At 34.5% G+C, this 144,179-nt stretch overlaps 5 protein-coding genes across 6 annotated transcripts in view; 3 read left to right on the top strand and 2 right to left on the bottom strand.

Moving 5' to 3' along the window:
* Positions 1-42,697: 42,697 nt before the first annotated feature.
* On the top strand, positions 42,698-67,117 carry LOC134839972 (uncharacterized). Its single transcript, XM_063855601.1, has 6 exons — positions 42,698-42,910; positions 43,584-43,844; positions 43,974-44,156; positions 65,900-65,997; positions 66,415-66,544; positions 66,863-67,117. Exons 1-6 carry the CDS (start codon positions 42,698-42,700, stop codon positions 67,115-67,117), a joined length of 1,140 nt encoding a protein of 379 aa, XP_063711671.1.
* LOC134840416 (uncharacterized) lies at positions 66,313-75,781 on the top strand. The gene is made up of 6 exons (XM_063856197.1): positions 66,313-66,544; positions 66,863-67,099; positions 67,422-67,730; positions 71,985-72,052; positions 72,140-72,310; positions 75,122-75,781. The coding sequence occupies exons 3-6, from the start codon at positions 67,602-67,604 to the stop codon at positions 75,477-75,479; spliced, it is 726 nt and encodes a 241-aa protein (XP_063712267.1). The 5' UTR covers positions 66,313-66,544; positions 66,863-67,099; positions 67,422-67,601; the 3' UTR covers positions 75,480-75,781.
* Positions 75,782-86,510: 10,729 nt separating this feature from the next.
* LOC134840517 (uncharacterized) lies at positions 86,511-97,228 on the top strand. Of its 2 annotated transcripts, XM_063856369.1 has the most exons (9): positions 86,511-89,754; positions 89,940-90,079; positions 90,534-90,661; positions 91,631-91,787; positions 92,321-92,436; positions 93,046-93,140; positions 93,789-93,897; positions 94,325-94,348; positions 96,436-97,228. In XM_063856369.1, exons 1-9 carry the CDS (start codon positions 86,678-86,680, stop codon positions 96,496-96,498), a joined length of 3,909 nt encoding a protein of 1,302 aa, XP_063712439.1. In that variant the 5' UTR covers positions 86,511-86,677; the 3' UTR covers positions 96,499-97,228. The 2 variants fall into 2 exon arrangements, with proteins under 2 accessions (XP_063712439.1, XP_063712440.1); XM_063856370.1 differs by lacking the exon at positions 94,325-94,348.
* Positions 97,229-99,907: 2,679 nt separating this feature from the next.
* LOC134840516 (uncharacterized) lies at positions 99,908-103,328 on the bottom strand. The gene is made up of 2 exons (XM_063856368.1): positions 101,501-103,328; positions 99,908-100,340 (listed from the first exon to the last, which is right to left on the bottom strand). Exons 1-2 carry the CDS (start codon positions 103,067-103,069, stop codon positions 100,023-100,025), a joined length of 1,887 nt encoding a protein of 628 aa, XP_063712438.1. The 5' UTR covers positions 103,070-103,328; the 3' UTR covers positions 99,908-100,022.
* Positions 103,329-129,421: 26,093 nt separating this feature from the next.
* Positions 129,422-144,179, bottom strand: part of LOC134840515 (uncharacterized) — a gene marked incomplete in the record, with an annotated part of 56,074 nt that continues 41,316 nt past the window's right edge. Inside the window, 11 exon segments of the mRNA XM_063856367.1 lie at positions 129,422-130,411; positions 133,357-133,737; positions 134,914-135,183; positions 135,261-135,340; positions 136,899-137,396; positions 137,670-137,906; positions 138,258-138,387; positions 138,722-138,819; positions 140,694-140,879; positions 141,134-141,373; positions 141,522-141,648. Of these exon segments, the coding sequence (XP_063712437.1) occupies positions 129,586-130,411; positions 133,357-133,737; positions 134,914-135,183; positions 135,261-135,340; positions 136,899-137,396; positions 137,670-137,906; positions 138,258-138,387; positions 138,722-138,819; positions 140,694-140,879; positions 141,134-141,373; positions 141,522-141,648 (3,073 nt within the window).

Raw genomic sequence — 144,179 nt, 5'->3', positions numbered from 1 at the left:
AGAAAAAGTTACAATGAACAACTTTGAAGAGGAACGGTTGCTCTGACAATAAAACGAGAAACGCTAGAATCCACTAGCAAATGGGGGGAAAAGCTGGACACTTTATAAATCCAAACTCAAGGGGAAAAATTCGGTCAAACGAAGACACAGAAAGGACTAGAAAATGACCAGCGAAAAAGTCAAAGCATGCTTTGAAAAAATTTGCTAGGGCAACGAATTTTCCGTCAATTGCAAAGCATTTTAATGAAGTTGTGGTTGTAGTTCGCTGTAGTCTGTGTCATAAGAGACCGTAGCATTGCATCGTTCCTGAAGACAGCCCTCGTTTTTATGGAAAAATTTAACAGTTTGAAGCTACTACTACTTGAAATTGAAAATTTTGATGTACATTATAATTTTATTGTCGTGCATTTAGAGGATTTTAAAAGTTTTCTATGAAAACGTATGTTTTTGAAAATCATTAAGATTTTATATTTCCGTTTATGTTGGAAAAGTTTTTGAGTTTGTAAATGAAACTAAACGAAAAACTAACAGAAGGAGAAAATCTACTCCTTACTTCATCTTTTTTTGTTTTAACTTACCACGAGATTTTTTTTTTTAATTTTCAACAAATTCTTTATAATTTTCTAGTTGATATTTCAATAGGTTTGTTAATTAGACTTTTTAAGCTAAAAAATTTTAAAAAAACAGCACAATTTAGCTTTTAAAATATTCTCTTTCCAGGAAATTTTCTTGAAGAATCTTATGAACGCAGCAATATTTATGCAAAATTACCATAGTATTTATCGATTGTTTATTGACTTTCGTGGTATGCAGTTGCTGCAATTATACAAATGCAAAAGCACATGCGTGCTAATTTAGTTTTATTTTTCAGTTTTTTTTTTTGAAAAAAAATATGAAACGATCTAGCTTGTTGTGAAGCATTATTTTTTGTAAATATTCCGATATTTGTGATAAAAACAACCGTGAAACAGTCCAGCCTGCAGTGATAAATCCATCACTCTGATGCAAACTGAACTTCATTATAATGTATCCGCCTAGCTGGAGCGAAACTGACTCAAAACTGTGAAGAGGTCGCACCGTGCATATGTTGTGATGAAACATTAGTTTTTAGCTTTCATTTCCATAACTTCTCATTTTCCCCCCATAATTACACATTGAAGGGAACCAGCTTGAAGTTACATCGAACGTCGCCGAATGAGCGTGTTCACAAAAGAAAGTCAAAAACTCAAACAATCAACATAAGGTCGTTTTAAGGGATTCGATACAATAAGAAACACCAAACAATTTTTAAAAAGCCTTGCCTATATCTAAAACTCCTTCGAGAAAAGCATATGGGTTTTCCTAATAATCAAAAGAGAAAAGTTTCTATGACAATGAGAATTTGAGCATTCTAAAATGTTTCCTTTTTTATTAAAAACCAAGATTTACTGCAAATTGACAATTTTCGATTAAACGGTTAAGTTTGACTCACTCCACAGAGACCGCATGCAGTTTTTACGTCCACTAAAAACCATTAACTATTTTACAGGCTATTTTCCATTAACTACTTTTACTGGTTAACCATTAACTACTTTTCTCATTAAAATAAAAAATTTTCACTTTTGAGTATTAGGAAAGTCCATATGCTTTTCTCGAAAGAATCGTGGACATAAGCAAAGCTTTTTAAAATTTTCTGATTTTTTCGTTTACTATCGAATCCTTTAACATGACCTTAACCCTCTTAATCCAGGTCATGTTAAGAGATTCAATAGTACAAGAAACAATCAGAAAAATTAAAAAAGCGTTGCCTATGTCCAAGACTCTTTCGAGACAAGCATATGGACTTTCCTAGTAATTTGAGTTTTTGATAATGTTTTCTATACTTATAAACTAAGAGTTATTGAAAATGACCTCTTTCTATGAAACAGTTGAGTTTGAAATATTCCACAGAGATCGCATGCAGTGTTTACGTCTACTAAGAATTATTAATTAATCTACTAGCTAAAAACTAAATACATCAGGATCGTTTCAAATTGCCAAGATGTTACGATGAACGTCGCTTAGTTTTGAAAAGCAAAGCGAACATTTTTAGCTTAAGATATTTTAATGTTATATGGGGTGCACTTCGATTTCTTTCTTTGCTGCAAAATAAATGTTCAAGGTTCGGTTGTTTTCACGTTTTTTGAAATTTTTTGTTTTTGTAAAATCAAATGATGGAAATTATATGAATAAAGTTTTGGTCAGCCCACCACCCGCATCGAGTTTCAAGCCTAATAATCGATTATATCATGAATTTAGTATTAATCTTGCTAAAATTGGGATAAAAATAGTTTTAATCATTTAGTAATCTATTATAATCTTTTTAAACTCAAATTATAATCAATTATAATACTTTTTTATCGTTTATATTGATTATTGATCCATCGATACAATTGTAATCGATTGTAATCGATCATTTTTATCGCAGTTTCTAATTCATATGTTGCGCCTAAGTTTTACTTAGTGACTCACAAAGATCCAGTAGAATCAATTATAATCAGTTATAAATCCTGTTGTTTGCCCATTTTGTCTCCGACCTTGCATCCGATTTGCTTATTTTATGAGACAAATAAGTTTTTCGAGTAAATCATGAAACTAAACCAAAGAATCTTTCAACTAATACGAAGGGATCTCTAGCAAGCTTTTGTTTTGTGGTAAAACTTTGTGTTCAGATGAACCAAACTGTGACAAGACATCTCGCTCTTAGAGATTTTGTTATTGAGAGAAAAATATTAACCCATGGGATTTAATTAAATTGTCTGTTTGGCGTTACAAAATTCTTACAAAATAATAGATTATAATAGATTATAATTTGTTTAAAAGAGTTTCTTGGTATAAACTGTAATCAATTATAATCGATTATAATAGATTATAATCTCTTGGAAAAAATCACAATTGTAATCGATTATAAATCCTTCAAACACCCAATTTTGGTAATTATAATCAATTATAATCGTCAAAAAATCATCACCTATTAACCCTTTATAATTGATTGCGTATGCCTAAAATTCGATGTGGGATGTCTCAATATTTTCTAAGCAACATGCTTGCAAACTGAAATTTTTCAAAGAAACTTGGGCATAAAGAAACAGATAAAATTTTGGAAAAAATTTGAAATTCATTGTTATAAAATTGTCCACTTCTTTTTCTTTTGTTTCACTGAAATGTTAGATTTCCTGGTAATCACTTTAATGCCAAAAACTCGCCAATGATTTTAATTTTATGTCATTTGGACCTTCTGGCAGGAGAACAGCTCCTTACTCCCGCATGTAACTCCGCAAAATACACAACAAAGTTCCTAGAAATGTAATTCTGCGTTTATTTATATCTGCTGCAGTTGCACTACCATTTATTCCAAACTCAAGCAACTATTTTGCTATATATATCAACGTCTGAGTGTCACGCGGTTTACATGTACATGTGTACCAATTTGACGGAAAATAATATCATCCATGAATAGAAATTCAAGTTTTTTATTCGCCTTTTCAATAGATTGGAAAAAGGCATAAGTATAGCTTTGCAAACCTTCAAAAACTATTCAACCTTGAGTCCGTGATTATTTGATATGCTTGCTTAAATGGTATTTAGTTAAGAGTCTGGATCGTATCTGTTCAAACAACAATTTCGTAAGCATCTAGTTGGTTTTCTTTGTCTAGTCTATCTTTCTACGCTCTTTATCATTATCTGATTTATCTGCACGACCGTTTGTTGCAAAAGAAACTCTATCTAGCATATTCGTTGTCTTAATTCTGGCGTCGTATAATGAATAAATAACTTGTTTTTACTGCATATCAGACAATCTAATCAGTTAAAAACTGCTTACTTTTTTATGATAATCCCGTCTGAGAGACACTTTTTTGTTCAAAGCATAATCAATAAAAAGCACAGGTGCGAAATCAATAAAAGCCCGAAAAGGGTCTAGCTCCTTATTATTTAGTTGTCGAATTGAGCGCACGAGTCAGATGTAATTTTTGCAGTCATTCGTGTAACTTATGTCCAATTATCCGAATTTGGCCAATCAAGGTTGATCATAATTTTTGCACGATAAATATTCTCAGTTTTAATGGATATGATATCAAAATTGTGCTAACCATAAACGTTCATCAAAATCGTGTTATAAAAAGCACCACCCAATATTGGCTATTGAATCCAAAACATTTCAACTTTCCTCCCCGAACAAACAAATCAAGTGTCGATAAAATCTGCTCGACTCAGTTAGTCCGCTCGACTCCTGCTAAATATCACATGTTACGCAGTTATGTTCTCGTGGCTGCACGCATTAGTTGGACGAGCGGGAAAAAATTCATCGGCGACGATAGATTCGAACTCGGAAAGCGAGGAACCCTGGTGGGATGACGTCACACAGGTGTTGTTATTCAGTTATCAATTTTGTACTATCATTAAAATGAGAAGAAAACGCACATAATGTGGTTTCTGCGAGTAGAAGCGGAGTTATCAGTAAGGCCTTAACAGTCCTGTCAAAAATGAATTATAATCTTAATAATTTTTGTGTCAATATAAACAAAAGCCATTATAACCAATCATAATTTATTATAATGGTTTTTTGCGAGAGTTTATTCCTGCAATTAACATTTGTTCTTATTTCCTGTTTAGTGCAATTGCTACGTATTACGTTTTATAAACTTATCTTTTTTGTCTCTATTTTTCCAATTCATTGAAGTTCAACATTTCAATTTACTGTTTGTTTTTGCATGAACGGGGGGTGTAGGGTTTGAACGGTGGCAGGGGGAATAAATTAAGGGAAGAATTGGGGAGGGAGATTGAATGGTTGTTAAATCAAATCAAGTTAAATCATCTCCCCATTTTTAATTCCCTCATTTTACTCCCCAAGCTTAACCCCCTCCTCAGTTTACCATTCCACCCAGTAGACCCCCTCTCCCTCTCAGTTTCACTACAACCGCCATTCGCCCCCTCCAATAGCTAAACAGGGGGGGGGGGGGAGAGATTTATTTAATGGTAGAATTTGGGGTTCTACTATAGGAGGAGGGCGAATGGCGGTTGTAGTGAAACTGAGAGAGAGAGGGGGTATACTGGGTGAAAGGATAAACTGAGGAGCAGGGGGGGGGGGGGGGGGGGGGGGTAAAACTGGGGAGGGGGTTAAGCTTGGGGAGTAAAATGAGGGAATTAAAAATGGGGAGATGATTTAACTTGATTTGATTTAACAACCATTCAATCTCCCTCCCCAATTCTTCCCTTAATTTATTCCCCCTGCCACCGTTCATGCAAAAACAAACAGTAAATTGAAATGTTGAACTTCAATGAATTGGAAAAATAGAGACAAAAAAGATAAATTTATAAATCGTAATACGTAGCAATTGCAATAAACAGGAAATAAGAACAAATGTTAATTGCAGGAATAAACTCTCGCAAAAAACCATTATAATGGATTGTGATCGGTTATAATGGCTTTTGTTTATTTTGACACAAAAATTATTAAGATTATAATTCATTTTTACAGGATTATATACGATTATAATGGATTATTTCGACATAAAAAATATTAGGATCATAATGAATTTTAAATGGATCATAATCGATTTCGGCTCTTTTTCCTTCCCCCCCCCCACCTGCAAATTTTTACATGTAAATTTGTTGACCACATTGTCGGATTTTCATGAAAATTTACATACAGACTAATAAGGCCACGACAAACAAATTTGATCTTCATACTCAACCTCGTAAAACCACTCGTTACACTAAAAAATTGAAGCTCGTGTGAGGTGGGGGGGGGGGGGAAGGAAAAAGAGCCTCGATTTCTTGTTGTAAATAGGGCTGCTCAGTTTAGATAGACCTGGAGTCTAGATCAAGCTCGTTTTTACACTCTTTGTTGATTTAGACCCACACTATTACATCCACTCAGATATAATCATCTGATTACATCACCATTACATCAACTGATTTACATCCACTCAGATGACGACAGATTTCATAAAAAAATTTGTTTTAATATTTGGCCACCTTAAAATTCAAACTGTTGATGTTTTAATGATTATGTTACATGGTTTTGTTTAAAAAAAGCCTTACAGTAACGTCTAAAATCGTCTTTTGTGCACGTTATTCAGATCATTGGCAGAATTTGTTGTTATAAAGAGTCGCCTACCATAGTGGTAAGGTGTTCACTTAGAAATCATCAGATCGTGTAATCGATCCCCTGCCATGGCAATGATAGTGGGCGAGGACGAGCTCTCACTAGACTTCTAGCTTCAGGATTACCACAGCTTGACCAATTTCGGCTGCAAAAGACGCGTTTTTTCAGCGCGCGCTCCCCCCTCAAAATTAGTATAGGTTGGCGCCACAGGCGCCCTTAAAACATTTTAGGGTCCTTCAGCAAATATGGATATCTCAAAATAGTAAAAAGGGGGACCCTCTGGGTCGGTAGGGGGTCGAATCCCTGAGGAGGGGGCGTCCGCCTCCCCCCCCCTAAATCCGCTACTGATCGATTATATTTTCAAAAATAATTGATTATAATGACAATATAATCGATTCCGTGGTCGGGTCTGAATTTTACATCTTTAAAGGATTATAATGAATAATTTTTGTCTCGGGAACCCATTTAAATCAATTAGAGAATCCTTGGGCGCTCGGTGAGGCAAGCAGTCGCGCCGAAGTTGCGTGCGACTTGTTTCTCCGAGAGTTTCCAGCTATATGGAAAATCCTTTTAGATCAACACGGTCCTTGTGGACGACAAATGTGATCACAAGTCGAGCCAAAGTGACCACTCAGATGACGACTATTCTGATCTTCCGGATTTAGTTGACATTGTAGACTTAAATGAACCTCGAACCGAAAATGCCGAAGAAGTTTCAGGCTTCCATCTCTCAGACGAAGAAGGTGATCTACCCCCTCTAGTTGACTGCACAACAGGCGACAGCGACATAGAGGAAAAATTACCAGAAATAATTGATCTAACTTCACAACACCTGAAAAAGTCAAGTCCTGATGGTAAGTCGTAACCACAAATAGTTCAAAAAACTGTGTAGCTAAAGCTGGACCGGTACCTGATCGCTGAAATCAAATTAAATCAAAGACTAAAGGGGGGAAATTAATCAGGATCCAATTTTATTAAATTTCGATTACTTGTAAAACAACAGTCGATAATTGCAAGGGAAATCATCTATGTAAGTACAACAAGACTGCTCGTATCAGGGCGAAGCCCTGAATGTTCCGACTGCCTTTAAGGTTTATGGAGCAGAAATATCATAAAGAACATAAAAAAATTAAATTAATTAAAATTAAACGAACATTTTTTTCTAAAAATTGAATTTTCTTTCTATGAAAATCATCCCCCCACACGCCATATAAAGTACAAAACAATAGATTTTGCTCCTTGTAACAAATCAGTTATGGCAAATAAGCTTTCAACCAATTTGGAGCGATTTCTAAGATATTAAATCTCCGCTTACGCGTTAAAAGCGCAAATTATATCGCGCGTTAATTGTCCCTAAATGGCCAAACTGGCAATCTTTAAAAGCCTCATAACATTACGGAAATTGATCACAGGTGAAATATCTTTTCAAATTTAAGCTCAGGACAACAGTACCTTTTGAATGATATTTAAAAAACTCGTCTAAAATGGCTAGTTAAAAAGTCGAAATTTGTCTGAAGAAAAAAAAACCCACCCCGAGCACAAATATTCTGTCACTTTCGTATCGAAAGTCGGAACAATAAGCAACTTTTTGAATTGATACATTAAATGATAGTAAACAGTGCGGTTAAGCAAAAATTTGAAAAAATACATTGACCGGTTACAGTAATCCCTGGCTGAGGTGCTCGGCTCATGATTGGACGAAACGGTTGAACAGAGTCCAATTTTTGTTGCAAGTTAATACGGTCGAACAAAGACTATAATAGAACAAAGTCGAAGCCATTTTGCCTTTAATCAGTCGGTCGAAACAGCCAATTTGGGTCGAGTCGGTCAAAATATAGCCATTTTTAGTCGAGCCGATGGAAGCAGAGCCATTTTTCGTCTAGTTGGTCTAAATATAAATCGAACACCTCAACCCGAGCAATACGAATCTACAGTTTGTGGCATTTTCTATTACATTTTGCTGCTGCCCAGGCTGAGGTTTTTGACACGTTACTTGACAGGAACGGTCAAACGATGTCCGAGATTCGTCGTAAATTAGGACGGTTTGATTAATTCCAAGTAAAAACGAAAAACTTCCGATAAAGTCGAACAAAGTCAAACAGTGTCCGGTATATTCCAACAAAGTCGAGCAAAGTCGAACAATGTCCGGTAAAGTCGAGCAAAATTGAAAACGGACACCGCTCGACTCAAAAAGCTGAAATCGGACATCGTTCGGCTGAAAAATTCGAAAGCGGACATCGTGTGACCGTATCGGTCGAATCATGAGTCGAGCACCTCAGCGCGTGTGGTAGGGTTAAAATAGCATTCTGTCGAAAACGCTTCCGTGTTTAGCAAAAAATTGCTACTTATTTGAAATTGAAGATTTATCTCAACTTCAGTTCCAAAGTGGTCTGGACCAAAGGCTAGAAACAGTAGAGTGACTTGGCGTATGGTTCGAGTCACACACGTGCCCCTGTCTTAACATACTAAAAAGGCTTGTCATCCTATTTGAACGTTTCCAACCGTTTTTGATTCTACTTCGGTTGAGCCTTGATCAATGCTGCCAGTCAAAAAGAGCATTTTGTCTAAAGGATAATCATTCTTTGCTATGGCTAGCTTGCGCCAGCTTATCACAGAAGTTTGTACCGAAAAAAATATGCTTATGAATAGCAGATTTTGTTTTGCTTGTGTGAATGAGAAGTGAGTGTTTGTAACGAATATGAGTGTTGTTCGACAATTTTTTTATTTTGAAAATAGACGACATTTTTAAATTGCATGTCAACGACAGTATTTCTTAGTTTTGACTGAAATACTGCTACAAGAACATCTGTGAACAATCGAGCATCTCTACGGTTTCAACAACCTTCAAAAAATGTATGAAGGCTCCAAATTTTAAAACATGTGGTATAATTTCCCATACGAAGTCTTAATTGATAAAATTTTTGATACAAGCTAGCGCCCGGTTTTTTTTTCTCGATGCTGAAAACTAGCCCATGAAGGCTCCAAATTTTAAAACATGTGGTATAATTTCCCATACGAAGTCTTAATTGATAAAATTTTTGATACAAGCTAGCGCCCGGTTTTTTTTTCTCGATGCTGAAAACTAACTCTCGATGCCAAAAGTTTTCAATTTTTTGTGTTCGGATTAATAGTTCATGACATTGGGACATAGACAACAGGTAGTGGGCTAGTTTGTGACTGCGTTCATGAAGAATTGGACTCGTTGATTATTAAAGTTTGTTAAAAATGTTTTTAAAAATGGTTAAAAAAATAGCTAAAACGTCCTCAGGTTTTGCAAAACTTTGCTTCGAACTGAAATCAACCGTATTTTAAGTGGTCTGGTAGTAAAACTTCAGGCAAATTGAGTTATGAATTTTTTCAACCTCAGATTTCATTACCAAACGCAAAGCAACAGATCAAATATTTATAGGGATGTATAAGGAGGTCTTTACAAGACCCGTTCTATGAGCTTAAGACTCTACTATTGCTTAGCCAACCTCAGTACTATGAAAAACCGCAAAAAACGTAACTGTTTATTGCCAAAAAACCAAAGAGCCATAAAAACTGATTAAAGGCGGGGCTTACTCCGTCTTGTAATTGGTTGTCGTAATAATGCTGATCTAAATAATCAATAGTGAAGTTTTCATTTTCAAGTTTTGTTTTGAATTGTATTGGTATCTGTGATAATAAATTATTCAAATAAGCATGGAAGAAAAATTTCACAAAAAAGATTACTAATTTATTTAAGAAAGGAAGAAAACTCGAAATTGAGCTTGATTGGTTTCAAGAAATGATCCTAGAAAACACAGAAAGCCAGAATCGCGTTACTTAAAAAAAACGTATTTTGCAAAATGCCACAGCTTCATAGAGGAAGCAAAAGAGATAAATCAGAAACTGATTGTGATTACTGTTGCCGGTAAAACAAATCCTAAAAAATTAATACCTTCACATGATATGTGGCCTCATTAGTTGACTCAGACCAACGATAAGGTTTTGCAGGAAGCTACATCTCATAAAGCAAGCGTCGATGTCGCGATCGAGAAGGACGCGGTAGATAACGCCTCTAGAACTTCACTTCAGTCCAAAAACACTGAGAAACCCCAGTCACAAGATTCACAGAGCCTATCTAGTTTGTCAAAGCGGAGCACTCGACGCCAAGTGCCAGTGACTTTGATTTTATTTCATTCAGAACATTTTTTTTAAAAGGCTTTTTATCTTCGATCTAAACATGCACTTTTTGGCATTCTAGTCGGGTTTTGTTTAAGCAATTAGTTTGCCATAGACTGTACTAGACAAAGTTAAGCAAATTGGACAAACATAATACTTTTTGATTTCAGAAGTTTTGTTTCCATTTTGATGAAATTAAGAAGTATCTATGCTTTGGGTGAATTCTTTTTATTCATCCCGAAACATAATTAAAAATTTAGAGAGGGAATCGAACCCGTAATCTACGTGTATCCAACCTGGCCTATTACGCACTATCTTCTTTGCTCTTTGACATCTAGAGTGTACTGATCGTTTAATCAGTTAACGACTTAAAGTATGATGGTGAAAAACTTTCTCTCGCTTACTAAAGTATTTAGAAGTGAAAGCATGCAAGCTAATATACATCAAACGATTCAATTTTTATCACTCCAAAGTTGTGGAGACCAATGAAAGGGTTGTTTGAACATTCAAGGGTATGACACTTAAATAAGTTTTTTGTTTTTATCCATTATCACACACACTTCTTTAAAACATTTTTGATCAGATTGAGTTGCTTTTGGCTGAAAAAATAACGTATAGTCAGAACAATGATAAAAGATAATTTTTCCGACAAGTAGTTTGCTTCATTTTTAAAATTTTGTTATGCAAGTGAAAACGTTTGGTATAAATCAATTCTCAGGATTTGTTTGTTGATTTTGTTCTTTCTATCTGAACATCTATCTTATTCTATCATCTGACAGATCATCCGTCTTTTTCATTGCAGAGTTACCATATGGCCATTTTGCATGATGTAATAAGTTTTCTAATTTTTTTTTCAGTCTTCTCTTTGTTTTCTTTTTTCGTTGCTGATTTTGTTTATAGAACAGGAATTTGAATTTTCAACATTCATTTTTGCTTTGAAATTTTATTCGAGTTTTTTATGTAAATCATTGTTCCGAGCACTGAAACTAGGGAGGAACTTTGTTTTCGAGTATGTTTAAGTATTTTTCTGCTTCCGCCTTTTTGTTTTTCATGCAAAATCACGCAAAATAGTTAGCGATTGCGTTTTTTGAAAACAACATAAAAATTCCAAGAAAGTGAAAAACAACTTACAAAAGTGTTTTGATTTTTGGTTTTTCAATAATTTTCAATCAGTTTTTTTTTCCAAAAAGGTGGTCAAATATGCTTTTTGTACTCTTTGTATCAAGTGCATTATTTTCTAGGCTTTGTTTCAGATCCACTCATAGGCTTTGTTTCAGATCCGCCAATTTTTTTTGGTCGGAACTTTCTGCGCTACTTTCACAGCAACCGCCTAACATTGTTGCTATTTCTTGATGTTGTATGTTTGTTGTACACAATTTGACATAAGTATTCGACAAGAATAAGGCAACTTCTCGCTTGATGGGTTTGTTAATTGATATGGGCTATATGCATTTAATGCTTGGGTGCAGCGGCTTAGTTTACAGGAAGCAATTCAAGAAGGTAAAGAAAAGTTGGTTATGATAATCGTCATTTTTTGAGTCAAATACTCCATTTAGCATGTCAGTTGCCTAAAGTAACAAAAGCAATTGATATCAGAAATGAGTGCTTTTTTGAAAATTTTGATGCGGTTTTTGCAAAGCCCTCAATGTTCCGCCGTCTGTTTTATAATTTCTACGAATTGATTTGTAATTTCAAAGAAAATGATTGTAATTTCAAAGAAAATGAAATTTAACCAGCAAAAAAACAGCGTCATAGATGTTGATAATAGTAATGTAATTTCTAGCACTGTTAGACTGCCTCAAATCAATTTGAAGCAACTTCCTAGCCGGATTATTTTGCCATTACCGCGTTATAGAATTGAATATGTTGCGCATTGAATATATTGTCTCAAGTTGCCTGTTGTCAAACCCCATAATTTCAATGAAAAAATGCAGATGAAATAGAATTTTTATATTGAGCGCAACACATCAATACTTTCCAGATGATTTAAAAATGGCTAGTTAAAAAGGGTCTAGAACAACAAGCCGACGGGACTTCAAGCCGAAGGGACTTCAAGCCGAAATTAAAACTTTACAAGCACCCCAAAACGCTATTTTATCATCTGCAAAATGTTGCTTTTCTAAAAATTTGGCAAGTTTAGTCAGTAGTAAGCGTTATTCATGACAATGCACCACTTGTGATTCGCATCCGTTAATAACATCAGCCGGTTTTTGAAATGCATACATTATAAACATGAAAAATGCCTTCTACCATGTTTTACTTTTCAACTTTCCGGAACATCATTTGGAGGCTTAAATTATATGCAAACGCCAATAACTAGTGAAGAAAGGTAATGAAATTCAGAAATTCTTCAAAAAAATTTTCAAATTGTTCATATTTCACGACTTTATAAGGAATTATTCGGCTTGAAGTCCCTAATTTTACAATTCGGCTTGAAGTCCCGTCGGCTTGATGTCCGGCCCCCAGTTAAAAAGTCAGGCATTTGATTCCAAACAGGGGAATAATCATACTGAGTATAATTATCGGCACCGCAGAAAACTTAGCTTCTTTTTTTTTAACAAAAAATGTGAATTGATTGTCAGTGATTGAAATTTATTTTTTCATAAGCAAAAACAAAAAGTTTATTTGATTTTTTTACTGCTACTTAAAAAGTCAGACAATTGATTCCAAACAGGGGAATAATCATACGGAGTATAATTACCGACACCGCAGAAAACTTCGCTTCTTTTTTTTAAACAAAAAACGTGAATTGATTGTCAGTGATTGCAATTTATTTTTTCATTAGCAAAAACAAAAAGTTAATTTGATTTTTTTACAATGTCCTCACGATTGATGTCTGGATGAGAAAAAAGTTAGCAGGTTTTTTTGTTTTTAATTTGTTCCAAGGACTAAATTTTTGCCCGCATTGTTTTTCAGTCTCCGCAATCAGTTTCCTTTTAATTCAGCCATTTTTTAAATCATAAACATAAGTTGGCCCGTGTGAACAATCACCCCCTTATTATATCATGGGAATAATCTCCCCCTTTGAAGTTAAACGAACAATCTCCCTCCTAAATTGATAATGGGGGGGGGGAGATTTCTCACTCCGTCCCATAAGTTAAACACCATGATCATGGCCCTAAATGCTTTTACGAAAAGGTAAAATAAAAAACGAAATCGGAAACTTTTACAAAAAGGTAAAATAATTTTTTTTTACCTTTTATATAAAGGTAAAATAAATGTATTTACTTCAATTGTTTTTGAACAATGCAGTAACATATTTGCAATTAAAACCTGAAACCTGTCAGAAAAAAATGAAAACTTGTAAGGGACACGTTTTAGGACTCTCCTATTCGTTACCTGGAACTGCAGCTGAACAGAAGGCTGGAGTGAAGAAACCAGCAATGATGGACATACGGTTCCTGCAGTGCATGCCCCTTTTCTACGCCACATCTTTCATGTGTGGAGCTCTGGTGCCTAAAAATGTCGATGTCCTGTACTACGTTGAAAACTGGATTATGCTTTCTACGCATGGACGCCAAATTATTGATTGGTTAGTTCACTATGACGCCAAAACATGCATTTTGTAACTTGTGAACGGATTCCGCAAGAGGCCAAAATCAGATTTGTCGCCGAATCCGCACCATTGTTACTTTTCTCTGATCTTCCTTGCTGTTTTGGATTCCACAAACAAATAGTTGAAACACTGTACCGCTCAAAATCGCACCAAAAACAGGCGAATTTGCGGAATCCGCAACAGTATTTGGGGTTTCCCTAAAAGTTGCTTGAGATCTGTTATTTCAATCCACTCAAAATAGTGAAATCCTTGCTTTCAAATTCTGCATCTCTTTTATGAATTTAGCCATAGCTCTTAGTTGTTCACGCAAGAACTGATTCAGTTCAGTATAACAAACAAAAATAGGATCCACTTAAATTTGTGGAATCCACTTGCATTTGCGGGATCGGCTTTCATTTGGCGGAACCCGCTTACAGTTGCGTAATCCAAAACAATTAGCTCTATTTGCTTTTTGCAGAAGTCGCGACAAAAAAACTGTGCAAACAAAATTTGCATTACAGCTATGTTTGTTATAAGGGCCAAGATTCAAAACCTATGAAAAAAAATCCGCTCAAATCATAGAAAAAACCAATCAAAACTCCCAAATCTTTAGTGGTTTTTAACAGTTAAACCCAATTTGACGTAAATGGTGAAAAGCTCTACAAAAATTTGAACTTCATATCTTAGATAAAAGTGAATTAATACTTATTGAAATGTTACAAAGTGAAATTATCTTTCAGTTTTGTAGGGTTGATGAAAGAACTGTCCAGGTTGATGAAAAACAATATTGAAAACACAAGATTCATTTTACCAAAAAAAAACTTTTAAATTTTGCTCCAAAAATCTTTACTCGTAACAACTTTTAGAAACTAAAGAACCAAATAGCTGGCCATATTTAACTATGAAGTGGGTGGTGCCATAAAAACTTGCGCATCAAAAGACAAAATTGTAACAAAAGACAACTCGTAACAAAATACATTTTGTAACAATACACAACTCGCAACGATAGACAACTCGCAAGAGAAAATTCATTACAGTGGACATACCCCGCATTCAAGTTTAGTCGTAAGTAATTGATTATAACAGTTACTTTGTTAATTTTTTGACAATTATAATTGATTAGGTGTTTAAGGATTATTATTGATATTTGTTCAAATCAAAAACTCTGTAAATCAATTATAAACGGTTAAATCAATCATAATCTTTTGTTTAACAAATTTTGACACATCAAAACATAATTAATCATATTCTTTGTGTTATTATTTTTCTATTAATTACAAAAACTTATAACATTTAAACCTTTTTAAAATAAATCAACGTCTACAAAAAGCATAAAATGTATGCAATTCAGATGCAAGGTCGTTGACAAAATGGGCAAACAAAAGAGATAACAATTGATTAAAATCAATAGTAATAGATTTTTTGTGTAAAACAAATGATGTGAAACTGTGATGAAAGTAATCAATTATAACCATTTATAGTTGTACGAAAACTACATTGATTATTTATCGATTAAAATCGAGTGAAATCTAAAATAATTGCTTACAATTTGTTTTCAATTTTGTAAGATTGGTACTAAAATCATAATATAATTGACTATCAACTCTTGAAACTGGATGCGGGATCTCACAACAAAAGACTCCTCGCGACAAAACAAAAGATACTTCATGAGAAGACACCTTGCGACCAAGTAACAAAAAAACCCGTAATCAAAGACAACTCGTTCCAAAATAAATAAAACCGGCTAAGTTTAACAAATACATAAAAACGCGGTATTGTATTAGCGACAATTTTTCCCAATCCACTCCGCTGCATTCAATTTTGGTGCTTGATGCTAGTTTTTATATTTTCTGTAATTTGTAAATTGTAATTTAAAAGGTAATTTCGATTATTTCCTTGTTTTTGCGAGATGTCACTTTCTTTAAGAATTGCGAGTTGTCTGTTATTGCGAGCTGTCGTGTGAGAAGTTAGTATTTCAATGAACGGGTTGAAAGTGCTGTTTAGCATCGATAAAACAGAATGATTAATTCAAGTACAAACACACATATGTTCTAAAGTTTTTGTTGGCACTCTAATTTGCGCAGATGATGATTGGTTGCATATATAAAAATCAATCAAATCTATTTTATTAGTTCAAAGTATTTAGCCGAACAGAAAATTTCAAATCCAACATAAACTGTTATAAGAAATTAATTCAACTATTTTTGTTAGTGTTGTCGATGTGGACTCATTCAGGCTGTTCTTGGTGACCCATTCAATAACAGTTGAACAGCTCAGAAAAGTCCCAGACAGTGTAAGTCAGTTTGATTTATTTCAGTTTGCAGTACGAAGCAACGTTGCTATCCTGACCGATAGGAAAAAAGTTTTTCAAACTTCAAAATCGCCAAAATATAAAAAAAGGATTTGTTATTAATCAGAATGTGGAAGAAAGTGTTATTGATCATGATTTGTCATGATTGTGATGGTTTTTGTTCACAATTTTTCAAAACATTTTTCTAACAAAATATATTTTACCATCAAATTTTCATGCCCTATTATGAATTATTTTGCCTGTGATTGTTTTCTGAAAGGTTATGTGAATTGAAGTTTGCCAATTTGGTTATTTGAGTTTAACTAATACTGATTTAGTCACTTCTTGTTAGTTTCCACTTTTCTTTTAACGACCAATTGCGGCGAACTAATTGGGCTCAGAATTGTTTATTTAAGTTGTACGAGCATGCCGTAAGATGTACCAGCAGATGCCAAAAAGTTCATTTTTCTCTTTTCTATTAACTAGGGAACAATTTTTGGTTCGATATTTTTTTTATACTTTAACCAAAAAAAATTCTCAGATATCAGTCAGATGTTAACCTACTTCTGTCAACCCTAACTCTATTATCCCTGAATTTCTAAACATTAAGATGACCTTGGTTTGGACAAACGACAACAAAGTTTGAAATGTTAGTATCTTCCGAAACTTTTAAATTTCATTTAAGAATAATTGACTGGTTTTATTTTGCGTATAAAAAGTGACCCAAATTCCTGACTTATTTAGTTCCATTTTATTTTAGTGAAAAACAAAGAAATTGAAAAAACCAAACGAAAGCATGAAAGACCAATCTACGATTTAAAAAATATATATCAAAAACAATTGTTTCTTCCACTCCTAATAAGACAATGTTCTTCCATAATCTCGTGAACACAAATTGAAGAAATATATATTCAAAGTAGACTTAATTTTTGACTGCCAAAACTGGAGTCATATTGAAAAAACTCAAAGATAATAGCCACAAAATCAGTCAAACCCGAATTTAAAAGAGCAGTGTTTTTGGTGTTTTTGCAACATCAAAACTTGGTTTTTTGAGGGTCCTAAAAATTTATGAAGTTATTGACTCTGTGGATCTAGAAACATTTGCTGTATTTTGCTGTATACTTAACATCTAACTGAACTGCAAGAGCAAGCAAATTCCACCGATTTTTTGTGGTTTTTCCAAGTTTCCTAAACGATTGACCAATTAAGTATTTTGTATTTCATGGCCTTTCACAGCACAATTAGCTTGACATACACTCTCGTGCTATATAAAGAAAAACTTGCTTTTTTTTCGTCCGATACGTTTTTTGTTGAAGATAATGAAGATAGTTTTGAAGATTTGGGCAGTCTTTGATATTGGTGAGACCAATTTTACTGAGAGAGTAGTAGAGTTCAAATCGAATGTTTAATCTACGTGTTTCTAAGCGGAGGTGCAGCACACTATCTTAAATGCAATTTGAAATTTAGTAAACTGGTTGATTGCTTTTTTGAAGATTTATGTATGATCAGTTGCGGATTTAGGTGATAGGGGCGGAAGGGTGACGGGTGGCTGACGATGTCACGAAAAAAGGTACCATACCCAAACCTCCCACTGACAAAAGATAACCTAATAAACAATCTCATACAGTACAATTGCACATACCATCATATATCATATGATCATATGTCTATTAAAAAGATCACATGAACTGTGAAAAAATTATGATCAAACTGAAATCAAAACTAAAGCTCGAGTATTGATGTATCAATTAGATTCGTGCTGTTACACAATGACGCAAATATAGGATAACCAAAAATGTACTCAAAACCAAAGTGTACTCATTTATGGCTGAAAAAGTGCCAGCATGTGTTTAAATTAGTGATATTAAGATCTTAAAATAAAACAACTCAATTAAAAATGCTTACATTCTGAATTCCTTTTTTACTTTTTTCAACTCATTGAATAGTCGAAAAAAATTCTTTGCTGGGAAACCTCACAAAAAGACCAAACACTTAATATTGTTGACGGCCAAGACTTTCAAAAGAAGTTTTTTTGCACTGCAGCAGATGGAGATACACTGACACTGCAGCAGAGATCAAAAACTTTAATTAAATATGGGGGCGATATAATTTCAAACAGCAACGAAATTATTCAAGAACTCAACGCAGGATGCCCTGTAGCTCGACAGCTAATTGCAGCAAAAGAAGGAGACCGTCAGGAATCAGCGAAATCCTGTACCAGTCAGATCATCGCAGCTTGTTTTTATTAGTGCAGGACGACAAGGCAACTTGGCTGTCCTTGCCATCCCGGTCGGCGATAACTCGAACTCTAAACAGAAATGAAAAAAAAAAACTGGCTACCATTGCCACAGCTGACCGTAATTTCGCATATTGGTTTTTGGCGATATTAAGAATCTCAACGCACAAAAACTGTACAACAGAAACTGTCTTGAAGACGGTACTTTTAAAAGTTGTTCCAGTCAGTTTTATCAGCTCTACACTATAAACATCCAGATTGCTGTTTTTATCCACCTTTTTTAAAATTTCTATTCAGTAATAAACGTTTAATCAACTTATAACAGATTCCTAGCCGCACTTAAACTGCTTTTTGGTGACGTTGCCCGGAAAGACTTTTGATCGACTTTGAAATTCCCGCGTTGACAGCTTTCGTATCTTATTGCCAAACTTACATCAAAGGATGTTATTTTCATGTCTTTCAGCGCTAAATGCGGAAAATTTCCGAACTGGGGTTTAAGAGTTCTTACAAATCACACTGCGAGCTAGACATTGATTTAGAAATTTTAATTTGAAAACTTTTTTAAGGTTACTTGTAGTCTAGTCTAATTTTAGGTTGGAGTTTCATTTTGAATGCCAAGTAATTAGCACGGTCTTATAAGTTAGAAATTTGTGCAGCAAAAGCTATGTCGTTTTTTTGATTTTATTGGCCGCTTTGCTTTCACTATGATTGATTAACTGCCTTTGTTTTTCTTCCTATTTATCGCTTTTCTTTGTTTTTTATAGCACCTTAAGTTGTGGGCAATTTTAGAACGAGGCATCTTTTGGACTGGTATCGCATTGCCTGGGATCTTCTCGTTTCGTGTCTTTAGTTAAAGGATCTTTTTTCAATTAAAGGGGCGGACGCCCCCCTCAGATATTTGATCCCCTGCCGACCCAAAAGGTCGCCCTTTGTATCTTTTCAGATATCCATTTTTGGCAGAACGACCCTAATTTTTTTTATAAAGGCGCCTTTGGTTTCCAAAAAACGCATAAAAGCGCCTTTCTTGGCATTTTGTTTCAAAATTTTGAAAGTCCGCACACCCCCGACAAAATCCTAGATCTCCCTTGTATATGATGCTAAAAGCGTAACACGAACTAAGGTCCCTTACCCAAAGTTTTTCCGAATTGCGCACGCTAATTGGCTAAATTATTTTCAAAACATCAGGCATGCTAAATGACCAAATTGTTTTACTTTATAAGACAGAAAGATTGACTTTGACACAGTCCGAAACTAACCAAAGCTTTCCTTCACAGAAAATATATAATGGAACCAATCGAAACATTAGTTCCATTATCGAGACCAAATAATGGAAAATCTAAAACTTACTAAAACTTTCTTTAGCAGAAAATACATAATTGAACCAATCGAAACATTGGTTCCGTTATTGAAACCAAATAATGGAAAATTGACACATTCAGGGCTTTGGTTTTTGCCTTAGGGCTATAGCTTTAGACGATTATTGCTAATAAATGTTACAAGTTTATTTTGAACAAAGCATTTTTCGATGTCATGCTGTCTGCAACAAAAAGTTTCCTTTTGGAATAGCCAGCAGCAAATTTCAAAGCTAACACTTTGATTTCCTGAAAAGTTTTAGACAAACTTTTCATTAATTGTTGCGAAAACTGATGCGTTTTTGTTCTGATTTTCGTAACGAAAGTAATGGAATATTTGTGCTCGAGGTGGTTTTTTTTTTCTTCAGACAAATTTCGACTTTTTAACTAGCCATTTTTGGCGGATTTTTTTAAAAAATATCATTCAAAAGGTATTGTTGTTCTGAGCTTAAATTTGAAAAGATATTTCACCTGTGATCATTTTTCTTAAAGTTATGAGGGTTTAAAGATTGCCATTTTGGCCAATTAGTGACAATTAACGCGCGATATACTTCGCGCTATTAATGCGTAAGCGAAAATTTAATCAATCATAGAAATCGTTCCGAATTGGTTCAAAGAAGCTTATTTGTTATAATTGATGTGTTACTAGGAGCGAAATCTATCACTTTGTACTTAATATGGCGTGTGGGGGGATGATTTTCCCAAAAAAATCTCAAATTTTAGAAGAAAAAAAATTTTAATTTTATTTGTATCAATTTTTTTATGTTATTACTATGCTCCATAAACCCTGAAAGTCAATCAGAACATTCAGTGCTTCGCCTTGATACGAGCCGTCTGGTTCCTTCTAATTTTCGCAACAATTGTCTCTCGTTTTGAATCGATTCATTAGTGTGTAGATTTCAGCTACGGAGAGAACAGAGCAAGTTTCGCCTCTCATCTAAGAATTGAAGCATGACTGGATTCGCCAAAAAAAAATCATTTCTACAAAAGCAATTAGGTCTGGCAAGCCTGTTTCAAGTTTTTTTTGGAAAACCTCGGATTGGACGCCAACAGTAAAAAGTGGCTATTAATAAACATGATAGAGACCAAGGATGATTGTTAAGTACATCTTGTTGGGACGGGTGGAAATGAGGATGAGTTGGAGTGCAGCCTGTAAATAGACAACCGCGTATTCATACTCGTCAGTATTTAGACAAATACTGTATGAACCAATCAGAATCGAGAAAAGACATAAATAATCCAAAATAAATAATAACAAGACTGCTCGTATCAGGGCGAAGCCCTGAGGGTTCCGACTGCCTTTTAAGGTTTATGGAGCAGCAGTAATAACATAAAAAATTAAATGAAATAAAAAAAAACGAAAATTTTTTTTCCAAAATTTGAATTTTTTTGTGAAAGTTATCTCCCCACACGCCATATAAAGTACAAAAAGATAGATTTCGTTCCTTGTAACAAATCAATTATGGCAAATAAGCTTCGTTCAACCAATTTCGAACGATTTATAAGACGGATTAAATCTCCGCTTACGCGTTAATAGCGCGAATTACATCGCGCGTTAATTGTCCCAAATTGGTCAAAATGGCCGAAATGGCATTTTTTAAACCCTCATAACTTCACGAAAAATGATCACAGGTGAAATATCTTATCAAATTTAAGTTCAGGACAACAATGGCTTTCGAATGATATTTTAAAAATTCTGTCAAAACTGGCTAATTAAAAAGTCGAAATTTGTCTGAATAAAAAAAAACCCACCCCGAGCACAAATATTCCGTTACTTTCGTATCGAAAGTCGGAACAATTCTTTATTAATTTCTTCTTTGTCTCGATTCTGATTGGTTGAAACAGTATTTGTCTAATTACTGACGAGTCTGAATACGCGGTTGTCTAAATACTGCTATGTAACCGGATGAGTGGTAGTGTGTTGGAAGATTTGATGCGATTAAAGTTGTCATTCTTAGCCTAACATGAGGTTTTTAGAACCAAATTTGCTCGCTGATTGTGCTCGTATTAACCAAATTTGCTCGTATTTGAGCATATAAACTCGGAAATTAAATGTCCAATTGTTCAATAATTGCATCGCAATATAAACAAAATGGTAATAGTATTGCATTGAGCAGAGAAAATAATTTTTTTTTGAAGTAAGTCAAAACAAAAGTCAATTGATATTTATTTAGACATCGGATTTCTCAAGTTTGTCCCTGACAGTTCTATCTTGTACCTTTCTAAATCTGCTACTAGCTGGCTGCTCGTATGAAGATATCTACCTACTATACAAGTATTGGTTAGTGTTTCAATTGTCACTAAATTTTTAAAATTTTTCACTTTTGCAAAAAGTTCATTAGGGCAGATCCTATGCATTGAAAGTTTCATCAGCTTTGCAATTCTGTATTTACACCAGCAATGTTCAAATTTGGATAAAAGTTTATTTTCTTTTTTGGCGACAATCAACTAGTCTTTTGAAGTAAAGAACAAACTGTTTCAGCAAAATCCATACTTGAAATCAAGAATATTTGTACATTTTAGTACACTGGCTGAGATCAACGGAAACGATCCCAAAGAAATTCGCCCTCCAAAAGAAGTAAGACTTCGCAGAAAGCTTCAAACAATTTAGTTTTCTGCTCTAAGAAAGCGATTCATTTTTTTTTATTTCCAGACTTTACTGTGGAATGTGAGATACAGAGCAGCACATGAGAAGTACCATGACTCAGAAAGCTTCAAAGTATTCAATGATATCGACAACCAGATGTAAGAATATTATGAAATAAATTTTTTCAGTGCCAGAAACTGATTTCTAGTCAACGTAATCAATTTTGCAATAAGAAATCTGGTGCGCAATTAACTCTTTGGCTCGACAGCGAGTGCGTTGATTTCATTGTCCTCATCTGCGGTACTTTCAGCAATTTTCGTTTTTATTTACCGGTCAACAACTAAAATTTTGATCATTGTAGGCCCCCTAGATTAGACTTAGCTTTTCGAATATTGTTTTACTTCTTGATGAGTAAGATGTGAACATTTTAATAGCTCAAATAGTGACAAAAACATGAAACAATTTTCAGAGAAAACTACGCAGCAAAACAAAACAAGACTGCTCGTAACAGGGCGAAGCCCTGAATGTTCCGACTGCCTTTTAAGGTTTATGGAGCAGTAATAACATTTAAAAATTCAATGAAATAAAAAAAATGGAAATTTTTTTTTCTAAAATTTGAAATTTTTTATGAAAATCATCCCCCACACGCGATATAAAGTACAAAAGGATAGATTTCGCTCATTGTAACAAACCAATTATGGCAAATAAGCTTCTTTTAACCAATTTGGAACAATTTCTAAGACGGATTAACTCTCCGCTTACGCGTTAATTTGTTTTGCGAAATTCGGGTCCGAAATTTACCCCAAAAATGGGTCATTTGTTTTGCGAAATTCGGGTCCGAAATTTACCCCAAAAATGGGTCATTATGGCTTTTCTTAGTTAATCAAAAAATACGCCAAAAATACCCAGTCGATCACAGACATACTTATATCAAAGTGAGCCCCTTACGTAGCCCAACAAACTTTAAGAAGGGTATATTCTCCAAAACAATGCTTAAGTCAATTCATTTTTGTTTGATAGACAGAAAAGGTCGTTTTTCCTATATAAATTACCAACTTTTTATTTAAAAACAATTTTTAAGCAATTTGCAATTTTTTTTGTAGAATATACCCTTCTTTATGTTTGTTGGGCTACGTAAGGGGCTGACTGTGATATAATTATGTCTGTGATCGACTGGGTATTTTTGGCGTAATTTTGATTTAACTAAGAAAAGCCAAATTGACCCATTTTTGGGGTAAAATTTCGGGCCCGAAATTCGCAAAACAAATTACACCAAATTAATTCTGCTAAAATTTTAAGCAAGTTTTGTCTTCATAAATTTTCACCTAAACTCAACCCACTTTGAGAAAAACGGGTTTTAAATTTCAAGTTTAACGTGTTTTGTCCGGTTAATTTAAATCAGCACTGTATCTAAGAATGTGGATACAGCCAGTGTTTTGTTCTCAATTTCAAAAACATTCATTAACAAGGTAATCTCCGACAACGAGTGCCCATTGATTTTAGTTGGTTATTATGGGCTTTCGACACAAACAATACTCCATTATAACCCATAACAAATAAAAATTCAGAGCAGGAAATCAATTTTTTTTTTGTAATTATAATCTATTAATTTTGAAAAAAAAATCAATTTATAATCCATTATAATTGAATGCAATTCGTCACCCCTCAGTTTTCTACCTCCCTCCCCCTCCCCCTTACTTTACCAGACCCCCAAGTTTTTTAACATTGGACAGTGAACGTGGGAAGAAATTGTTAAATTTGGGGGAGGGTAAACTAGTGGGGAGTGTTGGTAAAAGGTGGGGTTGTTAGTAATTAACCTGTTAGTTCAACCATTGAAATCAGCGCTCAATTTTGGTTCAAAAAATTAACTAGAAGGTTAAATTGCCTTGAATTGAGAGTAAAAAAAATAAAAAATAAATACATCAAACATAAAATGTGAAACATAAAAAAATGATCAAGCATGATAGGTAGCAACTATTTCATCAATAACCTCTCGAACAATCCATTATATTTGATTTTAATCGATTATAACGGATCATATTTTTCTTAAAAACGTTAATATTGTAACTCACTTTTCATGCATTATAATCAACTATTTTGTAATTTTACAGATGCTGACTATAAAATTATAATAAAACTGATTATGAGCCATTGACGCGCATGAAACGACACTAAAAATTATTTTGATTCGTAAAATGATCCAATTGACTATAAAAATACAACAAGACTGCTCGTATCAGGGCGAAGCCCTGAATGCTCCTACTGCCTTTTAAGGTCTATGGAGCAGTAATGACATGGTAAATTTAAATGTAATAAAATAAAATTCATTTTTTTTAATTTGAGATTTTTGTAAAAACATCCCTCCCACACGCCATATTAATAACAAAGCGATAAATTTTGCTCCTATTAACAAATGAGTTATGGCAAATAATCTTCCTTCAACCAATTTGGACTAATTTCTAAGACGGATTAAATCTCCGCTTACGCGTTAATAGCGCGAAATATATCGCGTATTAGTTGTCCCAACTGGCCAAATGGCAATCTCTAAACACCCATAAATTTACGACAAATGATCACAGAAAAAATATTTGTTCAAATTTAAGCTCAAAACAACAATAGTTTTCGAATGATGTAAAAAAACTCAGTCAAAAACGGCTAGTTAAAAAGTCGAAATTTGTCTGAAGAAAAAAAAACTCCACCCGAGCATAAATATTCCGTTTTTTTTTCGGTACGAAAGTCGGAACAATAAAATTGAATATGACCCATACGCGCTCGATGCATTATCTACCATATGTTAACGTGTTTCTCATACTCAAAACAGACACACAGTAGAGCTGTGTAACTTAAATCAGTAATGACAATATTTGATAAAATGGCGTCTTTCAACGGTTCAAAATCCGACAAAAAATTAGGTTTGAAAAGGTTACGTAAAAAGCCAGGCAAAGTTCTCTGCAATAGATACAATATCCTTGTTCTGAAATCCCTGAATTTTGAAATAACATTTTCTTTTAAATTTATCTTACAAAAAGTTTTCTCGTGACAATCAATTGTCAAATTGTTTTATGTGAAAACATTATTCGCTCTTACTTAGCTGACAAATAACAGAAACGATAGTTTTCTGATGACGTTACCTGATTAAATTTCAGGGAAAAAATGAGCCTATTGTGAGGGGTTATTATGTTAAAAAAGCGTATGGAAATTGCTCCTAAAATTTTGAAATTTCTTAAATAAGTTTTGTTTAGTTCGCCTTCTTTCTGTTTTCTTTTTTAGAATACTTTCTTAGGTTACCTAAAAATTTCAAAAACAAATAAATTTTTTATGATCAAACCGTATTATTGTAAACAATTGAAAAATACACAAAAAATTTTTGAACTGAAATAAAATATTCTATAGCGTTTTCAACTATAAAACTTTGTCTGTATGATGTAGTAGCGGTAAATCTTTTTCTAATGTTTTATTGAAATATTGCAAGCATTATTTTTTTAAAAAAAAAACCTTGAAAGAAAAGTATTGATAAAAACAAAAACTCCGGAAAATGTCTGAATACAGTGCCTAAAAAATATCAGAAAGCATAGGTTTATGTACTGTAGTAGGTCTTTGCTTTCAGCCGAATTCCACTTCGACACTATGTTGGAACCTTAGCTTAATTTTTCAGCGGTTTTGCATGTTTTACGCACATGATTGCAATCCAAAATGGAATCCAATTTTTTTCGGCCGAGGCGTTCGAAACACAAGTTGTGTTGGTTGAGCATGGTCCAGCACATTTTTTCGGTCAACAATATTCCCCAATTTAGTCGAGACGGCCGAAACATGACAAATTTTGGCCAATAGGGTCGAAAAAAATTTTGGTCGAAAACATAAAGTGAGCATCTCGACCCGGGCTAACATCTACCGTTCAATTGAATATTTAGTTAATCTCGGCCTTATACTTTAAGGTAAACCTGGTCCTTAGACTTTAAACGTTTTATTTAAAACACGCGAAAACAACAGATCATTTGGATCTATATCACCATAAAAATTATGTATAGCTTGTTAGTGTCATTTCGCCTATGGAAAAAGCCTTTTGCTTGAATAAAAACTAAATTCTTCCCAGGCGCAAATATCATTATGCTAATTATTCTATTTTCTTTTTAGATGGTCCACAAGTTCTGACAAGTATCGAGCTTTCATTGACTTCAGCGGTCTTAATATTTCACACAGTGTAAGTCTGTTATATTTCAAGGTCTTTTTAACAAATATTTCATGGAAATCATTTGTGAAAATTTTTTCCGAAAGTCTGCCACTCTCTGATGTTGAACCCCTTACTACACTGAAAATTTTAGCTGTAAGATTTTTGTTCATTGCTAATTTTAAAGTTACGTCTCCATTTTTCACATGTTTCTGCAGCAAAAACTGGAACAAAATAAATAATTAACTAAGCCTTATTAATTTACCTAGCCTTAAAGTAATTTTCAAAACAACCTTCTGTTGATTATCGCAAGCCATTTGGATTGCATTTAAAGTCCGGCTTCTCGCTTTATATAGTTTTACTAATTTATATGTAACATTTTATGAAAGGTAAAATGTGGCAACTGCACTAAACAGGAAATGAGAGAAACTTGAAGAAATTTGTAAAATTCATGATTAACTTCTCGAAAAAATCCATTATAATAGATGATAATCGATTATAATGGATTATATTCGCAAAAGAAATTTAGAATCCAAGGATAAGAATCCAATTTTAATGGATTATAATCGATTATAATGGATTATATTGACATGAAAAATATACGGATTATAATCCATTTTTAATGGATTGTAATCTATTATTTTGTAATTTTATAGATACTGACTAAATTCTGACAAAATTATCGATTATGATTCATGGACGCTCGGTGTGGGAACTCACGAATCACGAAAGATAAGTAATAATCTGCGGAATGGTTTTTTGAAAAAGTAAAACACTATTAATGCTAAAGATCTAGATGTTTAATTTTGCAGTAAAAATTATAATATATTGTTTTCAGGCAGAAAAAATCAAATACTCACAAATTGACACTTAAATAAATTTATCACTGCCTGGGAGATCACCATTTGATTCTGATATTCGCTTTTTATTCTATTTATTGTTCAAGTACGTGGTTATCATTAGTTTTAACATTGGTGAGAACATCATGAAGCACCCTCAAAATCTTTACAAATACGAACAGTCCCATTCAACCCAAAATTTTTAGAAAATTGGGATCTACATAACAATCTCCACCCCTTTCAAGAAATAGGGATTGCTGTAATTGGTTTGTTAATAGGAGCTTTGTACTTATTATGACTTGTGGGGGGATGTTTTCACAAAAAAAAAATCTTTTTTTTTTTAAAGCATTTTAATTTTTTTTTTCATTTCATTTCAACTTTTCATGTTACTATTACTGCTCCATGGACCTTAAAAGGCAGTCGGAACATTCATGCAGTCTTGTTTTTGTTTAGTATCTACTCAAATACTTGAATAGTATGAAAGGAATGTTGTACGAGCCACATCGTGTATGGCCAATCAGTGACCCAAAACTGACGTCGTTTTACAGAGCTGTGGTCACCAGGCAATTCCTGAGATATCTCCCGAATTTGAAAACAATCTATCCGTAAGTAGTTGACAAGATTTATTTCATTTTATGAAGAATGAAGAATCTACTTTTCTAAATTTCAGTTGATCAGATTTTTATCTGTTTTTTTTTTCAACTTTGTACTCAACCCGGATTTTCATACTTGCGCAAGAAGCTTATCATACAATTCTATATAGGAAAAAACTTATCATACATTTTACAAATGATACTTTCCATAATACATTGACTTAGATTGCCGAATCTTTAAATTGTGTTCACCTGTAAGATTCGATTTGGTCATTGTGTTTTCGATCAAGGCACAAAGTCTGTAGCAAAAAATTAAAATAATTCATTTTGATTTTCAGAAAAAAGCTCATCATGTATTGAAAAAGTATGAGTTTCAGAGATATGGCTGGAGTTTCAGAGATAAACACTAAATGAAGTTGAGTTTTTTTTAATCAGTAACTATGAAAATGAATAATAGTTTATTTTAATCAAATAGGAATGAATTCTTTTGCTATATTTAAAGCATCAAAATCCACTGCAAATCAGTTATATTCATTTTTTTCACTTTCATAGATACAGACAAGGAAATTCTTTTGGGGCTGGGGTAATTATTTAAAAAAAAACTAATTTTTACAGGTATCAAGCGCCAAAAATGCTAATTTTGGCCAAAATTCTGTAAAAAGTTACTTTTGTCAAATTTGCAGTTTTTTTAATTGACTAGTCTAGATTTTGATTGTTTTTCAGACGCTGGCCTGCTGAAATGTGGATTCAAGTCGAGACCAATTTCTGCAAACTCTCAGTCAATGAATATATCACGGCAAGGAGTTGTATTAATGAGTTGAATCAATGAATATTATTCCATTTACTATTCCAGCCGATTGCTGTGCTTGTAGCACACAAAAATCGGACGATAACTTTTTAACAAAAATGGCGGACAAAAACGAGAGATTTTAATTTCAGAATTTCGTTTTATAATTTATTAACGGCTTTTTCTACATTTTCTTATTAACCACGCCTTAAGCACTGCATGAAACCTTAGCGGTAAATACGCGAGGCGTACCAACTCAGCCACAGATGCGAATGGTTTTTCTGCTCGCACGGCTTATTTCCTAGAGAAATTTTTGAAATTGATTAGTAAAACTTAGCTAGAGAATAAAGTCATCGTTGTAAAGAGAAAAGATTTTTTGTATGACAAAACAAAATATAACTCCCACTTCCTTAGTTTTATACAAAAACGAAACTTTTAAACCGAGTTTTAATTGAATTTGCACCCCGTTTAAAATGAGTGAGAACATATTGCATCAAAATTTTAATTTTTTTTGGACAAAACAATTGCTTCCATAAGAAAGTTTATTAAACTACTGAGATAAATGTTTTTTTTTTCAATTTAGACGCTAACCAGTATTACGAGCAAAAAAAAACGTTTTGGAAAAAGAAATTTGTTTCTGCATGCAAAGTTTTTAAATTTTGTTGGTTTTTTCCCCTAAATTTCTTTGGAGTTCAAATGATTTATTGTTCAGACCAGTTCACAAAGTGGGAAGAATTCATGGGCGGAGTTCGATTTTTTTATTGTTGACAACCCCATAGAAATCTCATCAAAAATCAAGTGGGGTATCGTATTAAAGCATTTTCTGAAAACGGTAATTTGATTCTACAAAAAAATCAAGAAAATGTGTCAATGTTGAGAAAAATGATTCTGATTTACCTCCTCTTTTAGACTTAATGACATACAAATTGTCAATAAAAACTGATAGATTTTTTCTTGATATAGTTTTTTTGCTATTTTTATGCTTGTTTAACTGCTAATACGCAGATTTTTATCTAAACTTTCTGCTATATCTTGGGAAAAAAACGGTTATTTCAGCAAAAAAAAATTTTCCTATAATTTTTCTGCTTCTTGAAAAAAAATCTTAATTGCTTTGCTTGGAGCATTTTTTGTTACTTGTTAGTTTTAATTCAGAACAGCTCCTTCAATCGCAACTCCCAGAACAGAAGCACATTTTTAGTCGTGATTTGAACGACAAGAAAATTTTTAAATTTTTTTCTCTGTGATGAGAAAAAACTAGTTGAAAACTTTCAATTTAACCTAAGTTTCTGCAACAATAGTGAGCGAGCAGGCGTATAAAATAAAGAGTATTATTACAATTTTCTCTTGTAGCCTTGAATTTTGATGTTTAACTCACGCCTGCTTGTTTTTTTTATTCGTTTTCCAAATTAGTTTTCCAATCAAAATTGTATTTTCTTCGGTGTCTATCGAATAACTCGCCTCTCAAGTAGCTCATCTTTCGAAAGTTTTCGTAATATTTTAGTTATCGTGATCGGAAATTTTTGAGATATTTGCATAGCAACGGCAAGGTTACACTTTTGAATTTGAGTGTTTTAAATTTTATTTTTCCTTGAATAGAATAAAGTAATGTTGAACAAATAATTTAAGTTGAAGATAATTTATTTTTGAAGAAATTCTAATATTTTTTAAATTTGTTTCAGTTGAAGCAATTGGATAACCCGAGCCTTAATAGAAACATGTGAGTTCTGAAATTTCAAATAATCACTTACTGAATCTTTTTTTTCGTGGAAATCATTGGTAGTCGTTTGAAAATTTCGATTACGAAAGTCAATACCCGGTGTTGATTACCCTCGAAAAATCATTGTGGAAAAGGGTTAAACCCAGTTGTAAGATAAATTATATGCTTGATTTTTTCAATTTTTCTGTTGTTGATATATCAAAATTGCTGATTTATCAAATTTAGCCACTGAATAAGCAATGACTTACCGATATTTCAACGCTTAAAAGCACAAGGCTTACAGCGGGGATTCCGCGCTCTTCTTCAAATTAATTACCGCTAAACAGTTGACACCTAAACATTATATTATGCTAACTAATTGGTGGCATCCCTCATGCTTGAAGGACCGAATGCTTGAAATTAATTTTAGCTTACTGTCAGCCAATCAGAATTGAGTATTCAAAATCTATAAATAAATCGCGAAAATCTCAAAGTAAGAAAGTAAATCCAGGCCATTTTTGTTAATATTGGCCGATTAGATAAAAAGCAGATGAATTTTTGAATATTACTGGATCGAATGCGGATTGGAACAAATTATTATTACGAAAAGTGGAAAATCAAAAAAGAAAATTTACCATAGATGCACGAATTGTTCCGCAAAATTTTCATCTAATATTCAGCAAAATTCAATATTGTTTTACGACAAAAATCATCCTCAACACCCAGACTTTCAATTTATTTCCGAAAACCAACTCCGAGAGTTATGTTTTGATTTATTTGAAAAAATCCAACAGTTAGTTTGAAACAAATTTACGAAAAAGCTATAGAAAACACCCAAAATTCTCAATTTTTGCCGCCAGAATATCGGAAAATCAAGAGCAATTTTTCGAGTGAAAGAAACAAATGTTTGCCTGCCGTCCCCTAAGTATTTTAGAAATAAGAATCGAAGGAATTTGGTCTGAAGAAAATGAACAATTTTTGCTTGACTTGAACAATGATATCGGAGTTGCAATTTTTTTTGCAACTGACACATTTTTATGTGATGGAACGTTTAAAACGCCCCAAGGCCCTACGACCAATTTTACACTTTTTTTTATTGTTGGGCTCTACTGAAAGGCAAACAACAAAGTCAGTACGAATATATCCTTCAAAAATTACAGGAAAAAAATTTCGAAAAATTTTGGGATTTTTTTTATCCTGAAACCATAATTTCCGATTTCGAACTCGGTTTTATTGCTGCAGTTAAAAATTTCTTACCATACACTATTCTTTATGGCTGCTACTTTCATTAGACCCAAGCGATTTACCGAAAACTTCAAATCATGGGATTCACTCAAATTTACAAAAAAAAAACACAAATTTCCAAAACTTTGCGCGAAAAATTTTCGCCTTGGGATTTGTTCCACCCAATTTAGTGGTCAGTTATAACCCTCGACTTGTTGGATGCCAAGATATACAGGTACTTGTCAATTGTTTCCCAAAATTAAGAGATTTTTTGAACTATTTTCAAAACTTTTGGATTAAAAAAATGAAGATTGGAATGTGAAATGTTTATAATAGACCCTACAATTTACGAACAACCAATATTTGCGAAAGCTGGCATTCAAACTGGAATCCTGAAATAGCCAGGATCAGACCGTCATTGTGGACAATAATTTACTATTTAAAAATCCAAGAAAAACGAATGCGTTTAGTTTTTGGCAGTATCGAAAAGGGCGAAAAACCTCGGGCCCAAAAATTTAGGTGGCGTCAGTTGAACGCCAAAATTCGAAGACTGAGAAAATCTTATGAACTTGAACTGATAACTCTTGATGTTTATCTGAATAATATTGCGGTTGTAACCCGCAATTTGTAATAATTTTGATTATTTTCTACTGATTAATACATTTTCTGTTAATATTGGCTTCGATTTTGTGGGAGAGGCATTTAGCCAATAAGAACGCTTAGCGATTTTGAATGTTGAATGGTTCTATACTCCAAATGAATCTTGCTTAAGAGTATAATTTGAACAAAATACTAAAACACTAAGATTATAAAAGCTATTCGCTTGTATTTTATCAAACTATTTGATGAAATTAAATCATTAGATTGCTAACTTGTTTGACCAGAACAATAGTGAGAGAGTCGCCGTAGTAAATTATTTGTAAAGCGAAAATAAAATTTCCTTGGATACAATGCCGATAGCGCCCGGATTTTGGTTTCAAGATAGTTACCAAAAATTCTAATCAGATAAAACTTTGTAGAGTCTAGCCCAAAAATATCTGAACCTTCGCACAGTGAAAAAAGTTTGCAGTAAACATAACTCCCGGACGGTAAACTTAAGGTTTTACTGTAAATATCACTCTAGCTTGATGAAAGACTCTGACTGAAGTTTTTCAGAAAAACACGTTCAAAAATCATACATATTCATCGCTAATTAGTCGCTAATTCTGTGCTTTTTCAAAAAATATAAGAAATATTATCACAAATTCTGCACTAACGTTTAATGAATTTTCCCTTTTTGAATTACAAAAATTAGCTGAATATTTAGCGCCAAATAGTTAAGGTGTTGTAATTTGAGCCAAACTATGAAAATGAAAATTATTTTTATCAATTGTTTGCTTGATTCAAAATAGCCATTTAAACATAAATATATTTGTTTCGTTAAAAATTCGTATCTCTTTTCTCTAAAAATTAGTCTGATAAACACTGCTCAGATGTTTCATGTGTAAAATATTTAGCTTACTTATAACTTCAATACAAAAACAGAAACCTGTTAACAAGTAGTTTCATGAGATTAGTGAGCCAAATCATAGAAATTGTTACTGCGCTTGTTACAGAGAGTGGTGTTCAGAAATTATAGAAGGGAAGAAATAATTGCAACTAATGGGGTGAAATTAATTGTTAGCGGTATTTTAAAAACACATTAATTGATGGTAAAGCAAGCAATTAGATAGCAATAATAACACGTATTTATAACGCTCATTAAAACAGTATTGTAGGCCTGATGTAGCCCGGAAATTCGTTCAGTTGGTGAATGACATTGACTTTTGTCGGCAAGCTTGGAATGTCAGTTATTCTTGTAGTACAACAGCCGACTATAGGGCAAAAAGAAACGGAAATTTGTAATAAATCATCCTCAAAATGCAGAACAATAAATTTTTTTTTTGAACATGTGTTTCATATGAGAAATCCCGTTGATTGAATTAATTGCAATAATTGATTGATAGAAATTCCCCAATACAATTAATTGATTGCCTTGGAAAAAACTCAAAAAATTAATTGCAAATAATTTTTGAACATCCCTGGTTATAGAGCTTCCGGATCTGTTCGTTCGTCCCGGTATAACTATTTTTATTCAGATTTTTGTTTTCATTTTTTTGTTGAAACTATTTGCTTGGCTTCAAAAACGTTCAAATTTTAGTGTTTCTGAACCAGTGCGTGTACAAGCAGCGTCTTTGGATGTATCTCCAGTTATTTTGCAATTGGCTTACGACACCAAGTACAGGGAGGTTATCGAGTTTACGAAAGATGTCTTCTTGGTTCTATATCGCAATCAAATCCCACCAGTGCCTAAAACGACTACATACCCGGTAATTTGTTGATTCCTTTTGATGTAAAATCCTTTGAAAAGTTAGTTCGTTCAATTCATTCTGAAGGCAAATCATTCTGCTATAACAAACCTACAAACAATTCCCCTATTTTAGAACTTCTTATGGGATGTGTAGGGAATAATTCCTATTTTATAATGTTGTTTCGAGAAAATTCTGAGATTTTTTTTACTGTTTCACAACGTGTTCCCTACAAACAATTTTATCCCAAAAATGGGTCATTTTGGCTTTTCTTAGTTAATCAAAAATTACGCCGAAAATACCCAGTCGATCACAGACATAAATATATCAAAGTGAGCCCTTTACGTAGCCCAACAAACTTTAAGAAGGGTATAATCTCCAAAATATTGTATAAGTTAATTTATTTTTGTTTGATGAGACAAAAAAAAGTGATTTTTACTATATAAAATACCAATTTTTTATTTAAAAACAATTTTTAAACAAATTACATTTTTTTTTGGAGAAAATACCCTTCTTAAAGTTTGTTGGGCTACGTAAGGGGCTCACTCTGATATAAGTATGTCTGTGATCGACCGGGTATTTTTGGCGGAACTTTTGGTTAACTAAGAAAAGCTAAAATGATCAATTTTTGGGGGTAAAATTTTGGGCCCGATTTTCCCAAAAAAAATTACATCATATTAATTCTGCTAAAATTTTAAGCAAGTTTTATCTTGATAAATTTTCACCTAAACTCAGCCCAATTTGAGAAAAACGCGTTTTAAATTCCAATTTTAACGCGTTTTGTCCGGTTAATTTAAATCAGCATTGTACCATAAATAAGGTTAAAAAACAATTTTGAAGCAAACTTGCGCGTATGAAAGGTTTGTGGTTGTTGATTATTTTAAAAATTCGTAGATTAATTACTTATAACTGGGTCTGTTTTCCGCTCCCCGTTTCCATGTTTTAATTTCAAATATAAACAACTACTCAAAATTGTCGTAATGCAATGAAACTTGGCATTGTGAACAAACTACTAATTGTGAACAAATTTTTGTTCTTACTTTTCATTGCATCATCGCCAATTTAACCATAAGTCACGTAAAAATTTTTTTTAAATGATAACTTTGTAGAGTAGGGGTGGAAAAATCATAGTTAGCGGTTCGTAGTTAATTGGAGGAAAAACATAAATTTTGATATATCATGGCATCTCATCAAGTATATGAGCTCAAATATATGATGAAAAAATTTCTATTAATCAGCAAAAAACTAAATCTTCAATGTTCTTAGTTACCTTGATTGACTCATGTGGAGAATTGTTAATTATTTTTCTACAGTAAAAATTGTTTGAAAAAGTAGTGGTGCAAAAGATTGAAATGAAAGTTTTGAGCATTATAGCTTTTTTGCTTTATTATTAGTTTTTTTAAAAATTTTGTTTATCACATTTTAATCACATAATTTGTTATTGTGTAATACTTTCTTCAAAATCCCGTTTTTCAACTAAGATATTCTCAGGAACCAAGAATAATGAAAAAGAAACTGACCAATTTTTGAGTACTTAATATGGAGTTCTTTTAAAAGTTTTCACTACCAAAATAGAAGTTTTTGAAATCTTTTGATATGGGACAATTTGTAATTGTTCCACACAGTTATTTTTAAACAGCACAATTAATAGGACCTGCCTAATAATTGTGCTGTTTAAAAATAACTGTGTGGAACGATTACAAATTGCCTCATACCAAAAAGTTACAAAAAATTCTATTTTGGTAGTGAAAACTTTTTATAAGAACTCCGTATTAAGTACTCAAAAAATGGTCAGTTCTTTTTCCTTTACTCTTGCTTCCTGATAATATCTTAGTTAAAAAACGGGATATTGAAGAAAATATGTAGCGTAAAATTTGACCCCTTAAATTTTTCCTAAAGTTATTGTTTCTTGCTCTAAGCCTTTAAAAACGATTGTAAATCATTTCTAACTTACCACTCATGTTTCAAAAAGAACCCTAACGAAATTTGTTGTCCAATCTGATTCATTTGAATTGAGATTGCTTTTAAAATGTACAGATTAATCATGATTTTCAGGTTTTCAGCACTTAAGAAAGAGATTTTGATCTGCATTCGTCTAAGTAGTTGCGCGAAACTATCTGGTTGCCGATAAAAAGCGAATCTTGAAAAATCTGCTAAAAATTGAGGCCAATTAAATGCTACGGAAACAGATAATAGGCTTAAATTGCTAGTTCTCACAACATCCCAGAGGAAAAAATTCCATAGTTTGACTTCAAAAAACCAGAGCCGAAAATCATTCAAAACGATTTTAATTCCAATAAATATATATTTACAATGCACATTATTTTTTTGATTTGGTTTTAATTTAACATGGTTTTACTTCTTCACAGAAGTAAAACAATGTAAAATTAACACCAAAATCAGAAAAAATAATGTGCATTGTAAATATATTTTCTCAGTAGCATGTAAAAAAAATTTCTCAAAATGATTTCTTAAATCCTCCGAGAAAACACTAGTTTAAATTCTACAATATTAAAGAGCACCTCCGGGCTAATTGCAACTATTCAATTCATTCCATTAAGCATTTTCACGTCAGCAGCAGAATTCACAACAAAGGAAAACAAAACTGCTCGTATCAGGGCGAAGCCCTGAATTTTCCGACTGCCTTTAAGGTCCATGGAGCAGTAATAACGTAAAATAATTAAGTGTAATAAAACAAAATTAAAAACATAGAAAAAAAACGATTTTTATGAAAACATCCCCCACACGTCATATTAGGCACTTAGTGACAATTTTTGCTCCTATTAGCAAATAATTTATGACATATAAGCTTCCTTGAACCAATTTGGAACGATTTCTAAGACGGATTAAATCTCGATGCGCGTTAATAGCTCGAAATATATCGCACGTTTATTGTCCGAACTTGGCCAAAATGGCAATCTTTAAACACCCATAACATTACCAAAAATTATAAGCTCAAGATAACAATAGTTTTCGTATGATAGAAAAAATCTCCTTCAAAAATGTCTTGTTTAAAAGTCAAAATTTGTCTGAAGAAAAAAAATTACCCCCATCCCGAGCACAAATATTCCGTTACTTTCGTACCGAAAGTCGGAACAAATATGCAACAACCAGGCCACCAACTCAAGAAAACCCAAAACATGAAATTTTGCTAGAAATTTCTTCTCCTCCAAAAATACATTTTCAAATGTGCTAATGCTAACAAACCAATCACTTCTACAGTCTACGGGAAACCTATTCAGATAAAAATTCGAAAATTGAAATACAATCACCAAAACCAGCAATTACGAAACATAATCGAAAAACTTTTGCACAATCAAAATTTGGGTTTCATGACAGTTTATCCCTTACCCTTTTATCTCAAGCGAAGTTAGCTCAGTCAAAAGTATCCCAGAAGTAAGAATAGCCCAGGACAATGAAGCCCTCGCAAATTAAAATATCCCATCTGAGGAATCGAAACACCAAAATATTGCACTAGATTAATCAAAGGAATTGAAACCATGATACCGAAATTGAACATACCGATCAAAGCAATGCTAACTTTTGAAAAAGCCCGTGAAATCAAACTCAGTTCAAAGCGTGAAAATTTCAACGCACGTTTCAATTCTACCAATCTTTCTGAACTATCAAATTAATAAATTTTTGAGCTCACTTGGCAACATGATTAAAGAATGGGACTCTTGGTCAAAAGATCAAACGATCGATTCACAAAAGTGGATCAAAGTTTTAGTTCGAAATCGATAAAAATTGTCCCCAAAACCCCTAAATCCCCCTGTACTGGGTAACCAGTATGGGGGGCGGGGCGAGGGAAAAGGCAAAATTATTGTTGTATTGGCCTCTATCACCTCCCAAAAAATAGTACCTCTACGATGGCTATAAAGCAAAAAACTTTATGATTTTTGGAAAAGCAATTAAAAGCGCAACAAAATGCCGATAAAATAAAATCTAGGAGAGTGTTAAATGAGCCAGAGCTTGAACATATTTTTACTATATCTGAGTTTTTATAAGAGTTAGTTATCATTCGGATTTTTTCATTGAGTTCTCGGTACTTTTTACGGGTTTGACTGGTGGTACCGCTGGTTGTTTTTAGAATATTGAACTTCTGGTTGAAAGAATCAAGCTGAATTTGTTCTAAAAAAATTATGAATTGAGGGGTTGATGCCCTGGAAAAGCGACGTAACGTCGTTATGCCAGCCTTCAATTGCATTGGTTGTTCGAATGAAACCAGCCGCCGCGTTGTCGTAATGATTCCATAGAGCTGGGGGGAACAAAGAATCACGCTGTTGTCGACCAATTGTTTCTCTTTTTTATAAGACTTCTGGAAATATGATGCGAGCTCGTCAATTTTCTCAAGGATTTCAGTTGGAATTTCAAACTGATCGGCAGTTTGGCAAATTTCGTCTATGACAAAAGTAAACGCAGATTCGACATCTGAGTGAGGAACAAAAGTTAAAGCTGGGATCATTTTTCAGGTTGAGGCTAGCTTAGCATTGTTTTCATTGGTTTTTTCAGATTAACTTTGAAAGCTTGCGACAGAAGTTTTAGCATTGTTTCAGTTGGAATTTCAAACTGATCGGCAGTTTGGCTAATTTCGTCTATGACAAAAGTAAAGCAGATTCGACATCTGAGTGAGGAACAAAAGTTAAAGCTGGGATCATTTTTCAGGTTGAGGCTAGCTTAGCATTGTTTTCATTGGTTTTTTCAGATTAACTTTGAAAGCTTGCGACAGAAGTTTTGGCATAAATGAAAGTAGCAACCTTTGATTTCAGTTTTGTATAGGGACAAAAATGCGTTCAAGACAGCTTGCTCGAAGTCAATGAGGTCAATGACGTCTCCAGTAAGGGTAATCAGGGCTTCAAGAAACCTGTTGTAAGTGGACTCCCTTTTGTTGCTAAGCAAAACGTAAACGCAGGGGCATAAAAGCCGCCAATCTAGATATGTACTGTGAAAAAGTGATAAAACTGAGACGGACATATCATAAAGATTCCATCACAAAGGCAAACTTTGCTATGAATGCGAAAAGCATTTAAATTCTCCATGTCCCCCAGAATAAGGAACCGCTCACTGTCTTCTTTTCCGCTATCATGTAGACAAAAAGGTAAATATTTGTCGGGAATGTCGAAGTGACGGTCGGTCGAAGAAATCACTCCGAGTGGTCCGTATATTTTGTTTCTACTGAGGGTTCTTGTCAGGGCTGCACGTGAAGGAAGTGAAAGCTGAGTTGCCGGATTATTGTTCACAGTCTTGAGGCTAGCTGCTATCAGCTGGTTGTTTACAGGATTGAATTGCGATTTTGCTGTTTCTTTCAACTTACAAACTAGCTGCCTTGCTTCTACGCGACCGGGGTTCAACTCATGGCTGTGCTGATGATTGAACGAAATAATGGTTTCGCCGCAAGTTAGTAGAGTCATTGGGCATTAATCTGAACGCCATTTTGCACAACGCCAGTGAGTGGTAGATTTGGTGTCTCGCTTTTTAGTGAACTCATGTCCGTCCAATATAAGTAACGCTTCGCCTTGTTGAGTTTCACCGTAGATAAATTCAGTCATATTGGTTTTCATTGTCTTGGTGCTATGTGTGTAATGATATGTCTTTGCATTGTGTTTCATTATCAAGTTTTTCTCAATCATGACTCCATTAACAGTTTCAAAAATAATATTAAATCCCTAGAAAAGAGTCTTTTACCATTAGCACTATCTCTATCGTCTCGAGATAATTGAGGCAGTTGAAATAATTCTCTATTTAATTGCGATATAGATACATGCACCAATCTTTGGTAATCTATATCATAAATTAATTTTTAATCCTCTATGGGATATTTTAATTGACGTGGAATATATTGGTATGAGATATTTTTAATAGAATAATTTCGTATCGCATACTTTGTCCTGTCACCAAAATTTGGTTATACTTGACCGTCAATTTTAAAATCGTAAACAAGTACAATTAATTAGTAGTAATTAATACAACTTGAGAAAAGTACAAGGAAGAAACAATAAAATGAATTGATTACAGCTACAAAATTGGAACGTTAACAATACGAAGATCGCATAATCAACAACACTATTGCTGCCAGCAAAATCATGCGCATAAACCCACAAGCACAAAGGATCTCAGATGAGGACGACTCACCTTTTCAATCCCCAGCAAATGTCACAGAAAGATCAAGAACAAATAAAAATCGGGAATACAATTAAAGAAAATTACGGACGTTGCTATACCAGAATTGAGGCCCTCTCATCAAATAAGGATTCACTACAAAATCAATAATTTTAAAATAAAAAGATGCTGAACAAAATAATACGTTTCAAGATCAAAATATGAAAAGCAATATCCCTGTCATACTGATTACAACAGCACGAAATTAGGAGAGCGTCCATTTACAACTAACTCTAAACCAATTAAAAATGACAATGAATCCATAATTAAAAAGACGAAAATAGATCAGATCGAACAATTTATTGTCAATTGGTACAATAAAAGACCCTGAGTGCCCAGTAGAAGTTTGATTGAATGCATTTACAGCTAATCTAATTTTAAAACCAAGGTCAAAGTTTTTTAAATGAACTAAAACATTGACTTTGGGTACGCAGAAGAAAATCACAAATTGTTAGCACTCTAGATGGAGCAGCACAAAAGGTTTTTTTTCCGACTTTCGATACGAAAGTAACGGAATATTTGTGCTCGGGGTGGGTTTTTTTTCTTCAGACAAATTTCGACTTTTTAACTAGCCATTTTTGACGAAATTTTTTTGTTTCAATCGAAAAATATTGTTGTCTTGAGCTTAAATTTGAAAAAAAATATTTTACCTGTGATCTTTTTTCTTAAAGTTATGAGGGTTTAAAGATTGCCTTTTTGGCCAATTTGGGACAATTAACGCGCGATATATTTCGCGCTATTAACGCGTAAGCGGAGAGTTAATCCGTCGTAGAAATCGTTCCAAATTGGTTAAAAGAAGCTTATTTGCCATAATTGATTTGTTACAAAGAGCGAAATCTATATTTTGTACTATATATGGCGTGTGGGGGATGATTTTCATAAAAAATTTCAAGTTTTAGAAAAAAAAATTCATTTTGTTTTATTACATTTAATTTTTTAATGTTATTACTGCTCCATAAACCTTAAAAGGCAGTCGGAACATTCAGGGCTTCGCCCTGATACGAGCAGTCTTGTTCAGTTTTACCAACCAAAATTGGCGATTGCAAAAATTGATATCAAAATTTTCCAATCTGTGTGTGTAAAAAAAAAGAACACCAAAATGTTTTATGAAAGATTTAAAAAAAGGTTACCAAACTAAACAAAACTGCTCGTATCAAGAAAGAAGAAAAACCCACCCCGAGCTCAAATATTCCGTTACTTTCGTATTGAAAGTTGGAACAATAATTAAAGACCTTATAGAACGCAGTACGCAGAACTAATCAAAACGTTAGTTCGCAAAGTCTACTCACTCATCACACGCAATTATAAGTTGATACCTATCTTAACGAGGTAACTAACAGAACAATTATGAAGAAAGTACAATCAATAAGCGAGCATCAGACCCCGTTTGAATCGCAAATCCTGGCTTAGTTTTTAGGAAACAAGTAGAAAAGCTAGAACAAGCAGAACTGTTTTGAAACTTGGGAAAAAAATACATGAAGCTAAAAACAAAATACTGAGACAAGCTTTAAAAAGATACAACTTTAAATGTAGGCCCTATGGTACAAAATGGTGGCATTTTTGCAGATAATATTGGGACAGCATGAATAAATAAAGAGAAAAACAACTAGAGAAAAACAAACAAATCAAAACGAAAAGTATTAAATAGATCTCATAACCAGTACATCAAAACATTTATCAATAAATCAAAACACTTATAGTTTCGCAGTCAAATTAACTGCATTTTGGTTTTCCTTAAAGTTAAACAAAAAATATAGAGAAAAACTGCAATAATTTCTCAGCAAAGCTCAGTTTGCTCCAAAATTCAAAAAAATGAAGACTTGACTTTGATTATCACTCTCAAACAAACTTAATCTTGAGTACCAATTTTTGCTTCATACTAAGCTTCAAAAAAACTGTTCTCCTTCAAGTTGATCTCAAGCTGGTTCCAAGTTGTCCCCTCGGTGCTACAATTTTTTTTTCGTTAGACAAAATTAAAAATAGTTATGATAATTATAAATAGTTAGCTACAATTATAATTTATTAAATCTAATCTTCATTTTAGTTGGAAACAGCTTAATACTGAAAAAAAAACACATCAGAATATTTGGATAATTTTAGTAGTTCAATGAAAAGTAGTGATTCTGAGCGAAATGGCCCAGTCAATTCATTATTCCGGCTGACCCAAAAAAATGGAATTTTTGTACTGCTGTGGGTTTTTAGCAAATTTAGACTCTTTAGATCTTTGCCGATTTTTTTATTCTGAGCTCAAAATGAGAAGTCTTTCTCGAAATTTTTTTTTAAAAGTTTGAGCATTTTTTGAAAGCTTTACCCTTGTAAAACTTCTTTGGGCTGGATAATTTAGAGGCTTGCTTTTGTTCATCACAGAAGAGAGAATGTGCATGATTGAGTTTGATATGACTGATTTTTGATTATTTAGTTTGATTTGAACTTGAAAAAGCGACCAAAATGAAAGTGGGAGATTTAAGAAGTGACAAAATTCAAATGGTTGAAACCCAATTTCAAATTAGTGCAATAAGTTTATTGCTTTACAGCTTTTCAGATTTTTGTTTGTTTCAGCCAATTGAAAAAGGAAAAAACGAAAAGGAACGTAAATTATTTTTGTTGGGTGATGCCATTGAACATACATGTATGCATGCTCATCATTGTGAGCCAGTTGCAAATATTCGACAAGGGAACGACGACTACAAAAGTCAATTGAAAAAATCGTCAACCTCTTCAATCAAACATGTTCAAGCTGTTCAGACATCATCTATCACAAACACGAAACAAAAAACGGAGCAGATCGCAAAAACTGAGTCAAAATCTCCAAAGCCGAAACCTGCTGATGCTCTGACCAGTCTTGTGAGTTTAAAACATCTTTATACTTTTAGACAGTGCGATAGAAATCATTCATATACTATTTTGCAGTACAAAGAGTACTATTCAGAAACGTATTCGATAGAATTTCGGGATGAAGAATGCTGATTTTAGGCTCGAAAAGCGTTTTTCAGTGTGAAATGTTCGGAGTTTGCATCGGCCTCAATTTTGTAGTCAATTAAAATTAAGCTAGATCTAATGAGTCAATTGATTAGCAAATTATATCAAATTGAGCCTTTTATTTAGCCCAACAAAATTTTAAAAGAGTAAAACTCCAAAAACGTTCATATATGAATGTACTTCTGTTTGACAGCCAAATAATCTCATTTTTATTATTTAAATTTCCAATTCTTTGCTTGAAAACAAATTTTTAAAGTTTGAGCGTTTTTTGGAAGCCTTACCCTTGTAAAAGTACTTGGGCTGGATAATTGAGAGGCTTGCTTTTGTTCATCACAGAAGAGGGAATGTGAATGATTGAGTTTGATATGACTGATTTTTGATTATTTAATTTTGTTTTGAACTTGAAAAAGCGATCAAATTGAAAGTGTGAGATTTAAAAAGTGACAAAATTCAAATGGTTGAAACCCAATTTCAAATTAGTTCAATAAGTTTATTGCTTTACAGCTTTTCAAATTTTTCACTCTCTTGTTTGTTTCAGCCAATTGAAAAAGGAAAAAACGAAAGTGAACGTAAATTTTTTTTGTTGGATGATGATCATCATTGTGAGCCAGTTGCAAATATTCGACAAGGGAACGACTACTACAAAAGTCAACTGAAAAAATCGTCAACCTCTTCAATCAAACATGTTCAAGCTGTTCAGACATCATCTATTACAAACACGAAACAAAAAACGGAGCAGATCGCAAAAATTGAGTCAAAATCTCCAAAGCCGAAAACTTCTGATGCTCTGACCAGTCTTGTGAGTTAAATACATGTTTATACTTTTAGTCAGTGCGATAGAAATCATTCATATACTATTTCGCAGTACAAAGAGTACTATTCAGAAACGTATTCAACAGAATTTCCAGATAACGAGTGCTGATTTTAGGCTCGAGAGGCGTTTTCCAGTGTGAAATGTTCGGAGTTTGCATCGGCCTCAATAAGTTACGGACAATTGATTGGAGTGATGAGCAAACGAGAGAAAGAAAACAAAGGATCAACCTCAAGTCTGCCATTTAAGCAGAAAGATGTGAAATTTGCGCACCTATATTGCCTTTTCAGATCCTCGCCCGTAAGTATGGTCCTCGTCTCCTTTTCTTCATAAATATTTTTTCAAGAAACTTCAATAAATTTAGTAGTAACAGTAGTCCACGCATAGTCTTTTTACACAAAAGAATCCAAATTCACAATGAAGGTTTCTAACAATTAGTTTTTTTTTCAATTTGAGGTTTAAAAAATTGGGTACTGTGTAAAAATCCGATTTGTCAAAAATCCGAAAAACCAAAAAGTGCTGCAATTATCCACAACACAGCTCTACTCCATCCGACATTTTTCAAAAAAATAGAGCAAAGATCCGATTTCTACCGTTCGTTTAACAAATGTTATAGTGATCGACTGAAGGCGGACTGCCGCGGTCGCGCCAACGTGTTCCAAACTTGCCAACAGATGGTAGGATGGTAAATTAAAGCCGGTCGGCTAAGTTGTAATCAGATCATTTAACTACGTCTTGTTTTTGAAAATCTAGCGTCATATAGTTACATAATTATTATATAAGTTCGGATGTTTGACGACCCAATAAAATAAACATAATTTTGTCCAAAAAACATGCCATAGTTTTCCACCACTGAATTTTCCGAAATAGAGAACACCTATCCATATACAAAACCTTACATTTTTTACAGCTATGTGAAACTGTTTTTAGTCAGTCTACTTGGCATATCTCAGTACCTTGTTAAATCTAAAGTTTTAACGCCGTTCAACTTATTAGCTTCTCAATTAAGAAAGTTTTTGATTGCGCTTTTTCAGGACAACAAAACAAAAATACAACGCAAATACAAACAAGACTGCTCGTATCAGGGCGAAGCCCTGGATGTTCTGACTGCTTTTTAAGGTTTGTGGAGCAGTAATAACATAAATATCACCAACAAATTGAATGTAACAAAATGAAATGAAAAAAAAAATCTAAAATTTGAATCACCCCACACGCCAAAGTGCAAAAGAATATATTACGCTCCCTGTAACAAATCAATTATGGAAAATAAACTTCCCCGAAGTAAATTGGCTTTTGCGTTAATAGCGCAAAAAGATCGCGAGTTAATTGTCCCAAATTGGCCTAATTGGCAATCTGGAACCTGATCTAAACTACATTTTATGATTGGATAAATTAAATGTTTTACCAATGTAAAGTATTTAATATTAACCAATCATGGTCCATCTAACTAACAACCCACTTATTTGTAAGTGCTGAAGTTACTTGTAATTTCAGCACCAGAGAGATTTGAATTTAACTTAGAAATTAGTTGGACTCTCCCGAGCACTTCAGCAGCCGCAATAAACCAGTATACCCTAGATCTATTGAGCCTAGCAGAGACTAGTTAAACAACCTGAGACTAGATAGTATAAGAGTAAGATTAGGATCGGTATTAGACTAAGAAGTTGCACGAATCTATCCGGCCGAAAATAAGATAGCGTGACGAGCAGACGGTGTACCCTATCCGAAATTACTCTATGAGTTACACTTCGGTCCTAACTCATCTGGTGCGACCATAAGTCTCGAACAAGACCTTAATAGATTAGAATTAACCAAAATAGATTAGAAATTAGACAAAAACATTTACAAAAATGTTATACGACAATAATTTAATTGAAATGTCTCTCCGACTCAATAGATCAGAGCCAATATTCCGAACCATAACAGAACTACCCGGAATTGGAAGAAGACCTCGAACCAAAGACGACATACGACAAAGTAGAAACTTGCCGTATAGTTATATGATAGTTCGGCAAAAGCCAGAACAAACTTTTATATTTCGAATACTACTTGCAATGAATTTAGATTTCCATTTGCAAACATAAAACCTTGAAGTTACTCTTCAAAATCATTTCAGGCGCTAAACAAATTTATTAATATACAATAACGATTGATAAAAAGATCTAAGATCGTTTTCCTAAAACTCTGCAGTATTATACAAAAAATGTTTGAAAAATATTTATTGGAAAATAAAAATAAAAATTAGTAGCATGACAATAAATGGTTAGTAATCATAAATCATCCTGTTGTTCCAGCTTCATCATCTAAAACATAACAGCAATCATAAACCCACTAATATCATCAAAACACTAAATCTTTCCTTTACACACATTTAAAATTTTATTAAAACTTAAATTCACTTAATTTTAAAACCAGATCATCAAGGCTTATCCTTGGATCTTAAATCATTTTCTACTTAATTAAATTTCAAATTTGATCATCAAGGCTTATCCTTGGATCAAACAGAACAACTTTGTTCTCCCCCACCCACTTAATTAGTGTCTAACGACCTCAAACGTCGATTCACTACCCAACCCTTTCTAAAGACCTAAGACTAATAGAAATTTTTAAACAAAACTAATCATTCAAATTAGGATAAACAGTGAAGAACTTCGGTTATTCATCCTTCACTTGACCCCCCCTCTTACCAGACCCAGGATAAATCTTAGACTTAGTAAGTTTAAAATAGTATCTAACGAACTACTCGCGTTCTAATTATACCTGAACCTTGTGGATCGATTTACTATTCTCCAACCCTTGAACACAATCACTACCCCTAAGTAAGATTAAGTAAGTTAACACCTTAACTTATACTAGCCACGAGAAAGTAAAAAATCATTCTTCGGAATCGATATACTTTTCTCTCCAACCCTGAACAAACAGACCCAGGTTAAGCTAACCAAAAAATCGTAAGAACTAACAGTTTAGGAAAATAGAAATCATTTAACAACCCTTTGCATCCGTCATTCTAAACCTTATGTCATTTAAAAACCTAGGAAATAAACAAACAATCGTTTTACACAATTGTGAAATAGATAACAAAAAATACGACCTTGTAATCACACCTCATACACAAACAGTTGGATACATTCGAACAAAACGACAAACACTAAAAAGAAAAATAATAACGAAACAAAGACAAATAACACGAAAAAGATTTTCAAAAAATCGAAACGCATTTTCAGAATCAGAAACCAACAGTTTAGACGAACTTTACAAACTAAAAGAATCAATAGATAAAAATTGCCCAATTCACGATCAATTATATTTCTCTGACTCAGAAACAACTTCAAATTCATCACAAAGAGGAAAAAGAAGAATAAAAAAGCAGTACAAACACAAACCAGTACATTTATACAATTGGAATCAACCAATTCGACACATTAATAATTACATATTAACAGTAATCGAACGAAAAAATGAGTTCAACGCACACCCCAGGTGAAGAAACTCCAGATGATGATGAAATCTTTCCTTTTATAGTAGACGCAGATACTGATAGAGGACAACACATATTTTGTCAAAATTTACTCGTAAATTTATTTGAACCCGGAATCAGTCCATGTAAAACAGAGTTCCCCGATGTAAAAATCAAAAGACAAATCATAGATCACTATCTAAAAGATATATGCAACATAACACAACAGTATGGAATCTACTCCATAGAATTCACCTCACCAAACCATAATAATAGAAAATATACAATTCAAACAGACGATCTTGATTTAGAATTTTCAAAAGTTTTTTCAGAATATATAAAAAGCATCCAATACCATAACTCACAAAGAGCAAACTCCATATTCACCAATGAAGTTTTCGCAATAATATATAGTTATATTTCGATATTAGAAAACGAAATCCCAATAATAAATGTCTCACCGACAGAAACATCTAAACATTTAAGAGTACGACATGAAATCACACTACTCTCTAGTTATTTAAACATCATTAAAGAAAATTTCACGAAAGACGACGTTTCACAACATACAAAACACGATCTACAAAAAATTTTGGCATGGTTCATAATAGATTATTTCACACACAATATTGATTTAATTGCACAAGCACGAAAAAATTTTAGACCCCAAAATTCGAACGATGATACCGCTATCACAGAACAATCAGATTATGTTTGGGACCCCGAATGGTCTCATCCCGCATTTATAAGCTTTCCACAATCAATCTCAAGTCAAGCAATAGGTACAATATCTTACATAAGAGATTATGTAAGAGTAATACCATTAACAATTGATGCAACACCATTAAACTATAATACATTTTTACCCGATACACAAAATAATAGTTTAAACTCTACAGTTATACACAATGAAAACCTCAATGGAACTAGGAATCTTACTCAACAAGATATCCAGACACCATCACACTTCATAAATGAAGAAATTGTACACACAACAACTACACAACAAAGTATTTCACCAATACGCCCAAATTTAACAACACCAAGAAATACAAATCCTTCACAAACACAGGTAACCTTACAATCAACCGTTAAACCTTCGGTTGCCCCTAAATATTCACATATGGATTACCAAACATACAGACCCATGACAATACCACCAAAAACACGCAAAACATTCACTAGAAACAACTTTGCAGACCATAATTATAATTATACACATCCATCAAAAACATATAATCAACCACAAAGAAATTTTAACCAATATACAAGATCTCGAAATTGGGATAACCCAATGGCCCAACCTAATTCAACAAATTTCCAAACAAATCCTCCACGGGATCACAGTGAAAATTACCCATTTTTTCAACAAAATAAAAATAAAAAACAGACATCTTATCAAATGGATTATTTATCCTCAGATGATGATTTCTTACAACCAGATATATTTGCACAAAATACTCAAGAATATCGTAGACAAGGAATACAGAGAACACGTACAAATCATAGAAATTTTTCTCCACAACCAATAGATGCACAAAATCAACAACCAATTCAACAACAAAATCCAATTAATACACAATCTTTTCAACCAATTCAACAACAAAATCCAATGACTGCACACTCGTATCAACCATCACAAATGCAAAATGAAATACCACTCCCATATTATCTCCAACAACATGAGATAACAAGAAACCAACTTTCAAATTTTTCTCAAATGCCAAATGCAGCAGAATCATTACAAATGACAATGAATCCATACCTTATGGGTGGATCATCAATAACATCAAACAAACCTTTAATGGTTTTCACAGGAACAGACCCTGAATATTCTGTAGAAGATTATTTAAATGCAGTAACAGCAAACCTGATTTTAAATATTGGACCTGAACCAATAAATACGCCACTACATCAAAATTGGATACATCGACGCACAGCGTTAATACAAACAACCTTAGATGGCGCAGCCCAAAAATGGTTTTCAGTACTACCTCTAGAAATAAAATCAAACTGGAAAAGATTTACACAAGAATTTTCAAAAATGTTTGACTCCGAAAGAAACAAACAACAACAAAGAGTTTTATGTAATGAAATTCGCAGATTACCAAACGAAACCATCAAGCAAATAGCAGTACGAATCGAAACACTAGTTCGAAAAGCATATTCATTAAATACACATGACTATAAAAACACAAAGATGACAGAAATCTTAATGATGACCTTAACACCACAATTAAGGAAAATAGCAATAAAAAAGAGAGCATCACATCCTTCTTCAATTCGAGAACCCGATTTAGATTTTCGAAAACTAGTAGACAAATTAGAACAAGCAGAAATCACGATGAAACTAGAAGAAACGGAAAATCTGAAATTACAATACGTTAACAGAATTGAAACGACTCCCACTAATATTAATAATATACAGGAATCAGAGACAGACCTCGTTGAAAAAATCACTGAAATACTCAATATCTACGAAAAGAACCCAAACTTTAAAGGCAAACCATCTTTCAAAAAATGGTGTAATTATTGCCGACGATACGGACATAGTATTTCCGAATGTAGACAAAAACAGCAAGATAATCAAAATAAACCTCAAAAATATAAAGAACCAAATAAATCATTCTATCAATACATGAAAAAAGATCAAAATCTACCGAACAAAACAGTCCACAGCAACAACAGTTCAGGAAAACCACTCCCGAACAATACAAATTATACAAGAAATCAATCACCATATAACTCAAGTTATAGAGGAAGATCACCAGAACGAAGAAATACGTATAATTCATCACAAAATCACTACAATAGACCAAATAGTCGAAATAACTACTCCAGATCAAATTCAAACACACAACGATTTGTTTCTAGATCTAATTCCCAATCAAGAAATAACCACTATCCAAACAACCAATCACGAAATTCATCATACAATAGGAATAGAAACTACTCCTATAATCGAAATAGAAGTTATTCAAACAACCGAAACCAGAATTACCCGAACAATCGATAAAGGAATAACTCATATAATAGATCGAACTATAACAGACCAAACAATAATTACCAAAACAGATCGCGAAATAATTCACAAAATCGACACCCAAGTTATAATAATCGTTATAGAAATTATTCCCAATCACCACACCGGAATAATAATAACTATAATAATTCTAATAATCGCCACAGAAGTAGTACACCTAAACATCAAAGACAAATCAATCAAGTACAATCTAACCCAGAAACAACATCAGACCCTCCAGGTATTGATGACACAGTAACTGATAAGTTACAACTCAATCAAATAAACTGTACATCATCAGATTCAGAAAGTGATACTGAAAACACTCTTTCTATCAATATGATAAAAGTCGAAAATGACTATGAATCTGTCATATATGAACAACCCTTTTCATCACACATATATGAAAATCAATCAGAATTTCTTCAAAATTATTACACTACACCCATAAATTCCACACCAACGACGCAAGAAACAAACGAGATTAACACTACAGATCAAACCAATAAAAATACCAAAACAAAATGCTTGAATACAAACCACATATATCAAAATATACAAAAAGAACAACCCAAAGAAAAAATTTGGACAATACCATTTCTCTTAGAAAGCCCAAGAAATAAAGAATTTCAACCACCAGACCTTGAAATAGATTTTTTAATTGATTCAGGAGCAGAATCAAACATAATAAACATCCCCACATGGAATGAAATAAAAACTTTACACCCAAAGTTAATACCTCTTGAAACCTCCAGTAAGTTAGCAACAGCACAAGGATCAACATTGATAAACTACGGAAAAATCCAATTATTTCTCCTCCCCACCAGAACAATGGAACAAAGCAAAATTTTAAATAAGCCATTTAAACAAATATTCCATATCACTGACATTAAATATAATATCATTGGAATACCATTTATTTCGAAGTATATACCAACAATTAACATACTAAATAGTAAAATATTAATCAAAGATAAATATACAAAAACAAAAGAAACATCCTTAACATTTTTTCAAAGATTAAATAAACAACCACCATTCTTTTCAAAATTCTACCCGATATTTAACAAACAAAGAAAACACCTAAAACCACTATCAGGAAATATCTATAATTTTTCAATCAAACAAGTTCACCAATATGATAAAGAACAAAACAAACAAAAATTTTATATGTCAGAATTTGAAATCAAACCTATTCATAAATTTTTCAAAATCACAATCTCATCCATAAAATATTTGAAAAATTCGAATTCCGATATCATTTCTTTACATGTCTATAACAACACACCTTACCAAGTAACATTACCTTTAGGACTTTTAGGATACTGCGAAACCAACGCTACAATATCACCAATACACGAAAAAGCCTATCGCGTAAATAATATACTCCAATTACTAGATATTTGCCAATCTACAATTCTTAATGAAGAATTATCTATAAATAATATAATAAGTAACGAAAACAGAAATACGGATTATTTCACAAAAACTCCATATTTCAAACCTACATTCAACATAGGTAACTACACAGAGGACCAACAGAAATTTTTAACAATGTTTAATTTCCAACATTCACAAATAACACAAGACGAATTCGAAAAATTAGCCAAACAGCTAATTAAATATTCATCAGTCTATGCAACATCAAAATTCGATGTTGGCAAAATCAGTTCATCACTACATCTCCCGTTAAAACCAGACGCAGTTTTCAAAAAACAGAGAGCAAGTAAAGTACCAATTCACTTACATGATAAAGTGAACAGATTACTCGATATTTTAGAACAATACAACATTATATCACCAGTAAACAAAGAAGAACAACCAAAAGGCAACACATTCATCAACCCTGTTATCATTCTAGCTAAAGGAGAATCATTAAAAATCGTTCTCGACGCTAGATACCTCAATTCACTCATAGATGAATCAAAATGTAATTGGCCCATTGAACCAATACAAGTTATTTTAACAAAAATAAACGGCAAATACTTTACAACCGCCGATATGAATAGTGCATACAATCAAATGCCACTAGATGAACAATCACGACGTTTAACACAATTTGTTATAGGAAACCAACAATATGAATTCAACCGCTTATTCTATGGAATATCCATAGGACCAGCAGCATTTTCAGCTTTTATGAGCAAAATTTTTAGACCACTAATACTCAAGAAAAACGCAATCACCTATTTAGACGATGTTTTTATGCAATCACAAACAAAAGACGAGATGTTCAATGTTTTAGAAAAATATCACCAAATACTTCAGAACGAAAATCTGAAGGCCGCCCCCGATAAATCACACTTCTTTTTGACAAGAGTTAAATTCTTAGGACATAATATAGAAAGAAAAACAATCACTCCATTGAAATCACGCATTGACGCTATTCAAAAACTTCAACCACCAACAAATAAAAAGAAAATCCAAGAATTTCTTGGAATGTTAAACTTTTTAAGTAAATATGTTTATAAAATGCAATTATATCTACGACCATTTTATAACATCCTTAGACAACAAAATAATTTTGAATGGAACACAGAACATCAAACACGATTTGAAGAAATAAAGAAACTTTTAACTGAACAAATTTCAAACACAATTCCAGATTCAAATCAACCATTTTATGCAATGTGCGATGCTTCGAACTTTGGCATCGGTGCAGCACTATTACAATCACATAATGGTACAAATAAAATGAACCTCATATCAGCAAATTCTCGATTATTCACTCAAGCAGACCTACGACTCTCAACTCTAATGCGAGAATGTACAGCCATAATATATACACTGACAGAATATGAATTTCTGATACTTGGATCAAAACATCCAACAGTTCTATTCACAGACCATAAACCAATCATCTTTCTCTTTACACAAAAATCTAACCCAAACCACCGAGTTTATAGATTTCAACTAATTCTAATGAAATTTCCAAACTTACATATAGTTTGGACTGCAGGAAAAAATCTTGCATTACCAGACACCTTAAGTCGAAATACACCACCTGAATTACTTACACGAAAAACAACAGTTGAAATACCCAAAAACATAAAATTCTACCTTGCAGAAAACGAAACATCACCCCGATTGGAATGCAAATATGCAGTAAAAACTGATATTGAACAATCACAAATAAATAGTTTACAACATTTCCCACTTTATTTAGATTGTCAAAATAATCATTATGAAGTTGATTTACTTGGAACATCAACTTTTAAACCAATCCCATATTCTCAATGGATAAAAAATAACACTCAACAAAAACGAACAAAACAACACCCGCCTAAGAAAGACCATTTTCCACTAATTGAAAAAGAAGATTTAACTGATAAAATAAATTTATCAGGACCACAAACAAATGATTCAAAGTACACAATAAATCAAGTTTTTGACCTTCACGACCCACTTGACACAATACCCTTATCTAAATTAGAAATCGAAAACATTTTTCTCCCCCCAACAGAAACACTTACAATTTCAACACTGAAACAATATCAAAACCTTGACCCAGTAATTCGACAACTGAAATCATGGCACAAATATAAAACTAAACCTATCAAAGCAGATTCAACCATTCTAGGAAACAAAACACTCCTCCGATATTTTCGAAAATTCAATAATACAACAATTAACGAAAATACAGACCTTTTAGAGTATAACCTGAATGAATCTACAGTTCCATGTCTCCCTATAAGTATGATTCTTATAGCTTTTAATATTTCACATACACAAAATATTAAAGGACACTCTGGATCAGAAAAAACATATTCAAACTTTATACAAAATTTTTACTTCCCAAATGCACCAATTTGGATAAAAGTACTATGCAATGACTGTATAGTATGTCAACTAAATAAACCTTACCCAAATCAAAAACAAATAGCACAAAAACAAGATTTTAAAGGACAAAGTTTGTACTTTAATCATCGTATCTCATTTGATACTAAAGGACCAATTTCACCCTCATCAGAAGGAAACTCCTACATTATGGTAATTGTTGACGCATTTACACATTATGTAGCACTTAACCCAGTACCACATTGTAACGCTTATTACGCTTACACAACACTCTATGAACACTGGATAGCAAAATTCGGACTACCAGAAATTTTAGTTACAGACAACGGTACAGAATTCATAAATAATGAAATTATCACACTATGTCATTTATATAACATTAAACACAAACCACGTACATCTCATGCACCTTGGACAAACGGCTTAGTCGAAGGTATGAACCGTTCATTACAAGAATATCTTAGATGTATCATCAACGGAAATGATACAAAATATACCGAATGGTCAGCAGATGTAAAATTATTTCCCTTAGCATATAATTCACAAATTACGACAACTTTAGGAATGTCACCATACGAAATGGTTTTTAACCAAAAGCCACGCAAACCAATAATGTTTACAGCAAATTCTCATAAAAACGCACAAGGTTATTGTCAACCAAATAAAGACTCAATTTGTTATAACCTACCTTTACATACACACGATGAAGATCATTTTCATCACCCACAAATTCTTAAACTAGCCTCCGGTACACACACCGAATGGATTCTAAATAGAGATAAAAAACACAATGAAATTTATCAAAAAATAACAAAAAAGTTATTACAAAGACAAAACATTAATGAACAAATCAATTCACGTTTTACACCAGCCTCCGAATTAAAAATTGGAACATTTGTTTTAATACCTAATTTTAATACACAAAAAGGAATTTCTAAAAAATTACAACCCCTTCGAAAAGGACCATACCAAATAATTGCAAAACCCACTGATGTCACATATAAAATTACCGACTCAAACACAAAAGAAATCGTTCAACATCGAAACAACCTATTACCTTATTACCCAAAAGAATACGCACTCCGCGAATTAACTCAATTATATTCTTTCACAGGATTAAAAATCATTCAAAATGAACCACATCTGAAAAACACAGAACAAAATGATAACCCCACCGAAAATCAAAACACAAAACCAACCGCCACCAAAAACAATACACAAAACCATAAAGAATCTCCAAAACAAAGAAAAAATAGAAAAATGACAGAACAAATAATACCCCAAGAAGAAATAGACAAATCTGAACATAGAAAAACAACAAGACTCCGAAATCAACCACGTAAAAACTACAAAATGTTCATCCCCCAATCTAAAATATTAAAGAAAGTAGAATTTAAAAAGTAATTTTAAGATTTCATACTTCACAATCTTGAAACCTCCGTAACATTTTTCATTTCAATTTTTCAAAATAACATGCTCACAAGTACGCAATAATTCTAGTTCAAAATAGACCAATAGGATTCATCCAATCCGCCACTTTCTCTAACTCAAACTAAGATCAATTAGACGAATAATCTAGAACTCCAGGCACATCTCTAACTATAACTTTACAACCTCCAGGTCAAAAATAAGCAAATCACTCCAACTTGACAAATAAAATAAATATCACCATAATACCGTACCCCTCCCTTATCTAATAACCCAAAGATCAACAATATTTCCCCAACTCAGACCACGAATACCCCCAAAACAAATTTGATAACTTAGCCTAAAGTAACAAAATGAAGATTTTAATTAGCCTAAAGTATAAAAATCTCACCATACCCCGGATCATTTGACAAACAAAAATAAAGAAAAAGACGACCTCCCAGTCACCATGAAAATTGCCCCCAACAATTTTTTACAAAACTCAACCCACTTGTCAAAAAACCAACAAATAATTCGACCACACTAGAAAATCGCCTCAAACAGCAAAAAATATTCGACCAAGAGATCATTTCTTAAATGCTCTTCTCTCAAACAGTTGCTCAAATACTTATAAATTTTAAACATTTTTTTTCAATACTTGAAGCCTTTATAATATTTCTTTTTGATATACTTGAATCTTTTCTAATAATCCTAATCATTTTTTGTAACATTTTTTTAATTTTCTACACTCTACTCGAACTATTCCTCCAACTTTCCAAAACCCTTGAATATATCCACAGGTACGATTTTAACAACTTGTCTAAATGATACGAACAATTTTCAGTAGAACCGATATTTTTTTATTGTTTGTAATTTTCATAACATTTTTTTCATCCCTCATTTTGACCATCTGTAAATGTATAAAGAAAGCAATCCTCACATTTGCCCTAGCAACAGTCCTTCTAATTCTTTTTTGGAAGAATATTATAATAAACACAAAATTTCTCACTAAAGTAATAATTCAAAAAACCATCAAAAATTGCTACCCAACAGTCACAGAATCAGTCTTCACCGACATCATCCCAAGATAACCAAACACCACCTTCAACTACTCAAAATCCTCAAACGTCTACACGAATTTCTTTTCAAGACAATCCATACACTTTTGAAGAACGACATACTCGTTTATCAGAACCACTAGAACCAGTTCAACGACAAGCACCTTTAAGCGAACCAACATATAACCTATACCCAACACTACCACAAGAACTAAGTAGAATAAGAAATTCTAGTCAAAACCAAAATACAGTCGAAATAAATAGACAAATTATACATCCTCGACGAAACAGAAATTTTCAAACTCCCCGAGTTCATTTTGATATACCTCAATCCCCATCACAAAACACTCCAGAAAACCCCATTGGTATATTACCAGAAACCCCTACGCTTCTTTCACAACGTAGCACCTCAAGCCTACCATCAGATTACTTAGGTTCAACACCAACATCTGAGCAAATACGTGAAAATCCCTTTAACCCCCCAAACCAGGCATCGCGACTACCATATTGGACTACACATTCATTTACACAAGGTGAACCAAATTTAGTCAATGACCCCATAGATATTTCTACGGATACAACAACATCCTCATCACTACCAGAAACATTATCACTACCATCAACACCATCAATAAGCCAGTTTTCACCACCACCCTTTAACTTAAACTTTCCAATTAATCTCGACGCCAGATATCGAGAACAATCATCAATAAATATTCCTTTAAGACTAGATTGGAATACATTCACAGCACCTCCACCACTATTTGGACAACATCAAGAAAGTAACCGCCTTCATAACTGGGCACTTAATAGATTACAATATCGCCAAGATATTCACAACGATATCCGTGATCACAATATTCAAATACTCCAACAAAACAGTTTACAATTAAAGTTTGAAATCACAGTTAAGTTAAATAATATTACCCAACATCCCTACCCATTAAATCCACCTAACATAACAGCTCAATCACTACCACCACCGTTTATAACTACTGAAGTAATATACAAATACGACGGATATACCAAAAACACAATTGGCTACATTACATTTTATAATCCATACTCAGGATTATCATACACATGTATATTCTAAAATTATTAATTTTTCTCCAACTCCCTTTTCTAGTAATCTCAAATCAAAACATAAACCCTTCTCCTCGTACAGGACCACAAGATTTACTAGTAACACATTACGATTGTGAAGAAAATGAACAAAAAACACTACATAAATATGCAATAAATCAAGTATCACAATGTGAAACAGAACCACAAGCTATAGAAACCACAGATGTAATAGCAACACTCTATTCAAAAGCCCGAGCAACAACAGTTACAGGTTATAAATTCACAGCAACATTTTCCGAAAAGAAAGTACATTGTTCACAAGTCTCGAACGGAAACAAAAACCGACTTGACCATGAATCATTCTATCAAAGTAATATAGAACGTCTTTTACATCTCAATCCCGACGATTGTAAAAATGAATTACTAAGACTAAACATCACACAAAATAAAAACTCCCAAAGAAAATTAGTTAATTTTCAAGTTTTTTCAGACTCTGTACATCAATCACAACTTGAAAGACACCAAGGACATATAAAACTAGACGAAAAATACCCGTATAACGGCGCACACGGACGATTAACCTATGACCTACACGATAAACATTGGATACCACACATTGGTATAAATGACCCATCAAACTGCAAAGCAGACACAAAAAATAAAGGATACCAAGAAATAATGTTTTTCGATTGGAAAATACAACTCGAAAAAATACAACTAACACGAGATTTATCAGATAATACAATGATCTATCAAGGAATCCGATTACCTTGTAAAAATGATCAAGGTTATTGCGACCCTACAACGAGAACACAAGCAACAATTGTTTGGTTCCCCGAAGATACATGTACAACATTTCAAGTAGCAAAAATACACGCTCGTATGATAAAATTTCACGAAAAATATTTTATACAATCAATTCCATATGAACAAGTCCATCCATCACGAAAACTAAGTTCTAATTTTAGAAACATAGACAATATAGAAAACAAATTGACACGTTTTCAAATATATCAAGAAACAGAACTTGCATGTAAATACAGGAATCCACTTCACAGAACACAATACTCTGAAATATTAGTTGAATACGAAAAAGGATTCGACATGACCACTGGAAAAATAAAAATCGACCCATATGCCACAGGTCATCCTTTAAACGAAGGAACATCCTATATACCAGTTAATTTTGAAAAAAGCAACGGACAACCTGGTGGACATCTAAAACCCCATGACACCAGAAGCACACGCTTACAAGAATTATCACTAATGAATACTACATATTTCGGTAATATCCACTATGATATTCATTTAGATATGAAACTAGATTATACAATTAGCCGAATTTTTCAAGAAATGTCACTCTCCGAATTAGAAACACTACACCAATTATGCGAATTAGAACGAACACAAATATTACAATCACTTGCACTAGCAGTATTAAAAATACCCTATGCAGGATACTTATTATCTGGAAATAGATCAAATTTTTTAGACTATGAAGGAAACATCTTATGGTTTTATACTTGTACTAAAAAAGTATCACCACTATACGTTTTTGAAGATAAACGATGTTATAAAAGAATCCCTATCTTTTATAAGAATAAAGTACATTTCGTGGATACACTTTCACGAAGAACCTATTTCTGGGATACCGCAGTCCCATGTGGATCAGAAAACAGCCACAATGTAGTACAACTAAACCCTGATGAAAATAAATATTATCTTCTCACACCATATCCCACATTAATGCAATCACTCAAAAAATTTTCACCAGAAAGCATTCGCGCTATTGCTCGAAACCCAAATATAGACTTACAATCAATAGGAATCTATTCAAAATCAGATATTCAACATCACATTAGAACACAACAATTCCAAGAATTATTAACACAAATGGACACTATACAAAGACAATCAATAGACCAAAATTTACGCAAACTTGCAGAAACCGCAGGATTTGCCGATATCTACACGCAAGACTATAGCGGATATTTTAAGGACATTAAAGATTACATATATCTAAACGGTGAAAAATACCGTCCCCAAGATATATCACCAATTAACATTTTTAGCTTTGTTACACTCAAAAATGAGATCCTCGATTTTCTAGGATGGCCCTACTACATCTTAGAAAAATTGACTATTTTATACGCAATGTTTAACTTTATTGGATTTCTTTTCTCACTTTTAAAAGGAATCTACAACACATGTGCTATACACACACAAGTAAACAGACAAGCAAGTGTAGCACGCATACTATTTGCAGGATTTTTTGGAATCTTTTCTACATCTATAAACAAAATTCTTTTAGACGCACAAATAAAAGAATATAACACAAAAATAACAACACGACAAAATACATACGACGAAGAACATAACAATGTAGACATAACGCCAACGGCACCACAATTACCAGCCCTACCAAATAACCATCCACAATCCCTAGTCCCACGAAATTTTCGAAACTTAGCCATCACACATAATCCAAATTTTCGACTCACCACATCACAAAGTCCCATTCAACATATAATGACACACCAGTCACAAGATGATAATACTTATGAACAAATTATTGAACAACCCCATACCACCGCTTTTCAGTCTCAAAATAATCATTTTTTTAGCCCACGATGAGCCGCCAACTTGGATCACTACACCGATCAAATTCCCACCCAACCAATCTTACCTCTCCAATCCCAATAATACCACTTTTTGCTTTTCCGCCACCCGATTTTCCATCTAGTAATGTAACATCAGGCATGAATTTCGACACTAATTCACACATCTCAGTATTATACTCCATCTCACAGCTAAATAACCCGAATATTGAAACCCCCGATGAATTCGCCGACTCAGAACCATCCCCATCCAATAATTTTCATAACTCTTCTAATTTTTCTCAACCCCCTTTTCAACCCATATTATCCAATAACCCTGACCCAATTACTCCCACACCCTCTTATGCTTCCCAAGTTACCCCAACCTATTCCTCATACCATTCTGACCAATCATCTCATTCTCCAGACACCCCCCGAATCTCCCCAGAGCTAGATAATTTTATTACCCTTCAACAACAACCCTACCACCTTAATACCCCAACCATAAACCAAATCTCCTCCACAATAAATTCATCCAACCCCCCTACCCCTACACCCTCTTCAACTTATACTGAATTATTAGCACCATCATCCACATCAACTGAATCTTCACTCAACACTAATAGAGCTTACCGCACTTTTAAAAGAAAGTTCCCCAACCATCCTTTCCCAGCAAAACCAGGAACAGCCCGTGAATACATCAACCACCCCAAGCATACTAACACAAAAGAATTTTTAGCCATCACCTTACCCTCATTCCCACAATACACCTTAAACACCCCCCACGACACTAACGAAACACGCAACTTCGTAGATGAATACGTTTTAATGCCTACTCTCTCTTGGACCTCATATTATCATTTCACGAACCCTCTTTGCTTACCTTTATCTAACACTCACATCGATATAGAGCGAAATACGGACATGCTATATCGACTCACTACACCACTAACACCTAGACAATTTACTTACGTTGGATATAAAAAATCACTAAAAACACACACTGCACCTAGAGCTAACGAATATACACTCGAATACTATGATCACAACATCATCAGAGCTAACCAAGATCAATTCTTAGACGACGATCGCTTCGCTAATCCACAAATTACCGAGAAATTTTTCATCAAGACACCATATACATTCACACTAAACATCTTCGACCGAAAGTTTGATCACATTATTTCAGAAGCACTAACAGACACACAAGCATACGAAAGTTTTAAAGAACGCTTCCAAATATTTTCACTAACCTTTCATTTCCTTGCACCACACGAAAGAGATTTACACTGCTCACACGATATTATGTTACGCACTAAACAAACCCACACATATAGTTATTATCGCTTCATCCAAAATCACTTTGACCTACACACACCCTCTAGACAACCACACCATCGTTTTCAATTCATTAATTCCAAATACACTTCACCATTTTTCCTAAATTTCACATATTGTATTAAAGACACTAACCTCCATGGTATTCTTCGTAATTATGACCCCATAACCCAAATGTACATCTTCTGTCCCATCACCAAGACCTTCAACGCCGAAGAATCCCGACCCTTCCTTATCCCGCACGAGTTTGTACAACCCATAGAAATCCCAATTTTAGAATTCATCCACAACACTAAATTCAATCACAAATTATATAACTTAATCCAAAACACACCTTATGAGTTTGCAGTTGGCACTGAAGAACTAACCACTATCAAGGCACTTCAATTGCTTTGGCCACTGCTTCAAACTAAAAATATCATCCGCATCTTAGCTAAACTACTAACAACTTCAGAACTAATTCACGACATCTTCCCCCACGGTTTTTTCCCCGACGACTAACAGGTAAGTATGAATTAAATGAATATTACTAACTAATTAAAATATTAAAAAACTCACCATACTTTATTCATGTTTTCTTTAGATTTTTAGCCTTCATCCGACGATCACCTACAAAAACCACAAAAGACAAATAAAAATCGCAAATTTCATCAAACAGATTTCAAAAATTCTATTAATCTCTTACACTTATAAATTTATAAATTTAATACCAATGCAGTAAATTCATTTCTAAAATTTTCCCCCACAAGCAGTAAATCTAATTATGATGAAAATTTGTATCTTAATATTCCCCCATGACTAGCAGTAAATTTCTAAATTCTATGTAGTACATTAAATAAATGCAAATGCAGTACTAACCTTTTGATATTTTCATTCATTCGCACAGAAATTCTATCCACACTCGCACAGCTCGCCCACGAAGAATTGTTTAAAATAATGAATTTCAGTTTCAAGTTTTCACACTCAACAACTCTAACATATAATAACATGTTTCAAACTTTCCTTTAACCCGGTTGGAAAGGAATCATATACTAAACAAAACTAACCAACGCAGCTTACTAAATACCACAAATCATAGAATAACAGCATGACTTAGAAAAAGAAACCAACGGTACCCAAACCGGATTAACCCAGTTTAAAACTGGATAATTTATTCTTTTGAAGACTATTATAAAGTCTAAGAAAGAAATAATAAAACACAAAAAAGTCGAAAGACAAACCCATACCACAAACAATTTGATTTTTGAAAAAAGGACACAACCAACAAAACATAAGTAAGACCACAACAAACTCAACATAAAACGTTGTCACATAACAGGACCCCTCACAAAAACCGCATGAAATCATACTCCCACTCCTGGCCTAACCCACCAGGAAGGACGTCCTGAGCATGCTCTATAGCCGGCCTAACCCACCGCGCTACATCCACGCTTTGTGACCACACCACTATTTTTAATAAGAGCTACTCAAGTGTGAGTAACTCTTCAAAATAACCGAACTAAAACAAAAAGCTTTTGTGAAAACAACTAACTAAAATCATTATTAAAAAATATTAAACTAATAAAAGTTTTATAAAATGTAAAATCACATGATGCAATACATAGATCAGAATGCAACACCAAGGACGAACATCAAAAGACAAGACGACCCCACTACACTCGAGAGAGAATGACCAACTACAATCGATATGCCGCTCACAATCACAACTCAAAGGATTTAGAGTACGACTTGACCTCGCAGAAAAGGATTTCATTGAACTAGACCAATGACCACCTCGATGTTCAAGTATACGTACAGATCCGAGTAACCAGGCATCCCCTCCACGCACAATCTCCACGCCATTCCCAAACTAGATCATACACAAAAGAAGTTCTCCACGCAGAACAGAAAAACCTGATATAGCAAACCATTCTGAAATCAGATTTGAGTTTGTTGCGAAGACTTAGTCGTTGTCATTAGAAGACACAACGTCTTATGTCTCTAACTCCAGCTTCCTGGAACTTCTTTAACAAAAAGGAAACAGAAGAAATAAGATGTTCGCCAAACACCAACTTCCATCATCCATCCTTCGAATTGCAAAAGAACTATTCTAAAAAACTCTGTAAAACCCGGATGGGTGGAACCTGATCTAAACTACATTTTATGATTGGATAAATTAAATGTTTTACCAATGTAAAGTATTTAATATTAACCAATCATGATCCATCTAACTAACAACCCACTTATTTGTAAGTGCTGAAGTTACTTGTAATTTCAGCACCAGAGAGATTTGAATTTAACTTAGAAATTAGTTGGACTCTCCCGAGCACTTCAGCAGCCGCAATAAACCAGTATACCCTAGATCTATTGAGCCTAGCAGAGACTAGTTAAACAACCTGAGACTAGATAGTATAAGAGTAAGATTAGGATCGGTATTAGACTAAGAAGTTGCACGAATCTATCCGGCCGAAAATAAGATAGCGTGACGAGCAGACGGTGTACCCTATCCGAAATTACTCTATGAGTTACACTTCGGTCCTAACTCAAATCTCTAAACCCCCATAACTTTACAAAAAATTATCAGAGGTGAAATATCTTTTAAAATTTAAGCTCAGGACAACCATAGCTTACGAATGATGCAAACAATTTCCGTCAAAAATTTCTAGTTAAAAAGTCAAAATTTGTCTGAAGAAAAAAAACCTACGAGCACAAACATTCCTTTACTTTCGCTACGAAAATCGGAACAATAACATTTTTATATTGATCTATGGAATAAATTCTTTTAAGGGCTAGTCATACAATCAGGGGGATTTAGGGGGACCCCTGTCGATCCAAAAAATCCCCCATTTTTACTATTTTGAGATATACATTTTTGGCTGACAGACACTAAAATTTTTGTTAAGGTGCCTAAAGGCGCTTATATTGAATAGTTTTGAGGGGAAAGCGCGCAATGAAAAACTTCCATAAGTGCCTAAAAACGCCTTTTTTGAGTTTTTTTAAATTTTAACTGCGGCGCAGCTATTTTTGCCAAAAGAGGGTCTTTGCAGTACCCTAACAGAGCTCGGACAATCAATTTGGACGATCTAAAGAAGATGTATTCAGGGACGACCCAATTAGGACGCCCCTGCATACGATTAGATTTGCGGAAAGAATGCTAGTCATGCTCTATTTTTATCTATTTTCATTGAATTGGAATCGTGTGTGAGCATTTTTTCTCCATATGACTAGCTAAATTGTACTTATGTAACATTGTTTCATATTACGTCAGAAAGTGAGGCATGCATGTGTTAAAAAACAAACCCAACAAGCTGTCAGACGCTAGACAAACTTGTATCCAACAACTGAGACGAATTAAAGAGAAATAGGAAAATTCAGGACTTCTGGGAAAATTCAGGAAAATTCAGAATACTAATTTTGAGGGGGGAGCGCGCACCGAAAAAACGCCATTTTTTGGTCAAAATTTTCCAAAGAGTGCCTAAAAACGCCTTTTTTGACTTTTTTTCAAAATTCTGCCTGCATCGCAGAAAATTTGCCCAAAATAGGGAATAAACCGTGCTTAGGGAGAAATCCAAAAATCAATTCGGTCGACCTAAAAAAAGGACGACAAAATTTTCGAAAAATTTCGATTTTTTTTTTGAAAATCCGCCCCCCCCCCCCTCGAGGAAATCCTAGATCCGCACCTGCCCCAATTTCTTGTTTTTTTCACAAATTTTCACTAGATATTTAATTTATATGATTACCATCTGACTAACAAAAACGAACAAAAAATAATATATGGAGGTAAATTTGTCCAACTATGATTTGTTGTTTTTTTTGTTAGAAAAACTTTCAAACGATTTTTAGAATGGTCTCTAAAGCATTGTAATAACTTGGGAATTGCAAACTAAATAGAACACGCAGTGAAATCGAGCATTCTAAATTCGCTGAAAATATACAATTTTCCTTTTTTTTGCCAAGGAAACAAACAGTTCCTCTTCTAAAAAATTAGTCAGCGATGTCAGTTAAAGTGCTTTTTACTGTTTTCAGAAGAATTTTGTATAGAACTTTGTTTTCATAGAAAGAGCTGTTTATGCAACGACGTTTGATTTGTGTGCTGAAGATATTTATTTGCGAGCAAAGTATTTCAAAAGCTTCGTTTTTACCAGGAAACTGCTTTTACGATAATGACTAAATGAATACTTTGAGATTTTGTGGGAAAAGTTAATTGCAACATATGAATGGTTATTCTCCATAAAAACCGTATATGGCTGTGAACGGTTGGCGTTATCTTCTGCGGTGGTTAAACTGGTATATTTTTTTTCACTGAAAATTTTTGTTAGGTCGAAGATGTTATCAAATACAAAGATGAGCGAATGAAAGAGTGCAAGAGTGTTCTGCTTGACTACTGCACGGCATTCATATGCATCAAAAATTTCATGTGAGTTTAAAAAGAAATAAACTGAAAAAATTGAGACTAAAAAGCAGAACAGCTGTTTCGTTGAATTATTCAGTTAATGAACGATTTCACAGGTTAGGTTTGCGTTTGAAAAACCAACCGAAACCTTGATCGCATGTTTTTTAGGAAATTCTAAACGAAGTGCTGGTTTGCTAAAATGTATATTATAAAACAACTTAAGACCAAAAATTTAGCTTTCACGGTTTTTTGCTTTGAATCATTTATCTAACAATTGGTTTTTTAATCCCTATTGCATCAGTTTTCTGGTTACGTCCGTTATAGAATTAATTTTTTTTTTTGTCTTTTTTAAGTACAATTGAATTTCATTGACACTAAATTTTTATCAAAGTCAGCAATTTCTCCAATTTTTCCTTTTCAAAGCAGTTATCTAAATTTTAGGTTTGATGCAGCATCTTACGCAATCAAAGATATCGAAGCAGAACTGTTTATTAGCATCCGTTTACCTAATTGGCCAGGAGAGACCCTTAACATTGACATCTTGCGATTTAACAAAATCAGTTGCAATGAAGTAAGTATGAGTTAGTGGCTAATAAAAGTAGAACACACTACAACACTTCAAAAAACTAATTTTTTAACTCCTTTTTTGCGCATAAATTTTGCATTAACATGCGCTGTACAAGTGTCAAGTCCAAAAATTGCCTTGCTTACAAAATTTTCATTAGTTTTCTCAGATCTGAAAAAAAGTTTAAAAAAAGTTTTTAAAAAAGCAACCAAAAATAAACACATCAAAACTTAATTTTAAAAAAATTACGACAAAATCCAATTAGAAAAGTAACACTTTCTTAATTCACAGCCGCAACATCAAAACTATAATTCTGTGATTTAGTCAAGAGAATCCAAACTGACCGCCTTGCAACAAGTGAAGGAGAGATGTTTGAAACCCCCTCCTCCTTTGTTTATTTGTGCCTACCCTAATTGTTCCCTGGCTAGAAGGGAAGTGTACCAGGGAGACCCTCTGACGTCACAGTTCGAGAGTGTTTACAGTTTGGAGTGCAGTGAGAAGTGTCTACTTGGATACCATGGTGTTTGCTGGAAGAAAGTTGAAAAGGGTGAAGAAAAGTTGGTAGGTTCGCCCCGCTAAGTCAAGTTTTTAGAAATTTTAAAACATTTATTTGAGTAAAAGATCATTGGAAGTGTGCTTAAAAAGTATAAAATTGGTTACTTGTAGATTTAGGGGGGAAAGATGTCTTAAGTTCCCACAGAAACCTTCAGAAATCCTTTTTGGTCGACCAACAGCACTAAAATCCTGAAACCGAAACCTTCCGATAAGTTCTTGGCCCAACTATTTTTTATACAGCTTACTTTTATACTTAATTATACATAATTAGCTTACTTTTTTATACATAATTTTTCAAACCTAGCGTCTCTTAAAATCTCTTTCTTAGCTCTTTCGAAGAAGGTGCAAAACAGCAGCCTGCGCCGGTTGCATTCAGTCAGTTTCAATCATAGATCCCACAACTGGAAAAGTAGAATCCAAAATAGAGGCCGAGCAAAATGAAGACGCAGAACCAAAACTAGATCATAACACTTCTCAGTCTAAGAAAAAGCGGAACCGGAAAACTAGAATGAAACATGATGTAGACCAGCTGAAAACGAAAAAAGTTTTCCAGACGAATCCGAACGAATCCGAAATGAAGAGTCCGAACGAACCTCATTCGGAGATTCACTTAAATCCATCGGGTGGCGCCATTCATGTAAGTCGTAGAAGATCTGATGATCTTTTCAAGGAATACTTGGTCGAATAACAGATCAATTGATTTATGGCTTGTTGTTCCTACCATTGAAAATGGGGAAGAACTTAGTATTTGTGTGTGTTTTAATTTTTTCTTTTTTTTTGTTTTCCGAGAAAAATCAACCACCACAAATAATCATCGCACTGGGTTGAGTTATATATCATATTGAAGCCCTTTCAGTAGTGATTCGAACAAGTTTAAAAAAATATATTAAAATATTTTCAAGAAAAACCGGTGTGATTTTTTTGAATTTTTTTTCTAGTTTCGAGCCAAAAAACTGAGCGTCCCGGGTTACAATAGCTTAATTGTGCTTAATTCAAGCCGCAAAAACTGAATTTTAATCGAGTTATTTCACTCGATTTTTTAAGCGCGTTTCGGGAATCAAAATCTTCCAACATTAGAAAAAAACTGTTTTACAATTGGTACTTGCACATTAACCGGCTATCCTTATTTTTATATAAATTTGGCTAGAAAATCTTTAATTGACGTTGTCTTTGATTAAGAATTTGCTTTAAAATATTGTTTTTGCAAATATCCCTATGTTAAATCGTTTATTTGATTGCCTAATGTTCAAATAAAGCCTTAAAAAAGCCCTAGTTTCCGGTTTCTTTTCTCTTGTCACAGTTGCAAACGGAATACATTTTTTGCGGATTGGGTTCTTACAGGCGATCGCTAACTTCAGAACCTCGTATCCTGTGGAAAGATTGGGCACAAAAATTGGGCACAAGATTATTGTGAAAAATGATATTGATATAGGAAACTAATTTCTCCAATGAAAAGACACCGAAAGCTTGAAGTTCTTTTCGCCGGGAAGACAATGCAGATATATGTTATATTAAGGCTGGGAATACAAGCAAGGATCCGAGGGGCTAAAAAATCCAATCAAAGGATGGTAGGGTTTTTGACTGAGAGTGGGCTACAAGTTCTCCGGATTCCCCAGTTTTATGAACTTCTTAGCAATTATTAAGGGTGTAAAACATCTTATCTAGACATTACCTTTAGGTACAGATAGATATATTTATTACTCCAAAACTCAAAAACTTATCTCGATAAACTTAAATAATCTTGTGATTAATTATTATCTGCTCTCAACTTGAAAAAAAATTTAAATGACTTTTAATTAAGAGTAGAATTAATCATAAAGGCATCCCAAAAATCATACTTGATTCCCCAAAATATTTGAGATTCCAAATGTACCGACATTGACATACCTGCGAGGAGCTAGGATTGGCTTTTCAAAAAAAAGGTCACGATTTCTTTGTTTCCTGGCATGACTGAAAGAAAGACGTTTGAAATCAAAGTGGCAATGAAATCAGAAGAAACCAGTCTAGTGGTTATAAATTGGTGGTTATAAGAATGGCGAATTCAAAGCAGAAGTAATTCAATTGTTTCGAGTGTTTGCCACTAAAAAAAGCTGTATGTTTTCCGCTAAACCGAAGTCTTTTAATCATGCAAGAGTTCTCGCAGTGTGAGTATGAGTACCGCAAATCAAATCAAAGCATGTAAAAGAAATAAATTATCTTCTGCGATTATCTTTTTACAGAAGATATAAGTATCGATATTTGGACTTGGAAAAGACATCAATAAAGATACAAAATAATCATGGCTTTCTTTTAATCAAATATCTTTTTTACATTCCTAGTTTCATGGTTATTACTTGCAGCAGTAAATTGAATCAGAGTTGAGTCTTTTTTGATGACGGATAAAGGGCCACTGATCAGGGACAAAACCAGCGATGTTAGATTTCTGAAAATCGCTGAGCCAATGAGAAATATCTATGATACGTGAGCCCGTGTAGCTGTAGAGGGGTCTACAAGATTGGTACATTTTTCTCGATTTCCGAGCAACGAGTCTTAAAACGGTGAAGAACAATCATCATTAGCACATAGTGATTACCAAAACTTGTTTGAGGTGCAGGCTAGTGTGCCGTTGGAGGCTCGAGAGCAACAAGCAGAGGAACACATAGGAAGAGAAGGCAGCTATCATGGTAGAACACTTGAAGACTACGAATAAAATCGGAAACCATGGAAGCATGATTATCGAATAAACGTGGCGTGGGAAACCTAGGTTGAAATCGTAGAGGTACACAGAACTGTTTCATAACTCATAACTCTTAAATCAGTGCTGCAAACAAACCGATCAGGAAAAAGTGGCCACTGATCAGGGCCTGAACCTGAAAAAGCAAAGATTATCTCTGCGACGTCAACCATTTTGTAAAAAAAAATCAATATAAAAAAAACTTTCAAATTTCAGTAATCTAGCTGCAGTATTTGACCAGTATTTATCTTCAAGTTTACAATTAACCTTTAATTGCACTTTTTGGTACTTTCAGTACGCGAGCTCGAGATGCACAAGGGGAAAGCATACCTGTCATAGATATAGTTCTTGCATTCATCGTGACTGTTTCGGGTAGACCTGTCATAGATAATTATCGCTGGATCAACGGTTTATCAGAAATCCAACTTGCTGATTTGGTAATTGATCAGTGGCCACTTATCCATGATCAGGAAAGTATCAGCTCCGGTTCAAAATTGAAGTTTTAGGGAAAGATCAGCGCTAATTCATGGATTAAAAAAAAACTGACTACAGAAACCCTGAAAATCTCTAATTATTTAGTGAACCTCAGATAATTTAGACTAGAATGGCAATTTGAAATCACTAAATTTGTTTTGTCTGTTAATTATTTTCGTCAGTTTTTGCCTGATTGATGTTTCCTTGATCGTGATTATAATCTCTTGGAAAATATCACGATTATAATCAATTATAAATACTTTAAACACCTAATTTTGGCAATTATAATCAATTATAATTGTCAGAAAAGCATCATAATAAACCGTTATAATCAATTACTTACGCCTAAACTTGGATGCGGGAATTTTACTATATCCCGCAGTAATTTTTGGTTTTGCAAAAACTTTAATTTAAAACAATCGGAAATAAATTCAAATGGCACAATTTTGTACAATTTTTCAACTAAAGTTTTGATATTCTACAGACCTTGGGGAATCTACTTTGCTGCAGTAGAACAATTTTTTTTTACAAAAATTGGTGTCGCAGGCTTTTAAATGTGGCCATCTGGCGTTTCGTCTCAGAGATACCACCATGGTAGCATTCAAAGCCATACATGGATAAAATCTTTTTCTAAAGGTAAATCTCGAAAACAAAAATAACTTTCATTAGTTTTCACTGTATTTGGCAAATGTTTAGCTAAAATGGTTTATTTTTTTACTGAAGTCAAGACACGTAACAAAAATTGAAAATCAATTGGAAGTTTTGAAGGTTTAAATTCAGCTCTGATGCAGGGTTCTATCGTGACAAATTCATCCATGATTATAGCTGAAAACCCTGAAGTAACCCTGCGTCATCGCTAAAACATTCATAAAACTGGAACATCTCTGAACCAGTGATTGCTATTTTTGACAGGTCAACCCGGGTAGATTTATAGTTTGTAAACACATCAAGTACATCACGATGCCATATTTGAATTCGGAAAATAATTGGTTACTTTATTATGTTAATAGAGTTTTCGACTGACTAAAGAAGTAAAATGTTGAAATGTCATTTAGATGTGAAGAGGTTGCTTTTTTAACAATGTTGTTCAAGGTTTCCACCTGGTTCGCAATTGGTACCAATCGTCAACCATTCATTCAGTTGCCGTTAGCTTAGAGTTAGATTACAGTCCTATTTTAGTCTTCTTAATTGCAGCTGTAGTTTAAGGATTTTTTCCTAATAAAGTACGAAGGAGTCAATTGATATAAAAATTTTCGAGCTTCCGTGAGATATTCGGAAAAATTTTAGTTGAGTCAAAATTTATGAGTTTTTATAAGATTTGATTATTTTAAATTACTTCAGTTAATTATTCATCCCACCGCTAAGAAAAACAAGAATAGACTTTTACTGTACAAGTAGCACAGAAGGTTTTAAAGATCGTAAATTTTGATAAATGAGCTTTAATATTTTTTAATTTATAGAAATGTAAATTTTTGTCGATTTTTGGAACGAAAAGCAACCATAATTGAAAAAACGGCTGACAAAGGGCTTATTACAAATCGGCGTATTACTGCAATTCTTGCTTTTGTGCAAAACAAAAAAAAGTTTTGTGGTCGGAACAATTTGTTTGGTCATTATTCTTTTTTAGAATTTTTCAACTCCAAACTAAATAGAATTTAAAAAAAACAATAAAAAAGAAACCCAACTTTTATAACTTTGTTTCAGAAACGCAAGGGGAAACACAGCAATCTAGAGCCACAATTACCAAATATTTCGAACTCGTTCGCAGTTCTGTAAGTGATTCAAAGTTTGCTCTACTATTTCAGTCGGGTCAGTAAATTCCGTTCGATATCCAGCATAGCTATTTTTTTTTGCTTTAGTTCAGAAGACTATGTGCCAAAAGCATCGCCCGAAAAAACAGTCTATAAATCAAACGAAACATACAAGAATGAAATAAAATCACAAGGAGTTTTCGGTAAAAGTTTCAGTCGAAATGTACCCAATTTGGACAGAGATGCGACAATGAAGAATGTTTATACGTTCAACGTTAGGTAAGCTGACTCTTTTTTTTTGGTTCATGCAAACCTAAAATATATGACATTTAGGCAACACAAACTTGTTTAGACAAAAAATGTTTTGAATCAGTTCAAAACCGGATTTAAGAGGGGGGGGGTTAAAAAGTCCACCTTCTTCCCACCCGGCTTCCGACCCCCTGCCACCTATATGAGTTTCGTACCCGCACCGGCCAAAGTGTTCCCCTTTGATGTTTTTTACGAGATCCATTATTACCGGTCGATGGTAAAAGATTTTTGAAGGCGCCTTTTTTCAAAATCTACTAAATTTGCGGAAGATAAGCATTCCAAAAAACCACTAAAATTTGTCCAAAAATGGCATTTTAGTATTTAATCAAACAGTTCAACTCTAAAAACTAAATTGGTTGACTTGGAGAGAGATTAAATTTTTGTCGAATTTCCTTAAGTCGAACTGCTCTCTAAAACACAAAAAAGATTCAGTTCTGAAAAATAAAACTAAAACGACGTTTTAGGGGATTTTGGAAGGTTTAATGGGACCCTTATTTTTTCTACTGGAGCGGGAAAGAGTCCATAGTCGTCCACCCCCCCCCCCCCCCCCTCAATCCGTTGGTGTTAAATGATATTTTTATTTTAAAAAATTAGAAGCATCTTTTTAGCGAAGTTTCTGCGAAGGTTTGCAAGGAAAAAAAAACACTTTTTATCTTAAAAAGTAACTAGAAATAAAATGGAGCTTGAAATTGTTTTATCCGTAAGCGCGTACAATTTTTTTCTCCGGAAGCCATAATTGATTTTTACCTAATTAATCACTCAGGTTTTGTTTCAACCACTGCTAATTATTATCTGACTGGAGAAAAACCAAACATAAAATTTCGCAGTACTGTATCATTGCTGAATAATCAATGAAAAGATAATGAGCAAATTAATTTACTTCTTACAAAAAAAAAATTTCCTACCGAAATGCGAAACCTGATGATGCCTCTGTTACTTATAGCATTTTGTAACTCTGCACCAATGAGGCTTATTTTCTTCATTGTTTTGCGAAAGACATTCGAAGTGATAGGCGTGAGCATACTTTTCTGTGACAAAAAAACGTGCGTTAAAAACAAAACTTCTTTTTTTTTCGTATTTCTTTGTTATTCTGCAAAACTTTTGGTAATCTTGGTAGTTTCGATAAATCACAATTTGTTGATATTTCAGCACCACACGGTTTAATTACGTTGAAACTCTCAAGCATATATTGCTCTGAGTTGTTTTTTGTTTCAATTTTCATAGAAAATGAAAAATATATGTGCCTAGGGTGGCCTGGGAAAAACCAATTTCTAAATAAAAAACGTACCGTGTGGGGTATCGCTCCCATGAATTTTGTGTTTCCACCGGGAACGTTCACACTCTATATTAGCCTGAAACTATTGTGGCTCTAAAGCGAGTCCATCTAAACAGCTCGTTTGATGCTGAAAACGAAAGCTATTTATTTATGCGTGGCGTACAATCTGCACTACAAAATTGACCCAAAAGCATTATAGACAAGCTAATTGGTCGCATTAATTTCATATATGATTCAAGTTTTCACACTTGTTGTTTGATATTTGCAGCTCAATTTTCCTAGCTTTCAAAAAATCTTCAGGGTTTTCAGAGCTTTGGAACGTTTAATGCTTTCGCCTGATATAAGAGCAGTCTTGTTTCTGATCTATGTTACATTACTTGATTTCTAAAAGATGTATGATTAATGCTGCAGCAGTTTTCATTTGCTCTGCGCCGTCAATCTTGAAGTTTTTAAACAGGTTAAAAAAACAGATTTTCTCTTCCAAAAATTTCACCTACACTTTCTGCAAAAAAAACGTTGACTGGGCATAATTGATTGTATGATTGATTTCGAAGCTACCCTTGAAAAGTTTGGTTCAACAAAACCCAATCTTGGACTCAAATTTTTGATAAAAACACAAGTTCCTCAAAAAATTAAACATATTAACTGCGAGTCCTAATCTTATGAGCGTCTTCTTCCGCGACAAAGATTTGTGGGTAATTTCTTGTATTAATTTTATGTAAAATTTCTGGGTATTTGATTGATTATTGTGGCAATTTTGAGATTGTAAAAAGATTTCTCGAGAATGTACAAACTGTTTGATTTCCCTTTTTTCGATATGATAATTTTTTCTGTTCATAAAATCGAATACTTTTGTCGATGTGAACTGTTTATTTTCTTTCAACCCTCCCTAATTTTTATTGTTCGTCGTCCGCCCCTTAGTTAACATCACCCACCGCACACCAAACCCCCCCCCCCCCCACGCCATGTTTACACACCAACCCCTCCCCCACATTCATTTAGGAGAGCGGGAAGAACGCAAACATAGAAGGCGGTGAGTGGGGCGATTGTGTAACAACAGAGTAATCAACTCAAATTTAAACTGATTTTGAACTATAAATAGCACTCAAAAAGAGATAAAAATGGATGAAAATCGTTTATAGTCGAATAAAACTTTATTTACCCAAAAGTTAGAAAACGATAACCCCAATTTTCAGAAATTTGGTATCATTTTTCCTCTTTTACGAAAAAATGAGCCCGAATTTCTGCAGATGAATTTTTTTAAGGAGAACAATCTCTATAATCTCTATTAGAAATTTTGCTCATTTGTCTGCTTTTCACTGTTAATTGCTCTCATTCATTTTCCTATACATTGGGTTCATTCAGCAGAACCGTGAAAAAAAATTAACTTCAAGACCAATTTGGTCGTGAGTTGTCATTCTAGACCCGCATTTAACTAATTCACCAAAAATTTAAATCTATTTTTTCTAGAGTCAGGCCTTAACTGAACTTGTTGTTTTGCTTAGCTCTAACCAGCGCAACAGAACCCGATCAGCTGGCCCATATTCGAAGATCCACCCGAACGACAGAATAACTTATCTGAGAAAGAAAACTACAGCCACTATAACAAATACGATTTCTTCGTCAACAAAAAAGCGATGGCCGTCAATTGAATCAACGATGAATCTGCAGCAATGCGAAACAGAGTCAATGACTTCAGGTGGAAGACGCTCCAGCTTCGCTAACGACAACATGTTCACTAATCGCCCTAAAGCTCAAGGACGAGACATTTTTGACGTCATACGAAGCCGACGTAATCAGCTGCAGAGTCATTCGACAACTAACATCCATGCATATCAAAAAATGAACAACAACCAGAATTAAACGCGCGTCGACTAGCAATTCGGACATATATAATTTGAAACAATTTAATATTACGAATCAGCGAGAAGTTTCTCAAACGAGGAATGAAAGTTCAAGGGTCAGTTGTTGTGTGCAAAACGAGACTAAAGAAATATAGACAGCGAAAAATCAGTTCTCACGTAGGTTTTGAAGGAGATTAAATGGAAAAAAAACAATTTTAGTAGGATGGTTATTTGCAAGAAAAAATATCTTTTAGGAGACAAATGAACGTTAAAACTTATTAACGCCTTATGGAAAACAGATCTTGATGTCCTTGATGAAAATAATTTGTACGCTTTTTTTTCTATTTTTTTTTAAATTAAACCACTTAACTGAAAGCAGATCATACCAAGGATGATTAAAGGGAAGGCAGACGTCCACCTCGTCCCAAGGAAAAAGACATCTTATCACTCAAAAGGCATTTCTTTAGGACATCCATTTTCGGCTGGCTAACCTTAAATTAGCTCTAGAGGAGCCTTTGCGGCTTCAATTTAACAAGAATTTTTCAGCGGTAAATGGATGACCTAAAAAATTGATACTTGAAAAGCATGATGATGACCATTACGAGGCCAAACTGTGCACTGGATAGGCGCTCAATATTGCGTCTTTATAATCCTGGATTCAAGAGACAAGTCCTTAAACATGCTGAAATTTTGTCTGAACAATCAAAGGAAAAAAATACAAAAAGGAGCGTTTTTATTGCGGAATTCGATTACAATTTAAAAAGGAACAGTTTGGCCTTGTAATGACACTTCTACTCTCACTTCTGATGTATATTGAATAACTAGTTTTTGTAAGAAGTCAAAGTTTATATATTTTTTATTTTTGAGCTATTTGAACAGCTAATCTTCGTAAATAATCGAAAAAATATATTTTTTATTTTAAAACTAATTTAAAAAAACTAGTCTCCGAAAGAAATCAAAAAACAACATAGTTTTTTCTGTGCTAATTTGAAAAGTTAGTCTTCGAGAGAAATAAAATCTAGAGAAAGGAAGCCTTCAAAAGCTGTATTTCCATGCTATTTAAAACTGAATACATTTTTTTCACAATGGGAACGATTCATCCAACTATTTTTATTGAGCCATTCCTTTCCGGCATTTTTCGGGAAAATTTTTGAAATTGAAGAAAACGCAAAATATATTAAAACTGGAAAAGTCTTGTGATCTGATTTTTATAGTACTCTAATTTAATCAATTTAATGACAGTTCTTAGCTTGACCTAATCCACTCGTAATCCACTCCTTTGGAATGATCTTGATCACTTTTTAACTAAGTTTTTCAAAAAGGATCAAGTAATTCACATAATTTTACAGTTCTTCTTATTCTTATGGGTTTTTCTGCATCACTGAAAATTCTATTCTTGAAAAGCATGATGATGACCTCAACAAAACCAAACTGTGCACTGTATAGGCACTCAACTTGGTGTCTGTATGTTCCTGGATTCCAGAGACAAGTCTTTAAACATGTTAAATTTTTGTCTGACTAATCATAGGAAAAGAAAGTTCAAAAACAAACAAGCTGACCGTCGTGTTTAATCCGCTAACAATTCACAAGAGGCACAATTTGGCATCGTAATGGCACTTCTACTCTAACTTCTGATCTAATTCGAACCGCTAGTTTTTGTAAAAAAAATCAAAAGTTATATATTTCTATTTCTGAGCTGATATGAACAGCTAGCTTTCATAAGAAATCGAAGACATATAATATAAACTTTTGTTTCAAAATTATTTGAAAAGTTAGAAATCAAAAACAAAATACATCCTTAATTCTCTGCTAATTTGAAAAGCTCTAGTCATCGGATGAAATGAAAAACATCTAGAGAAAAGAATCCTTCAAAAGCTGTTTTTTCATGTTTAACGAAATAATTACTTTTTTCTATGAATTATCAAGAAGCTCCCCTTCGACCATGAGAACGATCTATCCAACAGTTTTTAATGAACTGTTTCCCTCAGAATGTTTTACATTGCCTTTTTAAATTGAATAAAACGCTAAAGGTTTTAAAACAGGAAATTTGTTGTGATCTGATTTTAGAGTATTCTAATTTAATCAATTTAATGGCAAGTCGTAACACAATCCACTACTTGCAGTGATCTTGCTAATTTTTCATCTTTGTTTTAATATTTAAGTGATTTACTTTTTTAACAATTCTCCTCATTCTCCTAAATAGACATAGATATAGCAATAATTCATTTTATCATGGCGCAGCCAAGCAATAACGAAACGAGCAAAAAAAGATTCCATAATTATAGCAAAACCCTTCAATCAACTCCGCAACTCCTTGATATGATTGGAGGGATATGTTCCAATTAGTAGTAATTGCTAAAGAGAATATAGATTTTGATCTATGCTATATTCAGTAGAAATAAACTCTGCTACTCCACCTATCTTAGTAAATGCCCCAAATGGCAACGAAACCGAAAGACAGAAAAACGACATATAAAAAAACATTGACAGAACAAAGACGTTACAATGACAAAAAATACAGCTTCTCAAAAAGCAGAACTCAGGGATTTTAACGGAACCCATCTAGAGGACGCCAGCGAAAAACTAAAATTTGTTTTGTATTTGTCCATCGGAACAGAAAGTTAAAAAAATTTAGTCAAAAAATCACAAAAATCAAGGTTTTACACCTTTTATTTAAAGAATTTTGAAAATTTCAAGGAAGAGCTTTCGTCAGAATGAAAAACATAACATTCGAATGTCCCAAGATCAATAATAGGAAACGAAAAAACAAAAAAACTCTAGAACATTTTTAAGGAGTAAAAATGCAGAGAAATGCGACATATCCAGTGGAGACGAAGAATGGATACAACACATTTCAATAAAAAATATGAAAAATTAGGGTATCTAGAGGAAACTGCCTAGAGAAACTTACCTCTTTTGGAAGCATTGAACATAAACCACATAGACGAGAAAAGAATTAGCAATCATCTGAAATTGACTAACAACTTCAAAAAACCTGGTAACATCGTACATACCAACATCAAAAGACATATTAATGTCAAGAGAGAACCCAATAGGGATTGAATGAGGAAAGTGATTTATAATTTGCAGTGGATTTAAGTTCACTTACAAGTCTGTGCAGCTAAAAACGTGACTTGCTAAAACTGTAAGTACATAGGACATGTCACAAAAAGTTGTAAATTGAATCACAAAAGGATATAAATTGTAAATAGCCAAGTTTTAAAGAGCACAGATGATGAAAAAACTTTAGGTTTCAATGGTGTAAACTTAGATCACGCACACTGAGAATGTTGCAAAGTTATTTTTGCGTGTTCCAAAGAAGTCAAAGTGACAATGATAATTATCCTGCGTTAAGTTTTACAGCTAATTACGGCAAAAACGGAAACGAAGCAAAAATATATTAAGTGGTACCTGTGTAACGAAACAATTAAGTAGATTCCGCGAGCACTGTTACTCTCAAAATGAAAAACATCCTTCATGAATTAAAATTGAGAAACCCTTACGTCAAAATACATCCAGTGAATCAATCAACCAAGGACTTATTTTCTGGATTCATCGACACAGCGATCAAGATTAATGGTAGAATCACAGTTCCAATACTTTCGAAAGGATGGTACATTGAAAGCTGCTTCTTTTTTCTTACAGAAAATCACGAAAAAATTATCCTACGCAAGGATAACCTAAAAAAAAGTCGAAAAAGAAGTAGCCCAGAAAACTATCCCTAACACATCTCTCCGAGACTTGGTAATCACGTTAACTCTATGAGACCCTCCTCAAACGATAACACAGAGAAAGTTTTTAACAATTTCAAAGAAACATTCCTTCAAAAAACCAAGAACCAATTGAAAATATCACACTTTCACAAGCCATTATAACCCATCCACTTAAAGGGGAGAAGAGTCCTGGTCCACTTATTAGATTTATTCAAAGACAAACTTCTTAGATTAAAATCCGAGGGACCCTTCAAAAAACTTGAGAATTGCGACAAAGATTAATTTATCTGCCCTTTCGTCATATCTTGCAAAAAAGACACATCAATTAAAATCGCCTCAACATCGAACTTCATAAGCAAGCACATTTTTACAGACAAATATCAAATGCTCCTTATTCACGAGCCAGTAGATGAAGTCGAAGCAAATAGTTCTGAAGCGTCCATCGGAGATTTTTGGTTTAAAAAACTTGATTTAAAAAACGCTTATAGCCAACTAGCCCTAGAAGACTTCAAAAGCAAAAAAAGGTAATTGTAGTATATATTTTTAGGTGGCGATATAACCAGCACCTTCTAAGTTTGAATTAGTTTTTACGGATTAGGAGATATGCTTCATGATGTTCAGTGTCAAAGACCCAATAATTTTTTTTACCAATTGTTACTAGAACGATGATTTAATTGCATCCGAAGAAGAATCTTGGGAAGAAATAAAAATTTTCAGTAAAATTTTATTGACCTAAGGTAATTACAGTCGCCGTTAAAAAGCCACAAAATAGTTTTTTCAAAAAGAAACAGAATGGCTAAATTTCAAAATTACCGAAACTGGAGTAATTGCGGTAATCGACCAAACTTAGACTATCAAGAATATTCAAAATCATATTTTTTTCCAAAATTACCTTTTTTTGGCTTCGCTAGTCAATATATGAAATTCGCTCTTAACATCTCAACACTGGGTAGCCCTATTAAACCGTTACTGAAAAAAAAATCTATATTCAGAAGAAACGAAATTTATACGTTCGCCTTAAAAAAAATCAAATAGAAGATCGTGAAATTAACCAAAAAATACTAATTTCGACGTAAATTTTCAAACTAGAGTAAACTGGGACACCTCACACAACGTTTTCGAGCCTCATTAGAACTATCACATGGGAAGAATGAAATAAATATATCATTCGCGTCAGAATTTTTAAGGCAAATCAAGACTCCAAATAATCCACTGATGGATTAAAATTACTAGGTGCAGTCTGAATAGTTGAATATTAAGAACATTACTCGTACAGTTCAGATTTTGGGGTTATTGCTGGCGTAAAACCTAAATTTCAGCAGTATCGTCAAATCAAAGTAATAAAACATACCACATTAGACTTGCACGTTGAGTAAGTACTACTACTACCTTTTAGTTTCCCGGTTAAACACCTAGCGGGCAAAGATATGGGCTTCAGGAACTTAATTTCAAAACATCGGTCGGATAAAGCTATCCAACCTTTATTTCAAAATTGTTAGTTGATTCTGCACACTTTTGATGTTTTGAAATTTACTTGGAAACAGAGACGGATGTGGAATTTTCTCGAGGGGGGGGGGATGGGCTCGGATTTTCATTTCAAAAACTTTTCAAAAAATTTGACGATCTTTTTTTTAGGTCGACCAAATTGATTTTCCAAGCTCTCCTAAACCACTAAAAAGACGCTGTTTTTCTGCGCCGCAGGCAAAGTTTTGAAAAAAACAGGTAAAAAAAGCCGTTTTTGGGCACTTTTTGGAAATTTTTGAAGTTCAGCCAAAAGTGATTTCTTAAAAAAACGTACTTAAGGTGGGACCCTTTCGGTCGGTAGGGGATCGAATCCCTGAGGGGATCGAATCCCCGCCCCCCCCCCCCCTCTTAAACCCGCCCCTGCTAAGAAACTATTATTAGTAAAATTAAACTGAAATTAGATTTGCACGCTAGATTTGCACGTAAAAATTCGGAATATTTTATTTTTTTTTCCGATTAAATCTCATTTCTTCAACACAACTCAGCTACGTTATGATGCGTTGACGTTAGTAAAATAATCTAGCATAAATTTTCTCACATTTTGAAAAATGAAATTGCTCTGCAATGACACAAAAATATGTATTTCAAAGCAAAAGTAGCAAAACACCTGCCATGAAATTTTAGCAAATCGTAGCAAAACTTTGACAAAAACAGGGGCGGATCTAGGATTTTCTCGAGGGGGGGGGGGCGGATTTTCAAAAAAAATTTCGAAAATTTTGTCGACCTTTTTTTTGTTTTAGGTCGACCGAATTGGTTTTTGAGCTCTCCCTAAGCATGATTTAGTCCCTTTTTTGGCAACATTTTCTGCGCCGCAGGCAAAAATTTGAAAAAACAGTCCAAAAAAGGCGTTTTTAGGCACTTTTTGGAAAATTTTGACCTTGCGTTTTTTCGGCGCGCTTTCCCCTCAAAAATAGAATATATTGGCGCCTAAAGGGGTCTTTAGAAAAATTTTAGGGTCGGTTGGCCAAAAATGGATTTCCTAAAAAGTACCAAATGGGGGACTTGTCGTAAAATATATGCCGGGGTTTTTTCGGGGATCTTTGCATTATCAGTACATGAGGGCTTCAACACTTATACTACCTGTACTGAATTAATTGACAAAATATTATGTGAGTATCATTAATTCGGGCATTTTTCAGGCTAGCATCACATGTGTGACATGCCTATATTACGCATGAGCATGACAACCTTTGAGCTGAATCAGGTCTGATTTTCTTGAATTTATTCAGTTCTGAACAGATCTGAATCCTGTGGAGTTATAGTGTCTTTTGGGGCAAGGTAGAAGAGAAGGGGAGTCAGTAACGAAACGAATTTCAGAAACAGTCAAATTAACTGATTTGAATGAGGAAATTTATGTAAAAAGTAAGGTTCACTCGAATTGAAATAAGAGACACTCAGCGAATTTTAAAATGCAGTAATTAAATTAAAAACAAGACTGCTCGTATATCAGGGCAAAGCCCTGAATTTTCCGACTGTCCCCTAATTCATATCAAATATTGAATATGGAAAAGAAAATATTGAAAACCTATCAATTTTGGACAATATCAAAGTGTAAAAAGTTAAGTCGTACGAAATTAATATGACCGATCTAATTAGCTAGCCTCAATTCAATTTGATACGATTTTATTGGGCGGAATAATTCACCATGCACACATAATTCGCTTTACGCTCTCAGCAATATGAATAAGTTCTTCAAGGTGCGCATAATTTCGTTCAGAACATGGCCAATTTGGCAGTTTTCAAACACCCAGAACTTTACAAAAGATAATCGGAGGTGAAATATCTTTTTATATATGAACTCAGGAAGTCGGTATCTTCAATGGGGTAAAACAAATTTTGTTGAAAACTATTATTTCGATCGGCGAAACTTGACTCAATAAAAATTATGAAAGAATACCCATCTTGTATGCAAGTTTTGTTGACTTAATTCGGTTTCATCTAGATGAAAACATTTACTCTTGTAGGTATCTCTCTTAGCACTGGCACAACACAGACAACGTGTTAATTTGATCTGATCAAGTGTCAAATACATCTTACTAGGTGCCTGCCAGATCTGATCACGTCCATACAATTTACCAACTTAACGGCAGAAACATTCTACATGAGCCATAAATCAAATCCTAAAACTTTGAAATTTAGGTTTCGTGAGCCAAATTAGTTCAGAAATTAGATTTGAAATCCCTTCTTTGCAAAATAATGCAAAATTAAGAACCTACAACCTATTATTCTGTGGAGACCGTGAAAATCTATCGATTTTCTGTGACAAGTCACATGAAAGAAATTTTTATCCACAACATTTCGCAAAAACAATTAATCGAATTCGCGTCAGCTACTTTTGAAAGTATTGAGATTTTTTTTCGGCTGATTTTGTTAAGTAGATAACTTATCGTTTCAATGACCTTTAATGCAAATTTAAATTCCCAACGGAAAGAATTTACATAAGCTTCAGAGCAAGGCAACCTGCATGCTGGCAGAGTTTGTAGTTTTGTCCGGCACTATCAAATTAAGTTTTATTTATACTTCTTCAATTTCAAAGCATTAATCGAGGCTCATGCTTCAATGAGTTGATGTTTTAGCATTTCTTTTAGCTCTGTACTTCACTGAAACTGCACATTTATAACTTTCTTAAATGTATAATCAAATTAAAAAAATGCACCTTTTTGAGATTTTCGATTGTTCAAATGTTGCTGAACTTTTATCATTTTTTCGTGAGCTAAAGTCTTAAAGTTTTGTAGTCTTTCTGGCCAACCAGGGGCGGATCAAAGTTACGCAGAATTTTAGCTCGACCGAAATACCATTTATAAAACACCAAAAAGGGAATTTGAATGTGGTCACTGGATCGAATACCTGGGGTTAGACTTCATAACGAGGTAAAGTTTTTACATAATGAATCTCGTGTAAATTAAGTTAAACTCGAAATGAAACGAGATACACTCTGTGATTTTGAAAATGCCGCGATTAAATTAAATAATTCAAAAGCTGCAAACCTTAAAAAAGCGCATCATGCCTATAATTAGTTCAACTGAAATAAATTTTTGAAAAAATCCCCAGCTTGTTTGATGACTTTATTCGGTTTCACATGGATGAAAAACCATTACGAGGCCAAACTGTGCATTTTGTGCATCGTAAGCAGATTCCGCAACAAGGATGCTCCCTTTGTTCTTTCATTTTCTCTGATCGTTCCGGCAAAATTTTAATATGTGTAAAGACTTGTCTACGGAATCCATGAACATACAGACACAAAATTGTGCGCCTATCCAGTGCACAGTTTGGCCTCGTATTGAACTTATTTTTGTAAAAATCTCTTTTAGCACTGTCGCAACACAGACAACCTGTTAATTTGATCTGATAACGTGTCAAACAGATCTGATTACGTGTTTGCCAGATCTGATCACGTGTTTTCCATATTTGGTCATATTTTAACCAAATCTGATCAGAACTGCGGCATTTTTTATTCATTATCACCCCTGCTCACTCGTGTAACTTTTGTGATCAGAACTGATTTTTGCAAGAAGTGAAAAATAGTTGATCAAGTCTGGTACAAATTTGAAACTTCAGTATGGGACTACCATAGATACTTCCAACATAACCGCAACGTTCTACCGCCAAGTTATTTTAGAAATCTGATTTGAGATCCTTTCTGTGCTAAATAAAGCGTAAAAAGCAAGAACACACAACTTGTTTTTCTGTAGATACCCTGTAAAGTTATCATTTTTGTGTGACAAGTCACTGAAATATAAATTTTTTTATCAAAAACCATTTTGCATTAAAAATTGATCGAGTTCGCGCCGGCTACTTTGAAAGTACTGCAAAATTTTTTTGAGATTTTCGATTGTTCAAATGTTGCTGAGCCACTATCATTTTTTTCGTGAGGGAGAATCTTAAATATTTGTATTCTTTCTGGCCAACCAGGGGCGAATCAAACTTACACAGATTTTTTTTGCTCGACCAAAATACCATTTATAAAATAGCAAAAGAGGAATTTTAATGTGAGCAAGAGATTGAATACCTGGGGTCAGAGTTCCTTACTGGTTAGACTTTTTACATAATGAAGTTCGTGTAAATTAAGTTGAGATCCTTTCCGTGTAAATTAAGTTGAGATCCTTTTGAGATCCTTTCTGTGCTAAATAAAGCATAAAAAGCAAGAACACACAACTTGTTTTTCTGTAGATACCCTGTAAGGTTATCATTTTTGTGTGACAAGTCACTGAAATATAAATTTTTTTATCAAAAACCATTTTGCATTAAGAATTGATCGAGTTCGCGCCGGCTACTTTGAAAGTACTGCAAAATTTTTTTGAGATTTTCGATTGTTCAAATGTTGCTGAGCCACTATCATTTTTTTCGTGAGGGAGAATCTTAAATATTTGTATTCTTTCTGGCCAACCAGGGGCGAATCAAACTTACACAGATTTTTTTGCTCGACCAAAATACCATTTATAAAATAGCAAAAGAGGAATTTTAATGTGAGCAAGAGATTGAATACCTGGGGTCAGAGTTCCTTACAGGTTAGACTTTTTACATAATGAAGTTCGTGTAAATTAAGTTCAACTCAATTGAAACGAAAGGCATTCTGCGATTTTTTAACTAAATTCAAAAACAGCCAGCCTTAAAACATCGCATCATGACTATCATTAGTTAAACTGAAAAAAAACTTTTGAAGTAATCCCCAGCTTGTTTGCAAGTTTTGTTGACTTGATTCGATTTCACATGGATGAAAAAATTTACATTTGTAAGTATCTCTTTTAGCACTGACACAACACAGACAACATGTTAATTTGGTCTGATCACGTGTAGAACAGATCTGGCTACGTGTTTCTGGCCAATATATCTGGTCAACCTGGTCTGATCAGAATTGCGGCTATTTTTGTTTCATATCACCCCTGCCCACTCGTGCAACTTTTGTGATCAGAACTGATTTTTTGCAAGAAGTGAAAATGATTGATCAAGTCTGGGACAAAATTTAAACTTCAGTATGGGACTACCATACATTTTACATAAGCACAAAAACATTCTACATGAGCCAAAAATCCAAATCTTGAAATTTCGAAATTCAGATTTTTTGAGCCATATTAGTTTATAAATCAGATTTGAAAGCCGTTCGTTGCAAAATAAAACAAAATCGTTGCGATGCTTCTTCGGCTGACTCTCTCTGTTAAGTGGATAACTTTATCACCTGGTTGACATTTATCACAAGTTTAATTTCTCAACGGAAAAAATTACATAAGCTTCTGAGCAAGACAACTGACAGTATTTGCAGTCGTGTCTCACACTCTCCTATTGAGTTTTAATTATTCTTCTTCAAACTTCAAATTATTATTCGAGGCTCATGCTTTAATGAGTTGATGCTTTTGCTTAGTTTGTGCTGTACTTCACTGAAACTGAACATGTATAACTAAGCTAAGTTTCTAAATAAATAAAAGAAATACACCATTTTGAGACTTTCGGTTGTTCAAGTGAAGCTGAATTACTATCATTTTTTTTCGGTTGCTAGAACCTTAAATATTTGTAGTCTTTCTGACTAACCAGTAAGGCGGATCAAATCTTCGCCAATTTTTTAGCTCGATCAAAACACCATTCATAAAATACCAAAATGGGAACCTTTAAGTGGTCAAGGAATCAAATCCCTGGGGTTAGAGGGGATCCCCATTTTTCCTAAATCCACAACTGTGAGCAACATTTAACTTCAAAGACTTTTTAAAAGTTATCATACAAAAATCTAATATCTATCAAAAGTAGTTTGGTTTTAAAAAATGGTTTCAAATTGCGTTGAGTTTTAAATAAACCGCATGTTGGTTTGCCGTTAACCATAATCAAAAATAGCACGTTCTAAAATACTTTTAGCTCAAATAAGTGATAAATTGTACACACAAAAATCTATTGATGTCTTTAGTTCTTTCAAAAATGTAATAACAACAGCGTTTAAATAATTCCGATAAAAGTACATTTTTGAAATTAATATTACACTTAAATTTGCGCCATGACAAAAGTTCTAGAAGTTTCCGAGGAAAACTTGGATGATCTGCTAGCCTACGATGATACTTTTCTCGACTTCTTTAATGCATTTCTCAGTTCCAGTTCGTTTCCTATTCCTCTTTACTACGATCGGCTAACTGGAAACATCCTCGAAGTTGACATCGATACTTCGGCTTCAGTCGACGACCAACCTGCCAAATACGGTCCAAATGACGAAGAACGTGAAAGAATCTTCATCTGGGTTAAAAATGACCGCCTTCCTTTATTTTTGACTTCCAAATTCTACCTGGAATATAAACTAAGCAAGCATTTGGTCCGCACTCTTGAAATTCGAAGAGCCTCCACGTATAGCGGTCTCGGAGGGTACAGTCGGCAAACGAGAAGCGACTCCACTTCAACTTTCATGAACAGCGCTTCTAAAAATAGCACAACCGAATCAAATGAGTACGAAAACGAAAGCAACGCCTGGCCCGAAATTAGGTTCTCGGCTTTCAAATACCTTCGGCCCGGATCGAGAGCCTTCAGTTTGCCAATCTCAATAATGCGCGGGAACAGAAACCGAGACGGGTTCTATAACAGCGACTCTGATTCCGGCGGGGGAAGCCCGGTCGACACGAGTCGGAATAATCACGTTTCGGCTGCAAAGCAGCTGAAAAATGGTGAGCCGAAAAGTATTTTGAAGTCGGGCGGGAATGCCAATAAGAAAAGTGTTCAGCTTTCGTCAACTGAAAAACTAGCTAGTAGCAAAAAGACGAATGATGATTCAGACGAAAACGAAATTGAGGTTCTAAACTTGGCGAGTACTTCGACAAAATCGGTCAAGAGAAATGTGAACGATGAACATTTCTACGACGACTTGGACGACTTCAAATACGAGTTTGATGGTGATTCAGCCGACAACAATGATGAAGACGGCGACGACGAGCAACTCCGAAGTGCAAAGTCATCGGTTTTCGAGAAATCGGCCCGCAACATCAACAACCGCCTTTTAACTGGAAAAGCGCGCCAAAATCCGACCGGTGAAACTGATGAAAATGGGTTGCGATATAGTACCTTAAAAGGAAACTCATCTACTCGATTTAGAAGACGAACAACAGCTCATAAGAGAAGAACAGTTTTGCAACAGCTTAAAGAAGAGTTTCTGAGCACTAGAGATGGCTTAGAAAATTTCAAGACTTTTCTGACAAACACTGAAAACGGGAAAGATTTGATCGAATTTTGGGTCGAAGTTGAACAGTTTAAAGACGAGCTCGAACAATTTGAAGAATTTGGCGAGGATCGAATAAGTGGAAAGCAGTTTCGACAAATTTTCCGAGAAATCATGAACAAGTACAATTTGTCACGTGAAACAAAAGAGCAAATCAGGAAATCACTGCAAAGTGATGGTTTTAGTATAACTGCGTTTATGCGAACCCAGTATGATATTTTGAGGAGAATCCGGACTTACTGGGTTCCGAGGTACCTGGAACACATGGAACAAACCGAAGGAATCCGAGTTCCCTCGGCGTTCCGGCTACTTTCATTGGACACGAAGTCAAAGCCTTCTAGCACAGCAGGCGTTACGAACATAACCGACCGACAAAGTGCGGTAGACTTAATTGAAAACGATCCAGATTTTAATGAACTGGATAACCAGAAATCAGCTAGTATAATTCCAGACAAGCTTCAAGACTTTTCACTGCATCCATACATAGATGTCTCAAAAACACTACCTCTAAAACCGGACGATTCAGTTATCAGACTGTTGAACAACCCTCTCAAAACGTGGAGCGATGTTCAGGGGTTCAATAAAAGTCACGTGTCACGGGTCAAAAGCGGGGTTAAAAGAACGCCTGATGAATGGACCATAGCATTGCAGCCACGTGAAGACTTCTTTATGAAGAGCATCGAAAATGACAAGCAAACCGGAAGCCCTTTTTTCAGACATCTCCAAAAACAGTGTTTAAATGCAACCAGTGCTGAACAAGACAAGTTTCACATGAAAAACTTGGCTAAATTTTTATTTTGGCAAGACGCAAAGTCCTTCGAAAAAACGGCCAAACTGTATTCGAATCAACAGATAAAAACAGCTTCGGCTTGGAATATTTTCAATAAATATTTCAACCCGCTCAGCTTGTGGTTTATAGAAGTGCCTCATGACGAAATCGAAAAAATGAGAGTTGAACTTCAAGTCAAAAAAGACAATCTGAATAGCCTTATTTTTGAGCCAATAGCAGAGAGAGTTGTCAAAGATCTAGAACAGTCTTGGGTGAGGTATAACAAGGATGATTTGAGAACTTTTCTGGTGTATCGGGGAGAAAATGGAAGTCAGTTGCTGAACAGATTTGCAAGCGCGTCCGGAATTAGACTGGAAAAAGATGACCTCAAGTTCAGGAAAATTCCGGGGTCAACTGAAAGTCAAATCAAAACTCGCCTCGAAAAAGAAAGATTGAAGAGAGAAAAGGAGCAAGAAGTTCTGGAAATGGAGAGACGGAAGTTGATGTCCGAAGAACGAGACAGAATTCGGCTCGAGAGAAAAATGTATTTGCAAAACCAAAAACGAAAGCTTCACGAGATGATGACGGATGAAATTGGCGATAATGTAGCTCAATTTGAAAGGAAAGTCTCGTCGCGAAAAATCAAAACTCGCGAAAGCGACAATCGACGAGCTGCGGCCGAGCAAGCCTCAATAGCGAAACGAAAAGCGAGCAAGAAACACAAGCAAAAAACAGCTTGGCTTCAAAGTCTGACACTGAACGCATGTTTGGAGGACGAAACTCTATCACAAAAGTTCATAGAGTACTTGTTAGATTGCGAGTCAAGCGACGCTCAAAACAGAATCAAACTTTGCAAAGACCTTGAAACGTATTTCACACTGACGAAAATGGGCGAAAAAGAAAACTTAGGCATGGAAATTGTGAGTAAATACATGAGGCGAGAAGCCAGTTTGAAAGTTGATTTGCCGAGAAAGTTGATTATTCGAGAAATCAGGCCTCAAGAGTCGAAACTGCAGGCTGTTTTCGATTACATCAAACCCGAAGTTGAGGAGTATTTTGAGGTTTTCAGAGAAGGGATGCTGTATTTGGCCAGTATGGAGAACAGGTAAAATTATATAATAAATGGTACATTTGGTTATGTTTTTGATATATTTTTTTTTAGTATAAACCTAATTTTTATTGTAATCAAAAACGATATAAGTTATAACAAATTCTATGAGAGCAGAACTGGTTAAAATGCAAGTTCTTCAAAAATGCATTACTATGTTATATCTTTTCGCCTGATATTAGCAAGAAGCAGCTTGGAAATATGAGACTGTATCCTCCTATGTGGAACAAACGGAAGATTGACAATGGACTGACAGATGAGGATGAAGACCAGCCTGCTAAAATAAGCCCATCTGCAGATGACAAAGAAATGCTCAAAACAGGTAAGTGAACAAGTTTTCATTTCAGCTTTTCTTTTTTCAAACTTTGCCGTTTGTTCAGCTTATGTGTAAATTATTTTGAAATTTTTTTGATCTCCACCGAAAGACTGGAAGCCAATTGAGCCAATTGTCAAGCTAACATTTTCTCTAAAGCCTCAATGCACTTTAAAATACAGCATAAACTAAGCTTTTATGTTTCAATTATTTTTCATACTTTTTATCGACGAAAACTTTTTTGTCAGCGAGATGAAAAAAACTACGAGTTTCAACCTTTAACAAACTTGCAGTGGTTTAAGCGGAGTTATTAAGAATCTTCAGAATTTCAAATAGTGTTTCAGAAATAACTTAAGACATCCTTCACATTCTTAAGGTATCAGAAAACTTTAACTTCGTTTATTGTCAATAATTCCTTGATTTTTTGTTGATATGAACTTGAAATCAGTTCTTTTTTGTACAGCACTGGACAGACCGCAGGAGGAGCGGATGTTGGCGATGCTGCACTCTTTCTACAAACACCTGCAGAGGTGTGCCAAGGGGGGCGATTGTCACCCCCTCCTCCCCAAGGGACTCATATTCTGCTTCGAGGCAAGTAAACACTACAGGCTAGGGCGGATTTAGGGGACGCCCCTTTCTCAAGGATTTGACCCTACCACCAGCCAAAAGGTCTTTAGGACCTGTTTTTTCAAAAGTTTGCCTGCAGTGCGAAATTTTTGGTCAAAATAAGGTTTTTATAGTGTTCTTAGAGTGCTCGAAAAATCAATTTGCTCATCCTAAAAACAAGTCGGCAAAGTTTTCGAAAATTGTTGGAAAATCCGCCCCCCCCCTCCAGAAAATTCTAGATCCGCCCCTGCTACACGCTGCAAAACAAAAATGTCTTTTTTTCTGATACGATAAGAAATACCCTGCAAACTAATAGGAGTTTCTGTTTTTTTTTAAATTTCAAAGTCAGTGAGACTTTGAAATAAAAAAAGACATTTTGTTTTGCAGCGTGTAGCAGGACAGACCGAAGGATATAATTCTGCGGTTGCTGACTAAATTGCTTTTCCGAAAAAGTTCCCTACTTTTTGCTTCGATCGAGAAAATTGAATTTCAGAGCTATGACAAAACATGAAACTTTTATTTTGGAGAAAAAAAAATGAAAAAAAAATGACATTTTTAGGCAGTTTTTGAAAAGCTTAGACAAAGATTCACGTTATTTTGGCGAGCGCTCCTTCCGAAGACACTTTTAGAAAGATTTTAGGATTGGTCGTCGAAAATGGGTACGGTAAAATAAATCCAAAGGAGACTTTTGGGGCAGTCAGGTGTCGAATTACGGAGAAATAGCGTTGCCTCATACTCTAAACCCCTCCCCCCCCCATCAGCTACTGAACGCCATTATGATTTTTGAAACTTTCGAATTTTTGTATGTATTCAAGAAAATGATCCACGCTTTTTTCAACTGAGATAATTACTAATAAAAGACGTATTTTTGAACTGTTTTTTATAGTTTCTGAGCGACTTTCCTCCTCAAATGTTTCAAACACACTCTCTTATCATTTTCTTCTTGCTGTTAAGGTGTCTCGTCTGCGTGAGTTGATCCACCAGAACAATGACCCCCCTGCTCTGAGTAGGAAGATAGAAGCCATCCTAGATGCATTCCTGGAGAGCCAAGCGGAACCCCGGATCCAGCTGGATATCCCGGTGGACTTGGTTGTACGCATATGCAAACAAGGTATTGAGTCAAGTTTAAAAATTCAAGTTAAGTTTCATGGAATGAACGCAGGCGTTTTTTCTTGGGAAATAATTCACCGCCACTTTCCACGAAACAATTTGATCAGCCCGAGTTTTCCTTAAAGGCCCCTTGGGAATTTTTACGCAAACAAAACGAAAAAAATTCTTTATTTACGTTCTTTTATATGTTAAAATTATATGATAAAAATGTGGTTCCTGCGAATCGCAGAGGATCTATCAGTAGGCCTTAACAGTCCTGTCGAGGACAGTCCGTTTGACTCAAGGCTGTTTTTTTTTGCGTCTAGAACTTTCACGTGGTACCACTATTGCAGCAAAAGTTGGTCGACCTGAAGCTAGAGGTCGCGTTTTACTTACTGATATGTTGCACTTATTGGGGTCTTAAATTTTTCTAATTTTGCCGACAGCTATTGGGGCTAATTGTTTTGTGTTTTTTGAGATCTGAAAAAAATCTCAACGGGCACGAAAAAATGATTACCTACTTCATTATGATTACATTATGACTACTTATTTCAGGCCGATTTTTCGCCAAGAACGAACAGTACAGTGAGATCAGTGGCTTCGTGGACGCCTACGAACGCATCTTCAAACTACTCTGTCCATATTTCGCCGCCTTCTTCAAATACTATAAGGTGACTATATTCGAAACATCGTTATTATCTTGCAAGACGAAGCCTATCTTGCAAGATCATGGAAATTTTTGCAATTGAGGGTCATCTTGCAAGATCTTGTTTCGTGATACTAGTACCGCAAGTTTTTTTTTAAAAAAATGTTTATATTGTGAGAATCTTGCAACATTCTTGTATGATTTGGAACGATGGGGATATTTTGATCGACTAGGGGAGGATTTGATTCCAAGCTTTAGAGTTAACACCTGAAAGCAATAACTGCTGTGTTTAGAAGTTGTCTTGGGGGATCCTTTTCAACTAACGTCAGTGTACTAACTAAAAATGGGAATAAATTATAGGGTTGAAGTAAGATTGGCTTTGAAAAAAAAATTAGAAACATCTAGATCTGTAAAAATCCAGTTTATAGCTCAAAAAATCACTTAATCATTTTTAAATGTATAAGAAACTTTTTGCTTCATAAATAGCTGCTTTTTAAAACAATATATTAGCCAGAGTATAGTCCCATGGGCTCGTGAATAGTCCCTGTGGTTTAATTTAAGCATTGTCTGTTGTTTGTAAATTTACGATATGAATTCAGTTTCAAACTTAATGTTTTTCTCTTAACATTTTAAGGCCCCTGTGATGGTGGAAAAGAACCCGCAGAAGCACAAAATGCTCAGACTGATGGACTTGGAGGTGCAGAAGAGACACGAGGAGTGGAGGGCCAGGTAAGGTCAAAGGTCAAACTAGAGAAAACCCCACTTGACCTCTAAACTAATCGGCTTTTATGCGATGCAGTCACTAGATCTGACCTCATATGCTTCCGACCAACAACCCCAATTTGTTAACCAAACAGTTGTGTAGATAGTTTTCAACTAAGGAAGGTTTTTTGCGCTTTCTGCCGGAATAATTAAAAAGCTCAATTTTCCGTTATCTTTAAATGATTTTCCCTTTCAATTCTACGACCTCCAAAAATTGTACTCTGCTTTGAAAATGGTTATCAACGTAGATCGAAATCATTTTTCCGCGGACTTGGAATTAAAAGAGACTTTGCAAGCTATATCGGTCAATTCAGACACACCACTCAGAATGTCTCTTGCTGAAATTGACGGCAATATACGTTTTGAGCTGCTAACTGAATGAAAAAGTTAGAAATATTTTGAAACAAATTTATATGTTTATGATCAAAAAAAGTCAATCATTTGAATCTTCGAGGAAAAATTAGAGCATAAACTGTACGTTTTATACGCTGTAGAAGGTGGTTTTGCCTATCAAAAACAGTCAGACAATCAACTAATATACTGCAGCTTTCAAATGTTAACTTTTAGACTCATGGAAGCAAAATGGTTATACTTGTGTGTTAATTGTGTTTACAGGTGTGCGACTCCGAAGCTGGTTTATAAGCTGCCGAAACTTTCGAACAAGTCGAAACATCAGAAAGGAGTGCAGGTCTCATTCTCCATCCAAGAAGGAATCAAATGCAGGGTAAGTGCACTTTCGAATCCATAATGAAGCTTATGTCAGTTGCAACTGTAGTTCACAAATAACATTGGTCGATATTCAAAAGCTCGCCAATATTTGTATACTAGCTCATTTGGGAAGTTTTCGCTACTTAATATTTAGGAATATTAAAAGTAAGTTTTATGTGAGTCTCTACGTTATAGTTTTGATTGTATATTTTATTCCATGAAAAAAATTTGTTGAATTATTATCAACTGTCGGTTATTAACTGCATGTTTCTTTGTTCTCCTTGAAGACTCCTCTATGAAAAAAATTTGTTGAATTATTATCAACTGTCGGTTATTAACTGCATGTTTTTTTGATCTCTTTGAAGACTCCTCTATGAAAAAAATTTGTTGAATTATTATCAACTGTCGGTTATTAACTGCATGTTTCTTTGTTCTCCTTGAAGACTCCGACAGAAGACGAGATGAAAGTGAGTATTTTCCACCAACTGACAATAGAGTAGTTACTGAATATTAGAAGAGTATGCCGCACTTTCCTTCCTACAAGATAAGGGCCTAGGAAATTAGACGATAAGCGAATTAGACGGATGCTACAAAAACAAAAGTAGACGGAATTTATTTCTTACAGATCTGGCATTTTAGACAAAAAAGCTATGAAAAGGAAAGGGCCAACAAAATTTTTTCTTAAGAGTCAAGTTTCAAAAATACAAAAAGAACATAACATATCAATAACTATCAAAACAATCAGCTCAAATGAACAAAAAATTTCAAAACCAAATTTTACAATGGAATTTTGATTTGAATAAGTTATGCATGATTTTGGCTACCGAATTTTAACTGTTGTCTACAAAAAATTATATTTTCTCGCGCAATTTGTCTGCAAACAATTTTAATCTCTCTCGCTTTCGTCTATTTTCTCACAATTGCAGTTTTTCAAAATTGTCTATGTTCCTTTTAAGTACCTCCGTCTAATTTGCTTATCGTCTACATTCTCAACTCCCCTTAAGGGGACCCACATCCAAGTTTAGGCGTAAATAATCGATTATAATGAATTATTATGTTGGTTGCTTGACAATCATAATTTATTGTAGTTACCAAAATTAGGTGTTTACAGACTTTATAATCGACTATAATCGTGAAATTTTCAAAGAGATTATGATCTCTTATAATCGATAATAAAAAACTCTTTAATAAATTATAATTGATTTGAATGGCCTTTTTGTGCAAAACGGGGCCTACAAAATTACACAAGTAAATTAGTCAACCATAGCGGAATTGAACTTAGAACAATAAGTTTTTGTGATTTTAGGCGATAAGAACTAGGCCAACAATATTTTTTGCTTAGAATGAAGTTGCACAGAAACAAAAAAAGTTTATTATCACAGAACTGGTCAAGATTTATATTGGAAACCAATTATAAAACAATAAACTGATAAAGTGTAGTGCATTTTTGAAATGCTTAAATTATGCAATTATGAAATTGATAACCTGATTTGTGCTTGGGCAAACAGTATTTACTCAAACAAAATTTAATTTATTTCTGTAAACAAATTTCACGCAACTATCATCTAGATTCCATTTCTTTCTGATCGTCTAATTTGCTTTTCGTCTAATTTCCTAAGCCCTGTTCAGAACAAATGACTTAGGAATTGGGATGAAAAGAATTGATTATAATAAACTACAATCGATTATAATTGTATCGCAAAAAATGCACTAATAGTTGTTAATAATTGATTAAAATGTATTTTAACTGTTTATAGTTTGATTTCAAAGCCAGAGATTATAATCGGTTATTAGCTGATTAAAAGCCATTTTTTCTCTATTTTAATGAGACTTGTACTAAAATCATAAAATAATTGATTATTTGCGCTTGAAACTGGGTGCGGGAGACTAAAAAAACTAAGGGGAATTGTATATTGTTTTTGTACGGATGGTAGTCGTTTCTTTGCCAAAAAAAAAATCAGTTAGTAAAAATTATTTGACCGTTAAGAAAAAACAGCTAAGAAAAAACTCCTATTTTTCTCTTTCCAGATTTTTTATTAAAAACTACTGCAAACTTTTGGGAAAGCACTATACGTTTAAAACTATTTGGTTTTTTGAATTAGAATTTAAAAGTTTGTCGAATATATCAGAATCGTATAGCAAAATTGCACGCCTGATTCTAGACGTTAGACATGGTTTCTATTAGCTATTTTACTAACTTAGTGAACATTTAATGCTATAGCTATACTCTATCCCTCTTGCAAAAATCTGCCCTAAAAGTCCGCCCAGTACACCTGTTGTTATCATAAATGTTGACCCAAAACGCCTCTTAATAATAAATCTTATCCAAAAACTTAAATAATCCAACCATTTGGAGATTAGCGGATTTTAAAAGTGGTATTTATCTCAATACCTTTTTATCATCTCAAATTGAAAATTGCCCTTGGAAATTTAGATAAATCTTTTTAAAAAACTGGATAGTAATTTGAACAAATTTTTGCCAGCTGCACGGAAGTTCTCTAAGTTTTTTCTATATTAGCTTTTTTTTCTACAGAGTATGCTTTCTTTTTTTCAGGCATTGGACGCTCAGAACCATGCCATAGCAGACCAAGTGAGATTCGAGGAGAACAGACGATAGGGGAGAGGTATCCACAGAAATCAACACAAAAAAAGAATCTACAAGCATCTATTTATCAATCATCCATCACAATACTCGACAGCGAGAAACTGAAACTGAAGCGAGATATACAACATAAGCATAGATATATTAATATATACATAGAGAAATACATAAACAGATATATAACAAGAATAAATGTGCCGACTTTCGAAGAAAAAGACGGTATATTTGTGCTCGGGTTGTTTATTTTTCAGGTATATTTAGGTTTTCTTATCATCCGAAAAAAAATGATCTAACAAACCCAAACCTATAAAGATATTATACCCGCGTTAATTTTTTGGAAAATTATGGTGGTTTGAAAATGGCAATTCGATTAATTGAGGACAAATATTGCATATCATGTTACCTTTAACACTTAGCGCACTCGGCAAGTTGGGCTCAGAAATCATTCCATACTTAATTGACGCAAGCTATTCGGGCCACATAATTTGCGGCAAGACAATAAATTGATCATTTTGCTCTTGAGATATTGTAGAAAAAGGGCATATTTATTATTTTTCGTTGAAAAAGTGATGAAGTCTTTTTACCGAAAACTGGTTAAGATACCTTGTAGATGAGTTCGAACAATGATGAATTTGCCCTGACACGCGAAGTTTTGTTTGAAACGTCTTGAGTAAAAATGATAGCATTTTAAAAAAGTCTCAATATTTAAGTTGCCGAGTAAATTAATTCAACTATGCACAATTAACAGATTTCAATAAAATCAAAACAAGCGAATTATAGGACAAGAAGTGTTTTGGTTTTTTCTCAGAAATAGTTATAATTATTTTCGGGTCTCATTTTTTTTGTTTTAACCGGTTACACAACTTTTAAATTGTTCCCGCACCGGAGTTCCATGGATAATAATCGATTATAATGGAAAACTGTTGTCTAAAATTTTGTCATTATAATCCAATACTGTTGCAAATTTAGACCACGAAATCGACTATTTTGCCATTGAGATCGATTATTTTCGTTCAAACACAATCCATTAAAATCCATTATAATGGATTATAATCCAATTAAAAACCATTGTAATTGATTATAACGGATTATAATTTTTACAATTTTTTGCACAATCATTTGTAAAACTTGCAACATTTCTGCGTTACTCACGGCCTACTCGCAGTCTAACCCCACCCCCCCCCCCCCAACTTCGCCCCCCCCCCCATCCGCATTTGCCCAAACCCCTCCCCCACTCCCCTGCAATTATCCTTACGCCCACGCCCATGTTTACTAAAGTTGACCCCCACCCCCCCCCCCCCCGTTAGAAGTTACTCAGTTGTTCTACCCCCTTCATTTTTACCCCGCCCACGTTCAGTAAACGGGGTCGGGGGTTTAAACTAATATGGGGGTTAAACTGGGGTGGGGGTGTAAATCATAAACCCCCTCTCCCAGGGGGGAATGATTTACACGGAACATGGAGGGAAACAGGGAGCAAAACGGGGGGAGGGGTAAATAGAGGGGTTGGGTGTAACCAGGGAGGGGGTAAATGGGGTGTATGAGACAAAAAATGGAAAAATTGAAAAGTGAAACGTAAGAGTTTATGGAACCTAAAACGTAGCAGCAGCACTAAACAGGAAATGCGATAATTTCGAAAAAACGTTGTAAAATTCATGACTATCCTCTCGAAAAATCTATTATAATTGATTATAACCGATTATCAGGGATTATACTGGTACATGAAATAAAAGAAATTTAATCCATTTTTTAATGGATTATAATGGAATATAATCGATTATAATGGATTATATTGGCATAAAAAATACTAGGAGTATAATCCATTTTTGATAAATTATTATCGATTGTTCTCTTAATTTTATAGATACTGACTACGAAATGACATTATTATCGATTATTATCCATGGAACTCCAGCGCGGGTTCCGACTTTTGGAGAAAGAGACAAAGTATTAAGGTTTTTTGGTGTTTTTTTTTAATATTTAGGCTTTTCGTGTTATTTTGGTGTCTTCTGGTGACTCTAGAAAAATGTTGTTTTTCTAGACTAACTGGCCCGCCAAAATGTGGCCGCCAAAATTGAATTTCTGAAAATCGAAGAAGGGGGAAATAATTAAGATCCAATTTATTAAACACCATCTGAAAGAGTTTTTCGTCCAAAACTCTAAATTAAAAAATTTTCACCTGTGACCATTTGTTTTAAAGTTACATTCGATCAGATTGGGACTATTTTGCCGCAAAAAATTCCAATTGGAGAACAAATTGCGCAAAATACTTCGTCTTATTAAAGCGTAAACTGCAAAAAATTCATTTAAAGCAAATTAAGGCAAACCATTTGCTGTTTTTTATACAATAAGAGACTCAAAACATATCGATTTGTATTAAATATAGCATTTAAGGGGATAATTTTTTATTAAAAGAAAAAAATTCACTATTAATTAGCTGCCTGCCATAATAGAATAAAAAACAACACGCGTTAATTGTCTCAAACTGGCCAGTTTTTCGAGCATCGTATTGAACATAGCTTGATCAGCAGTGAAATTTTCTTTTCAGACTGGTACAAGAAATTCCGTTCAAATTAGCCAATTAAAGCCACACCCAGCACAAATTCTCCATTCGTTTCTTCAAAAGTAGGAAAAACCAGATTGCTTGTATTAGGACAAAATGCTGATTGTTTTGACTCTCTTTTAACGTCTATAAAAAAATGTTGGCTAAAATTTTTAACTATATCAAGAAATTTATGAAATTAGAAATATATCTATGTATATCTATGATCTCATTTAAATATTGACTGTTTTCTGAGCCAGATTAATTTGCGCTTTCGCGTGTAAAATTAATCATATTGAGCGTCGATCTATCCAAATGGGCCAAATTGGCAATCTTGAAACCCTTATAAATATACAAAAATTGATCAAAGCTATATTTACAATCTGAAAATGCTGTAGGCTCTTTTGGTTCTTAAATCTATGATGTTTAAATATTTGTCAAAAGTGATCGCCTGAGATTGGATTTTCAAACTATGTTTATAGAATTTGAGGAATAAATTAATCAGAGATCATGCTTTTAATGAATCAACGTAATATTTGAGGGTTCTTTTTGGTTATCCATCACCCTAAATGACAAAAACTGAAAATAAAAATTTTTATATCAAAATTTATATTCACTAGGATTTGCAATAAATTATTATGGGACTGTTAAAAACGAAGCATTTTTACTTGATTTAGTCTCAAACTGACTTTTTCTCATTTTTTGTCGTTTTCTGCACATAAACTTTATAAAAAAAATGCCAAATGCTTTTTTAATTGTCGTTTAATTCGCTTATTTTGCATTTTTCTAGCTTGATTTACCGTTCGGGATATCGGCCCTGCTTTTGTAAAAAAAAATCAGTCCAATTTTTTGATAAAACTTTTTTTTTCATTTTTCTTCATTTAGGGGAGGGAGGCATAAAGGAAAAAATCCTATTTGAGGAATGCACGTCTCTTTTCAAGGTTTAAGGGTTACTTTAATCAAATTTGCAGTCGATCGGAGTTTTGGTAACTGAGTGCTCCTAAGAGTTTTTTTGCAGAAGTATGCTGCTCTCAATGACATTTTTAGCCATGGAAAGCGTCTTTTCTGCGCTGAACTTTGCTTTTATAATGAAATCCATCGACAAGGTTTCCCTCGAGGTCAATTCTTGGCCTCTGTCTGGTCGATGGAGAGTCATCAGATTTAACTGTTCGATCACTTCCAGAACATCTTTCTTTTCACCTCCGCTTTCAAAGTTCGCTTCTAATCTTCTGAGATTAGCTCGCGAGAGTTCGTTGGAAAACACGAAAACACCTCCATGGTTCAGCACGGAAATTGATGATAAAGAGTTCTGGATAATCTATAGAATAAGAAGACATGTTTCGATCTCAAAAAAAAGTATTAAAAAAGCTTGGATTGGAACTAATAAGCCTTTGGTTTTGTAACCATTCGAAGCCCTCGCATACTTTGCAGATTGTGCAAAACCCTCGAAATAAATGCAGAAATTCGGCCGCAAAAATCTGAAAGTATTTTATTACTTCCGGGGCCAAGTTTGCTCGACTTATCTGCATTTTTTCTCGAGAAAAACTCGGCGTCTTTCCACCGTCTTGACCAACATTTGATATGATTCGTTTTTCTGGGCCAAACTTTGGTATGTTTTGGCCGTCACGACTCAAGAAAAATTGCGTTTGATTGACACAATTCAGATATGATTCGAAATTCTCGACCGGTAAAATTATTCACATATTTTGACTCCGTTCGACTGTGTTCAACCTATATTTTGACTTACTTCTAGACTAGAATTTTTCTAGACTATAAACTAATGTGGAAATCAAAAACCAGAAGTGTAAAAGTAAAACCCAAGATTAAAAACAGCTGATAACTTGAATTAATTGACCAGAAATAGTTATAAAAATGATTCAAGCCCAAACTTGTGGCCTCAAAAACGTATTATTGCAAATTAAAATTTCCTATTTTGCAGTGGTTTTCTTTTCAATTCTAAATCTGCGCTAAAGCTGTTTATCTTAGATATTAAGACATTTCTTTGAGTTTTTTGTCCGAGTTCCTCTGATCTCAAATTTTAAAAGGGTTCCCTCTAAAGCTACTAGAACGCAATTAACAACTCCCTGACGGAAGCACTAAATGAGCCATTTTTTTTCATGTAATATTATTTTTTGAAAATAGCTTTTTTTCAAAAATTTTTTAAAAGTGGGGCAGTACTATGTTTCGACAGCGCTCGACCTCTTTTTTGACTTTTTCGACCAAAATTGGGTGCTTGCTTTGAGCGTACTTGTCCCTTGTTTTCATTTTTTAAAACCAAATATGGATTTTTTTCGACTGTGCTCGACCTAGGTTTCAACCAGAGTGGAATTTGTTTCGATTTTGTGCTCGACTTAAAATAGCTTTTTGACCGCGGATTTTCAGTCTCAAAGCAGCAAAATCTCAATTTTGAAGGTGGAAAAATCAGTCAAACATCTCGACTCGGATTACTTTTTCAAACAAATGAAAACAAATGATTACCTTAAGGGCGCAATCCGCAATCCAGCTCATATTACTTTTCCGTTTTGGACGCTTCCACAGAAAATATAACACTTCGGCGTCCTGCTCAGCCTGTTTCAGCCATAACTTAGCCAGTTTAGGGTGCTGCTTGTTCAGCATTTCCACGCCCCGTACCATCAAGTCAACGCTGTTATCGTTACGATTTTTTGAACCCAAAACTCTTCCAGCCTCTTCGAACTTGCGCTGGTTGATTTCGATTCTTGCTTGCAATTTTTCTAAATCATGTTCAAAAAATGACCTCACTACATCTTCTGGCTCGTTTATTTGACCAAGAGTGTTGGGAATGTTTTTATTTTTCCACTGATTTTCCACTCTGTTTATCAATGATGCCAGAAGACCAGTTCCGTCCAGAGAAGGAAACGTGGAGTATTTTGAAAATATACTCAACTTTGCTCGCTCCAGCAACACGTCCAGTTTTTCTCTGACGTCATCATCATCTGAATCGGAAAAGCTGATGAATGTGCAAAACACTTTGAACAAATAGTCGACATCTTTTTCGAGTTCCTCCTGAAAATTTCTGTCAAATTTTGATTTCTTTTCAACCTTTTCCTTGAATGCCGAAACAATGCTGCCACTTATGTTTTTCACCTCGTCCTTGTCAACTTGAATTTGCAAAATGGGGAATTGGCAAATTTCCCATTTTGCTTCAATCTCCACATTTAAGAACCGACCGTATACGAAAAACGAAGAGTGATCTTCGCTATCGGGAGTTTGCTTCACAGCAACGAAGTCATTGGGTCGAAACCTCCGATAAGGATCATGCTCAATGAGCGATTCAAAGTGTTTCGGAACTTTGCGGCCAATCAAATCTTCTCTGTTAGTTTGTTGAAACGCGGCACTGTTTAGAAGTGGAATTTTGTGAATCTCCAGGAGTTTCCTTCTGGAATCATTATCGGAGCATTCAAATATAAACTTAGTCAAGAGATCAGTTAGTGGGGTGTCCAAATTAGTTAGTCCGCAATATTGTAGCAGAGCTGATGTCACCTCTCGCAAAATGTTTTTCTCTTTTGTAGCTTCCGAAAAAGCAATACAAGTAAAAATTATGCGACACTTTTTGTCTTTTGCCTCAACGTGCAAGTATTTCTCTGATTTTCCGTCAAAAACATGGTTTTTAAAAATAACTTGATAGTCAATTTTCAGTTTTTTTACAGGGATCAATTCAACCCCATGGATTATTTTGAGGTCAAATGTGCTCGTTTTGCTGATTTGGGTTTGTATAGTTGAAAGAAAATGTCTATTATGTTCAGAATGGTAATTGATAATGTGTTCAATTTCTTCGAGAAACAAATCGTTTTCGAGATTGTCGTAAACAGACTGTAAATCAATTTCCTTCGCAGATGAGTTTTCAGGGCTGAAAGTATCCAACGATATTTCATATTTCACTAATTCGGTCAGGAAAACTGGTTTCAGAGGTGACTCATAATCTGTTAACTTTTTGATTTTTTGAATCAACCAATAGTCTGTTAATTCTACCAAATGACTGTTCGTCATATCTTTTTTAACTGCATCCTTCTCTTGTTCCAGATTCATTTTTATTTGTTCGAACAAGTTAACATCATCCACTAGTATTTTCTGGTCAATTTGAACTGGTTGATTTTTGTTTTTTGGGAGAAGGAAAAGTGGAAAATCTCTGTCCAATAATTTGACATCCTCTTCATTCCAAGATGCCGTCAATAAGTTATTTTGAATGTGCTTGAATTTACTTTGTAAATTAGGGTTGCTCTCTCAGACACTTTTACTTTTTGGCACCGTTGACTTTGTAGCAACTTCTGAATTCAAATCATCACACTCTGTTTTGCATTGAAACAAAGCCCTGATAATCTGCTGAAGATTTGGCGCTGATGATGCTCCCATTTTTTCCAGACTGTCCCAAGCTGCTAATAGACTGTTTTCTGGCTCATCAATGTACTCTCTAAGCGGACAATCTTCACCTAAGCACGCGCTACACTTGAACATTTTACAGAGCTGTCGGGGACCCAGCATCTTCGGCTGATGCTGAGCCGACCTAGTCCTTGTCTTCACGCATGAAAGACCCTTCACTTCTTGTAGTGTACTTGGGTGCTTTGAAACAAAATCAAGACTTAAGCAGACCTTTTCCGCTGAATATTTCTCGGGTGCATCCAAAATGTACTTAAGGTTTTTAAGAACTTGTTCTGCTGCTGGCTCCTTTAATATTGCTTTTTTCCACAATTCTTTGATTTGGGTTGAAAATTTCGTTTTAAATCTTTGCAGTATTTTTTGTTCAAAATTGAACTCCGAAATTTCTTTTGTTAAAATAGGCGATACTTGATCAAGAATCAACGCGTATTTGCGGCAATAACTTTCATTTAGAGGTTTTAAGCCTGAATTGATTGTTGGAAACAAAGATAGATCCATAAACTCGTCAAAATTACTGCCATCTATTTCCAGTCTAACAAAATTCGCCATTAACTCTTCCAAAATTCTGTCATTAACCCTGGAAACTTTACGCATATTATCATGGTAGTTAAGTGTTTCTCCGGCTTTTTCATGGGGTCGCATCGCTTGCATCGAAGCAAACTGCCAAAACTCGGTTTCGTTTGCTATTTTATAGTGTAGGCCACATTTTTTTAGGAGATTTTTGAAGGGAACATAATACTCAGGTAGTAAGGATCCTTCTTCGAATTGCTGGAACAGAATATGTTCGTCATCATATAATTCGGGTGGTCTTTTCATTATGACGTCAGAAGTTTTCACTGTGACGTTTGAGTTTGTTGTTCCCACGAGCAGTGAACTACTCGTTTCAATGAAACTTGTTTGCTTTAAAAAGGTAAATAATTTGTACAAGTCTTCATTTTTAATTGAATTGTTATCTTTTTCAACTTGCTCCTGGAGGAATTTCAAATGGAACCACATTTCGTTTTGACTGAGTCGTTCGAAGCATATCGGAACAATCAATAAAATGTACATCTCCAGCCAGTTTCTATCAATAATTCCTAACATTTCCTGGAACTTTCTTCCTCGTTTTGTGGTTTCCTGGAAGACATATTTTTCCATGGTTGTTGATTTTAACAAAATACCGTTTCTGGGCAACGACTGTTCGATAGCAAAAACGACAAAGACGACTCCACGCTCGGTTTGAAGGGGCTCAAACGAACCTGTTGCAGTCTCATAAATAGGGAGACATTTCAGTTGGCTAAGAGACCCTGGGGACAGAAATTCATCACAGCTTTCCCGAAAATATGAGTACAATTTCATTTTTATCTCATCATCGAAGCTCTCGAAACCAGATTTCGTATAGATAATGTACAGGATATTTATCTCTTGCTCAACTTCCAGACAACTAGTCAGCACAAATTTGGAAAGAAACTGGCGTAGTGTATCCGATTCCTTGGCAAAACTCGGATATAGTTGATAGAAGCCCTCAAAGTCCCCCACCTGAATTCCTGTCACACTCCCGATTTTCAGTGGAACAAATTTTGAAAAGATCACTTCGCTGCCTTTTGAAATTGGAAGACACAACAAACGGTTGTTTTTATCAGAACAGGGCAAAATAGAAAACTTTGATATTACTTCCTTTTCCACTTTCGTCTCATTTTCTAGAAAAAACTGCCAGACCAAATGAAGAATCTCCAACATTTTTGGAAAGCTTTGGTTGCTGTAAACACATTTTTTTCCTTGGCGCAAGTTGACATACTGAGATTTGAATTCGGATAGAAAAGTTTCCAATGACATTTCACAACTGATTTTCATGTCCTCCAAAATATCTTCAACATCTGGGTCCAAAATTTGGGATCTAATCTTCGGGAAAACTTCTTGTATGGAAAACTTACTGCTGTATAGTTTGTGCTTGCCGTTGTTTCTCATCAGTGTTCCATTAGACGAAAGGTAGATGGGAAGGATTTCAGGTGAAAAATGACTAATGATTTGGTTTTTTGCCCATTCAAGAAATACTATCAGAGTTTGGGAGTTTTTAAAACAAGTTTCCTCAATTCGGGTAGCACTTTTTATTCCTTCACATATGCGGTCCAGGTACAGATTTTGGTTCGCGTCTTGAATTCCAAAGCCAGACTGTTTCAAAAGCGAGGTCAGTTTTGGACTCAATTGGGTCATCTTCAACTTCAGTTCAAATCCAAGGTCATACAAGATATTAAATTTGAGTTCAGCAAGCGAACTGTCCTCACAGAAGTAAAAGTTTGTCAGGTTCGCGTCTGATGATTGGGATAACATTTTAAATTTTAAATGTTTGGTCACGATTGGCATACATGCAACATCTTTGAGTGCGTGTAGCATGCCCCGAAATATGTTAAATACAAAGCTTCTTTCAGTTAATAGGACACCTTCTGAGTTCAACTGTGGTAAATATGACATGAATTTAATGAGCTCAAATTTACTGGGAGATATAATTGGGTATAAGAGGTCCCGTAGTAACGTTGCATATGCAGGTCCCAAGGAATTTTGCAAAATGTCAACATTCCAGGTGTCGTTTAAACTCACGTTTCGTCTGTATTCATCGATTTTAAACTGGGCATTGACAACAACAGGAAATTGAACGTTTTCATTAGCGAGGCCGTTAGATGCAGCTTCGAGCGGTAAGAAACAGAACACTGAAGGAAAACTATCGTCGGATCTCTTTAGATTTGGTTCCGTTCTAAACGCAACGGAAGCGCGTGTAGATTTCCCTCTAAAATGGGAGTTTGGTACCGATACGTAGTCGCAAATTCGCCATTTTTCAAACTTATCATTTACAGATATTTTAACTGAGTAGACAAAACTGGACGACTCACTTTGATTTGAATCACATAAATGCAAAAAATCCCTGTATCTGCTTTCAATCGAGTCCAGAATCTCTTTTTTAGCGGAAAGTAATTCAGTAATCAAACCGTTTTCCTCGACTGTTGAGATTTTTATTTGCCGAATGTGATTCAAAAATAGAAGAAACTGGTTTATTTTTGACCCCAGAGATTTTAAACGTCCTTCCATTTCCTCGATTGAACCCGTGTTGGATCCCAGTTTCTTGTTTGAAACCGCGCTGGATCCCAGTTTGGACGTTTTCCGAAGAGGGAACCTGTACATCGTTTTTCCATCACACGCATTCAGGTTTTGGTTGCTACTTAGGAAACTTTCCATCAACGTTGAGTAGCGCCTGATGAGTTGCTGGCTGAGCTGCAGTCTGCGTCCACGTTCAGGCTCGGACACAATAACTGACATGGGATCCAGCAAAAAGACGTTTCCACAACCCTTACCATCCACTTGTGTCAGGAAACATGGTGTGTCTGTTAGACTGTAGACGCAGTTAAAACCCACACCAAACTTACCAATTGTGCTGCTTTTTTCACGCTTGGATCCCGTTCCTAATTTCTGAAGGCCATCAATATCGTCGGTCGTGAAAAAAGAATTATTGAATACCAATAAAGCAGGCTCTAGTAACTTTTCCCACGCTACGTCAGGGACCTTGCTTTGTTCTCTCTGTGAACGAACTCGTTTATCCAGAAGAAAATGAATTTCAGAAGCCCCGCTGTCATCCGCGTTTTGAATGAGCTCCTTGAATACGTCCATGGGGTCCGAGTAATTCACAGAAATACTCCTGATTCTATCACAGATGTTCTCATACTGTCCAAAACTGAAACGAATAGACTCGCTGTTCATATGCAAGAGCTTCTTTCGTTTTGTTACAACTCCAAATTTCAACACAGTCTGGGAAGAAAGCTTAGGATGTGTGCAAAAGATTTGATCGTCCAAATGCCATTGCTCGTTGTGATCATCCAAGCATAAAGTTTGAATCGAACGAAATGTCATTTCTGTATCTGGTAACTGAGTCACTGAACGAGGATCACAATTAACTCTGATGAGGGCATCCAACAGTTCTTCTAATTGTGAGACTTGAGTTTCATCGTCAAAGCATTCAATCCTATTAATAGTGTCTATACAAGTGTTCTGTGAAAAATGATCTACAACGCCACAAGATTTCAGAAATTCTTTTGATTTCTGGTCGAGACGCAGGCAATGGTGTAACTTGAAGAGATATCCGTCAATCGCATTGAGGTTTTCTCCAAGAGAAACTTTGTCACTTGTTTGAAACTGTTGGGCTCTGTTTTCGACAGGGAGCATCCTAGAAGTTGCGATAGCGGATCTTACAAGCTTTTGTCGTTGAAGTGTCGAATAATTTTTCATGAAACTTTCAATATTTTTGTTGCTCAAATGTGACACAATTTTTGCAATTTGTGTACATTTGGACTCAAAACTTCTAGAGCAGTCGCTTACCAAAAGCTTCCAGTTTTCCAAAATTGTGTAGACTTGAACTTCCTTGTGGCAACCAAGTTCTTTGTCTAGAAATGAAGAACGCCCAATGCCAGATGAGGTGAAATCAAACACTGTGTGCTGGTAGTTGACCAGAAATTCCACCTCCTTCTGACAGACTTCCTGCGGTTTGCACCACATGATGTTAGCTTCTGGAACAATCAATGATTTATATGGTCACGAAATTTCAAATAACACTCGGGTCAAAAGAAGAGTGAAAGTAGTTGAGAAAGTTTTGACCGGGTAATACAAAAAAAATGATTAAAACACGATTTTGTGTTGTTATTTTTGTGCGTATATCAATGTATCAAGACAGCAGAGGAGCAAAAACTAAGCTTGAAAGCATCATGGCTTCAATTGAGTACAGTTGTAGTCAGTAGTGGAGTTAGGGGGGGGGCGGGGAGGACGCCTTTTTCCTTTCAGGGATTTGACCCCCTGCCGACTCAAAGCGTCCCCCTTTGTACTATTTTGAGATATTTATTTTTGGCGAGTTACCCTAAAATTTTTATCAGGGAGTCTTCGGCGCCAATAAATACTAACTTTTGGTCAAAATTTTCTAAAAAGTGCCTAAAAATGCCTTTTTTGGCCTGTTTTTCAAAATTTTGCCTCCGGCGCAGAAAATTTGACACCAAAACAGGGTTTTTTAAAGCTTTTGGAGAGCTCGGAAAATCAATTTGGTCGACCTAAAAAAAAGGTCGACCCCTGGTTGTAGTTGTAAAGCTCTTAACAAAAACAAAAACAAAACTCTTTCGAAAAAAAAAACACAAAACATTCAGCTTATTTTCGTTTTTTTTTTGACATATTAACTTTTTAAGGTACTTTTTCAATAAAATTTAGGTTGTGAAAGTTTTGTTGGTTAATTTAAAAGCTGGCTTCTAAGCTTGATAAGCTGCTGTACTTGCTTTAATTGCTCTACTCGCCTGCTTTACGCAATGAATTTTCGAATATATTTTTTAACATACCAACTGACAGTTTTGGACGCAAAAAAGACCTTAAATCGCTCAGCAAAACCCACTCAGTCTGCAATGTGGGAAATAACAGAAAGCAACTATGCCTAGACAAAAGCTAAGCTTTTCATTAATTCTCAATATCGCAAAATTATTTAACATTAACAAGTTTCAAACTTGAGATTATGATTGAAAGAAGCAGACCAAAATAATGTAAAATTAGCACATCAAGCTGATTTTAAGTTAAAATTGCTTATGAAAATTACCTGCTTCAGATGTCAAAGGAATGAATAGATTCTTCTTCAGGTAACACACCACATCATTTTTATACAAGTTTTGACGTTGTTCTATGTGAGTGACAAAAGTCTCGAATATTCGCTTTGCTTCGGCAATATCCACCTGTTTCTTTAACTGGTTGACAATATCTTCGACAGCTTTCGTTGTTAAAGTTTTCTTGTGCATTCCTAACGTGTTCACACATTTGTTCAAATGTCGAGCGCTCAATTCCATTTCATCCGCAGGAAAATACAATCTGGTGAAATACAGCATTTTTGAGATTTCAGCAGATGGTAAAATTAGTTCGTGTACATACTTCATTTGAATTTGATGTTCATTGTTCACCCAGAAACATCGGTAATTTTTCAAACAGTTTGTAACAGCTTGGCTGAAATCAAGGTCGATTGCGTAATGAAGCACTGCTAAATAGTCACTTTTTAAATCAGCCATAAATAAGGTGGCTTGTTGTAATATCAGAATCGCCAAAGATTCTAGATTTGCGGTCTTTTGCATCATAAACGACCTGCAACTTTCGACCAGGTATTTATGAATTTCGGATGGCAAAGATATCCAAGTTTTTTCGGTTGAAGTTGCTCTGAGACAAGCAATGACGCTTTGTCGAAAATTTTCGTCGGCAATTATTGGTAAGAAAGTAACATTTTGATCACACAGAGCAAATCTTCCCATTTTATTAATGGATTCGAAAATTTTTACATCCGAGTTTTCAATCAAACACTTATAAAATTTGTCAACTAATGATCTAACATCTGGGACTAGGGTTCCGGGTGGTTTTGGAAAAAGTGAGAATAATTTCTGCTGCTCAGGTGTTTTGGCGAGAAGTGTTATTAAAAGTGACTTTAGAACAGCTTCATTCAAAATCCGCTGGTTCCATTGGGCATTGATGGATTTTTCTTCGGATTTATCATCCCCGGTCTCAATGTCCAACTGGCGTCTAGAACAGGACACGGCAAAGTTTCCGTTGACCAGGAAAGGGAGTCCTGTATCTTCAGGAAGAGGGAGGGGCAGAAAACAGAACAGAGGGGCTGAGGCTTCGCACGAGGTGTTGACAACGACTGTGTCTGAATTTTGAAATGCAATACCTCCTACCAACCTTCGATCCAACTGCGAAACCGTTACAAATATTTCCCAGCTGAAATTTTGTGAGGAATAACTTCTGAGGAATACTTTCGGATACTTTTTTTCAGTAATCGCTAATTTGTAACTATAGGTATAGTTATCATTCAGATAGGAGTTACATAAAACACGAGTCGGAAAACTGACAAAAGGATCAAATGACGCAATTTTACGTTTAACTTGAACTTTCTGCTGCCAGTTCAGACGACCAGGATCCCATTCGTACAGACCAATTGAATCAACAAACTGCAAAAAAATCAGATACCTGTTCGCCATTTTTTCGTACATCTCAAGCAGACTCTGTGCGTCGCCAACCAAGTACGGTTTCTTTCCAAAATCACTCCAAACTTGGTGTTCCTCTGTTCTCAACGGTAATCGGAAAATAGTGCCTTTGTACGGGTGACCTCGTTTCGTTATTTCCAGTTTGTACCCAAAAATATCCTCAAAAGGAGCGAGTTGATCGCAGAGTATGTCTACTGTACCATCTTCTGTAAGATCAATCTTAGTTCCCCCTTTTGGGTTTGGGATTAGTCGTTCGTGGGGGTCGAATACACAAAGATGCTTTCCACTCAGAATCAGAGGAGCATCTGTAATGTTGTAAACAGCGTTGAAGCCCAGTCCAAATTTCCCAACTTTTTGGCTGTGAAAACAAAATGCATTTCAATTAAAAGAAAAAAAAGTCATTTTGTAATATAAAAATATGATTATATGTAGAGCGAGTGGACTCAAATAGAACTTCAATCATTATTTATTATTTGCTAACAAAAACAAGGACAGTCGGTTGCTGTGCAAGTAGCACACAAAGTTCAAACAACTTTAATTAAAAAAAACTTTAAAAAAATGTTTTTTTTTTTGAAATTAGTGTCGTTATTGCATAGTGTGAAGAGAGAACTACATGAATGCGCATAAGGTTAATGGATTGAGCATGATCGACAAAGTTTGAACTCAAAAAATTGAATAACAAACTAAGAAAAAAATCATTTACTTGGGGCTTTTTTTTCAGGTCTTCTTGAGGTGCACTGACAATTCGGACAAAGACAATTCAGCCAAATTGAAATTCCGACAATTCAGCCAAAAATATAAAAACAATTCAGCCTAAAATAATTCAGGTAGTTTTGCAAAACGCTAACTTCGAAAAAATTTGGAAATGGATTTATTTCTCAGTTCAAGGTTACCGGTTAACTGGCTTTAAATTTCGTATAGAGTCCTGCCATCTGTTGGCAAGCTGACAACACGTTGATGTGACTGTGGCGGTCACTATTATTGGATGATTTGACTTGGCTGAATTGTCTGAATTTCAAACCGACTGAATTGTTGTTGGCTGAATTGTCTGGACGCGCTTCTTGACGTTGCAAAAAATTGATTTAAAAAAAAGACCAAAACTTTTTTTAAAAATAGACCAAAAATTTGCAAACTCTAAAAAGTTGATTTTTCTTATATTTATAGAGCACTGAGAACAAGTCGCCAGTAAACTTGTGAAAAAAAAACTATCATTTTTTGAAAAACAAAAACGCAATTTTTTTTTTACAAATTTTACAAAAAAAGAAAACCGATAAAAACTTTAGCTCGGTTTGTCGCAGAATAGTTAATGCGAGAATTACATCACTTTTCTATTCGCAGTTTGTCTTTTTTAGCAATTTTCGATCAAATTTTCATCAAAACATCAAAAATATCATCCCTACTATCATTTTTTTCTGAAACATTGATGTTCCTTAGTTATATTTCAATTTTATTTTCCAACATGGTGGAAAAATGAAAAAACGTGGAAGCCTATTTCAAGATGTCTGAAGTTCACATCGGGCTGGACATGTTCTTAAAACCTTAAATCTTACAGCAGAACAAGGTGAGAGCAACACAGTTAAAACACTAGCAGTAAAAAATTATGACTGAAAATAATTATAACTGTGAGATTTTCTTATCTTGAAATTCTGTTGCTTTAAAATTCTTAGAAATGATTCTCGTGCAATTTTTAAAGGATTTTCGTTTTGACAAAGGAAAATGGGGAGGAACTTTGTATATGAGTGCGTTTTAGTTTTAAGCTTTCACTTTTTAGTTTTTTTTTCAGGCAAACTTAGGTTCTATAAAGAGCCATCGCAAGAGTCGAGCGATATGAGACATGCTCTTTTTGGGACATGATTCAAATGACATAATTTAAAAGGCAAAGTTACTCATCATTTTCAGTTGTCAAAACGAAAAATTAATTCATTTTTTCCGCAACAAAGACGCTCATCCCTTTGTTTTTCTTTTGTTTTATCATTTTCCTCGATCGTTCAGACAAAATTTTAAATTGTTTAAGGACTTGTCTCTGGAACCCAGGAACATAGAGACGCAAAATCATGCGCCTATCCAGTGCACAGTTTGGCCTCGTAATGATTTCCAAAGAAAATTGTCGATAAAAACTGATTTGAAAGTTTTAGTAAAATTCGAGCGGATAAAGCAAGCAGTAACATTCGTGATTTAAAATTAGGTTGATTAAACTAAGAAAAATTTAATCTTATAAAAAGAAAGCCAGTTTTTAAAATTTCTTGCAGAGCTTCTTGGCACTTAAAAGTTAAAAAATAAACTCAAAAGAGTTATTCTATTGTTCAGGCCAAAGCTTTATTTTAGGTTCTCTCCACTTCTTACAGGTGTTTGAAATAAGTTACTTTTGTTTGAATATGAGCTTACCCTTCTTTTTGTTTTATCCTGAAGAAATTGCACGAACTAAGAAGTATATCCTTTATCAATTAAGCAATTAAGTGCCTTACCGATACGCCAAACGCACACACAACTTCATGCATTAACTTAAGCCAGGTTAATTTGCACCACAAAAAAAATCTGTCATAAAATAATTGTTTCCATTGTTTGAAATAATTAGAAGTTATCTTTTCAATGAAGGCCACAATGATCAGTTAACCCTTATTTTTATCTTTTTTTTTGGTTTCACCCCACGACAATTGATTGCGTTTTCGTAAGATTTAGGAAAAAATGATTTTATAGATATCCTCGAACTGATTTTTTCGAACTCTCTGTGCTGTGCCAGAAGTTAGAAAAATCAAAAGTGGGAGGAAGAAAAAGAAGTTCACACTTTGTTTGGACTTAACGACGACAAAAAACTTTCGTTAAATTCCCTAAAAAGTTGTTAGCACCAGAATAGGTGTTGGGCAGTTGTTTTAGCTTCCCAGGATTCCAACAAACCAGTGTTGGGCAGTTGGTTTTTAGATGTATAATATTATTTGTGGTGTTTTATAGAAAATACATGGCAACCCCGAAGTAATCTTGCGCAATCAGACTTTCCCAGGTTGGGGTGCTGAATTTATGTTTCTTTTTTTTTTTCGACCAAGTTTTGAAACGCTTTGATTTTCTTGATAAAAATTTGGCATGTTTTGATTGATTCGCCCTTATTAAATTAAAACCTAAAAACTGGGAGTAAAAAGGGAATTTTTTCAAACAGTTTCTTATTTTTTTATTTCAACATAAAATAATAAACAGGCTTGACAATTGGAATCGTCAGATAATTCCAGTAAATTTGATATCAATGATTCAAATTAATTAAATTTCACCTGTTGCCAGCTTTAGTATATCCTCCCAGCTTGCAGATATTGTCAAAATCTGACTCCTAGAACTGCTGGTTATTCCAGAACACCAGTGCCGGACCCTGGAACGAAGCCATTCCCTCGCTGATTAATGTGGTTCTCCTGCCGGAGAAGTCGCGTTTGTCCAGAAGCATAGCTGTCTCTGTTGCCTGTCAAATTATGCTCATTTTTTAATTATGCGTAGCTTTTCCAATAATAGACACAACAAAGCTTTAGCTATACTTAGTGACAAGGTTTTTTTCTAATTTTGGCGACATACTTTGCTGCTATATATTTTGCTTTCATACATATCTAATTTGCTGTCCTATGATTTGTTTTATGCAAAAATTCAAAAACGCACATGGAAAAGAGAAGTGAAATTGCAAAGTTTCACCATTCCGAGGAGTGCGAATCGAAAAAAAGTACACAGTTTTTACTTTTGTGGCTTAGAAATAATGTCCTTAGAAATAATGTTTTTTATAACTAATTCTTGTGGTTTTTTATAACTAAATCTTCTTGATTTTAGAATTAATTCTTTATGATCTTACAAGTACTTTTTTCTTAGAACTAAAATTCTCACATGAGCGTCGTCTGCATTTTGAAGCATCTCCTTCGCAATCGGGAGTCCATCGGGGTAGTCTTTGAGGAGATTCCGAATCCTCCGAGTGATCGGCTCCTCCTGTCTGAACCCAACGCCTAGCTGCATCTTCTTCGTCCCTCGCAATCAGATAGCAATCAAACACTTTTTTTAATTTTCCGGCGGTTGCTGAAAAATTAGTCAAGATTATTAATTGTCTAACTTTTCATCGACGATGTTTTCATGATTGAACAAAAAATATAACTTTGTAGTTCAGGGGCAGATTTAGGGTGGATTTAGGACCCCCCCCCCCCCGCCAACCCAATTTGTAAAAAACGGCTAATAGTACCCCTTTTTACTAATTTGAGATATCCATTTTTGGTGACGGTCCCTACAATTTTTCTAAATGCGCCTTTGGCGCCAATATATACTAATTTTGAGGGAGAGCGGGCGCCGAAAAAATGCGATTTTTTGGTCAAAATTGTCCAATAAGTGCTTAAAAACGCCTTTTTTGGCCTGTTTTTTTTCAAAATTTTTCCTGCGGCGCAGAAATTTTGATCAAAATAGAGAATTTTTAGTGCTTTAGAAGAGCTCGAAAAACCAATTTGGTCGGCCTAAAAAAAAGTTCGACAAAATTTTTGAAAATCCGCCCCTCTCGAGAAAATCTTAGATCAGCCCCTGTTGTAGGTTATTACTATAATCTCTCACTCCATCGTAGCCTTCGCACCGAATATGCATTTAGGAAGCACTTTGGGTGAGGATCAGAGAGAAATGTATATTATAGAATTCAGTGCGTCCTAAATCCACAATTGAATTGATACCCTAAGGGCACGGCGACAATTCGTCGCAAGCGACCACTCGTAGCATTTGTAAAAAACGACTACACGCAGCATGATGCGACGACTCGTAGCATGCGACAATTAATAGTGGTTAAAGCTTTGATCAGAGTTTTTCTTAATAAATAAAGCTTTTTACAGGTTTGACTAATGAGAATTCTTGAAAAAATAGTTTTGCAGTTTTAAATCATTTCAATCAAAAACGTTTTTCTTGATTTTTTCTTTTTTCCCCATTTCATTTTTTGTCAATGCCACTTTTCGGACTTTTTTTCACTAAAATTTGAGAGAATGGTTTTAGGTTTAACGGTTTGATTAGTTAGTTAATGTTTTTCACTTACTGTGGGAATCTTTTATTTTAAATCAGAAGACTTTATAAAACGTTTGCTTCAGGGTTTGTGCTGAGAAAAATCAAAATTTCTTCAGCCCGTCTTCAAGACAACAAAATTTGTGAAAATTTGAAGTAATTGAATTGGGATAAGCTCAGTAGCATAATGAATTTATGGCCATGAAAGATTTAAGTTCTCATCAAAACAAACATTCGAGTTGTTTGGTCCATCTGATAAAATTTAGTTAAAACCGTCTCACCAAAGCTGCAAGTTTCGGCAAATAACGCAATGAGAGCAATACCCGCGGTCATGTAACTTGAATAAACTTCTTGCTGAATGGGCGATTTAACTGACCTCACCTCTTAGGTTTTCAGTTATCTAATATGAATTTTTTAAGACAAATCATTATCAGCACTAAGCCTATGAACGAATTTGACATAATTTTGAGAAAATCGTATTTGTGTTCTGATTTAAATTGGTTAAGCTATAAGAAAAAATTGAGCGAAACAGATTTAACAAAGTTGTCCATATGTTATCACGGTAAAGCCTGTATTGTATTAGAGCATTTGAATCATCTATTTCAAACTTTATAAGATGGTTTGCTTGGTGTGTTTTAAAAACTTATTTTCAACTAAGTTACAGTTATCAAAATTATGGTTGAAAAAAATGACCAAAAAAAACGTGTTTTTTTTTCGGCGCGCGCTACCCTCTCAACATTAGTGCATATTGGCACCAAAGCCGCCTTTAGAAAACGTTTAAGGTCAGTCAACCAAAAATCGATGTCTCAAAATAGTACAAAGGGGAGACCCTCTGGGTTGGCAGGGGATCGAATCCCTGAGGGTGGAGGTGGAGGGGGCTAAATTTGCTGTTGGTCAATTTCGTTCTTCATTCAACTGATTTGGAAGAAAGTCATGGTGATTGGCCATAAAACAACCTCACAACACAGCTTTATTTTTTGAACTTACCTTTTAACCTTCGACCTTACTATATAAGGAAATGAGAAAGTACCTTTACAAGTAAATTGCAGTTTTTGCGTGTCTTATACTAATGATACCAATTCTGAATATTGTTACAATAATCAATTTTAGCTGTTGTTGGGAATTGTTTCAGCTGTGAACAGAAGTGAAATCATCTAGACATACTAAACATTTTGTAAACATCAAATGATTTTATATCAGAGAGTTATTTATTCGGTTCAACCAATTGATGTGTGTTTGGTCAAACGGAAACGTGAAGATGAAAGGCTATAGACAAATCAAACAAACTCACTTGCCTTGAATTTGATGGCGTTAAAGAGATAAGTTCAATAAACCTGTAGGTTCGAAGTTGTCCCACAAACACAGTCTCGTCGCTCAATAATTACATGACATGAAAATAACAAGACTGCCCGTATCAGAGCGAAGCCCTGAAAGTTCGGACTGCCTTTTAAAGTTTATGGAGCAGTAATAACATAAACGAAATAAAAAAAAATGAAATAAAACAAAACGAAAAAACAAAAAAATTTTAATTTAAAGATTTTTCTATGAAAATCATCCCCCCACACGCCATATAAAGTTAAAAACAATATTTTTTGCTCCTTGTAACAAACCAATTATGGCAAATAAGCTTCTTTCGAACAATTTGGAATGATTTCTAAGACGAATAAAATATCCACTTACGCGTTAATAGCGCGAATTATATCGCGCGTTAATTGTCCCAAATTGGTCAAAATGGCAATCTTGAAACCCTCATAACTTTACAAAAAATGATCACAGGTAAAATATTTTTTCAAATTTAGGCTCAGGACAACAATAGCTTTCGAATGATAAAAAAAATTTCAGTCAAAAATGGCTAGTTAAAAAGTCGAAATTTGTCTGAAGAAAAAAAAACCCACCCCGAGCACAAATATTCCGTTACTTTCGTATCGAAAGTCAGAACAATAAACTGTTTCCAAGCGAAGTCATTACAAAAACAGAATTACAAAAGAAGAATTCTTTTACAAAAACATTACTTGAGAGAGCGCGATAAGACTGAATTAAGCCTGTTTTCACGCGTCTCAGAGCGAGATACAAAAACAATTTTTGGATAACCTTGTAGATAGAGGGAAAGAAAAACATGAAATGAGAGCCCAACTTGCTCAAAAAACTTGAAAGGGAAGAGTCTTACCGTTTGATAGAAATAGATAACTTCTAAAAACAAAATTGTCGAAAAAAAAAGGTAAAATCAGATTATTTATCAGGTCATTTTCAGCTTAATTATAGTTGTCTACAAACAGTTTTTGAGTCTATAAAAAGGCCACAGTATTAGCTTTTTGTTTTTTAAAAATAATTTGTAGGGCTTTTCAATGTTAATTCTTCATATATAATTATTTCATGATAATTGAAACTTTTGAGTTTTTCTATTTTTGGCTTTTTTTTCTATTTATAGAGAGTTTAACAGCTGATTTTTAATCAAACAATTTAGTATCAAGTGTTAACTTGTTGCTTGGTAAACAATAATTAGTTTTATTTCAGCGTTCTTGGTTATCTGCATTTAGACTTTTTTTGAAGAGGTTGTTTTAATGACTGTATCATCATATCATCAGCATTAAGTAACATGTTACTAACTTGTTGAGAATTGTTGCTTTTTCTATATCGTCTATAAATAAGACGAATAGAAGTGGGCCCAATAATGATCCCTGTGGGACACCAAAAATCCCTGTTTTATTTCAGCGTTCTTGGTTATCTGCTTTTAGACTTTTTACTGAAGAGGTTACTTTAATGACTGTATCATCAGCATATAGTTTTTTACTATTTTGTTGAGGGTTGGTGCTTTTTTCTATACCATTTAAAATAATATGAATAGAAGTGGGCCAAATAATGATCCCTGTTGGTCACCAAAGACACCACAATTTCAATTGTTCCTAGGATTTTTGATCTTTTTTCTCGAAATGTATACATATTGTTTTCTGTTTGCTAAATACGATTTCAATAAATTAAAAACAGGCCCCCTATGTTCATATGATTCGCATTTATCCAGCCACATACCATTGTCAGCAGTGTCAAAAGCTTTTTTCAGGTCAAGGACTGCGCACTGGGTAAAGATGGAAGAATCATTCCAGTGAAACCTAATTTCCTCAATCAGCGATCTAAGAGCATTGATAGTGCCACGCTTTGATCTAAACGATTTTGATAAAACGCACTAAGTTTTTCAAACAACTAGTTCAACTTTTTGAAGATTAGCTTCTCAAGAAGTTTGGCAAAAACTGATAATGAATAAAAAAAAAGTTGAAAGTTAGTTGTTTTTTTGCTACCTTTTTTGTGGATTGCAATTACTTTTGCAATTTTTAGGAGTTCCAGAAAAGTCTAGCAATCAAAAACTTGTTTAAAAAGCGCTGTCAACATTTCAGAAAAAACAGACTGAAATTTTTGCAGACCAAAGTATTTTATCAACTAAGTTCTAAATTTATCAATTAAGTTCCATTTGCTACCCTTGATTAAATTTTTTACTTGGTACAATGACGGTAGGGAAAAAATTGCAATTTGCAAAACTGAAACAGCGAAATCAACACTTGTCTTCTTCACATGTTAGTCGTTTCCTCAGACAAGTACTCTAAAAATTAGAGAAAAATTTTTTCGACATGTATCGTCCTCAATACGAGTTGTAGTCAAACCAAATAAGAAGATTTCAAAAAATTTTAAGTTCAAAAATTTGCAGTTCTTCAATCACCTCTCGTAAATGGAGTATTTCTCAATGATACTGTAAAGGTTTCTTGGCAATAAATAGGGTGGCTTTTTGCTTCAAATAGTCGCATAAGATTTTTGAGTTCCTAGTATCTTTTCAGTGTGCAAGTTTCCTCTATGGGTTTTGCAAAAAAAGTCACTTTAAGTGCGAAATGACTTCATCGGATCCTTCAAATAGAAATATATAGCAAAGTGAAGCAAAGGGTGCTTTCAGGCCTTTGCATGAAGATGTTTAACACAACTCTACAGTCAATATGAGAAGACTTGACAGTAATGTAAATAATAATCAATGAGAGAAACTAATGACTGCAATGTCGAACTCAAGTTGACTGATAACCCTATTTGATGAGGTTAATGATGATGTTGTAGTAAAATTCTTTAACTGCACAAATTTTCTCGAAAATGCTTAAAAATTTAATTTTTTGGACCGGGGTGATTTTGTTTTTAGACAATTTTGGTCTTCTAATTATTAAGTTTAGCAGAAAAAATGTAAAAAACACACTTGAAAGACATTTGTTTTTTGACGCCTTTAGCCATTTTTCCGATATGCACTTATATCAAATACTAAAAAAAAACTTTTTAAATTAGATTTTTCAACAACTTCAAGGACCTTTTGAAACAAGAGAAGTTATGAGGAAAAGTTTGATTTAAAAAGAAATAATTTTTAAATTTTTGATATAAGTGCCAATCGGAGAGATGGCTAAAGGCATCAAAAAACAAATTTCCTTCAAGTGTGCTTTTTAATTTTTTTCTGCTAAAACTGTTAATTAGAAGACCAATATTGTCTGACAACATAATCACCCCGGTTCAAAAATAAGTTTCAAGCTTTCTTGAGAAAACTTGTGCAGTCTAAGAAACTCCCTACAACATCATCATTATCCTTATCAAATAGGGTTATCAGTCAACTTAACTTCGATGGTGGAGTCATTTGTTTCTGTCATTGTTCGAATAACGAACAAAAGTATATGTAAATGAAAAAAAAAAACGTTTTCGAAACAATAAGATTTCAAGATGGTGGCATGAACAAACATTTTTGTAAATTTCGATCAAGTTCAATTTTGGATTATCTTAACCCTTCTTTTTCTTGCATTTTATGGGGTCAATTTACAGCTTTTTTGCAGTCTTTAAAAGATACAACTTTTTTGAACATAGAGGTGTGTTTGTCTACTAAATACTACGAAGCTCCGCATTGCCTCTCAATGGAAAAATTGAGCATCAACGACAAAATTTTGACAGACATTTTCATTTCCGTTTTCTGTTTCTGCATAAGTTTTTTCATCAGTGAGGGAGCGTTCTATAATCTAGGGTACTTTTTTCACACAAAATCAGGCACCTTAGAGAGCGCTTGTAGCGCATCGAGGGTAATATCATATTACAGGCCTGTCAATTGTGATTCGAATTCCAAAAAAAAATTTTGAACTACTTATTTATCTGTCGAAAAAAAACTGGTTTGAAGCTGCTCCTCAGAGTGTATTCACTAAGAAGCTGGATATATTTTACACTGGCATCAAATTTGTTTTTCGAAGTATTTTTTTATATTAAAGCAGGTTCTCTTCTTTTATGGTTCAAATGCACGTATAGTTTAGATTTCTTATCAAAGATTTTGGACGCTTCAACTAAAGTAATAGCAGAAGACTTAACAATTACTAATACTCAGTCAACAAAAAATGGAAAACAGTGTATGAAATCCAAGAAGTCGAACTTTAACAAAAAATTAAATTTCAACTTTTGAGTTTTGAAGAAAGAATACATCACGCTAAAACCCAAAAACTTTAACGCTTCTTTGTGACAAGCACTTGCCCAATAAACTACCCCAGCATAAATTTAACCCATTGAGAGAAAATTGGGTCAATTAGCAATTTTTTTATTCAACAGTTTTTTGAATAGAAACAACTTAAAGTTAGCTCATTACGGATCTTGTTAACTGTTCACCCCCCCCCCCCCCCCCTATCGTACCTTGTAACGAATCTCTCCCCCTATAAAAAGAGACTCTTTTCCAGTTCCCCGTTTCAAATTCAATTTTGAAAAGCTTATTTAACCTTGTCATAATGCAAAGAAATTGTTGGCGTGGTGAACGAATTGACAATTGTGAACAGATTTTTTCGTCATACTTCACAGCGTAACATCACGCATTTAGCCGTAATAACACGTAAAATGAACATAAAACTCAATATTTTGAAAGGGGGAACTGGAAGAGCCAAAAAAGAATTGAACAGTTAAACATAAACGAATTTTGCACCTTGTTAATTATTAACCCCCCCCCCCCCCTATTGCAATTGAGGGCAGGGGCGGATCTAGGATTTTCTCGAGGGGGGCGGATTTTCGAAAAAAAGTCGAAAATTTTGACGACCTTTTTTTTTTAGGTCGACCAACCAAATAGATTTTTCGAGCTCTCCCAAAGCACTGTTTAGCCCCTATTTTGGCAAAATTTTCTGGGCCGCAGGCAAATTTTTGAAAAAACAGTCAAAAAAGCCAATTTTGGGCACTTTTTGAAAAATTTTGACAAAAAAATCGCGTTTTTTTTGGCGCGCGCTCCCCCTCAAAGTTAGTATGAATTGGCGCCAAATGCGCCTTTAGAAAAATTTTAGGGTCGGTCGGCCAAAATTGATTTCTGAAAAAGTATCAAAGGGGGGACCCTTTGGGTCGGCAGGGGGTCGAATCCCTGAGAAAGGGGGCGTCCGACCACCCGCCCCCCCCCTAAATCCGCCCCTGATTAGGGGGGTGGGAATAGTTAACAAGATCCCTCATAACTTACCAGTGAAGACTCTAAAAGACAGTAGTGACAACTTGGAATTTTTCCTAGCGCCTCAGTAGCCTGTGTTTGTAAGTTGAATACAGAATTGTCTGAAACTATTTGTAGTTTTTTTTTTCCACAAAGACAAAGCTGCACAAAAAGCAGCAAAAACTGTTTCTAAAAAATGGCACTGAACAGAAATACTGAAGTATGCCTTAAAAACTAATCGATCTCAAAAAGACACCAGTTTGTTCCATTTAACTTCCATTTACGTGATTGTATATTTCAAAAAACTTCATTTTTACCGTTCTACTTCCTGGCATTCCTTTTCAACATATTTAATTCCTACTATTTGATTTCAACTCGTATGCCTCCTGAATTTTAATGGCAAAACGTATATTTACCGATTTTTGTTTTCAACACGTGCATTTAGTCAACTTTTATCACATTTCCCAGCTGCAGTTGAATTTCCCCACGCATTCATTATCGCAGAAAAACTAATTTAACCAAATAATATTGTATAACATTGCAAAAGGCTCAACCTGCACGCTCATTAGAGTCTGGGGCCATTTCGAGTCACGAAACAATTCTAACATGGAATTGAAGGCAGTTTGCTGAATTTGAAAAAGTTTTTTTGTTGAAATTAAATTTCAGGAAATAGAAAAATGTATTTGACTATAGTTTTTAAGAATTGAACAAGCAGAAGTGTTGAAATTAAATGTAAAAGAGTATGAAATGAACTCTCAAAGACTACATTAGGGGAAAAGCTCTCGGACCTTGTGGTCAAAAGGGTCACATGACTTAACCCACTAATCCCCCATGAGGTTTTTGTTTCAACTACGCTCGCGCATGCTTTTTTCTTAGCTAATAGAGCAACATGTTGCATGGTGCTGAACTTTTGTTAAAATTACACTTCAGAATTGGCACTATAAGGATTAATTGCTTCAAACTTCAAAATACAGCGACGGGAGATTCAAGCTGCGCCTTTTTGATTTCAAATAGAAAATGAACTAATTTTGTTTTTTTGTTTCCTCTGCAACTATTAAAAATAAAGAATTGAAACTTTCAGACATAAAATGTCACAATATTTGGAAAGTTTTTATCGGATCAAATACTGAAAATCCTAGTTGAAGGCGTAAAGTTGGCAGTAAATCATAACTAGTTTCAGAGGGGTTCTTGCTCTGTTCTGCATTTGAATGACTCCTTCTTTTTTGATCAGCTGGAACAATTCTTTTCTGTCGGCTTATTTCGATCATCGGCACAAAACTCTCTAAAATTTCAACCATTTGATGACGCCTGACCAAGTACACTTTCCCAGTCTTCACTTAGGGAAGCTGAGGAACTTCACTTAGCCTCGAGGCCGCGGAAAAGCGAGAAAAAAAAAGCAAAACTATACTTTGTCTTGCCCAATATACCGCAACCCCTAAATCTGTTCTACTGTTTTACTCTCAACTGTCACTACTGTCTTGTAGAGTCATCACTGGCGACAACTCCCCTAAGGTCCAACTTGAGCCCATAAATTCAAATTTGTGTTGTTTTCAAGGATGTTTTTAGAGCGAGAATGAACACCTCTGAAATTATTTATGGTCTACTGGCAATTGTACGCCTCTAAATTAAGGAGTTTCAGAAATTAATCGGCCGAAATCCTTCTTTAAAGTTTCATCTAGCATGTGCCATAAATTCAATTTTTTATCTCTAAAAATTGCACGTCTTTTATTGTGCAGATCACTACAAGTTAATATGATAGCTGAAGAATGAGCCAAAGAGTCTCGAGATTCAGAATTGATAGAAAAAGATGTTAAGTTGAACAAGATCAAAAAATTGGCAATAGAAGAAAAAACGAAGTGTCGGAAATTGAGGAAGACATGTTCAACCGAACAAAATTGGGAAAATCGAAAACTGTGACAAAAGTACAGATCCGGATTTGCAAAAATGAGACAAGCAGAAAATCAAGATCAAAAAGGTGAAATCGATGAAAACCTGAGCTAGAGTTGATAACAGATGAGTCATATTTGTCCAGATACTGATAGTCCTATTTCTTTCATAAACTGGACGTTGGCTAAACAGATACCAGGTTTAAAAAAATAACCATAATTTGTAAATTTTAAATAAACGTTTAAAAAATTTGGGTCACGAGGTATGGATACAAAAATATATTTCTAATTGTAGAAAGAAAAACTAGAGGTATTTTAGGTTAAATTCTCACAAAAAAATGTGGATATCAACTTCATAGATACATGCTACCCAATCAAAACCCCATTTTGACGTGATACCGACGTGGTAACGAAGTGTCGATTTACAAACAATTCTACGGAAAAAATTACAAAATTTGTCCGACAGAAAAAGATTATCAGGAAATCATTCAAGGTTATCAAAATAAAAATTTCCATTATGTCCAATTCAAAAAACAGAAAGACGTATATCGATCCAGTTTCGGACCTAAATAGAAGAAAAAATCGAAAAACTATTAGCAGAGGTACGAAAAAATATATTCAAGTGCCGTAGTGACTGTTTTATTGCTCCCTAAGTACCCACAAAAAAAGTGATGACACAATCAAATTGGCATTAGACGGGAGGCGCATAAATTGGCAACCATACTAAAACAATATCCGGATGCCAAGTGTAAGCCAGCTACTTGATAGGGTAAGCCAAGTAGTGACAAAAGAAGAAATGATAACATTACTTTTTCAGTTTTAGATGTTTAAGAATACGCATACAGTCAACTAAAAATAGCTGCAGAACCAGCAGATTAGATTTTTTCATGGAAAACTTAACAAGAACGTACGGAGTCCTGAAAGGCTTCTATGGGCTGGTTGACATGCCAGCAGATTTCTAGAAATCTATTGGTCGTACCCTAAACAATGCTAAAATTACATTCTGATTTCCAGACGACTTTCGTATTGTATCTTAATGTGGGGATAAAAGCACATCTAATTAGTAACAGATGTTATGTAAGAAGACGAGAAAAATCTAGCTTTAAAAATGTCAAAAAAATGAATGCCTGCAGAATAGACTGATTTAGAAAATACGAAGAGAATAAAAAAAACTCAATAAAACAAAGACAATTTAATTAAACAGCTGTAAATACAAAACCTTTTTAAAAAATCAAAGAAGCGGTGGCAAGTATTTCAAAAAGTAGTTAATCGATCCGAACCGGGGAATAAAGGTAAAACGCGGCGTTGGCATCAATGGTCTCGGCGCGACAGTGGAACAAAAATCGGAAAAAAAACGAATGGGTCTCAAATCCTTTGCATCAAGATACCTCAAATACTAGGCAAAGAAAGAATCAATGGATCAGTTACAAAAGCTAGCAGTAATCTGATCAATAGGTCGAGTTAAACATAGCTTTTCGGAGATGATTTTATATTAAATAAACCAGCAAGCGCTTTTATCAGCCCTTGAAGCAAATCGAGCAAACAAAACCTACCAATAAAAATTGACTAGATGGGTTGATAGGTTACTGCTAGATCAGTTCAAAATTATTCATTTGTCATTTGTCCCGTAAAGAATCGGGAACTTTAGGTTATCATTCAAGAGACCCATCGGGGGATCCATGAGAAGAATCGGGGTAAGAAGAGAAATTTGTAGAAGTGTCGATTAAAAAAAGTTTTCTGAAGCACTTGGTTTCATAAACAGTCGACGTATCGAACCAGCACAGCTCAATCAGAAAGGAAACTATTTCGATTATTCTCACTCCAAGTTACTTCATAGCGAGATTGAAAATTGCTATAGCAATAGACTGGTCGAAGAAAGCTCAACCGGAAAAAATTACAATGTACTAAACATATACAAAAGAGAAAAGTAAACTGTATTTTTTGTTTCTGCAACAGTATACAGTCGAATTGAAAAAAAAATTGAGACGAATGAGAAAAATGGGGCACTCGTCAAAACAGAGACCGAAAAAAAGCCAAAATCTTTATCAAAAGGCACCGTCCCAATACACTAATGAAAGCGACGCTAATGAAAGAGAAGAAACTTAAATGAAAGCAGATAAGCACCTTCCAGCGAGAATGGATGCACGGAATTTCAAAACGGGCAAATATTATCACCGTCGAAAGTAACATGGAGCTCGCTAGTTACTGCACGACGGTGCAAAGAAAAGAAGTTGCACCAACAGCTTAAACCGTTCGCAGAAGTGTTTCAAAAACAAAAAAATAACAATGGCCTAAAGAGAAGGGAGAAAGGCAGATTACCGTGGCATGTTGAGTAGTTCGCATTTCAACTGGAGGATAGAAAAAGCACACGGACACGGGCTCGGACACTTCAAAGGACACGGACTTTGGAAGCTGAATCAACTAGGGGACATTGAGGGCAAAGCCGAACAAGGGAGGACCAAACCCCAGACCAAAAACTCAGGAAGTAAAAGTCACGCGATCGGAAAACAAATTGACAACACAAGAAGCTAGGAAGAAGGCGAGTTACAAAACGCGACCGGGAAGTCAGGACCGATTACGGCCGTAAAGAAAAGTTTGCTGTTCTTAACAGCCATTAACTGTTCTTGATTGGCTTTTGGTAAATATATATACACCTAATCTACAATTTAGAAAATCCAAGAAATTCTACAATTTTAGCTAAAAAATTTTATGAAGTGAAAATCTCATGAGCAAACGTCACAAAAGCTATAGTAAATTCAACTTTTGGCCTGCGCAACGATTTCATAGCACGAAAAAAAATTGTTCAAACATATTGGATCTTTTTTATATATAAAGCAGAAATTGATATATAAAAAAAAGTTCACGATTTGCTAGTGTTGCACAAAAGTTAAGAAAAAATTTCGAAAAAATCAAGTCGATTGTTTAGTTAAGCTTTCGCTACGCAATATACTTGTAGATAGTTTTCCACTATCTGTTTTCAGGGAAACTACATGGAAAAAAGATACAATAAGAAGTTGATAGACATAAGAAAAAACAAGACTATTAATTCAGATGTATAGAATCAGACGTATGGGCTCTCTAGAAACATGCTTGATTCGAAAACTGATGAAAATTGACGTGAAGCTCTAGTTTTTGCTTTAGCTGCTCCAATACTTCTTCATTTGCATCAATAAGTGGAAAAGTGACAAAGCTTAGAGCAACGTGGAAATTTCTGCTAATTTTTATAGAACGTGTCAATTGCCAGGCCGCAAAGTTTATGCAGAAGCAAAGCTTCACACACTGAAGCGACGACCAGGGAGCCTTAGAGAGTGTTTTAAATTGACAGAAAACATTTTTAGAAAAAAAAACATTCAAAACTGTTTCAAAACATTTATAAAATCAAAGTTTTCAAATTTTATTTGAGCCATTCAAAGCCTTCAAACAAGAGGCAAGCTTTGACATTTTTGTGTCTCAATCGGTTCGGAGATTAGTGTGAACAATCCACATTGACAAAAACTCGTTCCACGACAGCAGAACTCAGAACAATGGCAATAAATTTAATGGCAAGGTCAGCCAAGTTGATTTTCACAAAACCTGTTGTTTCAAATGGTCTTAGAGAATTTTGAATTGCGCAGTTTGGAAACTTTTTGAATGAACGCCCAGTTCTGTCTTTATCCCTCCATCTAATCAATGAAACTCGCCATCACAAGAGGCCAGGAAAACGCAAGGAAGTGGCTTCAAAAATTTGAAAAAAGGAAAGACATGAAAATATAAAATGTATGAAGATACATGTATTGAGATGGATTTTTATTTTCATGTCTTTCATTTTTTTATAAAACTTTTTAAAGCCACTACATTGCGTTTTCATTTCAAAGGACAATGTATGATTGAAATGCTAAAGCGTAGGGGTGCCTACTCTCTAAATAGTCTAAATTCAAAAATGAGAAAAGCTGCGCGACAAAAAAAAAAAATGTGAAATTGAAAATTGGTTTCTAATAAATATTGAAAACTTTTTTGTTCCGATTTACCAAGAAAACGGAAAATTTATGCTTAGTGTGGTTTTTTTACTCTGTCAATTTTCAGCGATCGCAATAAGTGTTTTTAATAAAAAATGTTATGACCCATTGAAGATATCGACTACCTAAAATCAAATTGAAAAAAAACTTTACCTCCGATCATTTTTTGCAAAGTTTTGGAAGTTTAAAAATTGCCAATTGGTCCATGCTCTGGACTGGGGAGGGTTCTCATGCTAGAGGGACAGAATGCTGGAAAAAGTTCAACCAATCAATATTGCTATGCGTTCTCACTAAATCGAATTCAATATTAACAGAAAAAAAATACAATATAATAGATGCAGATATAATAAATTTAGTTTTTGGTTTTTTTTTCTTAAATCGGTATTTTTGAAATATTAAATTTGTTCCAATCCGCCATCGATCCGGCAATATTTTCATTCATCTACTTTTTACCTAATCGGTTAATATTAACACTTATGGCCTGGAATTATTTGCTTTTTTGAGATTTTCGCGAATTCCCTGAGATTTTTGAATACTAAATTCTGATTAGCTGAAAATATGACAAAATAAATTTCAAGCACTCGGTCCCTCTAGTATGAAGGACGCCCATCTCTGGACTATTTGGTGCGCTTTGAAAATTTTTTCCATAATCATGAAAATATAACGCAAATTATTTACGCGTGGCGAATTATCCCGCGCAGCAAAATCATTCCAAATTGAATTGAGGCTAGCTTATCGGTCGTAAAAACTTGGTACGATCCAAATTTTCACACTTGATCTTTGCTATTGTCCAAAACTTATAATTTTCAATATTTTCTTTTCCCAAAACTTTTCGTTATGGATTAAGGGGCAGTCGGAACATTCACCGCTTTGCCCTGATATAGGAGCAGTCTCTTTAATTTTAATCTCTTATAGTAAATGCATGGAAACTATCTTTTTCCAATCTTGATACATGGAAAAATCTATTAGAAGGGAAAACCTATTCCCTATCTTGTTTTATGTGCAGGAAGCAATATACTAGTTGAGTACATGAGGGGTTTCTATGATAAGTATCAACGTATACATCATATATTGCTTCTCTCATGTGAATTTAAAAAATTATCTCAAGCTCGCTGCCTTGCCTGCCTCTCTATGTTCGAGTTGAAAAAAGCATGTTTTTGGGCAATCACCAAAGCATATATTCAAAGCAATGATCCTGATTGTAACAGTCCGAAAGTTTTTTATTATAAATGAGCTCCAAAACCAAAATTTGACTAGCTGAATAGCAGCGAAAATTGTTCTTTTTAATTGTATAATGACCTATTCGATCTTTCGAACTAAATTAATCACTTAAAAACTTCGCTGTCGTCAAGAAAAAACTCATATATTTTCTTCACGTTAATCATTTTTTGTTATGCCATGATGAACTGCAGTATCGTCAAGTAACTAGTATAGACAGAGTCAAAAAGCAAACACATGTAACAAAAGACAGAATGTATTCATAAAGGAATGTATCTAACTGGAACAAAACATCAATGATGCACAACAAGTAAATAAATGTCAATAAGTTGCTTCAGGCTAACTAATCTACTTCTAAGCTAAAAATTAACTAAGGATTTTATATGGCACCATGGTTTCGTTGATAACTGATTACAATCAAAATTTTGTAATCAACCATTTCTTGAAACTTTTACAATTTTTCACGCAAATCTTTTAAATAATTGACCTCGTCAAAAGCTAACATTTTAAAAACCAAGGCCCACTTGAACTCAAACTAAAGCACAATATTGATACTTCTGAAAGCAGAATCATTCAAAATGATCTTGTTGATGCACAGAATTTTGATACTTTTTTTCTAATCTTCTAAATAGTCTTCGCCCTTCAAAGCTTGAAGCAGATCCATTCTTTCTCTATCTTCCTTTTCTTGATTCAATTTTATTTGAGCCATCAAAACATCCAAATCGTTCTTCACGCATCGACCGGTCATTGAGTTCATATTGGGTGTTTGAGGAACGTCTGAATAGTTTGGAATGTTAAAAGGAGTCGACTGAAACATAACGTTCGGATTTCTTCTCGACGTTTGATAAACTTCGTCACTGATGATATTCGCTTGTTGATATATAGCCGGAAAAGCTAATGCATCTTGGCACGAGCTGCTTTGTTCATTTTCTTGATGAGACTGGAAATTTTCAGATCGTTTTGGAACTGGAGTTGCAATTTCGAACTGAAAACTTTCTTCAGACGGAGTGAATTTGTTTCGATTGTTATTCAAGTCATTTTCAAATTCGTTCATGCTTCTCGGCGAATCATATTCCGATCCGAATCCGAATGACGACCCGGCTCTGCTTCGGCTTCGCGACTGTACAAAATTCCCTGCCGAGTTTTTGTCATTTTGAAGCCGCCGACTTCTGATTACATCAAAGACTCCGCGACTTTGAGCGACAGGACGATTCGAGACGCTGTTGTTGTCGAAATCTGAATGACAACCATCCGAAATTACCGAAGCTGTTTCGGATGACATACTGATTGATTCGAACGAAATAGATGTCTGGCTGACAGGCAGTGGAAAACAGTCAGTCGTAGTTGGAATGGGGATGCTTGTCACAGAAGGTTCGTTGGCTTTCTTTTGGCTGACCTGATGTTGAATGTCCGTCGGCTGCGTTTTTTTGAAATCGTTCGGCCTAAAAGGAAAATAGCTTAAAAACTTGTTTGCACCTTGCTTTTTTCCACACCCTCCTCTTTTCCGTACTCCAGCTTCAAATCCCCCCTCATACACACACTCAGACAAACACAAACAGACACAGACACGCACCACTGAGCAGCCATGACCGATGGGTAAGGCACATGTCTCTCGACATGCGGGTCGTTTGTTCGAATCCCACTTCGGTCACGGTTGGAGGGGTCGCAGTGTCGTCCGCCTCCACAAGGTGGAACCAGCCAGCTACGTCAAATTAGATGACATTCCCCTCCCCTCGGTTGGTCCTGCACTTATTACGGACGGGGTTTTTAAAAAACAAGCCCCCCCGCGCTCACCATTGCAAATATTTTATGTTTGTATTTTCAGATGATATTAACTGAAATTGCGTGTTACTGCTTTTTTTACATCACGAAAAAAATCTTCAATTCAAACTTTTTCTTTTTTGAAATAAAAAAATGTGTACTGAAGAGTGGTTCGCTATGAAAAATCTCATTATACTATGAAGTCAAATTGAAGTAGCTCTTAGCAAATATAATTAGTAGCCAAAAGTTTGGACAGACAGAATTAATAAAAATGAGCAGTAAAAGCTTTTAGAAGTTTTATTGCATGCTAAATCTGAAGCAGAACTTCTTTGAAACTTTTGTCAGATCAAACTCAAAATGAAAGGTCGTCGATCATCCGATGATTGTGCTAGCCTAATTTTTAAATACTGCGAAAAAAATCCGGATTTGACTATAAACGATTGGCAAAAAAATTGTGAAATCGAAATCTGCTATTTATGATGGTTCACAAAGACGACTATCAAGAAGTTTTTAGACAACAAACGCCCCTAGAAAAAAAACTTAATTGAAAATGATCAAATTACTCAAAGTTTGGAAATTAATAGCAGAAAAACATAAGCAACTCGGAGCAACAATTTTCCGGTTACAAGACTTACTAATCGATGACGTATTTTAAAAAACAAGACTTCTGTACCGGAAAGCCTCGCAAAACTTACTGAAGTCACAATGAAGAAAGCAACGAATATCTTATGCACATGATTCGTTAAATTTTGACTGAATTTGTGTTATATCTTCGGACAAAACGGCTGTGTAGCTTAGAAAAACAAGAAAAAAACCGGAAATCTATTTTGGAAGACGGACAAGTGAACAATTTGAAGAACGATTTTCAATCGATAACCATATTTTGAGGGGAGGAAATGTGAGTCTGGAGTAATTTTCTTTTTTGCTTTTGGCTGCATCGAAACTTTCTATTCGACAATGAACGCCCAGCATTATGCGGCAAAAACATGACCAAACTCTCTACTCCCTGGTGTGGACATGCTAAGCCCCCTAAGAAGAACGCTTGCTTTTCAACAAGGCAATTCCCCACCCCATACTGCAAATGGGACGAAAAATTATTCACTAGAAAAAAGCTTCAGAACCTATAAAAACTCCAACAGAAGCTGTCTTCAAAATCTTGCCATTGACGTGCCTAGTCGACTTCGTAATGCAATTGCCCGCCGTGGTTACACTTTTGGAGCTAAAACTGTGCCTTATGAGCTTTTGGCGTTAATTTATTTTAGTTTTAATTTCCAATGCTGTTTAGATAATTGCTCTTTTTAATTAATTCTGTCTGTCCGAACTTATTTCAACTCTGTAGTGGTAGGACGTTCACTTTGAGATAGCAACGATAGTCATTCGATGGCAATGATAGTATGTGATGACTCGCTCTGAGTTGACCTCTACCTTCAGGTCAACCACAGCGTGACAAATTTCGGCTGTAAAAGTGGTACGTGGAAGTTCTGGAAATTAAAAAACGGCATTGAGTCGCAAAAAAGAGCTTTGCTCAACAAAATAATTCAGTTTAGAATGTTAAAAGATAAAAAACGGATTATGCATAGACAAGTCTAATAAACCTCTGCACTAAAAGATGCGTAAGAACTCCAGAAGCTAATCAAAAAGTTCGCAAAACTTGGTTTTCTTTGCCGGAGTATGCTTAAAATCCTGCCATTGGTGTGCATATTCCACTTTGGAATCCAGCTGCCCGCCGCGGTTATAGTTTTTGAGCTAAAACTGTGTTTTAGGAAACTTCGACGTTATGTTTATTTCAGTTTTAATTTCCGTTGATGTCTAGACATTTGCTTTTTAAATAATTATATCTGTCGGATATTATTTCAATTCTCTAAAACTGTAGGGCGTTCATTTTGAGATAGCAAGAATAGCCATGCCACAGCAATGATAGTGTGTGCTAAAGAGCTCTCAACTAACCTAAAGCTTCAGGTCAACCACAACCTGGCCAATTTCGGCTGCAATAGCGACACTACTTAAAACTTAAAAAAACGGCCTTGAATCGCTAAAAAGAGCTTTGCTCAACAAATAACTCAGTCTTGAATCTGGGAAGATAATAGCAACAGACTATGCTTAAAATATAATAGCAACAGACTATGCTTAGACAGGTCTGATAAAATTTCACATATCCTATGCGAATCACAGATACCACCATTTAATTATTTTTTCAAAAGAGACACTCAATTATTGAGTGGGTATGTTTGTAAGTCGTTTGGGGAGGTAAAAAGATTCGCAAAGTTAGCAGTCTCGATTTGGTGAAAATCTAACAAAAAATGTGCTGGGATGCATAACTTAGCCGATAAAAATATTTTGTAAGGCTCCTTTCGACTTTTCCCCACATTTGAGATTCAATTTTGAAAAAATCATTGAATCAGTCATAATGCAAGGAAATTTGGCATGCTGAACAAACTAACTGTTGTGAACAGATTTTTTCTTCATACTAGATCATAACATCACGCATTCAGCTAAAATATCACGTAAAAGCAACTTGAAAAAATGGAAAATTTGAAAACAGTGGGTGGGTGGGGGGGCAATGTCACTTAATTTTTTTTTTGACCAATGGGTTAGTTTATCTTTGCCAATGACACTTAACACTAACCCTTTATTTTTCTTGGACTTCATTTCAAATCTCAATGGAATCACGTTTTCTCTCGGCGCAAACACATGTTCATCTGATAATTCTCGTTTCCCTTTTTCGTTTGAAGATAGTACTTTCTGCCCAAAAATTTTCCAATCGCTCTCTTCGTTTGCTTCTAGAACATTCTGATTACAATCTAATTGAGAAGCCAACATCAATCTGCGCTGTGATTGGTCGAACCAAAAGCAACGACTATTTGTCAAAAATTCTATGATGCTATCATGGTAATCGTGTAGGATTTCGTCACAGTCTGGAAACTGTTTGACAGTTTCACACATTTCGACGAAGGGTGTGTCAGCTTCTCTAAGAGGACCATTCTGCAATAATAGAGTCCGGAATTCGCTGAAATAGTGTTGAACAAACGGTAAATAGGTAATTGTACTTTCAAAGTCGCATCTAATGTAGCTCTAGATTGAAGTGTGTTCAAAAGCAAACAAAACTTTGAACCAAAAAAATGAAACCCGGAAAATGAAAACATAGCAAACTAACAGTTGGAAAATAGTTACGAACGCAAAGAAACTGAAAACAAACCGACTGGTTTTTCAAAAAACTTCAACTTTTGAATTTCGAAGAAAAAAAATAAATGCTCTTTGAATTTGCAGAAAAATTTATTCAGAACACTTTTTTGTTAAAATTAAGCCAATTTGAGAAAACTGGATTAATAGGTGAAGCTTTTATTTCGCTAAGAAATCTGATAATTAATTTCCATTTTCGAAATTAGAAATCGATCGCGTTTTTCGTGACCTTTATATTTTTGCTGTTCGATAATGTAGTTTGCCTTCGGAAATGCACTGAATTTGAAAAGAAATCACAAGTCATACCGCGAAAAATCAAAGTTGAGCGTGAACATTTTTAAGACTTTTTCCTGAAAAAAAGCAAACAAAAAAATCAGCCAGCAAGACCTATATAAGAGTTTTCACTACGTTCATTACTCTTAATCATGAAAATCAAAAAAAAAATTCAAACCCGGAAGTATTCATCTATAGGTGATAAGCAGGGGCGGATACAGGATTTTCTTGAGAAAGGACTGATTTTCCGAGCTCGCCCAAATCTTAACAAAAACGCAATTTTGACCAAATTTTCTGAACCGCAGTCAATTTTGTAGAAAAATGCCAAAAAAAAATATTTTTGGGCTCTTTTCGGGAAGTTTTGACCAAAAAATTGTGTTTAGAAAAATTTTAGGGTTGGTCAACCAAAAATGAATGTCTCAAAATAGTATCAAAGGTGGACTCTTTGGGTGGTCAGGGGGTCGAATCCCCGAGACGAGCGCCCGCTCCCACTAAATTCGTTAGTGATGATAAAAGTAATTTAAGAAAATCAAACGCAGTTGCCATTTTCAAGAACGTTTCTGCAGTCAAGCCTATTTTTTTGGAAAATCTAGATTCGGGATGGTATGCGAGTGAAAAGTACTTGAAGAAAAAATGGTAATCAAATCTCATTTGTTGCTTTATGAAATTATTTATGTTTACCACTCTGAAATGAAAAAGCGTTTTTCTTCTTACTCAAATATGAACTTACTCAAATATGAACTTGTGCGCAATCGTCTGAGACTCAAAAGGATCTGGATCATCTTGCATAGTCGCTGCAGGAACTGCTCTAGAAGCAGACTTTTGATTTTTAGCATTCACAACATTTTCCAAGCCGGGTATCTTTCGACCATAAACTGCTTCAGAATATGATACACTGTTGTTATTCGGGTCTTGTTTTAATACACCGTTTTCAATTCGAGTAGATCCGAAATCGTTGGAAGATTCGAGTGAAGTTGACTTTGGCGAATAATCGTCGGCACTAAATGAAAAAATAGTTTGACCTAATTTTTTTGTTATATACGATTTTTAAAATGAAAGTGCGGTCGGTCCACTTACAGAGGTGAGAAAGGATTGGATGAGAAGTCCAACATTTGATATTCAGATATTGAGACTGAATTCCGATTCTTCTTCCGCTTCTAGAAAACAAGATTGCAATTCTCTTACGCTTCTGCTTTTTATACCTGATCAGGGATTAATTATATGATCCGTTTAGGGTGAATCCCTCATGTCAGAGGGACCAAATGTCCGACATTATGGTCAGTCAATCCGTTTTCAGAATTCAAAAATTCGGGAAAAGGCAATAAAATTTGTCAGTTTTTCAGAATTTAAAGAGCGAAATTAAATTCAGACACAAATTTCTTGCTAAAAGGAAGTTGTGACGACTACTTTGAAAGGTTTGACAGTTTGGAAAGAGTCAATGAAGGCAAATAAATAGGAAAAAACACTGACTGGTTTTTTGAAAAATCTCAACTTTTAATTCCGAAGATACAACAGTTGGCCTCCTTAAAGCTCTTTGAATTTCTAGAAAAGTTTATGATTGACACTTTTTCAATAAAAATTTACACTTATTAATAAAACTGGATCAATAGATAAATTCTACTTTCGAAACTAGAAGTCGATCACGTTTTATACACAATTGCTAGGGGAGTTTTCCTTCCTTTACAAATGAAATATACTCAACTTATAAAGAAATCAGAACTCAAACCACATAAAATCAAAATTTACCGTGAAAAAACTGTAAGACTTTTTTCCTGAAAAATAAATTACTAAGACCTATATAAGTGAGTATTCACTACGTTCAAAAAATATCACTTCTATTAAAATTTTTCAAATTTAGAATGAGGTAACGGATATTAATTCAATGTAAATTTTTTTTAACATTTAGGTGATCAAAACAATTTTATTGAAAGCTCCTATTTTGACCACGAAAACTCGACTGAAAAAACAAAACAAGATCAAATTCGAACAATAAAGTTTTCTTATTGGAGATTGGAAAATTTTATTATTGTTTTGAGCACGTCACGAAAAAGCTACTGGAAGGAAACATGGCGTAGGGTGTTTTTTTTGTCTAAGTTGAAGTGCGGCGAGGAAAGTTTTTAGGAAACTCAAGTTTGATATCATATTAAAGCACTATTGATCGCTTCTCGAATTTCAGTAAAAAATATCTGAAAACCGAGAAAAACTGGTCCGAAATTTGAGCTATTCAGGCACATTTAGCAATGATTGGATGAGTTTGACTCATTCTAATCGGAAAATGAAAAAATTTTAACATCTTAACATGATAAGGGCGGTTGATTTTTTAAGTGTTAAAGGCATAGTATAACCTTAACATCATAAAACTTAACATCATAAGAGTGGTTGATTTTTTAAGTGTTTAAGACAAAATTTGATAGGAAAAGTAGAAAAAAAAATCAGTTTTAGATCTATGAGGTAAAAACACCAGCATCGAAATACTTAATTTGACTTGGTCAAGTGAAAAGGTGATTTCAGTCACGCAAAAAACAATTTCATTTCAAACTGCAACCGACACTGCCCGCTAAAAATGTCATCTATCGACTAATTCGAATGCGCAGTGATGGCAGACAAACAATTCAAACTTTCCACATACTAAAAAAATCTTGGATGTGCAAATAGTTCAAAACTATCCAACATGTGATACAAAAATTTTTCTAAACAAAAGACCGGCGTACTTACAGGAATGGCACCACCCGAAGGATCTAGTCGGACGTCACCCGAGTGATTGCTATTCGATTCGGCACGCGGTAAAATTTTCAACTTGTCAGCAGGTAGGGGGTCTGGTATCTCCAATTCGTACCCTTTCTTCACCTCACGTGACTTTACATCATCACCGGGTGCCGATGCATCTAACGCTTTTGCATCAGTTGTGTTTTTAGTCGATTCTAATTTAGTTTCCACACTTTGAGGTTTTTCTTGGTTCACTTGCTTGGAATCTTTCGGCTGTAGAGGAGTTTTTTTCACATCTTCTTTCGGCTGTGTCTGATCTGAGCTCTCTTTGTGTTTCGCTTTTCTATTTTTCTTTTTCTTACATTGAGAGTTGGTTTGTTGCGTGTTCGGCTCTATCTTCGGCTTGGCCTCAAATTTTGATTTGACCTTTCCATCTTTTGGGTCTATAATTGAAATGGACTTGATCGTACCTGCGCAGTCTGGTGTTACGCAGTTCTTTCCAGGCAGCTTGAAAAATTATGCGAGAACAAAATTAACATTTCAACATGATTATAAGTTCATAATGTTTCTACCTGTTTTGCCGGTTTATAACGAGCCTGTCTTACAGTTGAATAATTTAGTTTTTATTTTGAATTCATATCTACATTTTTGCTGAAAAAAAAACCTCGGCCAAAAACAATTGTTCACAAAATACATGAACTGGCTTTTCGGTTGAACGGCGTCTAGTTCCTGAAATTACTTTTAAGATACTAAACTTCTATGGCGATTTAAAGGACTTACAGAATTTTCAACTCCCATTTTTAACTTCTTCCAACAATTACAATGGTATCCAAGTTGACACTTGTCACTGCACTCCAAACTGTAAACACTCTCGAATTGTGACGTCAGAGGGTCTCCCTGGTACACTTCCCTTCTAGTCAGGGAACAATTAGGGTAGACACAAGTAATCAAAGGAGCAGGGGGTTTCACACATCTCTCCTTCAGTTGTTGCAAGGCGCTCAATTTAGAATCCCGTGTCTTAACAAAACGAAAGCAGTAAGGTTTGAGGTACGCAGGTGATTTGTTGACACTCTGATTCAAATTTTTTCATAGTGAGCCTTGTAGATTAAACCTGAAATTTGAATTAGAAAAACCACAGGTAAAATTTATTCACGCGGTTTGAGAATGTTGGTCCAATTTTCAAAAGCGCAGTTTAAAAATGCCTGCAGCCTTGAAACTTCCCAAAAATCTTGACAAAATTTGGGCGTTTCGGTCGCAACTAGAACGTTAGTTGGTCTGTTGGCAGTTATTTAACCGCTCTAGCAGGGCTAAGATCGTAACATTTTTAGAGCTGTATTTCGACACGAGCGGAACTTAATCAATACTCACATCTTCGCATGTGATTTTTGAGAAGCGCAGAACATCAATCTTAGCTGTTTCTCCAGGCCAACTGGGCAAACACACATCAGCAAACAGGTCTTCGCTGATATCTTTGATTGCACTGTACGCTTTGTCGAACCTAAACTCACAAAGAAACCCAATTAATTGCCCAAAAAACTAACAACTTTGCTCCTTTAAAAGCAAAATCTGGTCGAGGTTTTCAGACTGGTTGTCACGCAAGATATTAAAACCATGCAAACTCTCCTTAAAAATCTCCCAATCAGGGCAAAAAAGCATGAAAAAAGAGCATTAATATATCGGATATTCAAGACCTAGTTTAAGACCGCTCGTCATTTTTTTCACAGCCTGGTAGAACAGACAAAAAAACTTCCGCGTACTAATACGTCAAATGGTAGTACTTCCAAAGATGTTGTTAATGAGTACAAGAATTTTAAAAAATGTTGGAAGCTCACATGAAGTTCTTGCTGTATAAGAACCCTCTGCAATACTCCAGTAGAAGTCCCTTGCAATCATACATTTGTTCCGCTATGTATTTGATGACATCTCCGATCTACAAACAGTAGCGGAATCAGAGGGGGAGACGCTTTCACCTCAGAGGGATTCGACGCCTTCACCACCCAAAGAGTTCCTCCTTGATACTAATTTACGTCATCAATTGTCGACTCTTACGTCATCAATTTACGTCATCAATTATGCTTGTGTAGTCAATACATACTTATTTTAGAGTGAGTTTAGCTCTGGAAAAACGCGGTTTTTTGGTGGAACGAAAAACATATCACAACAGCTGTCCCACGTAAAAACCAAAAACAAACAAAAAAAATAGGTTGTTATGCCAGTGGAACGTTTAGTTCCGATAAGAAAAGACTTTGATATTAAAAATTATTTGAGAAACTATTTTAGTTTTAGTAACTGTCTGTCGATTATTAGGAAAGGCTAGGGTCGAAGCCAGGGGCGGATCTAGGATTTTGTCGAGCGGAGGGGGCGGATTTTGTCGAATTTAAAATTTTGTCGACGTTTTTTTAGGTCGACCAAATTGACTTTCTGGGCTCTCCTAAATCACTGTATGTCCCTAAATACAATACTTCGAAACAAAATTAAAGCTTGCTACATAATTTTGCTTTTCTATTGAGAAACCTGAAGTACAAGTTCTACAAAGGCAAACACAGGCGGTAAAACGGCAAAAAATAACTCTAACGAAGCTTTTGAAGAAATGTGAATTAAGCAAAAATTTTAAAAAAACGTTCTAACAAGCGGCATTGATCCTACTACTTACAGGTTTAGAGTTTCGACTTACAGGTTTGGCGTCTCACGTCGTCGCGCCTGTACCATGATCACTTGATGATCGTCTAACACTAGCCCTTAATATAGCACGTACAAATTGCCATTGCTATACCAGGAAAATTGCCACTAAATTAGCGTTTTTATTAGTTATTAGCAAAATTGGGTTACAAAAAAGTGAACTTCGTAATATGACACTACGCTCGTTAGCTTTCTTGGGTAATTAATGAATCTATAGAATTTGGTTACGAACACACTCAGTGTGGGAAAAAAACTATGGTACAGGATGTTAAGCTGTCTCGCAAAATTAGGTATGTCTGACTCAGGAGAGTACTCGTAGTGCATAGAGTGTATTATCATAATAAAGACCTTTCACTCGGGGTTCGGATTACAAACATTTTTTTTGGAATAATTGTTTCACTGTCGAGAAAAAATGGTCTGAAAACGTTTGTATTTCATAGTTCATATTACTTTCAGCAGGGGATCGGTATTAAAGTACTTACTTTCAACTTGAATTTTGATGAATTTTGATTTTCCTATTTATGCAATCTTTATCCAAATTAAAGCTTAGTTTCAATCTTTACTGAAAAACAAAACAGCTTTTATAGCTGTTTGTGCCCTAATTAACCATAGCACATCTTGGTCCAATTTTTAAAAATAAAAATGCACTTAACGTAACGAGTCGGACATGCTAGTTTACTTTGAATTTTTTGTAAATTGAGCACTACGGCTAAACTGCAGGTAAATTTAGACTGAGTATTGTAGTTTTAAACTCCAGTAAGAGCAAAAAAAATTTTCTCGTTTATGAAACTTTTCTGTTATACGACTTAAAATTACTGAACTGACAATAAGGCTTCTGTTTGTAATGAAAACCCAGGATTGTGCGCTGAAATTAATTTCAACCAATCAAATTTGAACGTTAACAACCTATTGAAAGAAAAAAATCAGCTTCAAGCCGTCGTGCAAGTGTAACAGAAAAGCGCCATTATAATAGCTAAGGAATTTAAAGCTTTATAATGAACACCTTAAAAAATTTGCTGTATGCGAGAGCAGCAACTCTTTCTGATTAAAAAAATCCTGAGATAGGTCTTACATATTACTCTGCTAGAAAGTTCTTTGCATAATTTGAAACTAATTTTAACGTACAGGTGACGATGATTTAAAAAGGCAGAAGAGACGAGCAAATTTCGCGTCCTTGGAAGTTACGAGCTGATTTGAGAGCAGCTTTTGGCTTCCTGTTGGTTGATGATCTACCGATTGATACAATATCTCGTAGCTGATTGCGGCAGATGCAAACTGGGAGTATTTGGCGCAACCGAACGCCTCAGTAGCCTGTAATTGTAAAATTTAATTGGGTTCTTAAATTTATTTTGATTTCGTAAGACGAATTCTGACAGCTTACGACATATTACTGTTTTAACCAGGCCCTGCCCCTCACATCAGCGTCAAGTATGAAAATTAAATATTTTCGGAATAGTCTATCGGTTAGTATGCCAAGTTTTATTAAAAAATTCTTATTGTATGAACAAAAATTATGATTGCAAAATTTTGCTGGCGGGGGAGAGTGTAAGAAAAGTTCAACTTACTAAAACAATGAGAGGGTGAGTCGCTTCCCGATGCTTTGGCAGGGGATCTTTTCCCATAATTGCAATGCATTGTTTTGCTTTGGGTTTCGGGATCAATGTCGAAGTTTCACGAGGTTCTAAGCTTAGGAGTCGTGTTTTCATCGACTTTTTACTTTTCTTTTTGGTTGCAGCTGCCAGCGATTGGCTATGAAAGTGTTTCATGAACATGAAAGTTCGGAAGTAATTCAGGTGCATCTCGGGCTAAATGAACAAAATAGTAAGTTTTTCGCCTCCATTCCTTTTTCACGTTCTAAGCCCCAAAACATTTTGTTTAAACTCAATAATAATTGATAAAATCCCAAAGTGTCAGCTAGAAGGCTTTCTGAGTGGAAAAAAAAAACATTGTAACCTCTTCAATGCCGTATATGGAGAGTGTCGTGTCAATGACCACTTTACTTCTGGTCTCATAAGCGAACTGCAGAACAGCTGGAGGCATTTCGAAGATCTCGGCTTGCATATGCACTTCATAGGAAATACTGGAACAAAAAAATTGTTTGATAACACTGAAACACAAATATTAATAATTTGATTAAATACAAAAAAAAATATTTGCTATCATTGCATAAGATACATTTGTGTGCAATCCATCCCATTATCACCATTCTGATTGACTTCATGGGTTTTTACGTAATCGCAATTGGCATACACATGCAACGAATGAATAATCAAATGTCTCAAATGAGTCATATACAAATGACTCATCAAAATGTTCAAATGAAACTTGTCACAGAAAAAAAAACGGCTAACCCAGCGGACACTAATTTTTGATCCCCACCTTGATTTGGAATGCATCAAAAAAAAGTGTGAATCACTCTAGATTTTTTCATTTTTCGGCACTTCATTCAGCCCATTTTTCGCATTTTTCTGCTTTTTTTTCTTCAACCCAAGAACTCATTGTTCGTTCTGACCACCGAAATTAGCTAGAAATCGTGTCTAGAGGCATGTTATAGTTTTTATTTGATCCAAAATCAGTATCACAAAAAATCATACTGCTAAAATGATTAGTGTATGAGATCAACTTCTATTCTGTTCTTTCTAAAAGCGGTCTGAGGTCTGATTTATGTTTAAGTTGTGTAAGTTCATTGTAATCTATTGTTCTGAGAATTGGTCGAGTTTCGTTTAAACTTCAATGCTGTTTTTGAATTTCCTTCAAACTAGGTATCTAATTGTAATTTTATATCGCTTATAGCGATGTTTTTGCCTTCTAAGTCTTTGAAGCTGTTTATGAGAGTGAAAGATTTATCTGTTTTTGTTGAGTTGTGTTTTCTAGTATTATAAGGTTCTATATACAGTGCTGATTTAAATTAACCGGACAAAATGCGTTAAACTTGAAATTTAAAACCCGTTTTTCTCAAATTGGGTTGAGTTTAGGAGAAAACTTATGAAGACAAAACTTGCTTAAAATTTTAGCAGAATTAATACGGTGTAATTTGTTTTGCGAATTTCGGGCCCAAAATTTTACCCCAAAAATGGGTTATGTTGGCTTTTCTTAGTTAATCAAAAATTACGCCAAAAATACCCGGCCGATCACAGAAACAATTATACCAAAGTGAGCCCATTACGTAGCCCAACAAACTTTATGAAAGGTGTTTTCTCCAAAATATTGTATAAGTTAATTTATTTTTGTTTGATAGACAAAAAAGGTCATTTTTCCTATATAAAATATCAAATTTTTATTTAAAAACAATTTTTAAACAATTTGCAATTTTTTTTGGAGAAAACACCCTTCATAAAGTTTGTTGGGCTACGTAATGGGCTCACTTTGATATAATTATTTCTGTGATCAGCCGGGTATTTTCGGCGTAATTTTTGATTAACTAAGAAAAGCCAACATAACCCATTTTTGGGGTAAAATTTTGTGCCCGAAATTCTCAAAACAATTTACACCATATTAATTCTGCTAAAATTTTAAGCAAGTTTTGTCTTCATAAGTTTTCTCCTAAACTCAACCCAATTTGAGAAAAACGGGTTTTAAATTTCAAGTTTAACGCGTTTTGTCCGGTTAATTTAAATCAGCACTGTATGATACCTTTTCTAATTCTGGTACCGAATAATGAGTCTTGCGCTAGTTAGAAGCTGTCAAATACATATTGAAACTACTTATTCATGTCCAATGAGTCCTTCTGACATAACGTTCAGTTGTTTGAAAGGGGATGCAAAAAATTTGTTATTGTTCCGACTTTCATAACAAAATTATCGGAATATATGTGCTGAGAGTGGTTTCTTTTCTTCAGACAAATTTCGACTTTTTAACTAACCATTTTTGACGGGATTTGCCATAATTGATTTGTTACTAGGAGCGAAATCTATCACTTCGTACTTCATATGGTGTGTGGGGGAATGAATTTCACAAAAAATCTCAAATTATAAAAAAAATTCATTTTTTGTTTCATTACATTTAATTTTTTCTTGGTATTACTCTGCTCCATGGACAATAAGAGGCAGTCGGAACATTCAGGGCCTCGCCCTGATACGAGCAGTCTTGTTAATTAATTTTCTTGTTCCTAAGCTGTTAGTTCTTTTAAAAGTTTATGTTGTGTTAGGCATATTAGCAAGCACGTCTTCATTATTCAATCGGCTCGCAGAAAGCATTTCAGATTTGAATTAAATCGGGGTACAAATAAGATAGTTGGGTTCCGGGAAGAATCAAGTCTGAAGGCTGGGTCCCGCAAATTGTGTGAAACTTTCAAAAACAAATAAACAAATGCGAATTATGTTTTCGAAGATTTTTAGGCCTAAAAACTTTTATTCAGGGCCCGTCCAAATTTAAGGGACCAAAACATCATACTTGTACCAGATCTGGTTTGCAAAACTTTTCTAAGCAAGTCAATGAAATACTTAGAAGCTAAAACTTAAATGCTTGAAATATTTCATACGTGAATTGGTTCAAAAAAGTCAAATTTTACATAGCAAGCCACTACAATGTTGAAAGTTTTCATTTTCGTACACTTTTTGTAAGGATGGGCAAAAGGCTAGTTTTCTAATCAAGCCATTCAAGCGATGATTT

This window comes from Symsagittifera roscoffensis, chromosome 2 (assembly GCF_963678635.1).
Source record: "Symsagittifera roscoffensis chromosome 2, txSymRosc1.1, whole genome shotgun sequence".
Taxonomy (NCBI): Eukaryota; Metazoa; Xenacoelomorpha; order Acoela; family Convolutidae; genus Symsagittifera; species Symsagittifera roscoffensis.
This window is presented reverse-complemented; position numbering and strand designations above follow the sequence as displayed.

Bases quoted from the DNA above. Each gene is read 5' to 3' on its own strand.
- LOC134839972 (XM_063855601.1), top strand. From the start codon at position 42,698: ATGCATGCTCATCATTGTGAGCCAGTTGCAAATATTCGACAAGGGAAC. The intron at 43,845-43,973 runs GTGAGTTAAATA...TGCTGATTTTAG, and splicing joins CTGATGCTCTGACCAGTCTT to GCTCGAGAGGCGTTTTCCAG. The intron at 66,545-66,862 runs GTAAGTATGAGT...TCTGTGATTTAG, and splicing joins ACAAAATCAGTTGCAATGAA to TCAAGAGAATCCAAACTGAC.
- LOC134840416 (XM_063856197.1), top strand. From the start codon at position 67,602: ATGAAACATGATGTAGACCAGCTGAAAACGAAAAAAGTTTTCCAGACG. The intron at 67,731-71,984 runs GTAAGTCGTAGA...ACTTTGTTTCAG, and splicing joins CATCGGGTGGCGCCATTCAT to AAACGCAAGGGGAAACACAG. The intron at 72,311-75,121 runs GTAAGCTGACTC...TGTTTTGCTTAG, and splicing joins GTTTATACGTTCAACGTTAG to CTCTAACCAGCGCAACAGAA.
- LOC134840517 (XM_063856369.1), top strand. From the start codon at position 86,678: ATGACAAAAGTTCTAGAAGTTTCCGAGGAAAACTTGGATGATCTGCTA. The intron at 93,141-93,788 runs GTAAGGTCAAAG...TTGTGTTTACAG, and splicing joins CACGAGGAGTGGAGGGCCAG to GTGTGCGACTCCGAAGCTGG. The intron at 94,349-96,435 runs GTGAGTATTTTC...TCTTTTTTTCAG, and splicing joins CGACAGAAGACGAGATGAAA to GCATTGGACGCTCAGAACCA.
- LOC134840516 (XM_063856368.1), bottom strand. From the start codon at position 103,069: ATGAATCTGGAACAAGAGAAGGATGCAGTTAAAAAAGATATGACGAAC. The intron at 100,341-101,500 runs GTAATCATTTGT...CTTATTCTATAG, and splicing joins TTGCGGATTGCGCCCTTAAG to ATTATCCAGAACTCTTTATC.